General features: G+C 39.2%; 3 protein-coding genes and 1 pseudogene across 13 annotated transcripts in view; 3 read left to right on the forward strand and 1 right to left on the reverse strand.

The window, feature by feature from the left end:
* The window catches only part of LOC309811671 (small ribosomal subunit protein uS8-like), a 5,268-nt pseudogene extending 419 nt beyond the window's left edge, over positions 1–4,849 (reverse strand). The window contains exon 1 of the transcript in view: positions 1–4,849. This exon is cut by the window's left edge and continues 419 nt beyond it. The product of the transcript in view is annotated as a small ribosomal subunit protein uS8-like (transcript).
* The window catches only part of RAP1B (RAP1B, member of RAS oncogene family), a 47,227-nt gene extending 31,990 nt beyond the window's left edge, over positions 1–15,237 (forward strand). For 3 of the 5 annotated variants that reach the window (XM_082634667.1, XM_082634668.1, XM_082634665.1), the window contains 7 exons: positions 4,898–4,979; positions 6,057–6,125; positions 7,382–7,438; positions 8,385–8,525; positions 10,730–10,873; positions 11,565–11,681; positions 13,630–13,903. In XM_082634667.1, the coding sequence (XP_082490793.1) occupies positions 4,923–4,979; positions 6,057–6,125; positions 7,382–7,438; positions 8,385–8,525; positions 10,730–10,873; positions 11,565–11,651 (555 nt within the window). In that variant the 5' untranslated portion in view covers positions 4,898–4,922 and the 3' untranslated portion in view covers positions 11,652–11,681; positions 13,630–13,903. The other 2 variants (XM_082634666.1, XM_082634669.1) reach the window with 2 other exon arrangements.
* A 21,799-nt stretch (positions 15,238–37,036) lies between these two features.
* Positions 37,037–88,560, forward strand: NUP107 (nucleoporin 107). Of its 2 annotated transcripts, none has more exons than XM_082635246.1 (28): positions 37,037–37,150; positions 39,094–39,185; positions 39,703–39,789; positions 40,446–40,564; positions 43,961–44,105; positions 48,293–48,396; positions 50,786–50,913; positions 51,617–51,665; positions 60,729–60,800; positions 61,652–61,740; positions 63,695–63,773; positions 65,559–65,672; positions 69,659–69,749; positions 69,898–69,974; positions 71,857–71,916; positions 72,949–73,094; positions 73,222–73,270; positions 76,971–77,040; positions 77,361–77,479; positions 78,182–78,220; positions 78,523–78,673; positions 79,009–79,121; positions 80,035–80,137; positions 80,596–80,756; positions 81,417–81,542; positions 81,929–82,042; positions 87,690–87,857; positions 88,226–88,560. In XM_082635246.1, exons 1-28 carry the CDS (start codon positions 37,143–37,145, stop codon positions 88,331–88,333), a joined length of 2,781 nt encoding a protein of 926 aa, XP_082491372.1. In that variant the 5' UTR covers positions 37,037–37,142; the 3' UTR covers positions 88,334–88,560. The 2 variants fall into 2 exon arrangements, with proteins under 2 accessions (XP_082491372.1, XP_082491373.1); XM_082635247.1 differs by having other exon boundaries at positions 40,449–40,564.
* A 2,357-nt stretch (positions 88,561–90,917) lies between these two features.
* SLC35E3 (solute carrier family 35 member E3) lies at positions 90,918–119,932 on the forward strand. Of its 5 annotated transcripts, none has more exons than XM_082636816.1 (5): positions 90,918–91,540; positions 92,370–92,480; positions 96,353–96,511; positions 100,143–100,225; positions 104,867–107,305. In XM_082636816.1, exons 1-5 carry the CDS (start codon positions 91,139–91,141, stop codon positions 105,051–105,053), a joined length of 942 nt encoding a protein of 313 aa, XP_082492942.1. In that variant the 5' UTR covers positions 90,918–91,138; the 3' UTR covers positions 105,054–107,305. The 5 variants fall into 5 exon arrangements, with proteins under 5 accessions (XP_082492942.1, XP_082492946.1, XP_082492945.1 ...); XM_082636820.1 differs by having other exon boundaries at positions 106,466–107,305; XM_082636819.1 differs by lacking the exons at positions 100,143–100,225; positions 104,867–107,305 and adding an exon at positions 119,661–119,932.
* Positions 119,933–121,896: the final 1,964 nt, after the last annotated feature.

Genomic DNA, 121,896 nt, shown 5'->3' on the forward strand with positions numbered 1-121,896 from the left:
TTTTGACATTTTAAAAGTTGGCCGTAAGTCCTGTTGTTATGTTGCAGTTGTCAGTCACCATTTTTGTAATTTACCAATGTAAGTGCAAGAGTCAAGATTATATTGGAAGTTTATAAAAGACACAGAAGTTTTTCCTAGAAAAGATATGGCCCTGGCAAATAAGAAAGAGATCACTAGAGTCAAGAAAACGGTGTTGTGGTAATTAAGTGGGAAGAGGCACATTGGGAACTGTCTGGGTAATGGAAGTGTTTTAAATCTTTTTTTAATATAAATTTTCAAATATTTATTTATTTTGCTGTGTCGGGTCTTAGTTGCGGCACATGGGATCTTTCGTTACGGCGTGCAGGCTTCTGTCTAGTTGTGGCGCGCGGTCTCAGTAGTTGCGGCGCGCAGGCTCAGCTGCCCCATGGCATGTGGGATCTTAGTTCCCCGACCAGGGATGGAACCCGCATCCCCTGCATTGGGAGGCAGATTCTTAACCGCTGGACCACCAGGGAAGTCCCTGGAAGTGTTTTAAATCTGAATGAGGGCTGTGTTTGTGGTTGTGAGGGTATTGGCATACGCCCAAACTCATTTAACTGTATGCTTAAGGTCTGCTTGTTTTACTGGATGTAAATTATTCCTAGATAATAAGAGTGCTTTAAATTTTTTTTTCCATTGGGGCCCTTTTTTTTTTTTTTTTTTTTTTTTTTTTTTTTTTTTTTTTTGCGGTACACGGCCTCTCACTGTTGTGGCCTCTCCCGTTGCAGAGCGCAGGCCCAGCGGCCATGGCTCACCGGCCTAGGCTCTCCACGGCATGTGGGATCTTCCCGGACCGGGGCACGAACCCGTGTCCCCTTGGCAGGCGGACTCTCAACCACTGTGCTACCAGGGAAGCCCCTTTTTTTTTTTTTTTTTTTTTATTTGGCTGTGTCAGGTCTTAGTTGAGGCACGTGGGATCTTTGTTGCCGTGCACAGGCTTCTCTCTAGTTGTGGCGCATGGGCTCCAGAGGGTGGGCTCCAGAGCATGCGGGCTTAGTTTCCCGGGGGCATGTGGGATCTTAGTACCCCAGCCAGGGATCGAACCCGCATCCCCTGCACTGGAAGGTGGATTCTTAACCACTGGGCCACCAGGGAAGTCCCCATTGAGGCATTTTATTTGCATGTTTGTATTGCATCCCTAGAAAAAGAATCCCAGGATTTTCTCTCCTGTGTTTTTATCTTGCTTCTTCATGGTCCGTGATGCCATCTGAAGTCAGCTCAGTGAAACCAAACTGATAGGACAGGAGCAGGTTTTTCTGCCATTTTTCTAGATCTTTGAGTTGCACATCAAATCTAGGGACTGATCACTTCACACTTGTTTGACCTGCCTGTGAGGTTCACAACAGTTTTTCCAGCCCTGTGATCATTGATTTCAAATTCGCTAATGTAACCGTGCTTCATTATCACAGAAACTGGATGATGACTTGGGAGCATGGCCTAATAAGAACCTGGCACTTGCCTCTCCTTTCAGCATTATTGATGCTCTTGAGAGCATCAGCTAGGACTTCAGTGTGCACCATTATATCAGCACAGAAAGATGACTGGAAGAGTTTAGATTTTTTTTTTAACAAATGTATCTTTACAAACATTCTCAGGTTCCTTGATCAAGCAGAAGTTAGGAAGGTGCCACATAATAAACCCCATGGTTATTGACCTTGTAATGCTGTCATGAAAGTTTAAGTGACCCGAGGTGAAGTTTGGCCCATCACTCAACTTTGCCTGAATTGGTCACTGATGTTACTCATCTTTAACCTTTAGTGCTTGGGGCCAGTTTGAATTGCATTGGAGGCTCTCAGGCGTATGCGTCCATCCATTCCACACGGAGCACTCCCTTATTCAGTGAATGGAAACAAGACAGTACAGGACAAAACAAAACATGTGAGACAAAATTTTGAGCAAGTAGATGAACAAAAGCAAAGCAAGTAGCTGAAGAATTATAAACTAATGGCAAAAATATTTATCAAATAGGACACTCAAAGCCAAAGCCAAAAGGCCTAATTGCCTTATACAGAAACCTACTTGGTACAAATCATAGGGTAACAGAGTTAGCAATGTGAGCTCAAGGCACTGATTGGAGCGCCCGTCATTGTTGAGATTGACTCATCTGATAGGAAAATCAAAGAACAAACAAGTTGGACACAAGCAGCCCATTCAGTACACTTGTTTGTCTAAGGGCGTCATTTGGAATGATGCCAAATGAGGGTCTTAGGTTGACTGTCAAAGAATGAGAGACACCATTCAATATCTAAACAAAAAACACAAAGCTGAAATTATTGATTACTTAAGGAAAAGCTGTCCTGGTCTGATACTGCCTCCCCTGAGCAGAGCAGATTGCTAGTCTTATAGGGTTTTTAGGGAATTTCAGAGTCCAAAGATTCACAGACTTTCAAAGGCAGGAGTGAGTTAATGTCAGCAAGTAAAAGCAGTGTCACTCAAGTGAGGCAGTTGCTGATTGGTTGGCATTTTGCTGCGTGTTCACTGAAGTGAGTCTTTTTTCTTTTCTTTTTTTTTAAGTTAATGATAATCAGTGACAAAGAAGGCATCAAAAAGTGACACAGCCCAGCTACCTAAAGGATAAAAGATGCAGGGAGATGAGTCTAATTTTATTTGTGTTAAAGTTAGTTGGTTTGCTCTTTGGGATGTTTAGGAAATTCTTGTCCCCAAAGTTACCATATTCCCTCTAGATGGGTTCAGAAACAAAAATTTATTTGAAGGCATCTTTCATGAGAATCCTAAGTTTATTTTTAAATATTTCTCAAATATTAATTAGGTCCATGTGGTTGGCTAATGTGTGCATGGAACTGAATAGAATTATCACCTAAGTAATCCTATTTTTTTCTTTTTTTTTTTGCGGTACACGGGCCTCTCTCTCACTGTTGTGGCCTCTCCCGTTGTGGAGCGCAGGCTCAGCGTCCATGGCTCACGGGCCCAGCCGCTCTGCGGCATGTGGGATCTTCCTGGACCAGGGCACGAACCCGTGTCCCCTGCATCGGCAGGCGGACTCTCAACCACTGCGCCACCAGGGAAGCCCAGTAATCCTATTTTTAAATGATTTTTTACATTAAAAGAAATAAACCTGACTTGAGTTACATGTTTACAAAGAAAGATTTATTTGTCCCAAATTAAATGCAGACTACCATGTGGAATATTCTTAAAGCTGAAAATTGATTCAACTTTTATTTCATATCCTTTTTCCTAAAATCATATCTGGTAAGAACCATATCTGGCAGTTCACAGAAGTTATGGAGACAGTGTTCCAGAACTGGAGAAAAGTCTATGGAAATAATGGGTTCAGTAAGTTTAGAAATGTAGGAACTAGTAAGTGGGAAAGTTAGCAGCCGACTTCTTTGGTGGTTTTTATATTTGGTTCCCCGACTCCCCCACCACCCCCCCCATTAAGGAATGGAGAAAACACAGGAAATAATCCATGTATTTAAAGGTGGAAATGAAGGAGAAATTTTTGAAAAGAAGTCCTTGGAATTAGACACGGCGTCCTGAGGAGAAATAAAGAGATGGCATATAGAGATAGGTAAAACAAATGCTATCTTCTAAGAGTATGGACTGGAAGGAAAGAACATATAAAGAGATTTAACACAAAGAAATATTACGCCAAAGTGAGTCCATTCTTAACTGACTGACTTTCAGAAATAAGGGGCTATCAACAATAGGCTGGTTTGCAGAAGCATATTCAGTGAAGCAAATGGTTATTGGTTGGTTAAATGTGTATAAACCAGTCCTGGTATTGTGTTACTATGACTAAAGAACTGTCATTTCTTGATTAAGAAGGTTTAAAACCTGTTCTGGTGGCTACTTTTGCACCATGGCCACTGGCCAATTATTTTTCTCTAGGAATGTGGGAGCTTTGTATTCTCATGTTGTTCCCCACCCTGAAACTTTCGGGATCTTTCTTTCTTTCTCCTTAGTGTACTGAAATTTTCTAATGATGAGCCTTGGTATGGATTGTTTCTTTTTGGTTTTATTTTGTTTTGATTTCCACCATTTCAGCATACTGAACCCTCAGTAGACTTTTTTAGTCTGGGCTTTCATGTTCTTGAGGTCTTCTGATTCCTGACCATTTCAGTTTCCTTGTGCCACCCCATCTGTCCCCCGACCCCACACCCCACACCCACTTCAGGAATAGATATTTGGTCTCCTTTCTCTGCTAACTCACTTACCATTAATGTATCTCAGAGGCCAGCAAGTTTTTTCTATAAATGCCACATAGTAAATATTTTAGGCTTTGTGAACCAGATGGCCTCTGTTGTAATGACTTAGCTCTGCCATTACAAGATAGCAGCCATTGACAATACACAAATGAATAGGTGTGGCTGTATTTCAATAAAACTTTATGTACAAAAACAGATAGTGAGTTGGATTTGTCTGCAGACCCCTCCCCTATCGTGTTCATCTTTACCAGAATGTTAGCTCAGTTGAGGGCAGGAATTTTTTTGTTGTTCATTGGGTATATCCTTGTACTTAGTAGGCACTCAACTGCTTGTGACTCAGGGTTGCAGATGGTTCAGAAAAGGGGGATAACATGTCTATCACTGCCATCTTATAGCTAACAGAATGCCCCTCAATGCTATTTTTCAGCCTTCCTCCCTTTTTTTCTTGATGGAGTAAATATTTTATTGTAATTGAATTTAGGATAGGGCTAAAGGTCACGTCTATAATTCTGCGGTTTCTTTCCTCCTCTGGTGTTCTATAAAGGGCAGTACCAGTAGCATCCTTTAGTAAGTCGGTTTATGAAATGCTCCAGATGAATATGGTGCAGGAGTCATTGTAAACAAATGCTTGAGTGTCTTGTGTGTATAAGAAGGGCATGAATACAAAGATAGTACTTAAGAATTCTTTTTTTCTTTCTTTCTTTAATAAGGTACTAGATTTTACAAGTTTGCACCATGCGTGAGTATAAGCTAGTCGTTCTTGGCTCCGGAGGAGTTGGAAAATCTGCTCTGGTAAGACATTCTCACTGTACCCAAGCTATTTACTCCAAGACATGTTCTTTTCCTGTTGAGTTTTAGGTTTTGCTTATTTGTCTTTATTTATTTGTTAAGGTGAAATCTCCTAATGATTTTAGAAGCAATATAATATTTTTCTTGTAATTTAGTCAGCTTTTAGTTGTATCTAGGTAGATCATATTCTCTCTGGAACATGGGTTCCAGACCAGAATACAGTTTGGACTAAGCACAGAAGGGAAAGAACACATAAAGAGATTTAACACAAAGAAATGTTATGCCAAAGTGAGTCCATTCTTTAACTGACTGACTTTCAGTGCATATAAATGGGTGTCTGCATTTCAGAGCCAGACAGGAATAAATTTTGGTCCATCCCATTGTGAGTTGGCTTACAATACAAATTTTATGTTACAAAAATTAAATACACCTTATTTTAAAAACTTTTTCAAAGATTACCTTTGACTGTCCCACCATGTTTTCTGTATCAAGAAATAGTAAAGCAAGAAAGAAGACACAACTTGACAGTGGTGGGTGGGGAAGGGGAGAAACTTAGGGGAAATAACTTGATGCACAGTTCAGAGTTTAGCAAAGCCCCACAGTAAGATAGATTGACCATCTTACTTTGCCACTTAAACACCTAGCACAGAATTTGACATGTTTGGATCAAACTGAGAACTGTGTACAATGGGGCATGAACTGCTTTTTCATTTGTAAATAGATCCAAAGTAATGGGGAGGTGTTGTGAGTGTGCACATACGTGTGTACACGAGATAATTAGCCACTTTCTAACTAAAATTCAAATTTAAGCCCTTAGGACTGAAACAATAGCCATTTAACGATTTTTCAATATATGATCTCTAAATTTAGACTTACCCAATAAGGAGCTTGGTGATTATTAATTTTTTTAAAAAAGCTTTCTAAAGTAATTTCCCCACCAAATGCGTATGTTCAAATGTAGTTGCGGTTATGTTTTTTTAATCAGTGGTATAACTAGCTATATGAAGTCAATACTTTAAAATGTGCAGAATTGAATGTGTTCTTTTGGGGGGACTATAATGATATGTTAATTTTTTTCAGACTGTACAATTTGTTCAAGGAATTTTTGTTGAAAAATATGATCCTACGATAGAAGATTCTTATAGAAAGGTATGTTAACTTTAGAAGGCCTTTTGCTTTTGACTTGACTTTACTATAAATATAAATTCTAGTTTTTAGCTTAATAATTATTAAATGTTGTTTACAGAGTAGGACGAAGAAGCAGAGTTAATTTATAAAATTAGTGGGGAAAGATCACACCTGATTATTTCCTGGCATTGTGTGTTTACCAGCTTGAGAATCTTAAACAGTCATTCTTGTTTTCTGTCTTATCTCTCAAAGAATTTTAAGTTTATACTGACCCCAAAATTGTAATTTGACACACTAACTTTAGAGCTGGGCCATGCATTTCAAGTGGTAGCTCCATGTTTCTCTCCCCTTCCTGCCCCACAAAGACTGAATACTCTCAGGCTCCCTTCTTTTTAATATAAAGATGTAAGTACAAAAGTCTCCCTAACCTTCCTGCTTACAACTCCTTGAGAAAGTTCCACTGCTCGTAATAGTAGAAAGGTTTACTTCTGTCCATATGTTCACTTGTATAACATGTGACAATAAAACTATAAATGCGCGAGATTTTTTATTTAGCAGGGAGAGAGTTATCCTCCACCTTGACATAGTAGCCAACCTGGCCCCTGCTGCTGTGCAGACATTGTGTTTCCGTTCCTCCCTCTGTGTCCACAGTCTACCAGAACAAACTGGAAACCCCTTTCTGCACCCCAGCAGGGAGGCAATATTACTCTTCTTTCCATGTATGTAACTTTGTTCCCTAGGAAATGTTAGGTAAAAAGGGTAGCAGAGATACATAATTTATTTGATAGCTCTCCTCTGCTTCCTTGCTCCCGGAAATTTTGTTGTTCCGATATGGTGAAAGGGATGTGGTTATCTAGAGAAATGAAGGTATTTCTAAAGTATGGGAGAATTGAGACAGACAGTTACTTCTGGTATTATTGGAACTATTACTGGTTTTAAAAAACTTTTTTTGAGCTATTTTGAAATCATTTCCTCTCCAGATTTAAGTGCCGAGTGATTCATATTGAGGTTGGATCTTGTGTATCTTGTATCAGTAACTATCCTTGTGTTAAATTCAGAACACATGGTTTTTGCACCTAATGCAGTTTGGGGGTCAGTAGACCTGTTTTCTAGCTATTTTTTCCTCCTGTTTTGTTAAAGTGAGTATTGCTTGAAATGAGTTGTGAAGTTGCTGTAATCTGTGTCTCTGTTTTAAATATCATATTAGCTGTTGGGTATATTAAAGTAGTCTTGTATACATTTTAAAACATGAATATCTATTTTAATTTTTCCCCAAGCAAGTTGAAGTAGATGCACAGCAGTGTATGCTTGAAATCTTGGATACTGCAGGAACGGTATGTAACACGGAGTACCAAAGCACATGCACAGCTTGTGCATACTGACCTTTGGATGCTAGTAGTCTGTAGACAAACACAGTTAAGCCTATTTAAAAGTACTGCTTGCATTAGCTCTTAAAGCTGTGTTCCTATCCTCTTGAATTCTCCTTTTCTTGTGTGTGTGCTTTGCCATTGCAGTGGATCATTTGCTGAAGACATAAGTAGAAATTTTGTATGAAAGTTTTCATAATCCCGCTAATACTTTTAAAACAAGTTAAACTATATTACCATTTATTAAATAATGTGGAAAATAATATTAGAGTACACATTTATTCCTCAGTGGCTGTATGAAGTATTTTGAATGTTATCTTTCCTCCTTAAATATATTTCCAGACCAACTAGATTTGTTGGTATCTGAAGGTGAAGGGAAAATTTATTCTGGATATGTGGTATTCATTCAACTAATGTTTGAATACCTGATATGTGCCATGTGTTGTATTCTTACACTCAAAGGCTCACAGTCTAGTGAAGGAGGAAAAGTGTGGGAAAATGGCAAGATACAGGTAACGTGCTGGTGGCCCCCATAGAACTAACTAGAGCATTGTGAGCTAGCTGTGGGTAACTTGGTGATTTGACCTGGGTGCCTTACATATTATGATATATTAAAAATCTGCCTTTAAAAAAAAATCTGCCTTTAAGTAGCATTTGGAGACAGGACATTTCTGTTCCACTTGAGTATATTTACTGCACGTAAATCTGCTCTGGTGTATTATTTTTAAGTAAAACGCTTATTTCTTGAAATACTGATTTTTTCAAATAGCTACAGACTGTAATTTTAAGAGATGTTACGTAACACTACTGCATTCTTCTTTGAGTTCTAATTATAGACTTTGAAAATTGTCAGATTATCTGTCAAAACATTTTTTTTAACATTATTGTTTTTTAATGATTCTTTCTACTGTAGGAACAATTTACAGCAATGAGGGATTTGTACATGAAAAACGGACAAGGCTTTGCATTAGTTTATTCCATCACAGCACAGTCCACATTTAATGATTTACAAGATCTGAGAGAACAGATTCTTCGAGTTAAAGACACTGATGATGTAAGCTGGCTTCATAATAAATAAGTATATTTTGTTTCAAACCCTTATTATAGTGATATCCAACTTAAAAGTTTGAATTTAAATCCAGTTTAAAGTTAATGTATTTTGGGGGCTTTATTTGTTTTTCAAAAGCTTTTTCCTTGAAGGGGAAAAACATATCTTTAACACTATATATAACATAAAAAGTGAGAAATACCCTCCTCTCCCCTGTGTAAAATAAATTTTATACCCTTCCTGTTTTTAAATCATGCATTTGGTGGAGAAGGAGAGGTGTTGGTGGTAAATATTCCTAATAGAGCATATGATGTTCTGGCCACATTCCTGGCAGATTTAAGAGCCTTTTTAACAAGAATCAAAACAACATATGAACAGATCTCAAGCAACTATGACAGAAGGAGCATAATGATAATAATTTTTAAAGAAAGGCAACAAATACATTCGATTTTAATGTAAATTTACCTGCCCCTTCAGAGTACACCATAATGGAGTTTAATCCCTTTAGGAAACTTCAAATGGATTATTTTAATTCCTCATCACACTATATATATTATATATAAATTCATCTTGCATCGAATTCATCTTGCATCAGAATCACCTGTAAAGCTGGTTAGATTGCCAGGCCCCACTCTCAGAGTTTCTGATTCAGTAGGTCTGGGATAGGGCTTAAGAATTTGCATTTCTAATAGATTTCCAAATGGTGTTGATGCTACTGGTCTGGGCACTTCGCTTTTAAGAACCACTGTACTATGTATAGTTTAATTATAGCAAATATTTCGAGAGCTTGAGGGCACCTATGGGAAATGCTGCCAATTCCTGGACTTCTAAAGCAGGAGAACTTTGGGGGACCCTGACATACTTACAGCAACCTCGGTAAAGCTGTTTACCAGTGTCTCTGGTAACTACTATGGTTTTCTATCAGTTGCATTAAACAGGTATTTATTAATATGATACTATATATCAGTTCCTTAAAAAGCCAAAATTCTTGATTTTCTAGTTTGGATTTTTTCCAAAACTTCTTTAGAAAGGCAATCTCTAAATGATTAATAGGAGTTTTGCAGCATAAGTATTATTTTTCCCTGTAGTGTCCTTCTAAAATTACAAACATCACATGTATCCATCCAAACATGTGATTAATATGGTCTAGATTTTTAGTAAATTAAGATGATTTTACTTTTTGGCTTTTTAATATACACTGTATGAGAAGCTAAAAGTTCTGCTTTGGGGGCTTTCCAGATTTCTCCTTTTTGTGTCATGAAATAGGGAATGAGTATTTGATAAATACATGTTAGAAAACCAGAAAATTCAAAATTGATTTATGTCCCTTGGAGAAACATTTTAAAATTTTGGAATATATTGGCTTTTCATGGTATACCCTTTTGCACTTCCTTTTAAAAAGGTTTTGTGGGGCTTCCCTGGTGACGCAGTGGTTGAGAGTCCGCCTGCCAGTGCAGGGGACACGGGTTCATTCCCCGGTCCGGGAAGATCCCACATGCCGCAGAGCGCTCTGCGTCCGTACCGCAAAAAAAAAAAAAAAAAAAAAAAAGGTTTTGTGTTTTGCTTACTATAATTAGTTAAAAGTCCACTCTGAGGGACTTCCCTGGCGGTCCATCGGTTAAGACTCTGAGCTTCCACTGCAGGGGGCACGGGTTCAATCCCTGGTTGGGGAACTAAGATCCCGCATGCTATGCGGTGTGGCCGAAATAAAATAAAAGTCCATTGTGTTATAATTTTAAGGGTTTTTCACCCTCTTTTAAGTAGATCATAGCTTGTTTTCTAAAAAAATTCGATGTGAAAAGTTCTTAAATTAACATTGTCAAGGCTTTCATATTTAACTGTAAATTTTATTACACTTTTTTTTTTTTTTTTTTTTTTTTTTTGCTGTACGCGGGCCTCTCACTGTTGTGGCCTTTCCCGTTGCGGAGCACAGGCTCCGGACGCACAGGCCCAGCGGCCATGGCTCACGGGCCCAGCCGCTCCGCGGCATATGGGATCCCCCCAGACCGGGGCACGAACCCGTATCCCCTGCATCGGCAGGCGGACTCTCAACCACTGCGCCACCAGGGAGGCCCTATTACACATTATTAACTTAGCATTTTTCTCTGGCATAATATAAAAAGTAATCCTTAGGAGAAACATTTTAATTTGAATTTTGATTTGAATTTATATTGCATATTTGTTTACTTACTTGCTTTTACCCTTTTTAGGTTCCAATGATTCTGGTTGGTAATAAGTGTGACTTGGAAGATGAAAGAGTTGTAGGAAAGGAACAAGGTCAAAATTTAGCAAGACAATGGAACAACTGTGCATTCTTAGAATCCTCTGCAAAATCAAAAATAAATGTTAATGAGGTATGGTGAAATAGAACTCATGACTTGGAATTTAGCATTCAAAATTAATGGAAAATAATGAGTCTGTATTAACACAACCCCAGGTTAATTTGTACTCAGGGTGCTTTGTTGATCATATAGGCAGAAGTCTTGTGTTAAGTAAGTGCATGTTAATAAGCAATAATGCTCTTTGAGCCTCTCTATTAAATACTGGTACAGTGGAATTTACCATAAAATGAAGGAAGAATGGACAGAAAATGATAGGGACGGGGAAGACAGATTAAGTCTTCAGGTATATGAAGGACGTTATGTAAAAGGCAAAGACAAATTCAACAAGGCATGAACGGCTGTTGCCTTGAAGGGACTTAAAATAATGTTGTAGAGTAAGGATACATAGAGTTGAAGAAGAGTACATAATTGTTCTCTTTGGATGGTGGTAAATGTTCTGTCTGAACTAAGATCCCTGCAGCTCCTTCAACTCAGTATTTATTTTAAGGAGAATGATTTTTAGCCCTCCCAAAAAATAAACAGAAAAGAACTTGGCGATTATAAGAATACCTGGCTTTACTCTCATTCCTTAACTGAACAGAATATTTGCTTTCTGGGGAAAAGTTCATGGAAAGTTCAGTTTTTTCATTTTACTCTTTCACTTTTAGTTCTTTGGGGGCTTTTTTTCCCTGTAAATTTTTTAAAAAATTTAATATGTTTGCAGATCTTTTATGACCTAGTGCGGCAAATTAACAGAAAAACTCCAGTGCCTGGGAAGGCCCGCAAAAAGTCGTCATGTCAGCTGCTTTAATATACTAAATGCATTGTAGCTCTGAGCCAGGTATGTTGATATATCTTTTCCTCTGTTTTGTTTGTTTGTTTCCTCTAATTTTTAACCTCAACTTTCTTAAGGGTTAAGAAAGCAAATATAGGATTTTCTTTTCTAAAAAAGAAATGGTTACTTCCTTTTTAAGATATAAGTTAATATGATATCCTAGTAATTAAAATAATTATTTCATTTATATATCATCATCAGAAGTAAGGTATTCCACATAAGTGAGAATTCTAGATGAGTTTATCCAGTATATACTCATGCCTCAGTGGGTCACTGGTTTGTGTTGACAATACAGTGGTGATGAAAACCAGTCTTCTCTGCTTTCTTCTTTGTTGCCTTAAGCTAACTAAGGTCTAGTTGGAGAATTAGACAAACAATTGCAAAATATGATAAATGCAGAATAAGTCCAGCATGGTACTGATAATAAAAAAAACCCTGATATATTATGTGCCAGGCACTCTTAAGTACTGCCTATATATGTTAATTGTACTCTCACAACAATCCTGTGAGGCAGAACTATTATAATTCCCATATTACAGATGAGTGAACTGAGGCACAGAAAGATTGTTACTTGTTCAAGCCCCGCAATTAGTGAATAGCCTAGTCAGAATTGGATCTAGTGATCTGAGTACATCGCTCAGAATTTGAACTGTGGTCTGGCTCCCAAGTCCATAATTAGTCACTATTATGGCTGCTATTGGAGCATTTAACTGGAGCACCAGACCAGTCAGATGTGAACTGTGGATTCAGGGAAAGTCTGTCAGAGTGAGATACATCTAAGTCGAAATCTGATGGATAAGTAGAAGTTGTGTAGGGGATGAAGAGTTCCTAGGAAGAGAGAACCACAAGTACAACCCTGAGATGAGATAGCAAAGCAAAACTGAACATACAACACTGTAACATAGTTTTTGAAAACAGTCATATTAAATGAGTTAATACTTGTAAAGCAGTTAGTTCAGTGCCTGGCACACGGTAAACCCTTACCTATCAGCTGCTGTTTGCCAGGTATTGTTAAACCATATCTTACTGTACTCTTATCCTTGGGAACTTTGAATGTTTGTAGCTCTGCTTCTTCCTGTGTTAAATGGCCCTATACTACCATAGAACTCTGATTCTGTATCTCTCTAGAGTTTTTGTCCCTACTCTCCATTTAAGGCTTTGTGTTTAGAGATACAACCTCTCACTTTTTATATCCTCTCATTTCCAGCCACGTGCCCATTCTTAGCAGCACACATGTGCCTGAGCTCCCACACTCCCATCTGTCCTTTCCAATTTGCTACATTCAACCTGCTAAGATTTAGGAAACTTAGAAAACTCATTCAGACTCCAAACGAGGGCTTAAAGTTCAAAGCATTTGTGGAAATTATTTCATCAGCTACGTCGATATTAACAACCTTTCTGAAGCTTGCAACAAATCTGATTCTCAGAAAACCAGTTTAAAAAAAAAAGAAACATTTTTTTAGCCCAGGCATGTGTGCAGAAAATCATCCAAAGTTAAATAAATAAATGACAGACCCCTGAGTTCTGATTTTACCTTCTTTACATCACTCAAATTTTTAAAAGTTTAATTTGGTATGATTTTAGTGTAATAACAGCCTTTTCTGACATCTATCTTAGAGTTGGTAGAATCTGTTTGTGTAGAATTAAAAAGTACATAGCTGTCAACTGTAGAGAGTCTTCGTGAAATAAATTCTATTTTGTTCACTTCTATGCACCAGCTTTTTAGCCACTCTTATTAGAAGAGTAGGGAAGAAAAGTCTTGATTTTCTAATACTAGAAAGCCTGGTTAGATGTGCATTCTGTATTTGTCATGTAATTCTAGGGTTGTAAACACAGATCAGCCATTTTGTTAATATTGCTGTCTGTTTTATAATCCTAATTCTAGTAAAGGTGACCTAATGTAAAATTTTAATGTGGTTTTTTTTCTTTTTCCCTTGCTTTTAATCTTTGGAAGGTAATACAAAGAAATTTGCATTAAGGTACACTCAACTTACATTTGACTGACTTTCAAGAAGGCAGCAGAATAGATGAAGTCATTCCAAAAAAGATGAAAATGTCTACCCATGCTTTGCTATGAATCGTGGTACCTGGTCATAATGTAATGACGAGGATAAGAACCTGTATTATATTTATTTCTGACACTTTAGCACTGTTGTCTTAATATGTCCTTTGGATCTTTAGTGTGCCGTTTACACCCCATGTTTTCAATTAATTTAATTTTCTCATTTTGACAGGTCTGAAGAACTGTTGCCCAATTCAACAGTGCCAGCATTCCAACTTTGTTAAACCTACCAACATCTTAAATGGACTTTCTGTGGTGGTACCCTTTAAGAGGCGGATGAAAGCTACTACATCAGTTTGCACATTCTAATCACTTTCCAGTATCACAAGAGAGATTTTTACTTATATAATAGTCCTAGAGTATGCAGCTGGTAAAACCAGAGGCTACAATCCAGTATTACTGCTAAGAGACATTTTTCATCCACCAATGTTGTACATGTATGAAAATGGTGTACTGTATACTTTAACACGCCCTATACTTTGTATTGGAGAGTACAATAATGTAAATCCTAAAAGCACCACTATTTTAGCATAATAAAAGAAAGTCCAAAGAGCTCCTATATAGACTACTCCAGATAACTTCGCTTCTTTGATACTTGTAGCTTATTGTAATTTTTTTTAAGAAATTCAAGGTCATTATCATTGTATTGTACAAATAAGCGCTTTGATTAACACAGCTATATAGTTTTTTTAATTTTTAAAAACCTGTGGAGACAGTGATCTTGTCTTTAAAATATGATAGTCCTTTCAGTATAATGTCTTAGATTAAAGACATTGCCTTTAATATCTGTTGGGAAGGAAATGTCCAGACTTTTCAAATCTTTTATTATATGTTTCCTTTTTTGTTTACATAGGGAACAATGTTTATAGTTGTGTGTACAGTGGGGGTCTACAACAAGAAGTGTATATTTTCAAACAATTTTTTAATGATTTAACAATTTTTGTAAATCATTTTCAGGCTTCTGCAGCTGTAGATTCTCACTGTGAATCCCCTGCTTGCTCATGCATAAGTGTATTTGCAATACCAAATATACAGGTTTAGTATTTTTGCCTGTTAGTGATTGTTTCACATGTGTAACGTTTTGGTTGAGATGTTAAATGGTGGACGAGTACTGTGGATGTGAATGTGGGAAGTAATTTTAATCATGTGTAATTGGTCACAAGGCCTAAGTTGCAGTAACTATTGCTGTTTTATTTAACAATGCCTTGTTGCTTTGTATGCATTAACGTTTGGGTGTAAAGATTGTGTGTCTATCCAACAGGGAGCCACAGTATTTAAATTGACCAACCTAATGTTACAACTACTTTTGAGGTGGCCAAATGTAAACTAAAAGCCTTAATTAAAGTGGTGCAATTTTGTATAACTTAGCATCAGTAGTTCAATAAATTTGGATTGCCATGCAAGGGCTTGCATTATAATTACTTGCCACTTGAATGTGTTTTGTGTAATGTTTAACAGTGCTAGTAAATAAATATGGGTTTAACTTCTTTTTAAATGGAATGGGTGCATTTTGCATAGCGTGGTTTCATAATTTAACATTTGGGCAGACTCATTAATTACAGAAATGATGAGAGAGAGAAGTCAGATATTGTTCTTAGTATGTTTGAATATCCACATAACCATCTTTTGAATTTTTCCTTTGGAAAGAATTTTGTAAATCAAGCAATATTACTTATGAATGTATGCCTTCTGGGCAGTGTTCAGTAGCTCTTTGAGGTATAGGAGGAAGAATTGAAAATACTTTGACAGGTGTTAAACTTAGATTTTTTTAAAACAATAGGGCACAGTTGTACTTGTGGTCATAAAAATCTTTCAATGAAGTGGACTCAAGTACTACTTTCTTTTTATATAATGAGTGTTTGTCTTAGATGTGCTATAATTCAGTTCTTTTTTGAAATCTGTAAATGAATCTTAACTCAAACTTTATCAAAATATTTTCCAGCCACCGAGCATATTAGCAATTAACTAGTGATACCATCTAATTTAGGGATGTCTGCTAATCCCCTGAATACTTGGTATTTGAATGGGACATTTAAAAGCTCTCATTTTAAAAAGAAAAAAGTCTTATTCCTTACATATTTCACTCACAGAGTTCCATATATTAAAAGGTTCCATGTTATCTAAAGAAAAAAATGTTCCCTCAGAAACCCCACTTAACTAAGAGACTTGTTTTGGCAGAACTGGTTTTATTTATAGTCACTGGGAGAAAATTAAATCCGCCAGAAGTGGAATTATGGAACACTAAAATCACTTCAATTTATTATGTCCTGTTGTTACGTCCATTTGGCCCTCTTTGAGGGCACCACCATTAATTCAGTTACCTTCATAAATGTTTGTTACCTACCAGCCATGAGCCAGGCTGCATTTTAGGCTCTTAAAAACATAAATATCCAACAGGTAAATTTAGTAATTTCTTGTCAGCCATTTATTCTAGGTCTGAGGATAGAGCAGCAACCAAGATCAACTTAGGGCCCTGCCCCCTAGGATTGATACTTTACTTTGGGGTTTCTCAGCCTCAGCAGCACTGTGGATGCTGTATGCTAGATAATGAGTTGTTGGGGGCTCTCCTGTACATTATAGGGTTTTTAGCAGCATCTCTGGACTCTACCCACTAGATGTCAGTAATACCACCCCCGCCCCCAAGTTGAGACAAGCAGAATTGTCTCCACACATTGCCAAGTGTTCTCCAGTTAGATTCAGGGAAAGGGGAGAGGGGTGTTGAAGGGCAGAATTGCCCCAGTTGAGAACTGTTGATCTGGTGGGAAACAACACATTAATTACAGATGAGTGTTAGGGGTACAAAGCAGACAGTTTACTATAGTGAAAAAGAATGGGCTCCGGAACCAGATTTCCTGAGTTTCTAATCCCAGCACTGCCACCTCCTAGCTTGTGACCCTGGTTAGTTTCCTCAGTTGCTTTATCTGTAAAATGGGAATGATAGTAGCATCTACTTCACAGAAGTTAAAAAGAGTGAAGTACATGGCCAGTGTCATCCTCCAGGTCAATATTTTTGTTGCTTTTTATTTTGTATTTTGCTAACAAATGGGGCTGTGGTTTTGGCAAAAAGCACCATTGTCTCCCATACAAAATAATAACTGTAGCTTAGGAATGCAAATCATATGTAGATTGACTTTTCTGGTACTTAAATGGACAAAAATATTAAAATAATTAAGTCAGAAAACTAATGAGTCCCTTTTTATGTCCCCAAGGATACTTGGAGAAAAGCAAATTTTTGGAGAAAAACTGGTATTTCACGTAATTTTTCTAAAAAGTGTAAAAACCCTATTTTAACTTTCATGTTGATTCAATTCCTTTTCTTAAATATATAATCTTTACCACACGTGGATATTATGAGTAGGAAGTTTTAAAACCTCTACTTATGAGAATAAGTTTGCTTTGCCTTTTTTTAAATTATCTCTAGATGTGGGGCAGAAAGCTTAGAATCAAAACTCATTACTGCAACATTTTTTCTTCTGGTTTGTCTGTCTGTCTTCATTGAATGTAATCCCCATCTATTACTTTGCCACTCTTTAAATCATGGAAATGTAGAGTTACAGTATTTTATCATTAATACTCCTACGACCTTATCTTAGAAATAATCTTAGTGTTTGCAGTCTTTTTTTTTAAGTTTAGTGTTACTTTTTGGCGACATTGGGTCTTTGTTGCTGCACGCGGGCTTTCTCTAGTTGCGGTGAATGGGGGCTACTCTTCATTGCGGTGTGTGGGCTTCTCATCGCAGTGGCTTCTCTTGTTGTGGAGCATGGGCTCTAGGCGCGCGGGCTTCAGTAGCTGCGGCACTCAGGCTCAGTAGTTGTGGTGTGCAGTCTCAGTAGTTGTGACGCACGGGCTTAGTTTTAGTTGCTCTGCAGCATGTGGGATCCTCCTGGACCAGGGATCAAACCCTTGTCCCCTGCATTGGCAGGCGGATTCTTATCCACGGCACCACCAGCAAGGAAGTCCCAGTGTTTGCAGTCTTTTTCTCTCAAACTAGCAGTGAGCCTTAACAAACTGACTTATAAGACTCAAAAATTTTTTAATCTGTTCTATAATTTGTTGCAGTGCATGGGTACATCTGGTATTTTATGAATGTATGAGAGAAGTGAAATAGAAAACAGAACTAAACTTCTGTTCCCTTAACTGACCATTGAAAGAAGAACGTATGAGTCCTTTTTATGATATTGATGATACTTGTCAAAATTCTAAACCTATTAATGGAGCAACTAAGTTTGTAGGATTGACATTAATTTATCTTTGAAAGGTAGAAATAAAATACTTATTGCTGAATAGGTCGGTTTTCTAAATGCTGCAGAAGTAATCCATATGTTGCACATACTTTGAACTTGTTCCCTTAAAACACCCTTTGTGTGGCCTATAGATTACTGACCTTAAAAATTAAAGATTTTTTCCAAAATTAGGGATATCCACCTGATCTTTGTATCTTAAGAATCAACAAACACATTCAGTATTGCATATTTACCATGGTTCAAGCACTGTTCACTATGCTAGCGTGGATACAGCAGGGATGTTCTGCTCATGTGGAGCTTACATTCTATTGGGGGGAGGGGGGAGTCAACAAATGAGCAAAACTCAATTGGTAAAACAAACTGTCTCAGAACTTTCTATTTGGGACAACTTAATGATTTTAGAAAAGCATGGTATCGTTTTTAATATGTATAAAGATGTTACCATTTGTAGGCAGTTAATTTCTCTATTCTGATTTATTTGAAAGGGTGTGGAGAGAATTTTTACTGTTTTGTTATATTACAAACCTAGTTTAACCTGATTTTCCTCATACAGTGACTTAAATGAAATAATTATCCATATTCAGCATTTGGGTCAAAATGCAGGTTTTTTCCTGAAGACTAAACAAGGCAGATCATACAAGATTTTGATGTGAATAGAGTATTCACTTACATCAAAAGGATACAGCAGTTTTTTAAATAGGCAGAGATCAAAGCCTTCAGTGTTTTTGTCATCTACCATTATTACCCATTGAACTTTCTATTTATAGTGTGGTAGTTTATGCCCCCTGGGAGCACTAAGTTCAGAACAGGAAACTCTATTTCTGTCAGATGTGAAATGTGCTGTGTTTGGAGGAGAGGGGAGTAGCAAAAAGTGAATGAGAGAATAAACCCAATCCCTGCTGGCAAAGTGCTTAATGTATCAGTGGTGGGGAAAGCCAGTCAGAAAGTATCCCATAAGCAAAAATCTAGTACCTCATATCTAACGACAGAGAGTTCATGCTCCATTATCCACACTAATCCAAGGGACTAAGAGTAAAAATTGTATTTTACTTGTATGGACTATTTGATTTATATTTCTGTTCATTTTACTCAGGTCAGTGTTAATTAGATTCTCTGAGCAAATCAACCATTGATGGAAAACTACATGGCTGGCAGAAAAAAATGAGTGTCTTTCCATACTGGAAATGGAGCAAGATCAGACGGGTACAGCATAAAGTGGGAGTAATATGACTAATCAACAGATTTTGACAGCTGTGTGAAAGATAGCTCAGGAGGTAAAATGGTAGAGCTGGAGGTAACCCAGCCAGTTTGTAGGCTGCTTGGGTTTGTAAGCGTGAAGTGATAGCGTTGGAGCTGTGGTGAGAAGGGGAGCCCACAAAGTTTTAAAAAGGAAGAACTGGAGAATTGTTTAGTGGCTTAGATGTGGGAGCTGAAGGAAAGAGTGAAATACCAGGTTATATGAGCCAAACCAGAGGGATTGAAACCAATAATGAAAAAATACAGAAGCCAACAAGGAATCGTGGTTTTTAGTGCATGAGCGAAACAACTTTTTGGTATGATGAAGTTTATTTTAAGTGAAATGTTTTAAAGGGTATCTTCTGAAGAGAGGTGGATTTTAACAGACTTTGAAGTCATTGACATGCAGGAGGCAACTGAAACCATGAGTGTGAATAAAATTATTTTCATAAGGATTAAGTATAGAGAAAGAAATATAAGAAAGCCTGGCCTCAGTGGGATGGGGAGGAGAAAGGTTGGAGTACAAAGGATTGCTGTTACAAAGACAAGGGCCTAGAAGGCAGCAAATAGCCTTCTATAGCCAGAGAATACAGCATTCTTCAAGGCAAGACAGTGTCACCCTCTACTTGGTTTACACTGGTAAGGCCAGCAGTGGTTCGTTCTCTCGTTGCATCATAATTTATATCTGTCTTTTCATATACTTCTTGGTGGGGAATTAGCTACTAATCTAAGGAGATGATAGGATAGTTTTGGAAATACCATCCTCTGATTAGTACCAGGTCTGTGGATGTCTGTTCAGCAACTACAGGCACACCTCAGAGATATGGCAGGTGTAGTTCCAGATCACCGCAATAAAGTGAATATTGCAATAATGCAAGTCACAAATCTTTTAGTTTCTCAATGCATATAAAAGTTATACTGTACTGTAGTCTATTAAGTGTGCAGTAGCATTATGTCTAAAAAAGACTACAAACCTTAATTTAAAAGTATTTTATTGCTTAAAAAAATGCTAATCATCATCTGAGCCTTTGGCAAGGTGTAATCTTTTTGCTGGTGGAGGGTCTTGCTTCAGTGGTGATGGCTGCTGACTGATCAAGGTGATGGCTGCTGAAGGGTGGGGTGGCTGTGGACATTTCTTAACATAAGACAGCCATGACGTTTGCCACATGGATCAACTCTTCCCTTCATGAACGATTTCTCTGCGGCATGCAGTGCTGTTTGATAGTATTTTGCCCACAGTAGAACTTTGAAACTTCAAGTCAATCTTCTCAAACCATGCCGCTGTATTATCAGCTAATTTTATGTAATATTTAAAATCCTTTGTTGTCATTTCGACAGTCTTCACAGCATCTTCACCAGGAGTAGATTCCATCTCAAGAAACCACTCTTTGTTGATCCACAAGAAGCAAATTATCATCCGTTGAGGTTTTATCATGAGATTGCAGCAATTCAGTCACATCTTTGGGCTCCACATCTAGTTCTAGTTCTTTTGCTGTTTCCACCACATCTGCAGTTACTTCCTGTACTGAAATCTTGAACGCCTCAGAGTCATTCATGAGAGCTGGAATCAACTTCTTCCAGATTCCTATTAATGTTGATATTTTGACCTCTTTCCTGAGTCAGAAATGTTCCTTCTTTTTTCTTTTCCATTATGGTTTATAATTCCCTTTGGTATACAGTAGGACCTTGTTGTTTATCCATTCTGTATATAATAACTTGCATCTGCTAATCCCAAACTCCCAATCCAACGATCCCCCCCCGCCCCCTGCCGGCAACCACAAGTCTGTTCTCTATGTCTGTGAGTCTGTTTCTGTTTCGTAAATAAGTTCATTTCTGTCATATTTTAGATTCCAAATATAAGTGATACATGGTATTTGTCTTTCTCTTTCTGACTTCACTTAGTATGATAATCTCTGGGTCCATCCATGTTGCTGCAAATGGCATTATTTCTTTTTTATGGCTGAACAGTATTCCATGTATTATATGTGCCACATCTTTATCCATTCATCTGTCAGTGGACATTTAAGTTGCTTCCATGTCTTGGCTATTGTAAATAGTGCTGCTGTGAACATAAGGGTGCACGTGTCTTTTCCAGTTATAGTTTTGTCCAAGTATATATCCATTAGTGGGATTGTAGGATCATATGGCAACTCTGTTTTTAGTTTTTTAAGGAACCTCCATACTGTCTTCCATAATGGCTGCACCAATTTACATTCCCACCAACAGTGTAGGACCGTTCCCCTTTCTCCACACCCTTGCCAGCATTTGTTATTTGTAGACTTTTTAATGATAGCCATTCGAATCAGGAATGTTCTTTTTTTTTTAATAAATGTATTTAACTATTATTTTTTTTTTTTGGCTGCATTGGGTCTTCGTTGCTGTGTGGGCTTTCTCTAGTTGCGGCGAGCGGGGGCTACTCTTCGTTGCTGTGCGTGTGCTTCTCATTGCGGTGGCTTCTCTTGTTGCAGAGCACGGGCTCTAGGTGTGTGGGCTTCAGTAGTTGTGGCTTGCGGGCTCTAGAGTGCAGGCTCAGTAGTTGTGGCGCACGGGCTTAGTTGCTCCGCGGCATGTGGGATCTTCCCGGACCAGGGCTCGAACCCATGTCCCCTGCATTGGCAGATGGATTCTTAACCACTGAGCCACCAGGGAAGCCCAGGAATGTTCTTAATAGCATCTAGAATGGTGAATTCTTTCCAGAAGATTTTCAAATTACCCAGATCCATCAGAGGAATCACTATGGCAGCTATAGCCTTACAAAATATATTTCTTATTTATTTATTTTTTTATTATTTCTTAAATAATAAGACTTGAAAGTCAAAATTACTTCTTGATCCATGGGCTGCAGAATGGATGTTGTGTTACCGGGCATGAAAACAACATGAATCACCTTGTACCTCTCTGTCAGAGCTCCTGGGTGACCAGGTGCATTGTCAATGAGCAGTACTATTTTGAAAGGAATATATATATATTTTTTGAGCAGTAGGTCTCAACAGTGGGCTGAAAATACTCAGTGAACCGCGTTGTAAACAGATGTGCTGTCATCCAGGCTTTACTGTTCTATTTATAGATCACAGTAGATTTAGCATAATTCTTAAGGGCCCTAGAATTTTCAGAATGGTAAATGAGCATTGGTTTCAACTTCAAGTCACCAGCTGCATTAGCTCCTAACGAGAGAGTCGACCTGTCTTTTAAAGCTTTGAAGCCAAGCATTGACTTCTCCTCTCTAGCTATGAAAGTCCTAGATGGCATCTTCCAATAGAAGACTGTTTTGTCTACATTGAAAATGTGTTGTTTAGTGTAGCCACCTTCATTAATTATCTTAGCTAGATCTTCTAGATAATTTGCTGCATGTTCTACATTAGCACTTGCTGCTTCACCTTGCACTTTTATGTTATGCAGTTGGCTTCTTAAATCTCAAGAACCAACCTCTGCCAGCTTCAGACTTTTCTTCTACAGTTTCTTCACCTCTCTCAGCCATCTTAGAATTCAAGAGAGTTAGAGCTTTGCTCTGGATTAGGTTTTGTTTCAAGGGTATGTTGTGGCTGGTTTAATCTTGTATCCAGACCATTGCAACTTTCTCCATATCAGCAATAAGCCTGTTTAATTTTCTTATCATTTGTGTGTTTGTTGGAGTAGCACTTTTAATTTCCTTAGCACTCACAATTTGGCTATCTGGTACAAGAGGCTTTGGACATGCCTTCCTCACTAAGCTTAATCATTTCTGGCTTTTGATTTAAAGTGAGAGACATGCAACACATTCTTTCAGTTGAACACTTAGAGGCCATTGTAGGGTTATTAATTGGCCTAATTTCAATACTGTTGTGTCTCAGGGAATGGGAAGGGCAAGACAGGAATGGCCAATCAGTGGAACAGAAGACACACCACATTTATTAAGTTCGAGGCCTTATATGGGCATGATTTCTGGCACCCCAAACAATTAAAATAGTAACATCAAAGATCACTGATCACAGATCGCCATAACAAATATAATAATAACGAAAAAGTTTGAAATACTGCAAGAACTACCAAAATGTGACACCGAGACACGAAGTGAGCAAATGCTGTAGGAAAAATGGTGCCAATAGGCTTGCTTGCTGCAGGGTTGCCACAAACTTTTAGTTTGTAAAAAAAAAAAAAACAATAATCTGCTAATTGTAATTAAATGAGGTATGCCTGTATAAAGTCTGTTTCAGAGCCAGTATTGGCAAACTTCTTTTCAAATTCAGCTGTACCACATCCCCAAGGCATCTTTCAAATACATGTCATTGAAATATTTCTCCACCTACATTTCCAATGATATAAACATGTTTGTTCCTCTTGTCTTTCTTAAATGGCACTTTGGTGTTTTACCCACAAAAATGCATTAGGGTGGTAAATTATTATTTATTAAGTGGGTTCTCATATGTTGTCGACTTGTTTCTGTTATTTTCTAAAAAGACATTGGTGTCCTAGCTAAGCAGTATGTGTTAGTTCCTAGGGCTACTATAACAAATTACCACAAATTTGGGGACTTAAAGCAACAAACTGACAGTTCTGGAGGCCAAAAGTCCAAAATCAAAGTGTTGGTGAGGCCTCGTGCCCTCTAGCGGTTCCAAGAGAGAAGTCATTCCTTGCTGCCAGCGTTCCTGGGCATTAGGCCGCAATCACTCCAGACTGCCTCCATCTTCATATCGCCTCTGTGTCTCATCTGTCTTTTAAGGACGTTTATGTTGGCATTTAGGGCACAGCCGGATAATCCAGGATAATCTCAAGATCCTTAATCACACCTGCAAAGACCCTTTTTTCAAATGAAGGTAACATTCACAGGTTTGGGGATTAGGATGGGAACATATCTTTGGAAGCCATTATCAGCCTACTACACAGCGTTTTACTAATTTTGCAGTAACAAAGACCAGCATGGGTCTACTCTAGGATAATCCGAAACATGCCAAATTGAATCAGCAGACCTAAGGGTCTCCCTAGAGAGATCCCACCTAGGAAAGCCCCGAAATTAAGCTACTCTGCACAGATCCTTCTAAGGGAAACCTAAAGTCAGAGGAGACCTTCATGAATCAATAAGAGGTCCAGTCTGGGCTAGTTCCACAATTCCAGAACCAATATAGTGTCCATGAAATGCTGTTAACCATTATCCCACTGAATTACCTTCCACTTGGGTTAGCACACATCCAGTCTACCCGACATTTTATATTATTCAGCGATGACAGAAACTTCCCCCTTCTACTGACTTAGTTTTAGGAGTGATATAAATAGTAAACTTTATTTTCTCTGCTTTTCATTTCTAGACACAACAAAAAGGGTTTTGCCTCCACCTCACCCCCTCACCTTCAGTCAGACATACATGATTCATATTAGAAGAATGAGTGCTTCTGAAGCCAGTGTCATGATTTAGATTTTATTCAACCTCTGCACTGAATTGCATGTTTCATTTACTGCCTTTCTTTCTTTCTTTGTTTTTAGAAATGGGAGCAATGAATGGGCACAAGAATTAAATGATAAAAGTTCATTTGTTTGGAATAAATTACATTGAACATGCAAGCAAATAAGGGATTAATTCAACCCAGTGGGATTTGGGGGTTTTATATTTGTTAGTACATCCTGCATTAGGTTTCTGTGAGGTTTCTCAAAAATGAATTTGAACCTTCTCCAGATAGGCCTTATCTGTTCGTTATTTCTGGTAACTATTTGAAGTAATGGTAAAAGGAGACAGTAACCATCCGTGGGGTTTACATGTTTAAAATACAAACTTATAGTTCAATCAGAAGTTGATTCAGTCATTCTCTATCAGAACTATTCTGGAAAAAGTTCTCACTTTGTTCATTTATTCCTTTGGGTTTTCTGACTGCACTAAAGCATGACTTGGATTGTTCAAGACTTTAACTGGAGACATAAAAGAGTCTATTTTATTAGACTAAAAGACAGTCATGATTCTTGAAATGCATCTTGGGCTCCTGCAGAAGCTAGACCAGCTGGTAATTACTATGTCAAACACCTAACAGCTAGCTCTTAACTTGTTCAGAAACAAAGAGATGATATTAGCTACCACCATGCCATTAATTTCATTCCACCAGTGCTGTCATAGAGGATGGCACTAAAGAAGGAAGAGGCACCCATCACCCCTCCCTTCATCCTTCCATTCTGAACCAGTACAGGATATGGTCAGGCCATCCTCTCCTTGGCAGGATGTGGCTAATGCCAGATACAGAGTTAATGATTTTGTTGCCCTGGGCCCCCTGCCAAGGTTCTTGTTCAGGGAGGGTAAAGAGGACAGGTCTCAGGATGTCATCCAAATAAGATAGAAGTAAAATGTCAAACCATGTCAGCCCTGGAAAGTGAAGACAATTTACAGTGCCACCTCCCCTCCCCACTGTCTGCCGGAAGAGAGCTATAGCTACCCTAGAGTTCATCTCCCCAAGGCTATTACATCATAAGGAAGGATTTTTTTCTTGGCTCAGTTGCTTGTGAAACTCACTGAGAGGAGCAGTAGAATTAGTCACAACTGGCTCAACTGCTTTATCTCACTTCGAGGAAGAAAGGTAACAAATTCTAGGAAGCAAAAGATTTTGTGACAGGTCTCCTTGACCTGCACACAATAAATTCAAAAACACCCCATGAGTTAAACCAAAACATATTCAGTATCTAGCCTTAAACCTAGTTTGGCTATAACGTCTCTTTTCCAAAGGAAGGTAATCTGTGGAATAATGATTTCAGAGATTGTTATAAAATAATAATAAGTATTATGTAATAATTTTTATTTTTTAATGTTATTATTACATAATAACAATCTATGGAATCATCCCCAAACATAGACTATTTCTCTGCTCTCTTTTCCTGTCATCCTATCAAGGGGAGAGAATCACAAATAAAAGCTTAAGAAACCTGTTACCCATGCTCCCCAAAACCAATTTAAATGGAGAATGATGGAAGAATAAGAAAAAGCAGCAAGTGATAGCTGAATTCTTGTTCTTTGGCATGATGTTCTGATGAGAAACTTGGGATTCAAGAACTCATCAACTCTGATAGTTTAGAAGTAATAACAATATTAGTTATTTCTTGGACCCCTACCATGTGCCACCCACTGCTCTAAGCACTTTACAGGTTTTTATTTAGCCTTCAAAACGATGCTATGAAATAGGGGATATTAGTGTCCCCTATTAGTGCTAATGGATGCCTTAAATCAATAAAATAAAACATAAACACTAGAAAAGGAAGTTATTATAAATAAATACTTGAAAAGCTCAAAAAGTCAATTAGAATTATTCAGGAACTTAGGAAGGTAGCTGGATACAAAAATATGCCAAAAATCAATAGCTTTTTTTTTCTATATTCACAGTAAGCACTTAGAAGTTGATATGAGGGTAAATATTATAACAGACAAAAATTATAAATGTCTCAAGGAATAAAGCAAACAAGAAAGAACTACTAAAAAGTCATTAAAGAACATAAATCAAGATCTGAACAAACTATATTCTTGAATGGGAAGACAATATAAAATATCAATTCCCCCAAGTTAACATTTTAATGTAATATGATTCCAATTTGAATTTCAACTGGTGAAGTTTTGAAATTGAACTAAATGATCTTAAAGTTCAAGTGAAAGAAGAAATAACATTAAGGGACTTCCCTGGCCCTCCAGTGGTAAAGAATCCGCCTTCCAATGCAGCGGACGTGGGTTCGATCCTGGGTCAGGGAACTAAGCTCCCACATACCACAGGACTAATGAGCCTGCACACAACTAGAGAAGCCCGCGTGCCGCAACTAAGAGCCTCCCTGCCGTGACTAAGACCCAACACAGCCAAAAATAAATAAATAAATAAATATTTTTTAAAAAGAAATAACATTAATTAGTAGAGTAGAACTGAGTCCAGAAGTAGATTCTAGTATATAACATTAATATATGACAAAGTTGTATTTCAGTAAGAAAGAATGTTTCTTAGTAAATGCTGGCACAACTAGCTATCCATTTGAAGAAAATGAAAGTGCAACCCTTATATTGCACAAAAAGCAAATTCCAGATATATTAAATTTTTAAAATTAAATATAAAGTAAAACAAAAATAAAAATCTAAGAGACTGGAAGTGCAGTCTAGAGATGGGGATACTTTCTTAGCCAATTTAAGAAACTCAAAAGCTATTTTTTAATTAAAATACTTTATATATTTATGAGACTTCCCTGGTGGTCAGTCCAGTGGTTAAGAATCTGTCTTGCAATGCAGGGAATGCTGGTTCGATCCCTGGTTGGGGAACTAAGATCCCACGTGCCAGGGGGCAACTAAGCCCGTACACCACAACTAGAGAGGAGCCCGTGCACCATAACAGAGAGCCCACGCACCACAATGAAAGATCCTGCATGCCGCAACTAAGACCTGAAGCAGCCAATAAATAAATATATTTAAAATATTTTATACATTTAAATTAAGATAATGAAATTAAAGAATTTATAGATTTAAAATTTGACAAAATATATTACAAAGTCAGTTCATTTGGGAAAATACAACAAAATATATAGGGTTAATATCTATAAAATACAAAAGGTTCTTAAGAATTGAGACGAAACAATCCAAAAGAAAAATGGGTGAAAGATATTACTAGGCAGTTCCGAGGAGAGCAAATTCAAATGGCCCATAAACATTAAAAAAAAAAAATGCTCAAACTAACTTGTAGACAGAGAGATGCAAAACAATGTACCAAAGAACCCAACACACAGGGAAAATTTGAAAGAGATAACACTACAAGCCCAGAAGAGAGGTTAGAAGGCAAGAAAGGAGTCATATATTGCTGATGGAAATGTGCTTTGTAGAGCCTTTGGTAAGCAAAAATTTTAATTTGCTATCTGCCATTACCTATTGAAAGTCAAAGTAGGCTTATTTGACCCAGCTATATCCTACTCCTGATGGCTACACCAAAGAAATAAAAGTATATATGTATATATATGTACTTTACTGCTACAGTGTAGTAGAAAAACAGAAATAGGGTGAATGACCATCAAAAGAATGATTAAATAAATTATGATGCATTCATAACATAGAATATTATGCAGCCATTAAAAATGAGTTTGAGGGGATTCCCTGGCAGTCCAGTGGTTGACTTGCCGCTCTCACTGCAGAAGGCCAGAGTTCAATTCCTGGTCGGGGAACTAAGACCCTACAAGCCGGGGGAAAAAAAAGGAGTTTGATTTTTGTTTTATTTATTTATTTGTTTGTTTGTTTGTTTGTTTGTTTGTTTGTTTATGGCTGCGTTGGGTCTTCGTTGCTGTGAGCAGGGGCTACTCTTTGTTGCGGTGCAAGGGCTTCTCATTGCACTGGCTTCTCTTGTTGCAGAGCACAGGCTCTAGGCACGCGGGCTTCAGTAGTTGTGTCTCACAGGCTCAGTAGTTGTGGCTCACGGGCTTAGTTGCTCCGCGGCATGTGGGATCTTCCCAGACCAGGGCTCAAACCCGTGTCCCCTGCACTGGCAGGCGATTGTTAACCACTGTGCCACCAGGGCAGTCCAAGTTTGATTTTTAATGGTTGATTTAGAGGGATTTCTATGAGGTATTTAAAGTGAACAAAGCAAAATACATGGAAGGATTGTGTTACATGTGTGTGTGTTACATGAGCCTGGAACAGGTACTGAAAAATACATTCCAGGCTGTTAACATGGTTTTAGAGGAGGGGAGGGTTGAGGAAGTTAGAGTTAGGAGGATCTGATTGGATAAGGGAAGAATAGCAAAAATACAGCTGTGGGAAAACAAAACAGGATCACAAAGGCATAGAGAATTCCTCATTGTCAGTGTCAAGTAAATAACAGTTTCTGGAATATAAATGTTAAAAGCTATATGAATCTCATTGCTATATGTAAAATATGAATATCAACATATGGGGGATAATGTGCTATAACAAAAATAACTGTCCTAGCCATAGTAATATGGATGACTTTTGGATGACTTTTGAATTATTTCTTTTTTCCCTAACATTCTTATGCTATCTTTAAGTAAAAAATAATTTTTGTAAACATTAAGTAATTAAGTCGTAACTTCATAGCTAAATCAGAGAAAAATAAATCATTCAAAAAGCAAAAGGAGTTTAACTTTCTTCTGTTACCTGAAATTCAATCTTCTTACACAGCTGAAGAACTTCAGTTGATCTTGTGAAGGACAAAGAAGCAGAAGGACTCCCCTGGGATGGCAGAAAGTTTCCTGAAGATTAAACTCAATCTTTTAAAAATTGCAAATAGGAAGCCAGGACAGATTTCTAAGCACAGAGGTACCTAATGCCCTTTTGAGGCACAGACTCCAGCTTCCTAACAAGTTTCAACGGCAGTGTTCAAGACAGACCCAGCTTTTTCTTGGCATTATAGTGCACTGCCAATACTTACATTATAGCATTTTATGCTTTTAAATGCTCTTCTGTTTATAGAACCTGCATAGTTGGCTCTTATATGTCAATATGTTTGTAGCTCAAAATATCCTCAAAGTATTTTAAAAGTCCGTGCGTGCTCTTGATTTACAAACTAAATATACTACATTTTCAATCATTAAAATAACCCCTTGGGACTTCCCTGGCGGTCCAGTGGTTAAGACTCTGCACTCCTAAGGCAGGGGACACAGGTTCGACCCCTGGTTGGGGAACTAAGATTCCGCATGCTGCACAGCATGGCCAATAAATAAATAAATAAATAAATAACCTCTTGAAAATTGTGTTGTTGTTAAAGAATAGATTCATAGCATACATTTTCATAGATGATCTAGTTAGAAGATATTTACTTATAGAAAAAGATAACTGTACATATATGGAATCCATTCAAGTTTTTTTTTTTCCATGGAATGTTTAATGAAATCATCTATCGGGAAATACCTGAACCGGGAGAGGAAGGGGGCCGCCCAAGATAGCAGTTGGGGCGCTGATGATAACCAACACGGGTTACAGGAAAGTTTGACCTACATCAGAACTGTAGTGCCGAGTCTCCCTGGCTGATTCTCCACGTCTCTCTAGGCTTCCCGTCCCTGCCTCTCGTGGGTGCTTATGGAGCCAGTTGCTTCTCTGCATTTCTCCCTGCCAGGCTCCCTTCTCTTCTTCCACCTCCTCAGCTTGTTTGCAGCGGTCTCAGGTAGGGGTGCATGCCACTAACTCCTATCAACTTTTCGTTCTGCACACGGTCTTCGAACGGATCCCAGTGCCCTCCATTAGCAATCCAGTGAGAGCCACAAAGGCGAGCTGCATATATAACTTAAAATTCTTAGTAGAGTTCTGGAGGCTGGAAGTCCAGGATCAAGCTGTCAGCAGGTTTGGTTTCTTCTGAGGCCTCTCTCCTTGGCCTGCAGATGGCCACCTTCTTACTGGGTCCTCACGTGGTCTTCTCTCTGTGTCTTCGTGTGGCCTTTCCTCTGTGGGTCCACGTTCCTGGTGTCTTTCTCCTCCATTCAAGTTTTTAAATTACTCGTTATATTGTTTCTCAAAAGGTTTTCATTTAGATGATGATGTGTTTGTTTTCACTGTGTTCTTTTAACCCCTCCCTACCCTCTTCCACCTCACTAGCTATGCAGCATGTGCCTCCCATCTTTCTGACTGTCAGACACAGAGATCTGGACAATGACCTGCATTTGGTAAAGTGGACTGAAGGCTGAATGCCATTATCTGTGTTCTTAGCACCATAGAAGCCACCGCATGGATTCTTATGCAAACCCTAGAGAAGAGGAAAGAACCCCTGTGATGTGTGAGGTTGAATTTCCTGCCTTCAACCCACCAAACCAGGGAGGATGAGGGCTCAGTCAGAAGTAAGACCATTATAAGAAAAACAATTTTTAATGTGACTTTTCTTAGCCAGTCGAATTTATGGGGTAAGGTTCATGCTAGCTACCTTCTTTTCATATTAAAAGCTAAATAAAGTATAAATCATGCTATTTAGAGAAAAGAGAACAAAACAATGCTGTCTCAAAGGCCCTAAGAAATCATTCATCAGGAATGCGAGTGCGTATTTGATTTACAGAATTTCTATGCCAAGCAGAGAAGTATGCAAAAACAGCAAAGCAAAATGCAGAAGCCGCAATAATAGTTTCGTAGTTTAGCTGGAGCATGTCCTGTATCAACAGGGATTAATGATTTTAGTTTTTTGATCGCCCCCAAGATCATGTTCACTATTGATGACGCCTAAGATGTCTGTAAAGAGTCACTGCAATTAATTTATTTGTCCAGCAAACTTTTTGTCAGCAAATTCACTACCACCTTAAAAATGTCACTGACTGCTCTATGCTTTCAACACTAGAAGCACAAGCTGCAGTGAAACCTGTATTGAGCTCACCCTTACTGTCAGAATTCTAAGAAGCAATAACATATTTATGATTTCATGTTAAAAATCTCCCAGACATCACTGTTTAAATCACAATTTAGCAATAACAGAGTAACTTGAAATTATGAAGTTTTACATTTCACCATTCTGTTTTCCTCTTCACATTGAACAAAATTTGAAAGGATTAAGAGGAGAAGCTATAACACATAAATTATTCAAGAGTTCTTCCTGTTTTTAAGCTCCACAAGACTGAGATGACAAAGAACTCTTTTGAAGTGGTAGAGAGTACTGTGAGGTATCTATATATGATAGAATATAATATAAATGAAAATAAATTCAGTCTGATTATAAAAATGTAGATATTCTTATTAGAATATTTGTTGAGGAATTGAATGCAGTTGTATTGATTGGAAATGACCCACTCATTCAAAAAAATTTGAGCACCTACAAAGTGACAAAAGGTAGAGATGAATAAAACAGATACAGTCCCTGCCTTCTTGGAGCTGAACAAAAGAGCAAACACATACTAAATATTTACTATACACGGTGCATTATAATATTAGTCTATGTTTATTGGTTATTATAGACCAAACGCTGTTCTAAGTGATTTGTCTGTGTAAACTCATTTAATCCTCGCGATAAATTTCTCAGGTAAGTACTATCATTTATGTTATACAGAAGCAGAGAGGTAGTTTGTTCAAGGCTCCACTGAGTAAGTGGAGGAGCCAGGATTCAACCCAAGGAGTCTGTGTTCTGTGCCACCTCTCAAATTGCTACATAAATAATATTTAATCAAGAGTACAAACTTCTGAGGACAATACTCTTATCTCAGCTTTGCAGAAGAGGAAACTGAAGTGTAAAGAGGTGAAATAACTCATCAAATATGAACTGACAAGACCCTACCCACTACACTACACTACACTCTCTGCTTTACAGGCAAGATAGGCACACAAGGGTCAACTAGGCTCCGTATTTAAACTTTGACCCCATTTGACCTCAAGGTAAAGCATTTTCCTTCAAACCAGATACTAACCCCACCCCACCCCCAGCAAAAAATGTCATATCAGAAAAGACATAATGTACTCAATCAATAACTTCCTGCTATCACCACCATGACCACATCCTTTCTTAGACACCTGTCAATGTCTCAGGGAGTCCTTCCATTAGCGTTTCTCCTCTATGTGAGGTTCCGATAACACATCTGAATCTTCGAGGGCACACACGGTTTACGCTCCACACTTAAATATTTTTTTACTCCCCTGATTCATGAGCTTCTTCTTGAAATTTAACATTTTTTCTATCTTTTTTGCTCCCTGATCTCTCCAGACCAAACTCATATCTTGCGGATTCCCCCTAAAATCCATTCAAAGTTCTGTTTTCCTTCCCATCACTGATGTATAACTGCTTTACAATATCACTGCTACTTATGCATGAAATGTGTGTCAGCATTTTATTCTGACTACCAAGATCTGACGCATCTTGAGCAGGAAGCCAAATTAAATAAAAAATAATTTTGGATTTATTTTGGTTTATAATTTGGTTTCTATGTTTAAGACTAAAACATTTCCTTGCACAATAATGTGAAATGTACTTAATGCCACTGAACTGCACACGTGGAAATGGCTAAAATGGTAAATTTTATGTGATATATATGTCATCACAATTTTTTTAAATAAATAAATAAATAAGCTAAAAGAGCTGGTCAACATCAAAAAGGAAAAGAAAAAGAATAAAACATTGCCAATCAAGCCCTAATATCAATTTACAAGATCTAACGGTTTTACCTCATAACAGGTTTTAAGTAAGAATATTTTAAGAAAATAATGGCCAGGGAATTCCCTTGAGGTCCATTGGTTAGGACTCCACAGGGACTTAAGATCTCACAAGCCACAGCACGACCAAAGGAAAGAAAAAAAAACTGCCAAATTTTATTTGGTGACTATAATGGTGACCTAAAATATTTATGTATTCCAAGTTTGTGATCAATTATGTATATTTGAATAGGTAAGTTTACATGATTTTTTTTTAATCAGCAAATGTCCTTTTCCCCAATCAATATCTCCCAGCTACAAGCACAGTGCCTGGTACATAATTGACACTTGATAATTATTTGTGAATGGGTGAATAAAGGATTCTTCAGGATTATAACCACTGAGCTGCTTTATATGGAGAACAAAAGGAGACTTTGCAATCATATTTATATTTATCAATATAAAGTATTAGTTATTTTGAGATCTTTATATAAACAGGGAAAAATGCTTCTGCATCAGAGGTGAAAAAAAAGGATTGGAATTAATTCAATCTATGTTACTAATGTCACTTTCTCTATGTCTTAAGTTTGATGATGCAAAATGAATGGATAATTATTGTAAGAATAAGATAATTTTTGAACATGTATAATATGCCACACATTTAATGCCTGGTACTATTCTAAGGCTTTACACATATTAACTCACTAAATCCTCCTAACAACTTTATGATTTCATACTATTATTACACCCAAAAAGAATAAACTGAGGCACACACTTGCACCCAAGGTCATGTAGCTGGTATGTGGTGGAGCTAGGATGTAACCCAAGTCAATCCAACTTTCAAGTCTGAGCTTTTGACCACTTTGCTCTATTGCTATTTTTGTATTTTGTCCTCACAATTACCCTAAGAGAATATTTTCATTTATAGAGGTGAGGTTTAGAATAGTTAAATAGCTGATAAACTGCAGAACTGAGATTTAAACCTGGGAAACCTGATTTCCAAGACTGCTCTTAACAGCCAGGCAATATTGTCTCCTGAGCCAAGCTAGGTCTTAAAACCTACATATGGTTTTGGTTCGGCCAAAAACTGGTATTTGTATTTAATTCATGATTCATGTTATTTACTATACTTTTGGCTTGTGATTCAATTCAGTTCAAGTCCATGACCTGAAGTAAATTACTTAATCTTACTGCAGTTCTACTTCTTTAGATAAAAAGAATATTATGAAATTTTAATAGCATGTTTGCAATGTTTTGAGCTCAAAGAAGAAAACTGCTGTTTTAGAATTAGAGCATGTTAAATTTCAGATACTCTGTATCCTCAAAGTGGACATGCCCAGTAAGCAATTGGATGTATGAGTCTGGAATACAAAAGCAAGATATGGGCTAGAACTATAGATTGGGAATCTGGGAGGAAAGAGTTGGTAGTTTAAAGCCTGAGGATAGTGCAGAGTTGAAGAAAAGAGAGCTTAGGTCAGAATTCTGGAGAAAATGAATTAACATTTAAGGGAAAGGCAGATTTCAAAAGCCCACATAGGAGACTAGTTAAGAGAAGCCAGAGAAGACTTTAAAAAGCTCATGAGGAAAGTCATGAGACCTAGGGACAGGACTGTGGCAGAGAAGAGAGTGGTCTGCAGTGTCAAATTGCACCCAAGATGATGAGAGATGAAAAACGAACTTTTACTGACAAAGAGAGCATTGGTAACCTTGTTTGGAGCAGTTTTCTTTTAGCAGTGAGGGTTGAAGTCAGACTGTGTTAAGTTGCATTGTCAGTGTAAATAGAGACAAGTTTTCCTCTTTCAAAATATTTGGCTAAATTAACAATGATGCAGATGAAAAATATTTGATATGATTAAAATGTTCATACTGTTAAGTGAAAAAGCGATTATAAAACAGTGTTATAGTCTGATCCCACTTGTTCCAGTTATCTATTGCTACATAACAAGCCACCCCAAAATGTAGTGGCGTAAAACTGAAACAGAAGGGAAGGGGGCAGGGCACATTAAAAGAATGCCTAACCATTGAGGACAAGACATAAACTGGTTAGAACCAACTAGGTCCAAGATGGCAGAAGATTCAACTTCCAGTAGACCTTCGGTCTCATTATACACTCATTGTAATTGTAATACATTAGCATCTAAATGACACACCCACAGATGCCATGACAGTTTCTAGGCCTACCATAAAAGGCCAAAAAGTGGGCCTTGGCCCAGTTCCTGGAAATCCCCGTCCCTTCCCCAAAATAGTTGGAATAATCCTCCCACTTGTTAGCCTATGAAATTACCCAGTAATAAATTAACCACCCCATATTTCGGGGCTCACTCTCGCCTTTTGAGTTGGACAGGATTCTGTCTATGGAATGTGTATCTCTCTAAATAAATCCACTTCTTACCTATCACTTTGTCTCTCACTGAATTCTTTCTGTAACGAGACATAAAGACCCTGAGCTTCATTAAGTCCTGAGACCTGGTGTGGGATTTCAATTAAAAAGTGGGTTCAAGTCCCAGTCTGAGTTCTGGCTGGGTTCGAATCCCATCCGAGTTGTGCAGTTTCCATATGGTGTTTATGCCTACTAATCGATTGTTTCAAAAGTGAACCCCAGTGCACTTTTTAACAAGTGTTCCCTCTTTGCATATGAACTGAACACTGAGCTAATCCTTTGCCCAAAGCTGCTCTTCACTTTTATTGTGTGCCTTATGGTCAATCACTTCAAGTACATTACATGAATAAAACGCATTGGAATTCACTTGCTAGGGGACACATGGCAAGAACCTGAAACACTGGCTCATACTTTGAATAAACCTGTCTCTGGCACTGACAAAAACCATTAAGACCACATTTCATTTTCCGTAAGAGAAAAGTGTTCTTTTGTACAAGAAAATTAGGATATGGGAAAAATGAGAGAGCACTAGGGTGAGACCCAAGTAGTTATTGGAGGAGGAAGAAAGTAACATTTCGATGAGTACCATGTGCAGTGCACATTTGACATCTCGTTTTAATCCTCCCAACAACTCTGCGATAAAGGCGTTCTAAAGATGAGGAATCTGCAGCGCAGGGGTTTCAAGCCTAGATGGAGCCCAAAGCCACGTTTCTTCAAAACCCCACGTCGTCTCAGCAGGAATTAGGTATGAAGAAGCCTTCCTAGAACGACATTTCCCAGGATTAGAGTGGAATGTAAATGCCTAAGGCAAAACTTCGACTGATTCCTTCAGGGCCAGAATATTCTTTTTGCCTATCCTGCACTTTGAAATAGAGGGCAATACCAACATCTTTTATGCTTTCTTTAAACAGGTGATCCTTTTCTCCTTAATAGGGAAAAATACCAAGTAAAGAACAAATAGCCATTATGGAAAACAATTTCAAAAACCGTAGGGGGTTTACACTACAGTTCAAACAAGGTGAGTACAGTAAGAGAGACACAGGGACCCCCGAGGTGTAGCGCAGAGATTGCACGTCAGAATTCCAGGTCCAGGATGTTTCTAACAGAGAATACCAGGAAGTGACTTCACATTTTTCTAGACTATCAATATACGGCAAGTATCCCAGCAGGATAAGCCCGGCGCCTGGACCACGCCCATAAATGCCAGTTAAGCAAAGTGGCGGCCGCACAGCGAGGTGAAACTGTCAGGCCCCGCCCCCGTCCTGCCCCGTCCCGCCCAGCGTCGTCAACCGCTGGCACACCTTTGCGCCTGCGCAGACCGCACAAGCGGCGGCAGGCGAAAGAAATTGCGCATGCGCCGAATGGGAAAGTTGTTCCTTCCCTCCCGCCTCTCGCCTCTTTTTTCTACAGCGGCTTAGCGAGGACGTGCTTCCGGGTCAAAGGGTTTGCTTCCGGAGAGCGGGAAGGCTGAAACGCGGCGGTTAAACTGGGACTGAGTTTGCAAGGTTCTCGGTGGGAGAAGGCTATAGCCATGGACAGGTGAGTTCTGGTGGTGATGGCCGAGCCCGGACACTTGTCCCTCCAGGGTGTTGGAGGAACGAAACCCGACTCCCAGAGGAAGCCGACGAGGGCCCGGGTGCTGACCCTAGGACTCCTTTAACGGGCTGGGGGACTGCAGCTGATGGAAGAAAGGCCGCTTGGGTCGGGAAGGGATACAGCTAATGATAATCTTCTGGTTCCCACGGCGGCTCTGCCATCTACTCACTTTCGCGCAACGTTTTTCGCTCCTGGGGTGGGCGAGGTAGGAGGTGGCCCGGCATTCGAGATGTGACCTGCCCGAGATCACAGAGCCAGTCAGTGATGGAACAGGATCTCAGCCCAGACTTTCTGATTACAGGTTCCAGCACCAGATAGTTATTGAATTCTTTCTATGACCCTGGCACTATGCCAGACACCTGCGTAAAAGATGAGTTATTCAAGGTTCTTGGCCTCTGGGGAATGTGTAGTGGAGGAGGCAGCCGAGCAGTATGGAGTGATAAGTGTTTTGTACTGCTCTGTGGGAAAAGAAATGAGGAGCAATGAAGTCTCCCTGTCATGGAAGGTATCAGGAAGACCTCTCAAAGGTGAATACTTTCTAGTTGGTGTTTGAATAGTAGCAGTAGCCTACACTGAGCAACTTAAACGCTTTAAATATATTATTAGCTAATTTAATCTTTCTAACAATCCTGTGAGGATAGCTACTGTGATCCTCTTTTTACACCTAACATTGGGGCTAAAAAAGGTTAAGGAACTTGGTCAGTTAGGAAGCTAACAAATAGAAGAACCAAGTTGCCAACCTGGATCTGTGTCTCTAGCCTCCAGGAGGCTGTTTGATGAGTAAGTATTCACCAGGTAGACCAAGGGGGCAAATGTAGGCCTCTGTAAAAGAAGCAACATGTACAAAGGTGTAAGGATATGAAAGCGTAGCTGAATGGTCACATGCAGTGTATGTTTGTATGGAGTGATGTTTTGGCTGAATATAAGGCTGAACTGGTAAGCTGGGGTCAGGTTGTAAAACCCATGCTAGGAAATTTGGACTTGATTCTGTAGGCCAGAGATAGCTATCTGAAGATTTTCAAGTGGACGAAATGCATATTAGATTCTTGTCTTAAGATACAGGCCTCTCAATTCACACAATTTATTTTCTAGACTTTGGGCAGACAATGACAAGGGCATTGTGACTACAGTAGTGCTGAGACAGGAGACACCCTTAGTGTAGTCTGGGGAGAAAAAACTTGAAGGATCATTTCTCTCCAATTTACTAGATTCCTTTTTTTTTTTTTTTTTTGCGGTACGCGGGCCTCCCACTGCCGTGGCCTCTCCCGTTGCGGAGCACAGGCTCCAGACGCGCAGGCTCAGCGGCCATGGCTCACGGGCCCAGCCGCTCCGCGGCATATGGGGTCCTCCCGGACCGGGGCACGAACCCGCATCCCCTGCATCGGTAGGCGGACTCTCAACCACTGCGCCACCGGGGAAGCCCCTAGATTTCTTTTTTACTTAGCCTCCCAAGTCACCAGCTTAAATAGTAGTATCCATGGTTTGAAGTATTTTGGAAACTACAGAAGATCCTTTTAAGAGTTCCTGCAGTTTTAGGGGCCTCAATCCAAAGAGGAAAGGTTACCGCCATGAAGCAGTTATCTAAAACAGTGTTATAATATAGATTTAGATTCCACGTGTTAAAATAGTTCCATAGGAGAAAATAACAAGTAAGTATTAGAAAGTCATAGGAGTCTTTGTGCAGGTAAAATTTGAGCAGGACTTTGAGGGATAAGCAGGATTTGGAGCCAGAGGGGCATTGTCAACAAAAATATCAAAGACTTGGCTACTGGGATGATCTGCATCTTGACTGACTTAGGATCCTTTGGTCCAATCATGGTGATAAAGTTTTTTTGCAAATGCTACATTCTCATTTCATTCACATGAGCTTGATTATGCCATTTTAGGAGTGGCTTTGGAGAGATGTCATCTCCTGTGATCCGGGAGGCAGAGGTGACTCGGACTGCACGAAAACAGAGTGCTCAAAAAAGAGTTTTAAGTATCCTTTGCATTTTAAGCATGATTATAAAAATTGCAGCATGTTCGGAATCAGGATTATAGACTTTTCTTTTTATGAGAGATATTAAACACTAGCTATAATAATAAAATGCTATGAACATTAGTTTTAGTTTGTGTGTTTTTTTTAACTTCCCAGATGTGTTATTTTGTAAGTATAATGCTGAAATTCAGTGAGATTCATGTTTCCCTGAAAATAAGGATGTTCCATTTTACTGCTGACCATCATACTGTGGTTAGCTTCTGCTGAGATTAGATTTTTTTTATTATTTGAAATCTGACTAACAACTTTTAGTTCAATGTGTAGTAACCTAAGACTGATAACTGAGAATTTAAAGGGGAGAGGGAATTATTTACTCTTCGCATAGAAAATACGGTAGCTATAAAATACCTTGCCCTTGAAAAATGTATTCACATATTTTGTATAGTGTAAATATAGTTCATTCTAACTTTGATAGTGTCTTTTCTACATAAAAAACTTTTCTTAACTTTTCCTGTAGTTCAGGCATCCCAAGATGAAATTTTTGCTAATACTACACCAAGAAACCAGGTTATCCCCCGAACTCCCAGCTCATTTCGACAACCTTGTAAGATTTTTCTTTTTGCTTTTAAAGCATTTAATAATGATAACAATAATAGCAACTAATACCATAATATATATTATATTTTATAAATTATCTCTAATTAAGAACAAATAATAATGATTGCAGTTACTATTTGTTGAACTCTTACCATGTGTAAGTCACTGTTCTTTACATAAATGCATACTAACTATGACATAGGTATTATCTCTATTTTGCCAAGACTGAATGTGAAACTTAGAGAAGTTGATTAACGCAGATAACATAGCTAGGTAAGTATGTAAGTAATGGAACCAAAATTCGAACCATTATCTGCTTACTCCAGGGCCCACGTCCTCTATACTATAGTATGCTTTATAAAATTAGAATTTGGCAAATTCATGGACTCATTAGTGTCCCTTTTTTTATGCTCAGTTATGCTATAATGAAAGCATCTCTGTTTGCAGTAAAGTTTTTCTTGGTGGGCTCAGTAGTACCAAAAATTCATATTTAGAAAAATAAGTTGAATCTTCATATGATGGAAATGTTAATATTGAAAGTATTTATTTGGTTAGAATCTAAATAATTGAAAAGTGAAAATTATTCTTTATTGTTTGTTTGCTTGTTTTCTTCCATGATCAAGGCTCACGCATTTCGAATTCTTTTTACTAACCTCTTCCTAGTAGTTACTCCAACAAACCGAAGCTTACTAAGGCAGCCAGATATTTTCTGCATTCTTGGAACTGGAGGGAGGTCTCCTCGGCTTACACAGTCTTCGGGGTTCTTGGGAAATCTGTCTATGGTATGTAGAAAGATGGGACTGAAATTTTCTCCCTTTTTATTAACGTAAGATATTTAGCTTAAAAGCTTTTAATGAGAATTGAAGTCTTATTTGTCATAAAATAATTCGTTATGTTAATTGAAATCAGTTTTTGATTAGAAAGACTTTCAGAAAACTGAGACCCTTAAGCATACTCATGTCATAGGTGGAAGCTGTGGCACCAGCGGCAGTTAGTTGCCGACAAAATGTGTTAACCTGACAGTTTGCTGATCAGAATAAATCAATTCCGATTGGTTGCTATTGGTATAAAAGCTGAGCCCAAGAAGCATAGAAGAGAAGGAAGCCAGGAGTTATCAATGAAGACTATCATAAGGAAGGAGGACAAAGCATTAAAGGAAAGACGAGAAAATTTTGGGAGAAGTAGATGAGACACTCCTTAGGAATCACTATGGTAGAATATTTAAAATAGCAAAAGAAATGTCTTATAAACTGTGATACAGAATGACTTGACCTGGGTGCTTAAAATACCCTATAGAAAAAGAAAGAATTGTATCCAACTGAGAAGAAGGAAATGGAAGACTTTTGTTGGAGTAGTAGAGTATTGTGGCCCATTTAGTTCCAGAAACAAGATAAAAATGCCTTTTTATTTGGCTCTGTGCTTATTAAAAAGAGCTTTTGCATGTTAAACCTCTCCTTGTCTTAGAAGGTTAAATCGATCTTAGCAGTATTTATTACAGTCTTATGAATTTTTAGAGTGTTAATATCTAACAGTGATCTAGTCATTGAACAGTTTTACTTTGCTTATGAAACTGGTTTATTTTGGCAATGTTTATTCTTATTCTTCTTAAAAACATGAGTGAATTGACTGCTTCTGGGTTTAAGCAAAAGAAGATGAGTTTTATTATTTACTGCTTCAGAACTGCAAGATTAATAGTAAAATTGTTACTCTTTTAAAGAACAGGATAGAGTAAATATGTATTGATTATTACAAAATGTTTGGAAATTACTTTATAGTCAAAGATACTGTCTTGATTTGTTTTGCCTATTTTATTTTATTTTTTAATATTTATTTACTTTCCTTATTGTTTTGGGTCTTAATTGGGGCACACGGGATTTTCATTGAGGCGTGTGGGATCTTTTCGTTACGGCACGTGGTCTCATTGTTACGGCGCACGGGTTTTCTCTGTCTAGGTGTGGTACATGGGTTTTCTGTCTCTAGTTGTGGTGCGCAGGCTCCAGGGTGTGTGGGCTCTGTAGTTGTGGTGTGCCGGCTCTCTAGTTGAGGCGCGAGAGCTCAATAGTTGTGGTGCATGGGCTTAGTTGCCCTGTGGCATGTGGGTTCTTAGTTCCCTGACCAGGGATCAAACCCACATCCCCTGCATTGGAAGGCGGATTCTTTACCACTGGACCACCAGGGAAGTCCCTGTTTCGCCAATTTTAATATCAGCTATGAGAAGTGGTCTTAGATAGCCCTGAAGGAAGTACAATTATTTGCTATGTTGATTTTACCATGTGTCTACCTGATAAGATTTGGTTATGGACCAAAGTATTTTTCTGAATGCAGGATATCACTACTGTGTAAGATTTTCAGTTTGAACTTTATAATAATGATGATAAGTATCCAGAAGGGAGTAAACTATCAATCAGTCTTAGCTGCAGCTAAGCTCTCCTCAGCCCATAGTTACTACCTCACTAATATATAGGGCCCCAGCACCCATCTTTAGCATTTTTCCTTGGGGAGACTGATTTAAAGGTACATTTTTATTGTTGCTCATGCCTGGATTTTAAGTAAAGGTAAATTTTAAAAAGATTTTCATTACTATTTTTTAATATGTCCAAAAATATAATAGTAGAGTAAACCTCCATGTATTTATTGCCCACTTTCAACAGTTATCAGCATATGGCTGATCTTGTTTCATCTACACCCACAAGCATTTCCCCCACATTATAGTTCTCAGATTTCATACCATTTTATCCATAAATACTTCAGTAGGTATCTCTGAGACATAAGGATGCTTTCTTTAACATAAGTACAATATTGTTAACACATCTAGCCCCTCCCTACACACACACAGAGTAATTCCTTTATCATTTCAAATAGCCATTTTATGTGTACCTTTTTCATTACAATATGTATATCATTAAGTGTTCATACTTCTTCAGTTGCGTCAAATTTTTTAAGTTGGTTTGTTCAAATCAGAATCCAAACAAGCTCAACACATTGCATTTGCTTGGTATGTCTCTTAAGTATTTTAATCTATAAGTTCCTCCATCATTCTTTTTTTCTTTACCATTTATTTGTTGTAGAAACTGGATCATTTGTCCTGTACTATTTCCCAAAATTAAAAAATTGATTTGAACTAGTCCTAGAGCAATAGGACTAAAGCTGATATTAGTTTACTTATTAATATCAGCTTAAATATTACAAAATGGAATCTTTATTGGCTTTTTTTTTTTTTTTTTTTTTTCTTTTTGCGGTATGCGGGCCTCTCACTGTTGTGGCCTCTCCCGTTGCGGAGCACAGGCTCCGGATGCGCAGGCCCAGCGGCCATGGCTCACGGGCCCAGCTGCTCCGCAGCATATGGGATCCTCCCAGACCGGGGCACGAACCCGTATCCCCTGCATCGGCAGGCGGACTCTCAACCACTGCGCCACCAGGGAGGCCCTATTGGCTTTTTTTTTTAAGTATGGAGTAATACAAAGAAGAAAACAAAAAAGCTGGGACTGGGACTTTCCTGGTGGTGCAGTGGTTAAGAATCTGCCTGCCAGTACAGGGGACATGGGTTTGATCCCTGGTCCCAGAAGATCCCACATGCTGCGGAGCAACTAAGCCCATGCGCCACAACTACTGAGCTTGCGCTCTAGAGCCTGTGAGCCACAACTACTGAGCCCGCGAGCCACAACTACTGAGCCCGCATGCCACAACCACTGAAGCCCGCACACCTAGAGCCTGTGCTCTGCAACAAGAGAAGCCACCACAATGAGCAGCCCGCGCACCGCAACGAAGAGTAGCCCCCGCTCGCCACAACTAGAGAAAGCCTGTTCGCAGCAAGGAAGACCCAGCGCAGCCATAAATAAATAAATAATTTTTTTTTTTTTAAAGGAAGGAATATACTGCCTTTAAAAAAAAAAAAACCCACCAGGACTTCCTTGGCGGTCCAGTGGTTAAGACTCCAAGCTCCCAACACAGGGGGCGCAGGTTCAATCCCTGGTCGGGGAACTAAGATCCCACATGCCTCATGGCATGGCCAAAAAAAAAGCGCCATGATTTCCTTAATAAAATGGCCCCATGGCTCTCTTTTAAAAGTGAAAAACACATACCTATGGTCTTTAAAAGATTTTAATAGTATTAAAGTCTTTATTCACTCAGCAGCAATAACTGCATTACTTTTCTGTATCTTCCTTTTATTTTTTCAGGTAACTAACCTAGATGACAGTAATTGGGCCGCTGCATTCTCATCACAGCGTGCAGGGCTCTTCACAAACACAGAGCCCCACAGTGTAACAGAGGATGTAACTCTCAGTGCTGTTATGTTACGGGAGGACGATCCTGGAGAAGCTGGTAAAATTTCGTTTGTAACACAGTAGCTTGTCGTTTTACTAAGATCAGGGAAATTGTCTCCTCTTCCTGAACATCATTAAAAAATACTTTTTGTTAAGCCAACTAGTTATGGTAACAGCTACAACATTTGACGTAGTAGCTCTAGAAGGTTGAGAACCTCACGTTAGTTCTCAGTTGGAGTGGCATTTTGCCATTTAATCTTTCAGTATAAGTAGTAGCCTGTTAGGTTATTAGACTAGTCTCTAATATTTTTATTCTTTCCATATCTGTGCTGTTGAAAGAGCTTCTCTTTTTCTTTTGGTTTAATTTTTATCTGACATTGTTGGCGTGTTTTATTTGGCCTGGATGCTAGTGTTGTTTCTTCAAATAGTACTGTGACTATTCTAACTTTACGTTGGTTATTACCATTCCCTTTTGGAAAAAAAATTTGCTTTTGGTGTCTCTGTACCTGCACATTATGACATAGGTTCTTCATTTTATCATTATAAGCTAACATGTATGAGTGCTAGTCAGTATGCTTACCACTGTATGAACACTAACTCCTTTCATGGTCCATTAAATAGATACAGTAACTGTTTCCATTTTCAGGGAGAGGAAACTGCTGCTCAAAAAGATTAAGTAACCTGTTTGAGCTCACCTGGCTAGGAAGTGATGGCACCAGGATTTGAAACTAAGCAGTTTGATTCCAGAGCCCTTCTCTCTCTCTCTCTTTTTCCTAATAGATTTATTTATTTATTTTTGGCTGTGTTGGGTCTTCGTTGCTGTGCTCAGGTTTCTCTGGTCGCGTCGAGCAGGGGCTACTCTTTGTTGCAGTGCATGGACTTCTCATTGCAGTGGCTTCTCATTGCAGTTGCAGAGCACGGGCTCTAGGCACGCAGGCTTCAGTAGTTGCAGCACGTGGGCTCAGTAGTTGTGGCTTGTGGGCTCTAGAGCTCAGGCTCAGTCTTTGTAGCACACGGGCTTAGTTGCTCCGCGGCATGTGAGATCCTCCTGGACCAGGGCTCGAACCTGTGCCCCCTGCATTGGCAGGCGTATTCTTAACCACTGCATCACCAGGGAAGTCCCAGAGCCCTTCTCTTAACACTCTGGTGACCACTCCTTCTTTGTAGTATTTGCCAGTTATAAGTACTCAAATATTGAGTGACTCAAAAGTACTTTGTACTTAATCTATAAAAAATTTCATTTTTAGTATGAACCATGGCTGAGGCCTTAAATATTATACAGTATTGTAGTAGAGTGTATGTATTTTCCCTGAGTAAAACATGTCATTTTAGTATCTATTATAACTTTCTCAGCTACTTTGTTATGGTGTACTTAAAATATAATTCAGATGTTTCAAAATTTGGCTCATGATTTTGTAGTAATGGTCAACAGACTACTGAATAATACATTTTGGAATCTTTAAAGACTTGTAGGTAACAAAAGACAAAATAAATTGGACTACATCAAAATATGTGTCAAAAGAACAATCAGTAGAGTGAAAGGCAACCCACAGAGTGGGAGAATATATTTGCAAATCATATATCTCATAAGAGATTAATATTCAGTATGTAGAAAGAACTCCTACAACTCAACAATAACAGAAAACAAACAACTCAATTGAAAAATGGACAGAGGACTTGAATAGACATTTCTCCAAAGAAGATATAAAAGTAGCCAATAAGCACATGAAAATTTGCTCAACATCAGTAATGTTGCATTATTAAGTAATAGTTTGCATTAAGGAAATGCAAATCAAAACCACAAGACACCACCTGAACCCATTAGGATGGCTACTGTCAAAAAACCCCACAAAAACAGAAAACCCCCAAGCAAACAGAAAATAACAAATGTTGACAAGGATGTGGAGAAACTGGAGCTCTGGTACATTGTTGGTGGGAATGTAAAATGGTAAACAGTGGTGGTTCCTCAAAAAATTAAAAATAGAATTACCATATGATTTAGCAATTCTTCCTCTGGGTATATACCCAAAAGAAGTGAAAACAGGATTTTAAAGAGATTTGTGTTCCCTCATTTATAGCCCCATTATTCATAATGGCTAAAAGGTAGAAGCAACCCAAATGTCCATTGATGGATGAAGGATAAACAAAATGTGGTATATACTTACAGTGGCATATAATTCAGACACATGCTACAACATGAATGTACTTTGAGGACATTATGCTAAATGAAATAAACCAGTGGCATAGGGACAAATACTGTATGATTCCACATATGTGGGACACCTAGAGTAGTCAAACTCATAGACATAGAAAGTAGAATAATGGTTGCCAAGGTCTAGGGAAAGGGGAGAATGGGGAGTTATAGTTTTAGGATTTTTTTTCTTTTTTTTTGAGGTATAATTGACATAACATTCTGTAAGTTTAAGGTGTACAACATATTGCTTTGATACACTTGCATATTATTAGTGTTAGCTAACACCTCCATCATACTTTCACATCACATAATTATGATTTCTGTGGTGAGGACATTTAAGATCTAGTCTCCTAGCAACTTTCAACTATGTAATACAGATTTATTGATTATAGTAAATGCTGTGCATTAGATTTCCAGAATTTACTCATCTTCTAACTGCAAATTTGTACCCTTTAACCAACATCTCTCAATTCCCCCACCCTCTAGCGCCTGGAAACCACCATTCCACTCTCTGTTTCTATGAGTTTGGCTTTTTTAGATTCCTCATGAATGATATAGTACAGTATTTGTCTCTCTCTGTCAGATTTATCTTACTTAATGCCTTCAGGGTCTATCCAGGGTCTATCCTGTCACAAATAGCAGGATCACTTTCTTTCTCATGGCTGAATAATATTCTGTTGTATATATATACCACTTCTTTATCCATTTATCCGGTGATGGACACTTGGGTTTTTTCCCTGTCTTGGCTATTATGAATAATGCTGCAGTAAGTGTGGAAGTACAGATACCTTTTTGAAAGCCTGTTTTCATTTCCTTTGAATATATATACCCAGAAGTGGTATTGCTGGATCATATGGTAGTTCTATTTTTAATTTTTTGAGGAACCTCCATACTGTTTTCCATAGTGGCTGAACCAGTTTACATTCTCATCAATAGTGCACAAAGGTTCCCTTTTCTCCACATCTTCACCAACACTTGTTATTCCTTGTGTTATTGATGATAGCCATTCTGACAGATGTGAGGTGATATCTCATTGTAGTTTTGATGTGTATTTCCCTGATGATTAGCGATGTTGAGCATCTTTTCAGGTACCTGTTGGCCATTTGTATGTCTTTGGAGGAACGTCTGTTCAGTTCCTCTGCCCATTTTTAAATCAGATTGTTTGTTTTAGAATGTTATGAATTCTTTATATATTTTGGAGATTAACTTCTTATCAGGTATATAGTTTGCAAATATTTTCTCTCATTCCATAGATTGCCATTTCATTTTGTTGATTGTTTGTTTAGTTGTATAGAGCCTTTTAGTTTGATACAGTCCCACTTGTTGATTTTTTGCTTTTATTGCTTGTGCTTTTGGTATCATATCCAAAAAGTATTGCCAAGACAAGTGTCAAGGAACTTTTTCCCTACATTTTTTTTCTAGGAATTTTACAGTTTCAGGTCTTATTTAAGTTTTTAATTCATTTCAAGTTCATTTTTATGAGTGGTGTAAGATAGGGGTCTGTTTGTTTTTCTGCATGCGGTTATCCAGTTTTTCCAGCACCATTTATTAAAGAAACTATCCTTTCCCTGTTCAATATTCTTGGCTCCCTTGTCAAATATTAATTGACCATATATGTGGGAGTTTATTTCTGGACTCTCCATTCTTTTCCATTGGTTTATGTGTCTATTTTTATGCCAGTACTGTTTTGAATACTATAGCTTTGTAGTGTAGTTTGAAATCAGGAAGTGTGATGCCTCCTGCTTTGTTTTTCTCAGGATTGCCTTGGCTATCCTGAGTTTAGTTTTGCAAAATGCAGAGTTTTGTGGTCCCATGGTGGTGATGGTAGCACAGCAGTGTGTATGTACTTACTGCTACTGAACTGTATGCTTAAAAATGGTTAAAATGGTAAATTTTGTTACATGTATTTTAGCACAATTTTATATTTTTAAAAATATAGCAGTTAAAAAAAAGGATTTGTAGCTATGTTTTTAAGTTTTTAAAACAAACAGAGTTACCTAGAAGTATGTCATTTAACTCTTTCTGTTCCACTTCTTTTTAATGTGTTCTAGCATCCATGAGTATGTTTTCTGATTTCCTGCAGTCTTTTTTGAAGCACTCTTCAACTACAGTTTTTGACCTTGTGGAAGAGTATGAAAACATTTGTAGTAGTCAGGTAAGTTAATTTCACTGCATTGCTGGTCAGACTTCAGTACTCTTAAGTTTTTTTTGAACAGCATCAATTTGTGAATTTCTATACTATATTTAAGAAGGATGTCTTGGGTTGTAGTGACAAGTGTGGCATGGTTAGAAGGTCAGCCAGAGCAGCTCTACTTTTTACACGTTGAGAGTCTGTATAATATTTCTTTTAAGGACAAAGGGATTCTGCATCTTTGAAAAAGGAAAACCCAAAATATACAGAGAACTTAAAACTCAACAGTAAGAAAATGAACAGTCTAACTGAGAAATGGACAAAACATGTAAACAGACACATCACCAGAGAAGATCTACAGATGGCAAATAAGTATGGGAAAAGATGCTTAACATCATATGTCAACACAACATTATAAATCAACTATACTCCAATATAAAATGAAAATTAAAAAAAAGACACATCATATATCATTAGGGAATAGCAAATTAAAACAACAAAATGCCACTATACACCTGTTAGAATGAACAAAATCCAAAACACTAACAAAACCAAATGCTGGCAAGGGTGTAGAACAAGAATTCTCATTCATTGCTGGTGGGAATGGAAAATGATACAGCCACTTTGGAAGACAGTGTCTCAGTTTCTTACAAAACTAAACATACTCTTACCATATAATCTAACATTCATGCTCTTTGGTATTTACCCAAAAGAGTTTAAAATATATGTCCACACAAAAGCCTGCACATAGATGTTTATAGAAGCTTTATTCATAATAGCCTAAATTTAGAAGTAATCAAGATGTCCTTCAGTAAGTGAATGGGTAAATCAACTGTGGTTCATCCAGACAGTGGAATATTATACAGCCCTTAAAAGTAATGGGCTATCAAGCCATAAAGAGATGAGGATTAACCCGAAATGCATATCACTAAGTGAAAGAAGCCAATATGCAAAGGCTACATATGGTGTGATTGCAACTATGCGATATTCTGGAAAAGGGAAAACTTAAAGAGAATAAAAAGATCAGCAGTTGCCAGGGTTCAAAGGGCAGTAAGGATAGAAAGTGGAGTTCAGTGGATTTTTATTGGAGTGATATTATTCTGTGTGATATTATTATGAGGGATACATGTCATACATTTGTCAAAACCCATAGAATGTACAACACCAAGAGTGAACCCTTGTGTAAACTATGGACTTTCAGTAGTAATGACATGTCAATGTAGCTTCAGTGACTGTAACAAACGTACCACTCTGGTACTGTATATTGATATACAGTTAGGGGGTTAGGTTGTGTGTATTTGGGGGCAGAAAGTAATGGGAACTCGCTGTACTTCCTACTCAGTTTTGCTGTGAACCTAAAACTGCTCAAAAAATTAAGCCTCTTTTGAAGGAAAGGAAAGGACTTCAAGAAACTATTGCATTCAAGAATAATTGAAATAATAGTAATAGCCAACATTTTTTGAGCATTTAATATTAGTTCAATAATCAATTTCTGAATTGTTCCATTATAAAAGCAGTAGCTTCATTAAATAACAAAAGCAATAATAATCACCTAGTGAATCACTGGAGTTAGGATTCCAGTAGAGAATTTATTAAAGGAATGAGAAATACAGATAATACTTTTATTAAACACTGGCCTTAAGACAGAAGTAACATTACTTTTTGAATACTTTTTAAAGGGTGGGGAAACCTGTTGTTTTGGTAGTGATTCTTCATTTTCTGAATGAGACCAATCCTGTTTCTTAATTGCCCTTGAAAGGTTCTCATAACCTTTGAGAAAGGTTTCTTTTACCCTGGGTCCTTAAACCTCCTATTAAATAATTTGGTGTGTGTTTCTGTGAAGAACATCCATATCTTTCATTAGACTTCCACAAAAAGTCCTCAAATGGTTAAGAACTACTGTTTTACAGCAAGGAGGGATTTTGGTTAAGGTTTGGTTAGAAACGACAATGTTTTGGTACCAGTCTTAGGAAAATATTTTTCTTGATTTTTTTATATGGTATAAATTTTTCAGATAAAATTTGAAGATACCTTATTTTTAATTTTCATTGCTGCTCTCTGTTGGTTCATGTTATGATTTTGTTGGGTGTAGGTTAGATTTAGCTTATCTTCTGGGTTGATGTACAAGGAGAAAAACATACTCATGGCTGTTATTGTTGAATCTGAAATCTAGAGTCTGTTAAACTTTTACATATATACTCACATAAACACACCTTACTTCAAATTAAGGCCATTTCTAGTGGGAATGTTATATTACACTCAATTTAAAAAAGACAATAGACAGGAAAAATTTATAATATAAATATGTACATGTATAAAACATATAATTAGTTTTAGCACTATGTACTTGAAGAATACAAAGTTGTGACTCAAAATTATAGAAAACCTTATTACATTTGTATTTTTAATTCAGGTGAATATACTGAGTAAAATAGTGAGCCGAGCAACACCTGGACTTCAAAAGTTTTCAAAAACAGCCAGTATGCTCTGGCTTCTTCAACAGGAGATGGTCACGTGGAGGCTGCTGGCTTCTTTGTATAGGTAAAGTTGTGTAGGACTTTAAAGAGAAATAAACTGGCAGATTAACTTGGAAGTTAGAGTAAAATGTGTTTGGAAATAGCTTCTGCCATTCTGTGATACTTATCATTTCTAATGCCTTAGTTGTCAGAAGTGGGTTAACGAGGAAAGAGGGGAATATTAATCATAAAGCTGGTAGCTACCAAAAATTGGATATGTGTAAAGATTTAAGGAAAGTGCTAAAAATATGGCAATATTTAGAAGAGGATAGATTAAGAAAAAGAACTGACAGATATACTTTATGTAATGTGGAACTTTGAGAGAAGTTAACCAAATTTTTCTTCTCTCAGATGCTCCTTGGTTTTGGCTCTCATTCTGTTACTTTCTCATCCTAATGAGAAAATCTTGAGAGAAAATTATGTTTTTTCATTTGGGCCCTGTGAAAACATTATATTAAAAAGTTAGGTGTATGCATTAGCAGATAACCATTAAAGACTTTGCAGTTTGTATCTTCAGTAAATATCATGTTTGTTCAGATGTCAGTATTAGATTCAGAAGGCATTTACTACTTGATTTTTGCTTTTAAAAGCATGTTGGCTAAGTTAATTGGAAACTCATTTGTTCACAGTGGATGGAATGCAGGTTTCTGCATGTATCTAGCTTAAAAAGGTGATTTCATTTACTCATATGAAATAAGGCTTTTTCATTTTGTGTTATTTTTCCCCAGAGACAGAATACAGTCTGCATTAGAAGATGAAAGTATGTTTGTAATTACTGTAAGTTTTATATTAAATTTTTTCCTTTATAAATGCTTAAAAATTCAAATGTTTTTAGTAGTAGAATTTGATTTTTGACCCTCCATCTAGAGTTTCTTCATTTAAAAAATTTTACAAATAAATAAAAGATACAATAATCAAAATTGATTTACATTATAGAGTAAAAGGTTAAAGTTCTCTTTTATCCCTCATACTGTTCAGTCCAACAATTTAGTACGTATTCTACCAGACATTTTTCTCTGCATCTTTATACATATATACACACACAATTTTGTGGGGTTTTTTTTGAAGATCAAGTTGAGAATGTCATTTTGAAATGTTTAGTTCCACCTTGGGAAGGTCAACCTCAGTGTTCTAGAGATGCCTTCCTTCAGACAAAGGATCCTCCAAGACAATGAGGGCTATGCCTCATTATCCTCGAAATCAAACATTGACCTCCTAGGAAATTTGAGAGAGTTGTCCCTCAGGCCATTCAGCAGAAGCCTTTTTTTAATGCAGTCTGGGTGAAGTGTTGCAGGATTCAGTGACTTGGGTCCTAGTAAAGGTGTTAGTCAAGTTGTTAAATTGTGCAGACTTCTCTGCAGCGCTAGAATATATTTTGTTCTCTCCTAGACTCCAAGCAGAGAGAAGACACAGCCTTAAGGGAATGAGTCCCCCGGCTCCGTCTTATTCTGTAAATGGTCTTTCCATCTGTTTCTTTTCCTCCCAGCAGACCCAGGGGAACTCAGCCACGTTGCCCCCCTTCAAAAGTCAGCACCTTCTGCAGTTAACGTTTGAACAACACGGGTTTGAACTGTGTGGGTCCACTTAACACACAGATTTTTTTCACTAAATACATACTGCAGTACTACATGATCTGCAGTTGGTTGAATCCTCAGGTACAGAACCTCGGTTACAGGAATGAGCAGTACAGAGAGCCAACTGTAAAGTTACATTTGGAGTTTTGACTGTAAGGAGGATCGGTGCCCTAACCTTTGCATTGTTCAAGGGTCAACTGTATTTCTTTTAAAGCAAAATAATTGGCAAGCACTGTAACTCCAACCTGTCAAAAGTCAAACCCACTTTTGCCTTTCAGTGGATGACACCATAGCTAACTTTCCAAGGAACCCTAATGTTCCCTAAGCCAGCACTTCTCAAACCTTACTGTGCACATGAGTCACCTGGGGATCTTGTTAAAATGCAGATTGTGGTTCAGTAGGTCTGGGGAGGGGCCTAAGATTCTGCATTTTTAAGAGGCTCGCAGGTGGTGCTGATGCTGTTGGTCTGTAAACCACACTCTGAGTAGCCAGGGTTTAGACCCTGCTCTCTGCCTCATCTCAAAATTTAGTCCATCATCAGATCTTGCTCACTTTAGCTCTTCTGTTCCAACTCTGACCTCTCATCTCTGTTCCTCTCGCCACCACTTAAGCCAAAGCCTTCCCCATCATTTTTTGCAGGAATTATGGCAATACCTTCATCTAGTCTCCCTGCTCTATACATACACATAGTTTTGGGTGGCGGGGGGTGGGGGTTGGTTGGGTGTTTTTTTCTTTTTTACCATATAGTATGGTTTCATTTATACCTTATACTGAAGAGTTTTTTATTATTCATCAATATTTCTTAAGTTTTTTTCATGTCCATTTGTATACGTTTACCTTATTTTTTCATAGTATGCCAAAGTATAAATGTGCCATAATTTTTTTCAGCCATTCTGCGGGACATATTTGTTTCCAGTATTTTTGCTATACTTATCAATAATGCAATGAACATTCTTCACACTTACCTACATATTTGAGTATTTCCTATATTTCTGGAATTGAATTGTTGGGACAAAGTTTGATAGAGTTTGTCGTGTTGCCTTCCTAATGAAATGTACTAGTTTACACTCACAGTGTGTGAAAATGTTTACTCTGCCATCAATCATTTGATTTTGCCAGTTGGAAGGAAGGTACCTTGTTTTTTCTTTTTTTAATTAATTTATTTTTGGTTGTGTTGGGTCTTCGTTGCTGCATGCAGGGCTTTCTCTAGTTGCGACGAGCGGGGGCTACTCTTCGTTGCCGTGCGCGGGCTTCTCATTGCGGTCGCTTCTTCTGTTGTGGAGCACGGGCTCTAGGTGCACAGGCTTCAGTAGTCGTGGCATGTGGGCTCAGTAGTTGTGGCCCAAGGGCTCTACAGCGCAGGCTCAATAGTTGTGGCGCACGGGCTTAGTTGCTCCGCGGCATGTGGGATCTTCCCAGACCAGGGTTTGAACCCATGTCCCCTGCATTGGCAGGCAGATTCTTAACCACTGCGCCGCCAGGGAAGTCCTAAAGTTTTTATTTTATTTTATTTTATTATTTTTTTTACATCTTTATTGGAGTATAATTGCTTAACAATGGTGTGTTAGTTTCTGCTTTATAACAAAATGAATCAGTTATACATACACATATGTTCCCATATCCCCTCCCTCTTGCGTCTCCCTCCCACCCTCCCTATCCCACTCCTCCAGGCGGTCACAAAGCACCGAGCTGATCTCCCTGTGCTATGCGGCTGCTTCCCACTAGCTATCTACCTTAGCTTTGGTAGTGTATATATGTGCATGCCTCTCTTTCACTTTGTCACAGCTAACCCTTCCCCCTCCCCATATCCTCAAGTCCATTCTCTAGTAGGTCTGTGTCTTTATTCCTGTCTTACCCCTAGGTTTTTCATGACATTTTTTTCTTCTTAAACTCCATATGTATGTGTTAGCATACGGTATTTGTCTTTCTCTTTCTGACTTACTTCACTGTGTATGACAGACTCTAGGTCTATCCACCTCATTACAAATAGCTCAATTTCATTTCTTTTTATGGCTGAGTAATATTCCATTGTATATATGTGCCACATCTTCTTTATCCATTCATCTGATGATAGACACTTAGGTTGCTTCCATCTCCGGGCTATTGTAAATAGGCCTGCTATGAACATTGTGGTACATGACTCTTTTTGAATTATGTTTTTCTCAGGGTATATGCCCAGTAGTGTGATTGCTGGGTCGTATGATAGTTCTATTTTTAGTTTTTTAAGGAACCTCCATACTGTTCTTCATAGTGGCTGTACCAATTCACATTCCCACCAGCAGTGCAAGAGTGTTCCCTTTTCTCCACACCCTCTCCAGCATTTATTGTTTCTGGATTTTTTGATGATGGCCATTCTGACTCATGTGAGATGATATCTCATTGTAGTTTTGATTTGCATTTCTCTAATGATTAAAGATGTTGAGCATTCTTTCATGTGTTTGTTGGCAGTCTGTATATCTTCTGTGGAGAAATGTCTATTTAGGTCTTCTGCCCATTTTTGGATTGCGTTGTTTGTTTTTTTGTTATTGAGCTGCATGAGCTGCTTATAAATTTTGGAGATTAATCCTTTGTCAGTTGCTTCATTTGTAAATATTTTCTCCCATTCTGAGGGTTGTCTTTTGGTCTTGTTTATGGTTTCCTTTGCTGTGCAAAAGCTTTTAAGTTTCATTAGGTCCCATGTGTTTATTTTTGTTTTTATTTCCATTTCTCTAGGACGTGGGTCAGAAAGGATCTTGCTGTGATTTATGTCATAGAGTGTTCTGCCTATGTTTTCCTCTAAGAGTTTGATAGTGCCTGGCCTTACATTTAGGTCTTTAATCCATTTTGAGCTTATTTTTGTGTATGGTGTTAGGGAGTGATCTAATCTCATACTTTTACATGTCCCTGACCAGTTTTCCCAGCACCACTTATTGAAGAGGCTGTCCTTTCTCCACTGTACATTCCTGCCTCCTTTATCAAAGATAAGGTGACCATATGTCCGTGGGTTTATCTCTGGGCTTTCTATCCTGTTCCATTGATCTATCTTTCTGTTTTTGTGCCAGTACCATACTGTCTTGATTACTGTAGCTTTGTAGTATAGTCTGAGGTCAGGGAGCCTGAATCCTCCAGCTCCGTTTTTTGTTCTCAAGATTGCTTTGGCTATTCGGGGTCTTTTGTGTTTCCATACAAATTGTGAAATTTTTTGTTCTAGTTCTGTGAAAAATGCCAGTGGTAGTTTGATAGGGATTGCATTGAATCTGTAGATTGCTTTGGGTAGTAGAGTCATTTTCACAATGTTGATTCTTCCTATCCAAGAACATGGTATATCTCTCCATCTATTTGTATCATCTTTAATTTCTTTCATCAGTGTCGTATAATTTTCTGCATACAGGTCTTCTGTCTCCTTAGGTAGGTTTATTCTTAGGTATTTTATTCTTTTTGTTGCAGTGGTAAATGGGAGTGTTTTCTTGATTTCACTTTCAGATTTTTCATCATTAGTATGTAGGAATGCCAGAGATTTCTGTGCATTAATTTTGTATCCTGCTACTTTACCAAATTCATTGATTAGCTCTAGTAGTTTTCTGGTAGCATCTTTAGGATTCTCTATGTATAGTATCATGTCATCTGCAAACAGTGACAGCTTTACCTCTTCTTTTCCGATTTGGATTCCTTTTATTTCCTTTTCTTCTCTGATTGCTGTGGCTAAAACTGCCAAAACTATGTTGAATAAGAGTGGTGAGAGTGGGCAACCTTGTCTTGTTCCTGATCTTAGTGGAAATGGTTTCAGTTTTTCACCATTGAGGACGATGTTGGCTGTGGGTTTGTCATATATGGCCTTTATTATTTTGAGGAAAGTTCCCTCTATGCCTACTTTCTGCAGGGTTTTTATCATAAATGGGTGTTGAATTTTGTCGAAAGCTTTCTCTGCATCTATTGAGATGATCATATGGTTTTTCTCCTTCAGTTTGTTAATATGGTGTATCACGTTGATTGATTTGCGTATATTGAAGAATCCTTGCATTCCTGGAATAAACCCCACTTGATCATGGTGTATGATCCTTTTAATGTGCTGTTGGATTCTGTTTGCTAGTGTTTTGTTGAGAATTTTTGCATCTATGTTCATTAGTGATATTGGCCTGTAGTTTTCTTTCTTTGTGATATCCTTGTCTGGTTTGGGTATCAAGGTGATGGTGGCCTCGTAGAATGAGTTTGGGAATGTTCCTCCCTCTACTATATTTTGGAAGAGTTTGAGAAGGATAGGTGTTAGCTCTTCTCTAAATGTTTCATAGAATTCGCCTGTGAAGCCATCTGGTCCTGGGCTTTTGTTTGTTGGAAGATTTTTTATCACAGTTTCAATTTCAGTGCTTGTGATTGGTCTGTTCATATTTTCTATTTTGTCCTGATTCAGTCTTGGCAGGTTGTGCATTTCTAAGAATTTGTCCATTTCTTCCAGGTTGTCATTTTATTGGCATAGAGTTGCTTGTAGTAATCTCTCATGATCTTTTGTATTTCTGCAGTGTCAGTTGTTACTTCTCCTTTTTCATTTCTAATTCTATTGATTTGAGTCTTCTCCCTTTTTTTCTTGATGAGTCTGGCTAATGGTTTATCAATTTTGTTTATCTTCTCAAAGAACCAGCTTTTAGTTTTATTGATCTTTGCTATCGTTTCCTTCATTTCTTTTTCATTTATTTCTGATCTGATTTTTATGATTTCTTTCCTTCTGCTAACTTTGGGATGTTTTTGTTCTTCTTTCTCTAATTGCTTTAGGTGCAAGGTTAGGTTGTTTATTCGAGATGTTTCCTGTTTCTTAAGGTGGGATTGTATTGCTATAAACTTCCGTCTTAGAACTGCTTTTGCTGCATCCCATAGGTTTTGGGTCGTCATGTCTCCATTGTCATTTGTTTCTAGGTATTTTTTGATTTCCTCTTTGATTTCTTCAGTGATCACTTCGTTATTAAGTAGTGTATTGTTTAGCCTCCATGTGTTTGTATTTTTTACAGATCTTTTCCTGTACTTGATATCTAGTCTCATAGCGTTGTGGTCGGAAAAGATACTTGATACAATTTCAATTTTCTTAAATTTACCAAGGCTTGATTTGTGACCCAAGATATGATCTATCCTGGAGAATGTTCCATGAGTGCTTGAGAAAAATGTGTATTCTGTTGTTTTTGGATGGAATGTCTTATAAATATCAATTAAGTCCATGTTGTTTAATGTATCATTTAAAGCTTGTGTTTCCTTATTTATTTTCATTTTGGATGATCTGTCCATTGGTGAAAGTGGGATGTTGAAGTCCCCTACTATGAATGTGTCACTGTCGATTTCCCCTTTTATGGCTGTTAGTATTTGCCTTATGTATTGAGGTGCTCCTATGTTGGGTGCATAAATATTTACAATTGTTATATTTTCTTCTTGGATCGATCCGTTGATCATTATGTAGTGTTCTTCTTTGTCTCTTCTAGTAATCTTTATTTTAAAGTCTATTTTGTCTGATATGAGAATTGCTACTCCAGCTTTCTTTTGGTTTCCATTTGCATGGAATATCTTTTTCCATCCCCTTACTTTCAGTCTGTATGTGTCTCTAGGTCTGAAGTGGGTCTCTTGTAGACAGCATATATATGGGTCTTATTTTTGTATCCATTCAGCCAATCTGTGTCTTTTGGTGGGAGCATTTAGTCCATTTACATTTAAGGTAATTATTGATATGTATGTTCCTATTCCCATTTTCTTGATTGTTTTGGGTTCGTTATTGTAGGTCTTTTCCTTTGTTGTGTTTCTTGCCTAGAGAAGTTCCTTTAGCATTTGTTGTAAAGCTGGTTTGTTGGTGCTGAACTCTCTCAGCTTTTGCTTGTCTGTAAACGTTTTAATTTCTCCATCAGATCTGAATGAGATCCTTGCTGGGTAGAGTAATCTTGGTTGTAGGTTTTTCTCCTTCATCACTTTAAATATGTCCTGCCAGTCCCTGCTGGCTTGCAGAGTTTCTGCTGAAAGATCAGCTGTTAACCTTATGGGCATTCCCTTGTGTGTTATTTGTTGTTTTTCCCTTGCTGCTTTTAATATTTTTTCTTTGTATTTAATTTTTGACAGTTTGATTAATATGTGTCTTGGCATATTTCTCCTTGGATTTATCCTGTATGGGACTCTCTGTACCTCCTGGACTTGATTAACTATTTCCTTTCCCATATTAGGGAAGTTTTCAACTATAATCTCTTCAAATATTTTCTCAGTCCCTTTCTTTTTCTCTTCTTCTTCTGGAACCCCTATAATTCGAATGTTGGTGCATTTAATATTGTGCCAGACGTCTCTGAGACTGTCCTCAGTTCTTTTCATTCTTTTTTCTTTCTTGTGCTCTGCAGCAGTTATTTCCACTATTTTATCTTCCTCGTCACTTATCCGTTCTTCTTCCTCAGTTATTCTGCTATTGATCCCATCTAGAGTATTTTTAATTTCATTTATTGTGTTTCTAATCATTGCTTGATTCATCTTTAGTTCTTCTAGGTCCTTGTTAACTGTTTCTTGCATTTTGTCTAATCTATTTCCAAGATTTTGGATCATCTTTACTATCATTATTCTGAATTCTTTTTCAGGTAGACTGACTATTTCCTCTTCGTTTGTTAGGTCTGGTGGGTTTTTATCTTGCTCCTTCACCTGCTGTGTGTTTTTCTGTCTTCTCATTTTGCTTATGTTACTGTGTTTGGGGTCTCCTTTTTGCAGGCTGCAGGTTTGTAGTTCCCGTTGTTTTTGGTGTCTGTCCCCAGTGGCTAAGGTTGGTTCAGTGGGTTGTGTAGGCTTCCTGGTGGAGGGGACTAGTGCCTGTGTTCTGGTGGATGAGGCTGGATCTTGTCCTTCTGGTGGGCAGGTCCGCATCTGGTGGTGTGTTTTGGGGTGTCTGTGGACTTTTTATGATTTTAGGCAGCCTCTCTGCTAATGGGTGGCGTTGCGTTCCTGTCTCGTTAGTTGTTTGGCATAGGGTGTCCAGCACTGTAGCTTGCTGGTCGTTGAGTGAAGCCGGGTGCTGGTGTTGAGATGGAGATCTCTGGAAGATTTTCACCGTTTGATATTATGTGGAGCTGGGAGGTCTCTTGTGGACCAGTGTCCTGAAGTTGGCTCTCCCACCTCAAAGGCACAGCACTGACTCCTGGCTGCAGCACCAAGAGCCTTTCATCCACACGGCTCCTCAATTTGGGATGATTCGTTGTCTGTTCATGTATTCCACAGATGCAGGGTACATCAAGTTGATTGTGGAGCTTTAATCCTCTGCTTCTGAGGCTGCTGGGAGAGATTTCCCTTTCTCTTCTTTGTTCTCACAGCTCCCGTGTCTCAGCTTTGGATTTGGCCCCGCCTCTGCGTGTAGGTCGCCGGAGGGCATCTGTTCTTCGCTCAGACAGGACAGGGTTAAAGGAGCAGCCGCTTCGGGGACTCTGGCTCACTCAGTCTGGGGGAAGGGAGGGGCACGGAGTGCGGGGCAAGCCTGCGGCGGCAGAGGCCGGCGTGACGTTGCACCAGCCTGAGGCGCACCGTGCACTCTCCCGGGGAAGCCGTCCCTGGATCCCGGGACTCTGGCATTGACGGGCTGCACAGGCTCCCCGGAAGGGGGGCGTGGACAGTGACCTGCGCTCGCACACAGGCCTCTTGGCAGCAGCAGCAGCAGCCCCAGCATCCCACGCCCGTCTCTGGGGTCTGCGCTTTCACCCGCGGCTCGCGCCCATCTCTGGAGCTCCTTTAAGCAGCGCTCTTAATCCCCTCTCCTCGCGTACCAGGAAACAAAGAGGGAAGAAAAAGTCTCTTGCCTCTTCAGCGGGTCCAGACTTTTTCCCGGACTCCCTCCCGGCTAGCTGTGGCGCATTAGCTCCTTCAGGCTGTGTTCACGCCGCCAGCCCCAGTCCTCTCCCTGCGCTCCGACCGAAGCCCGAGCCTCAGCTCCCAGCCCCTAAAGTTTTTAAATGTTAATTTCCTCATATGCCCCATGACTGCATCCTACCCTTTATTATGATTTGTTTCATTTTGTTTTGTGTTTTATTTTTCCTGAAAACAACATCTCTGGGGAAATAGAACTTAAAATTTTTAAGCATAACCAAGAATTAAAATATAAAGTAAGAGCAGCTACACACTGATCTAGCAGTTTGAAACTTACTTATAAAATTTTTTTCAAAGGTGAATATACAGATTTGCTATGTTAAAATGGTTATGGGTGGTTAAATATACTTATTTCAGATTCTGTTACCTTTCTGTTGAAATAATGTTCTTGAGGATCTTCTTTTCTTTCTTTCCACCATTTTTTTTATAGGCTCTTAATGCCAGTGAAAAAGCAGTTGTGGAAGCATTATTTCAGAGAGATTCACTTGTCCGACAAAGTCAGGTATGACTAGAATTTTTACATTTTTTTAGTTAACTCTGGAGAAAGGTAAATGACATAAAAGAATGAAGTTTTTTAAGTCAGACTTTTTTCTTAATTTTTTTCTTTTTGATCTTTTAATTTATAATTAAAAAGAAGTAAGAACCTTGTTTTTTGTTTTCAAATAATAGCCCCACCATTTCCAGGAATAGCCTGTTAAAAACTGTATTATTCCTATAGAAAATATCTTTTGCCATAATATTTATACATCTTTAAAAAAAAGTAAGAACAGGGGCTTCCCTGGTGGCGCAGTGGTTGAGAGTCCTCCTGCCGGTGCAGGGGACACGGGTTCGTGCTCCGGTCCGGGAAGATCCCACATGCCGCGGAACGGCTGGGCCCGTGAGCCATGGCCGCTGAGCCTGCGCATCCGGAGCCTGTGCTCCGCAACGGGAGAGGCCACAACAGTGAGAGGCCCGCGTACCGCAAAAAAAAGAAAAAGTAAAAACAGTGATAGAAAAAATTTTTACTTGATAGTTTTGAATTAGAAACCTTTTTTTTTTTTTTTTTTTTTTTTTTTTTTTTTTGCGGTACACGGGCCTCTCACTGTTGTGGCCTCTCCCATTGCGGAGCACAGGCTCCGGACATGCAGGCTCAGCGGCCATGGCTCACGGGCCCAGCCGCTCCGTGGCAAGTGGGATCTTCCCGGACCGGGGCACGAACCCACGTCCCCTGCACCGGCAGGCGGACTCCCAACCACTGCGCCACCAGGGAAGCCCGAAACCTTTTTTTTTTTAATTAATGGTAGGAGTAATACTACTTCAAATAAAATACTTACAGATTTTATAATTAATACTCTTTTTGTCCCCCTTTCCTAGCTGGTGGTAGATTGGTTGGAGAGCATTGCCAAAGATGAGATTGGAGATTTTTCGGATAATATTGAGTTTTATGCAAAGTCAGTATATTGGTAAGTCGCTAAACTTTTATTGTTGAAGTCATTTAATGTTGGTTTTGTCTTTTCATCTTTCAACAAATATTTATTCAGTTCTTACTGAACTCAGTCTGTGAGCAAAACAGATAAAAACCCTGCCTTTGTGGAATTTATAATTGTATAGGAGAGTTAGACAGCAAATAGACATATATCCTACTGGGTGCTAAGAGCTTTGAAAGAAAAAAAAAGAATCAGAGTTGATAGATAGAGGATGGTAATGGGATTTACTTTAAGTAGAAGTGGTGACCAGGGAAGGCCTCTCTAAGCAAATAACAGGTAATAAGAGTAAGAGGTTTTTAAGAAATAAGGGAGGCCAGACATGCAAAAATTTGAGGGACAAGTGTTCAGGGCAAGAGCAGGAACTACCGAGACTCTAAGAAGGTAAAGCATTTGCACAAGGAGGCCAGTGTGAACACAGCAAAGAAAAGAATGGTAGGAAGAAATGAGATTGAAGAGAGCCAGCTCATATAGGACTTTTACAGGTAGCCAAGGTAAGGGTTTGGGACTTTATTCTAAATGTGATGGGAAACCTTGAGAATAAAAGAATGACATGGTCTGATTCATGTTTTCAAACAATCACTTTGCCATATTTTCTTAATAATCATAATTTGATTATCAAGAAGACAATTCTCCCATGTTTCTAGCTACGTGTATGTGGTTTTGTTTTTTAATTTCTTTTCCCTGCATTCTTCAGTGCTTCTAAATTATTGTAAGACCTTGAAACCAGAAAGCAAGCACCCCTAGGTTAAAGGGACAGTTTATTTCAAGACTTAAAGAAAAAGTTCAGTTTGCCTTTAAATTCAGTAACATTATATATGTATCAAGTCTATAAATCAATTGTTTTTTCTCTGCTTAACTAGGAAATTAGTGCTACCAAATTTTATTTTTAATCTTAAATCTTGGTTAGTTGTGGTTTTTCTGAGAGAAAGAGAAATTTTCATTTTCAGAAAAAAATTTTTTAAGTTAATATGTCCTATTAAGGTTTTTGCAAGTTTTTTACGAGTTAGGCTCCTTTTCTTGCCAAGCAATAAAAGAGAATAGAGAATCCTAAAACAGAGCCACACTTCTGTGGTCATTTGGTTTTTAATGAGGCATCAAAACAATCCAGTGGGGAAAGCAATGTCTTTTGAACAAACCATGCAGGAAAAAACTGCATATCTATGTGAACAAAGATTAACCTTGATACCTCCCTCACACTGTACCCAACAGTTAATTCAAGATGGATCATAATCCCCAATGTAAAAGCTAAAACTGTAAAGCTCTTAGAGGAAAACATAAGAGGACGTTTTTGTGACCTGGCAAATAAGCGATTGTCACAGAAAACAGTAATCAGGAGAAAGAGATTGATTTGACTTCAAAATTAAAACCTCATTAAAAGACATCATTGAGAAAAGGAATTGGTGGCAATCCACAGACTGGAAGAAACATAAAGAACCTGTAGTTCATAAAGAACTACAACTCGGGGCCTTCCCTGGTGGCACAGTGGTTGAGAGTCTGCCTGCCGATGCAGGAGACACAGGTTCGTGCCCCGGTCCGGGAAGATCCCACATGCCCGCGGAGCGGCTAGGCCCGTGAGCCATGGCCGCTAAGCTTGCGCGTCCGGAGCCTGTGCTCTGCAACGGGAGAGGCCACAACAGTGAGAGGCCCGCGTACCGCAAAAAAAAAAAAAAATCTACAACTCAGTAGTAAGAAGACAGCTGGATAAAAAGGACAAAGATTTGAACAGATTCCTCACAAAAGCAGATAGGTGAATGGCCAATAAGGCATGAAAAAGTGCTCAACATCATTAGTCATCTGAGCTAAAATGCCCTTTTATATTAGCGTTTTGATTGTTTTTTCTGAGTTTGTACTCTCTTTCCTTGACTTGATTTTTTTTAAGTAGACCTATTAAAATTCCTCGTTTAAAAAAAAGTTGTACTTATTCTTTCAGGGAAAATACTCTGCATACCTTAAAACAGCGGCAGCTCTCTTCTTACATAGGAAGTGTCCGTCCTCTTGTCACTGAATTGGTAAGTGTTCTTTGAAATGGAAGTTGCCTTCAAAGTTAAGTGATTTTTATTCTTAAAGGCTGAGAATTTTTATTTTCTTGGATCCTTGTTTTAGTTTCCTGAAGGATTGCATATACTATTTAACTCTGAAAATTACTAAGTTGCGTTTGAATTTGATGGCATATATTTGAACCCATCTGTGGCCTATAGATTGTAAATTGTAAAAGCAAGTATAGAAAGTGTTCTTGATTTTCCAGCATTAAAACAAATTAATTTTGACTTTATAGCAAGGTTTGACTCTGCAGCTGTAAGGTGGTGACCTATGAAAGCTGTTTTATATAGAAAGCAGGGGAAAAAAATAAAGCTTTGTTAATTAGGTTGAGGTTAGAAGGGTCATTCTAGGATATGAGTTATAGGAGTAACTGGATTTGAAAAGAACGGGAGTCTAATTATTGTAGAAATGAAGGAACAGAGCTTTGTGATAGGTGGAGGCATGTGAATTAAATGTTTATAGTGAAGAGTGAGAGAAGAAAGTAACAGTCAAAAAAATAGGTAAAATTCCATTTGGTAACAAAAGTGTGTTTTGATGAAAATTATTTGGAAACTACTGAAAGTTCTTGTAATAAATTGTAGCAAAATTACCCCTGTAGCAAGCAACTAAAAATCATTTACCCTTAACATCTGGAAAGTAGTGATTTCCTTTTGCCAGAAAGAAACCATGTTCCAAAATTGAATGATTATATCTGTCTGCAAAATATTTGTGAAACTAGCCAGTTGACCTATTATGCCTTCCAGTTTTTGAATTGATAATCATATTACTCAGTAACATTTGGAATAAGAATTACTCCTCTTTTAAAGTCACATTAAAATAGCTTTTCATCTGAAACTCATCATGTAGATCAGGGGTCCCCAACCCCCGGGCTGTGGACTGGTACCGGTCCGCGGCCTGTTAGGAAGTGGACCACACAGCAGGAGGTGAGTGGCAGGCGAGTGAGCCAAGTTACATCTGCCGCTCCCCATTGCTCCCCACCGCTCCTGTTACCACCTGAACCCTCCCCTTCCCCCGCACACCCCCCTTGCCGTCTGTGGAAAAATTGTCTTCCACAAAACCGGTCCCTGATGCCAAAAAGGTTGGGGACCACTGATGTAGATCATGTGTGCTCTTTGCCGCAAAAGTGAGGACACTATGTTTTCCCCAGTGTTCAAAGGCACATTTCTTTTTATTCATGAAAGGTAGTTGCTGGGAATAACTGAGGGTGGAGGTATCTATTAGAAATCTGTTTTAAAATTTCTTTTGTTGGGTGTTGGTGTGCTTTGTGTAGCATTAGTCCCGTACTGGGCTCTCTTCTCATATGTTCTCAGAAAGAACCAGCTAAGCACCTTCTAGCCACAGAATGCATTGTGATTCCTGCAGTTTCTCCTCTGCTCATTCTCCATCTAGGCCTAATTCTGTTTAGGATTAACTGGGCCATGTAGTTGCTACAACAGGGTAAAGCTCAAGTCAGCTTGAATTATGAGTAGAATTTCTAGAGCTGCTGGGCTGGACTAGGGCTGTTTCCAGCTTGTCTGACTAAAGTGTGCACCTTTGTGGGCCAACAGAGTCTGTTTTGAATGGGCAGCAGACAGCTATGTGGCTATTTGGGACACTTGGGACACTTTCATTCCCTTTGTTACTTAACTAAATTCAGTGAATTTATTTCAGTATGTAATTCAGGAGACATTTATCATCTCTTGATGATGTTTAAATTGTATGTGCATATAAAGAATTTATAGTTGATGATTTAATTAATTAATTAATTTTTGTAGGACCCTGATGCTCCCATAAGACAGAAGATGCCCCTTGATGATCTGGATAGAGAAGATGAAGTCAGATTACTTAAGTATCTTTTCACTCTGATTCGTGCTGGAATGACAGAAGAGGTAAATGATGTATACCCTGCTTGTCCAATATCAAAAAGTCACAGACTGTAAGTTGGAAAGGGTCTTTGTGACCACTGAGTATAACTCCTCAATGCAGTAATCTTTTTCACAGTATTTCTGGATCTAATTCCTGTTCCACCATTTCTAGTGATAAAGAACACATTGCTTCAGAAAGCAGTGCACTTCAGTTTGCACAACTCTGGTAGAAAATTCTTTGTAAGAAGTCAAATTTTGCCTTCCCATTAGTGTACTGCATACCCTAGGCATAGCCCCATTATTTCTAGTTTGGATTTTTTTTTTTTTTTTGCGGTACGTGGGCCTCTCAGTGTTGTGGTCTCTCCCGTTGCGGAGCACAGGCTCCGGACGCGCAGGCTCAACAGCCATGGCTCACGGGCGCAGCCGCTCAGCGGCATGTGGGATCTTCCCGGACCAGGGCACGAACCTGTGTCCCCTGCATCGGCAGGCGGACTCCCAACCACTGCGCCACCAGGGAAGCCCTGGATTTTTTTTTTTTTTTAACAAATTCAATGAAGACTTTTTTTTTTTTTTTTTTTTTTAGTAAATTTATTTATGGCTGTGTTGGGTCTTCATTGCTGCACGTGGGCTTTCTCTAGTTGCGGCGAGTAGGGGCTACTCTTCATTATGGTGCGCGGGCTTCTCATTACGGTGGCTTCTCTTGTTGTGGAGCATGGGCTCTAGGCGCACGGGCTCAGTAGTTGTGGTGCATGGGCTTAGTTGCTCCACGGCATGTGGGATCTTCCTGGACCAGGGCTCAAACCCATGTCGCCTTCATTGGCTGGCGGATTCCTAACCACTGCGCCACTAGGGAAGTTCCTATTTCTAGTTTGGATTTTTAAGAGTTAAGAATAAGTCTGGGTCTTCCCTGGTGGTGCAGTGGTTGAGGGTCCGCCTGCCGATGCAGGGGACACGGGTTCGTGGCCCGGTCCGGGAGGATCCCACATGCCATGGAGCGGCTAGGCCTGTGTGCCATGGCCGCTGAGCCTGCCCGTCCGGAGCCTGTGCTCCGCAGCAGGAGAGGCCACAACAGTGAGAGGCCCGCGTACCGTGAAAAAAAAAAGAATAAGTCTTACCCTAATTGCTCTTCTAGTTGACACTGTCTAGCATTTGAAGACTATGATCCCCTCAGATTTCTTCCTTTTAACTTCACCTCTTTAAAATGTAACCTCCTGGGCTTCCCTGGTGGTGCAGTGGGTGGGAATCTGCCTGCCAATGCAGGGGACATGGGTTCTATCCCGGGCCCGGGAAGATTCCCCCATGCCACGGAGCAACTAAGCTCGTGTGCCACAACTACTGAGCCTGCACTCTAGAGCCCGTGCTCTGCAACAAGAGAAGCCACGATGATGAGGAGCCTGCGCACCACTCGCTGCAACTAGAGAAAGCCCGTGCACAGAACAAAGATCCAACACAACCAAAAATAAAAACAAATAAATAAACAAATTTATTTTTAAAAAATGTAACCTCCTTTGTGATAGTTAAGGTCTTGTGTGTAAGATGTGAAGTATCTGATTAGACAGCTTACTGGATGGCTTTGTGGACTTTTTAGATGAGGTAGTCTGATACATAGGAGCTTCAAGCTTCAGATACTATGTTGTACCTGTTTTGCTGTACTCTTGGCGATGTTCTTTAGATAGAAATATGTTAGCTCAAAGTGTTGTTTGTTCTTCTGTGTTACAAACCACTAGCATATATTAAGTAATTTTTATAGTATTAAGTGTTGGATTATTAAACATCATTCTTATTTTTTAATTAAGAAAAGAAGGGGAAGTCCTTGGCGGTCCAGTGGTTAGGCCTCTGAGCTTTCACTGCTGAGGGTTTGGGTTCAATCTCTGACTGGGGAACTAAGATCCTGGAAGCCACGTGGGTGGTGCGGCCCAAAAAAAATAATAGAGAGAGAGAGAGAGAGAGAGAGAGAGAGAGAAGAAAGAAAGAAAAGAAGTAACACATACTCATTTGTTCAGAAAATATTTGAGTCCCAGCCACTCTGCCAGGTGATGTGCAGGATACTAGGAATCACAATGGCAAACAAGGATGTATTTTTAAAAACAAAACAAAAATATAATCACATTATTGAAAGTCTTGAAAAATAAAAACTCTCAAGGTCCCACTACCTTTACATAATCACAGATAGTGGGGTTTTAAAATTTACTTACAAGCCTTTTTCTTTTGTACATCTTTTTAATATAATCGTAAACATAGTATACTTCCAGGGTTTTTTTTTTTTTTAACATCTTTATTGAGATATAACTCAAACACCATACAATTCACCCATTTAAAGTGAATAAGTCAATAGTTTTGGTATATTACAGTATTGATTTTTTCATTCTGATGAAAGATATATAACAAAATTTGTCATTTTAACCATTTTCAAGTGTAAATTTCAGTAACATTAATTACATTCACAGTGTTGCGAAACCATTACCACTATGTTTCTAAAAGTTTTTCATCACCCCAAGCAGAAACTCCGTAACCATAATGTAGTAATTCCCCATTTCCCCTTTCTCTCAGCATTTGGTAACCTAATCTACTTTCTGTCTCTATGCATTTGCCTATTCTAGCTATTTCACGTAAGTGGAATCATACAATATTTGTTCTTTTGTGTCTGGCTAATTTCACTTAGAAAAATGTGTTTAAGGTTTTGCGTTCAGATTTTGTCCTGCCTTTTTTAGATAGCATATCAAATATTTTAAAAATATTTTTCCATGTTGCCAAATAGCTTTCATAATTTTTAAAAGTCATAAATCCAAAATGATGTTTTGGGTATGATACTTTTTAACTGGTTCAATTTTTTTTTTAATATTTATTTAAATATTTGGCTGTGCCGGGTCTTAGTCATGGCATGCGGGATCTTCGTTGTGGCGTGTGAGATCTTTTTAATCGTGGCATGTGGACTCTTAGTTGCAGCATGCGGGATCTAGTTCCCTGACCAGGGATCAAACCCGGGCCCCTGCATTGTGAGCGTGGAGTCTTAACCATTGGACCACTAGGGAAGTCCCTTAACTTGTTGTATTAATCAGATTCTGTAGGTTCAAATGACAGAAGCCCAACTCAGATTACTTACAGGTGGGGGATTGATTGTCTCATGGAACAGAGAAGTATAGAGGGTTATATCTGGTTATAAAAGCAGGATTCGGGGACTTAGAAGATGTCATTAGGATACTGTCTCTCCCAGGCTCTTGACACTCCTCTCTGTGGCTTCATTCTCAAGAAGCCATTTGTGTCAGTGATGGTCACCAGCAGCTCCAGCCTTACATCCTCCTGCAAGCTAGCAACCCCAGCAAAAGGAGTGTCTCTCTTTCCCAATATCTCTGGCAGGGGTCCTGGGAGTGTTTCTTGTTAGATCACATGCCTAATCCTTGAGTTCAGAGATGGAATCATATGACCTACTCAAACCATATGAACTAAATGGGGAGAGATGGTTCCTAAAGAGATGATGGACCAACAAACATGTTTCTGTCTCACTGGTATATCAAGCTCATCAGATTGGTCACATTTAACATGAAGAAATATCATCTTTATGGGCTGAATGAGCAATAGCACCCTGTCATTATAGAGACTAACAGTGTTTTTATAATACTTTTATATAAATCAAGGGTCATCAGCCTCTGTAGCCCATTTGTCTCTAGCAGAATTACATGCCTGTGGGCACCATGGGCACCTAGTGGTAAGCCCAGAATCAAAGAGCAAAGGGATTATTAGGGAAAGAAAGAAAGGAAGGAAGGAAGGGAGGGAGAGAGGGAGGGAGGAAGGAAGGAAGGAAGGCAGGCGGGCGGGCGGGCAGAGGCCACAGAAAGCCATGCATATGGCTGAAGTGAAACGCCATTACTGATTGTCTGCACCATCCTTTGTGACATCTACGCCATAAGTTATCTAATCCTCATAAATTGCTTGTACTTTTCTATAAGGCACAAGTACTTCTTTAGTATTGCATTGGTTATATGACCAACCGCTGTTTCTTCTTTCTAAAGGCACAACGACTCTGCAAACGCTGTGGTCAGGCATGGAGAGCTGCAACACTTGAAGGCTGGAAGCTCTATCATGACCCCAATGTTAACGGAGGTATTTTAATTGATTTTATTCTGAGAGTTGGGGATATATTTAGCTCTAAATGGCAATTTTGTGAAGTATAGCTTTTGTTTTTAGAAATTGTTGAAATTAGGAGATCTCATTTTAAACTATAAACTTTATTTCTTTTACTGTTTTATAGGAACAGAATTAGAACATGTTGAAGGGAATCCATATAGATGCATTTGGAAAATAAGTTGTTGGAGAATGGCAGAAGATGTAAGATATAATAAAATATTTACTGATACTGATTTTTACTCTTAATTCACTGAAGGCCTGCTGAAGATGCTATGAAATGTTGAGAGTAGTTTAAGACTAAAGTTCCTGTTTTCGAAGAACTTCCAGTCAAATTGAAGAACAGGGCAGGCTTTATGAATCAGAGTTATTCAGACACACTGAGTACTAAGAATTAAGCACTGAAATAAGGCAAAAATACAAAAAAAGGTAGCAAATGAAGTCACAGAATAAGTACTGGGCTGGCTTCCAAAGAGAATTGAATCGATCTTTTAAAAATTACTAGGATTTGAGTTGTTGGGCGTGAGGAGGGAGGAAGGAATTCTAGGTAGGATGCCTAGGTTGGGAAAACTCAAGGGAAGGTAGGTTTACCAGGTTGGAGCAGAAGGCTCACAAGAAGAAATATAGTCAGTTCTGTCATGACACCACCTACGCATTCCTAAAAACCACTACAGCATGGCAAATTATGCAGAAAATCCACAGGGCTTTTAGGGAAAATGGAATTAAGAGCACAGTGCTCAAAAACCACCAGTGACACATAAGAAGTTAAAAACTTAATAAAAACAGCACAGTGTCACACTGTTAAATAAACACATAAATACTGCAATAAATATGGCAGTTTACCTTGAAAAAGAACTGGAGTTTGCTTGTGGAATGAGGTGTCAGAGGGTTGCAGCTTGTGAGTTATTGAGAAGTGATAGAAGGAGGTTATCTGAAATGAAACAAAATTGTAACAGTTGATGTGGATGGATTTAGCTTATCATACACCTGGAGAGCTCAGGGAGCTCAGGGTAGATGTTTGAGGAGTGTCAGTTTTGTGTATTCCAAGTGGCTTGGTTCAGTTAGGTGTTGTTTTCTGTATTCAGCTAATGTTTCTTGTGCACAAAATTGTGCATAAGGAAATGGGAAGTTTATATTGTGTTCAAAGCATTCCTTGATATATCAGTTGCATTGGAACAAATTCACATTTTCAAAACAAGCATTGTAGCAGAACTGACTGTAATGGGAAGATGACTGAAAAAGGTAAATTAAGAGCAGGCAGTGGTGGTCCTCAAGTGCTGCTCTAAGGAATGGGAACTTTGTACCATAGATAGTGGTGAGCCATCAAAACCTTGAGGGCACATGACAACAGTGCTTTAAGAAAATTAGCATGGCAGTGGAAAATAGGCTTAAAATTGAATGAACTAAAGACTGAGAAACTAGTTAGGAGCCTGTCAGAGTTATTCAGACACTAAGTAATAAGGACCTGCCCTGGGTTAATATGGAGAGTAGAAAAGAAGGGAACAAAAATGGTCAGGACCAGAAACTGGAAACAGCACAGAGGACTCAGTTGTATAGTGAGAGTCTCTGAAGTCTCTTGTTTGGATGATGAGAAAACAGGAAATGTCATTAATAGAATCCAGAAGTAAAATGGGATAATTTGATGAATATAATTAATTCTACTTAGGAATTTGATGCAAACTGATGCGTGACAGGCTCCAAGTGTGCCTTGTTTGGATGTTGTTCTTAGGTCACTATCAGGTAGCATTAGGTATTTAGAAACTTTATAGGGGAAAACACCTATACAGAGTCTATCTGGAATAAAATTTGCCTATAATAAATAATCAAAGCATCCATTAGATTTGAATCTGCTTTCACTCTGTGTTTGAAATTTAGATATTTGACTTTTCAGGAAGATTTCAGCATTGACTATATCAAACTAAGGGTCCTTCTTATTCCCCCACTAGATCTTTTACTAAAGTTTAGAAACTGTCAGGTGAGTAAATAAGTTCATTTTAGAAGACACTGCAGATTTCCAGATTACGAAAAAAGTTGACATACTAAGAAAAACAGTAGTTCAATTTTATTTATATTCATTGTATTTCAGGAGCTTTTCAATAGATATGAGAGAGCAATTTATGCAGCTTTAAGTGGGAATCTCAAGCAGGTATGCAATTTATTTTAATTCTTTTTTTTATGGAATGAAATCATGTATATATGTCATATATATATAACCATATATAATAATCATATAAGCTTAAGCTACTAAGAATAGCAATGATAGAGATAATCATGAAATAGAACAGTAACTTGAGGTACTTAGTTTGATGTATCTCATACATCAAATGATGTTTTATTTATTTTAATCTTTTTTTTTTAATTAATTTATTTATTTGGCTGTGCTGGGTCTTAGTTGTGGCACAAGGGATCTTCTTTGTCGCGTATGGGATCTTTAGTTGCGGCATGCAAACTCTAAGTTGCAGCTTGTGGGATCTATGGAGTTCCCTGACCAGGGATCAAACCTGGGGCCCCTGCATTGGGAGCCTGGAGTCTTAGCCACTGAACCACTAGGGAAGTCCCCCAAATGATGTTTTGATACATGAAATCAGATTTCAGTTTCTAAGAATTGTAAATTTAATTCCAATACACATTTATTGATGACTTATGTTTCCCATAGCTTTATCCAGAAGTGTTCCACAAAGGCACAATGACTGTTTGAACTGTCTCACGTATGTGTGTGTGCTTCTTATAACTCCTACTACCCCTACATTTTACAGCTGTTTTGAGGAATGTTACCATAACATTAAAACACCATCTTATATCAGCATGGAAAATTGATGCTATTGTGTACTCATCATGGAAAAAATCATAATAGTTCAGACTTCTTAGAAGATGTGGTTTGAGGGACTTCCCTGGCGGTCCATTGGTTAAGACTCTGAGCTTCTACTTCAGGGGGCATGGGTTCAATCCCTGCTTGGGGAACTAAGATCCCTCACCTCATGCTGTGCAGTGTGGCCAAAAAAAAAAAAGGAAATGTGGTTTGAGGGGTGGAGAGAGGAGGTTATTTTGGTATGCTATTTTACAGTCCACAATGTCTTATGTCATAGTGACTTTACAGTCCATATAAGTGGGTGTAACTGCTTTTCCTTTCTTTTTTGTTGACTATGTCTGCATGTTTCTGTTCTGAAATGGGGTAAAGCTGCTTCCTGTCTGTGACACCTGGGAAGACACAGTGTGGGCCTACTTTCGGGTGATGGTGGACAGTCTGGTAGAACAGGAGATCCGGACATCAGTAATAACTCTGGATGAAACTGAAGAACTCCCTAGAGAATATTTGGAAGCAAAGTGAGTGAGTTGGTTTGTTTTTCATCATGAGGATTTATAGTATTTTCTATGAAGTTTTATTTTATAGTCTTTGTTCATATTATTTCTTAGCATTATTTTATCCCTTTCCTTGTTCTTTCTTTCAAAGTTGGACTTTAGAAAAGGTTTTTGAAGAACTTCAAGCTACTGATAAAAAGGTAAATATTAATATTTTAGGATAACTGGAATACGAAACTAAATGTTACGTTGTGCACTGTAGCTGAAAGGCATATGCGAAATCTTGTTATATTCTCTTTTCCTTTCCTCACCTCTTATTCATATAAGAGATATTCTTTAAAAAGAAAAAACTTGGGCTTTCCTGGTGGCGCAGTGGTTGGGAGTCTGCCTGCCGATGCAGGGGACGCGGGTTTATGCCCCGGTCCGGGAGGATCCCACGTGCCGCGGAGCGGCTGGGCCTGTGGGCCGTGGCTGCTGGGCCTGCGCGTCTGGAGCCTGTGCTTCGCAGCAGGAGAGGCCACAACAGTGAGAGGCCCACGTACCACAAAAAAAAAAAAGAAAAGAGAAAAAAAAAAGAAAAAACTTAACTGCATATTTAAATGATACATCATTTCTGTTTATTTGGTTTAGGATTGGTTTCATCTAAATATATGGTATGCATGTAAGCTAATTTATCCCTTTCTTTTTGAAAAATTAAAATATATAATGAAAATTAGCAAGACTTTCTTTTCCTAGATCTCAAAATAATCCAGTATTTTTTAAAGTAATATTCTTAAAAAATTTTTTAAATAACCAAAATATGTACTTGAAACAAAATAATTTAAAGATGTATAAGTAAGGCCTTTATAAAACTTCCTCCCAACCTCTTTATGGTTATTCTCATTCACTGAGATGATAAAACATTGATATGTATCCTACATATCCTTCTCCCTAATCTTACAAATATATGTAGATAATGTAGATATTCCAGTATAGGATTTTGGTTTTTGAGGTGGTTTTTCATATCATTCTACCTACATTAGTCTATGGTGCTTTTTTTCCCCATTTAATGATTCTGTCTTTGAGTTAGTGGATATAGATTTAACTTAACCTAACTTATTATTTTTAATAGGTATATAATGTTCTATAGAATGACGTATCCTTTTTTTAAATCATTCCCCTTTTGATGATATTTAGGTTGCTTCTAGCACTGCAGTGAACATTCTTGTTTATTTACTCTTATTTTTTTTATGCTTATCTACTAGTCCTGTTTCTTTACAAGTTTCCTGAAAGCAGGAATGTTGGGTTAAAGGGTATATGTATGTTAAGTTAATTCCCTTGTTGTAGCAATTAATTCATACTCCTACAAGTAATTTATTAATGTGGCCATTTCCCTGCATTCTCACTAGTCCCAGATATCACAGTTTTTTTATTTTTTGCCCATCCATCAGATTAGGTTGGAAATAGAAACTCACTGTTCTTCTCATATTTCCCTGTCTATTCATAAGGCTGAGCAAGTTTTCCTATGTTTATTGACCATTTTTGGATTTCCTATTTAGAGCTTTCACCTATTTTTCTGTTGGATTTTATCTTTTCCTTATTATTGTATAAGAGTTCTTTGTATAGTAAAAAAAATGAAATGCTTTCTCTATCAAGTGTTTTTTTTTGCCAGTCTGTTGTTTTAGAGATTCCAATGAATGAAAATAAAACAAGAAAGTCAAGGAATAGATACAAATTTAGAAACAGGGGAGCATTTACATATGATGAGAGTGTAAATCTAGAAACTCAAGATGCAGTAAGTTACTAGAATTAATAAGAGAATTTTTAAAGTATCTAAATTCAAGACAAAGTTATGAAAAAAATCATATCCTTTTTGTAATTGTTACAGCTAGTTAGAAAAGGATTTAGCTCCCTGCAAAAGTCCCATTTAAATTACTGACCCAAACTACAAGATACCCAGGAATAAAATTAACCAAGGGTTTGAGGACCTTCATAAAAAAAACTAGAAGCCTATTGAAAGACACAAATAAATAGATATACCACATTCCTGGATTAGGTGATTTGATATAAATATCAGTCATTCCAAAATTAACATTGAAACCTAATGCTTTGGGGTATTATTTCTGAACAGAAAATTTCCAAGTAGAAGGATAAGTGAGAATGGCGAGAAAAGAACAATAGTTAATAGGGTATTTGCCTTCCTCAATAATAAAACAATATAAAGATACAATAAAACAGTATCGCACCAGTCAGAATGGCCATCATCAAAAAATCTAGAAACATTAAATGCTGGAGAGGATGTGAAGAAAAGGGAACACTCTTGCACTGCTGGTGGGGATGTGAATTGGTACAGCCACTATGGAGAACAGTATGGAGGTTCCTTAAAAAACTACAAATAGAACTACCATATGACCCAGCAATCCCACTACTGGACATATACCCTGAGAAAACCATAATTCAAAAAGAGTCATGTACCAAAATGTTCATTGCAGCTCTATTTACAATAGCCCGGAGATGGAAGCAACCTAAGTGTCCATCATTGGATGAATGGATAAAGAAGATGTGGCACATACATACAATGGAATATTACTCAGCCATAAAAAGAAACGAAATTGAGTTATTTGTAGTGAGGTGGATGGACCTAGAGTCTGTCATACGGAGTGAAGTAAGTCAGAAAGAGAAAGACAAATACCATATGCTAACACATATATATGGAATCTAAGAAAAAAAACAAAAATGTCATGAAGAACCTAGGAGTAAGATGGGAATAAAGACACAGACCTACTAGAGCATGGACTTGAGGATATGGGGAGGGGGAAGGGTAAGCTGTGACAAAGTGAGAGAGTGGCATGGACATATATACACTACCAAACGTAAAATAGATAGCTAGTGGGAAGCAGCCGCATAGCACAGGGAGATCAGCTCTGTGCTTTGTGACCACCTAGAGGGGTGGGATAGGGAGGGTGGGAGGGAGGGAGACGCAAGAGGGAAGAGATATGGGAACATATGTATATGTATAACTGATTCACTTTGTTATAAAGCAGAAACTAACACACCATTGTAAAGCAATTATACTCCAATAAAGATGTAAAAAAAAAAAGTATCGAATTGTCACAGGAATAAATAGATCATCGGAATACGAAAATCCATATTAGATCCAAATATATATGAGAACTTAATAGATGTAGATGACAGAGATGACTTTTCAGAGGAAGAGGGATGGTTTATTTACATACATGGTATGGACCTAATTGACTTTCCATCTGGAAGAAAACAAAGCTAGATCTCTGCTTCATGCCATGTATTAAAATCAGTTCCAGAGGGAGCAAACATTTGAATGTAAAAAAGAAAAAATGTTGGAGGAAAATTTAGACAAATAAAGATCAAAATATATTTGACCTAAAATATATGAATTATTTACTTCAGAAAAAAATCCAACAGCAGGTTACTTGTAAATTTTTTCTTCTCTGTGCCTAATCACTATTTTGATGGGTTTTGTTACTTTTGGTGCCATTTGCAGAAAAGAATACCCAAAGAATGCTTTCAAGAACCACTGTTTATGTTGAAGGAAATCTTACAGTTTATTTTGATTTGGTCACATGTGCCCTTCTTTTCTGGTTCACCATGGACTGCCAAGGAAAACTGTAGTAAACTATAAAAAATAAAAGTTTCATAACATTCACAGAGATTAAATTGTTTTATCACAATTCTGTGCTTTCAGAGATAACGTTCAGCCTTGAGTATATATTCCAAGGGCAGTATCTTTCTCATGTTTTACTTTATTTTGGTCTCCTAAGACTCTTCATTTCCAGCTTTTTCTTTGTATATGTTCCTTCAAAAGTTGACATTTTTAGCTTACCAATGAGTACATACTGCAGAATGACCATAGTAGATTTATGGAAAATGTAAAAATTTTTTCAGAGAGTTGTGGAAGAGAATCAAGAACATTATCATATAGTTCAAAAATTCCTTATCCTGGGAGACATTGATGGTAAGATATATTTTATTTCACTTTGTATGAGTTCTTTGTTTTCTTTAGTAATTTTGTAAAAAGTTATCAAAACAGTGCATATAACTTACCACATTTTGTCATCTCTATAAATATCAACCTATCTGAATGCAACTGTTTACTTAATTTTTAGAAAATAAAGTTTGAATTTAATCCAGAGTCTGTTTTATATGATGGTTCTTAACAATGAGATAGTGAACTGGTAGTGGTATAGGAATACAATAAATGTCCTTGGATAGTGTTTATATCTCTTCTTTTGATTTTTATCCCTATTGTTGCATCTTTGCTTTGATGGCTTATAGGTCTGATGGATGAATTTAGCAAATGGCTTTCCAAAAGCAGAAACAATCTACCTGGACACCTCCTTCGCTTCATGACTCACCTCATTTTGTGTTTCCACACTCTGGGACTACAGACCAAAGTAAATAAAAATGAGCTGTATACCCTTCTCTGCAAGACTGATGCTTTATACACCTATTGTCAGGAAAACATGCTACTTTTTGGTTGTTGTTTTCTGGAAATGGTGACCATAGTCTCATATGGTCACTCGATGATAATTCACTGCAGGTTATTTGTTAGGGTTCTAATCTGTGGCTGCAGAATGCTGGTGGTTACCTGGTTTTTGGACAGTTTATAACTTTAATCCTCATCAGTACCCAGCTCTAAATCAACCAGCTAAGCTAACTGAACCAGACTAAGTTCTCTGAGATCTTAAACCTTTGTTTTCTTTTTCTTCTGTCCTAAATGATTGGTAACATTTTGGTCAGTACATTTAGAAGGCAGAATGATACAGTAGTTGAAAGCTTGGGTTTTGGAGTAAGAATCCTGGATTCACATTCTTACTCGGCAGCTTCTAGCTGTGTAATTCTGGGTAAATAAAACCTCTTTAGGTCTTAGTTTCTTCCTCTGTAAAATGTGAACAATAATAGTAACTACCCACAAAGAGTTAGGGTAAGGCAATACATGAACTTTGCTAAGCACTTAGTTATTGCATATAGTTATTGCTCAGTGGTAAATATTAAAAGTCATTAAATCATTATAGTGGAATTTTTATTAGATATATTGCTGGTACACATAAGCAGTTGTATTTATAATTTAATAATTATCTTTTTTTCCTATGAAGGAAGAAGTTTCCATTGAGGTTTTAAAGACATACATACAGGTAAACTTTGAGAAACCACAATTATATTCTTTTTTTTTTTACCATTTTAATGAAAACAAAAATCAGAATGATAATATTTTAATATCTAGTGGCAGGAGAGTCATCAAAATCCATAAAGGTCTTTTAATTGTCATAAGTACTTTCTTTTGGAATTTAAAATTCTGTTTAGCAGCACAAATCTATATCTGTATGAATCTCTCCTAAATATATTTGAAATTTTGAAGTGAAATTTTTAAAAAGCACCGTTGATCCTAGAACTTGTTTTATTATTGACATACTTTGATCCTTTTTTTGTTTTTTAGCTTTTAATAAATGAGAAACATACAAATCTCATAGCATTTTATACCTGTCATTTGCCTCAAGACCTCGCTGTTGCCCAGTATGCATTATTTTTGGAAGGTGTTACGGAATTTGAACAGCGCCACCATTGCCTGGAGCTGGCTAAAGAAGCAGGTAAAAATGGTTGAGAACTTCATCTACTGGGCTTTGTAGGCAGATTATCACTTTGGCTTTAGTAACATTTAGCCTTCTAGTTTTAAATCCTATTTCTCTTACGAGGTAAAAAAGGAATGAGGTTTTCAGTGAAATTCTGTTTTAGGAATGAAATAACCTATACTGTAACTCGTGTAAAATATCTTTTAATTTTGGCATTTTCTTTTATAATGTCTTTCATATTGTACATATTTTTAAAGAATTGTTATCCCAAATTTACCAAATCATTGTGACTGTTTAGAGGATATTAGTGTGAATGATTATTCTTGTTTTTGTTTCTTCAAAAAATTCTTTAGATTTGGATATTGCAACTATAACAAAAACCGTAGTTGAGAATATTCGGAAGAAAGATAATGGTGAATTCAGTCATCATGACCTGGCCCCCGCCCTAGATACTGGCACTACTGAGGTAACTTGAGGGGAAGAGAGAGGTGTGTTATATAACTCCTGATAATCCCTCATGTTATGCTTTTGTGAACTTCTACCTTAAAATACTCTGGTTTCTTTCTTTTTTTAAGAATTTTTCTTTGTCAGCCAAGTTATAAAAATTGGCAGCAAACTTAAGGTCTTGTGTAAGGAATTGCTTAATAGTAGTATTATGTTAAGGGAAGTTTCTTTAATGGAAAAAACCCGAGCATTGGATTTTTGCTCATCAGATTATTCTAGATACTTGATCAGTCACTAACTTTTTTTTTTTTTTTGGCTGAGTCGGTTCTTAGTTTCGGCACTCGGGATCTTTTCATTGCGGCATCTTTTTATTGTGGCGGGTGGGCTTCTCTCTAGTTGTGACATGTGGGTTTTCTCTCTCTGTTTATGCCGTGTGGGCTCCAGAGCTCATGGGCTCTGTAGTTTGCAGCACATGGGCTCTCTCATTGAGGCACGTGGGCTTAGTTGCTCTGCGGCATGTGGGATCTTAGTTTCCTGCATTGGAAGGTGGATTCTTTACCACTGGACCACCAGGGAAGTCCTGATCAATCACTAACTTTTATGTACCTTACTTATTCCTATTTTCAGAAAAGAATAGTAAGTTTTATCTAGGAAAGAAAAAAATTTTAGAGGAGCTCTTAAAGGAATTACATAATTAAGTTGGTGGGACATCACATATATAATTCCAGATTCACAGTCCAGTAAGTTTTTTCTGTAATTTAATAGAGACCTATTAAATGTGAAAATAAACTAAGAAAAGCTATTTTCTTTCATTATTTTGTATAACCTGAGGGAAAATATTCACTAGAAGTACAGACATAAGCTGGTTCTACTAATTTGCAGAATATCTTAGAAAAAACACAATTGACATTTCTTTTTTCCAATTAAATGAATAGGAGGACCGTTTAAAAATCGATGTAATTGACTGGTTGGTATTTGACCCATCACAGAGGGCGGAAGCACTAAAACAAGGCAATGCCATAATGAGGAAATTCTTGGGTATGCTGTATTTTTATATTCTTTTTTTTTTTTAAGTTTTTGTTCTGTTCTAGAACTTTGTTGTTTGTTTTTCCAACCCTTCAAGTAGGGTAAGGCACAAAACAGCCACTGTTACGGCTGGTATTATGAAACAAAACATATTTAATAGTGACTTTTCATGTCCTACTCAATTTTGCATATAATCTCAAGGCTTTGAAAAAATTGAATTGCTTTTTTTTAAGATACAGAAAAGTATGTAAAAGTAATTGCATTTAATGAATCCTTTTGTGACTGTTACATTGAAATAAGGAAAAGCCCAGCCATTAAGTAGAGAGATCACCCAGACCTTTAACAGAAGTACCTTGAGACCTGAAATGGTTACAGGTAGCTGTGAAAGTTGCAAACCAATAATTTGATTCCTTTAGAAACCATTACACGGAAATCCATATGTATTGAAAAACTGTATATCTTTTTCGCAGCATCAAAAAAGCACGAAGCTGCAAAAGAAGTATTTGTGAAAATTCCTCAGGATTCAATAGCAGAAATCTATAACCAGTGGGAGGAACAAGGGATGGAGAGCTCACTTCCTGCTGAAGATGATAATGCTATCCGAGAACATTTGTGCATTAGAGCTTACTTGGTGAGACTGTAAAAACCACAAAACCTTTCTTTATGATGACTTTCCTGATTCACTCTCAGACCTTGAACTGTTTTTCCAGAAGTGGTGATTGACTCATTCATTATCTTAGGTCCCTTGCAACTATGGGACTGACTGATCCATAAGAACTTTGAAGACAAGACCTGGTCTTCATTTATATAAGCCTCTAATCAGTGCTAACCAACTAAGAACATTTTACATGGTAGATAGTGTGTCTGATGTCTGAAACGTATGTTTTCTTAAGATTCTTTGAGTGCTTCTCTCAGCTTTAACATTTCTGCTTTTGGCAATAACAGAAAAAAGCAAGATATTCTGTATTGTGACTAAAATAACAACATACTCATTCAAAATTCATTCAACAAATAATGAAGTGATTGGCTAGGTTCTAGGACTAATTCTGGATGTCTTTCTATCCTTGCCCTCTAGAAGCTAATAGGCTCGTCAAGAAGACAGACAAGTAAATATGTGAACATCACAAACAAAACACTTATTCACCATGATTTTTTTTTGTATAAAAAAATATTAAATGATTTTATTTCTTGCTACTGAAAAATTATTTCTAAGAACCAAATTTTTAAAAACTTTGTTGAACATATGTGAACAGGTTTTTTTTATATTTCTCTATTTTATTTTGCATTTTAGGAAGCCCACGAAACCTTTAATGAGTGGTTTAAGCATATGAATTCAGCTCCACAAAAACCTACTTTGACACCTCAAGCAACTTTTACTGAGAAAGTGGCTCATGAACACAAAGAAAAGAAATATGAAGTAAGTTGAATGTAGATGAGACATGTCTATTGCATCTGAAAAATACATGTCATATATTTAAAGAGATCATTTTTTCAGCAGTTATATTCTTCTTATAACAAGTGATCTTCCTTATTACTGTTCTACTTTGAAAAAAAGCCATCTCTTTAGTTACTTTCTGTAGATAATTAACCAAACATGAAACATACCTTCAGGTGACAATAGTGCTCATTTACATGGTTAACATTTTAGTGTTTTATTGAACTGCAATCCGTCGATGTTTGTTTTTATATTTGGCTTACTGAATGTCAACTCTTTAGAATTATGTTCCATATATGTATATTCCTGTCTGTACTTTACAGATACATTATAGTCTGTTATATATCTGCCTTATGTTTGTTTTGCAGATGGATTATGGTATTTGGAAAGGGCATTTGGATGCCCTAACTGCTGATGTGAAGGAGAAAATGTACAATGTCTTGTTGTTTGTTGATGGAGGGTGGATGGTGGATGTTAGAGAGGTAAGTTGTGTGCATTGTTTATAGCTAAAAGCAAAAACAATGTCTTTTTTAAAAAGTTTTTTGAACAGGAGCAGCTACAGATCTTATATAACCTTTGTACTTATAACTAAACATCCCATAATTTAATCTGAAATACTAGTTAGGGAATATAGGGATGTTTGACTCTTGGGTAAACTATTTTTCCATATTTAATATGTTCACTCAGGATAGTAAAATCTAATTTTTTAAAAAATATTTATGTATTTATTTGATTGCGCTGGGTCTTAGTTGCAGCAGGTGGGCTCCTTAGTTGCAACATGTGAACTCCTAGTTGCAGCATGCATGGGGGATCTAGTTCCCTGACCAGGAATCGAACCCGGGCCCCCTGTATTGGGAGCGTGGAATCTTAACCACTGTGCCACCAGGGAAGTCCCAAATCTAATTTTTTAAAGTTCTGGACCTAAAAATTAATTATATATATATATTCAACTCAATTTATGGATATGAAGATAAGTCTAGTAGAATGAGTAAGACTTATATAAAGCAGTGGTTCTCACCTCTGAGCTGTCCATTTAAATGATCTGGAGAACTTTTTAAAAATACTGGTTTGGTTCCACTAGTGGTTACCACTAGTGGGGAGCGGAGAGGGAGGGGCAACATAGGGGTTGCAGAGGGGGAGGTAGGAACTGTTAGGTGTAAGATAGGCTACAAGGACATATTGTACATACAGTATGGGGAATATAGCCAGTATTTTGTAATATCTGTAAATGGAATGTTGCCTTTAAAAATTGTATTAAAAGAAATAACTTTTAAAGAGTCTTGAAAAGACATGACAGTTAAATGTAGTATGTGATCCTAAACTGGCTCCTACGTTGGAGGAAGAAAGATGCTATAAAGGAGAGTGTTGAGTCAATGATGTTAAGGTATTACGTCACTGTTAAATTTCCTGATGTCGTTAACTGCATTGTGATTATGTTAGAAAAACTTCTCTTTATTAGGAAGTAAACACTGAAGTATTTAGAGGTAAGGGAACATGATTATGCAGCTTGCCCTCAAAGGGTTAAAAAAATGTGTATTTATAGATACACATACAGATGCAAATCATAAAGCAAACAGGGCAAAGACTGAACAAAGGGTGAGGGTATTGAGATATTCTTTGTACTATTGTAATTTAGTTTGTTTGAAATGATTTTCAAATAAAATATATTTTTAAATACTAAAAAAAAAATACCGGGTTCCACTTCCAGAGATTCTGGGTTAATTGGTCTGAGATAGGGCTGGCTGGCTTTTTTTTTTCTTCTTCTTTTTTTTAATTACCTGAAGAGCTTTAATGTGTAGCCTGGGTTGAGAAACCAGTTACAGAAGTACTAAATGCCATAAGAAAAGCACAGATGAAGCATTTTGTGAGTTTAGGAAAAGAAAAGGTTCCTTCTACCTGGAAGAGATCTGGGCAGAATGCTTGAAAGGTGTAGCATTTGACTGAACCTTGAACGAATTGGGGAAATTTGGATGAGCTGAGGTGGGAGAAAGGAAGGATGCTGCAGGTAATAGTGGTGTGAGGGAAAGGCACTGAGGTTTGCTCATGGGGCATGACAGAAACAGGGAGTTACTCAGTTTTACCTCTGCAGACCTGATGATCTGTCCAAGGATTGTAAATGCTGAATTCTTGGATATTAGGTATATTATTTTGAACAGAAAAATCACAGGAGTATGTTTGTTATCTTCCCTTCTGCATTCCCTGAATCTTAGTATAGTCACTCCTTTTTCACACTTGATCTTAGCCAAAAGGCTGAGAAGCGATCATCACTCCTTTTTTATTGTTTGTTTTGTTTTGGTTTTTGCTACTACATTTTTCTAGTTCCTCTGGCTTCCCTTTTTTGACCAGAAGCAAAAACATTAGGGACAGGAGACTAGATTTGAGCCCCTATTTGCTGCTATTCCTGATACAGTAACTCTGCTGACTTCATAAACAGTTTTGAACCTTTAGCAGGTTCCTTGGGTTTTCTCTTCTATTTCATGCTGCTGCTCACGAAGATAAAATTTTAGTGTTGCAAAATGCTAATTAAATGGTATTTAAGGTTTGAAAAGACTTGATGCCTTATTTATACATAAATTTTTGTTATTCTAAGTATTAATTAATCTTAGATTAGGGACTTCCCTGGTGGTGCAGTGGTTAAGACTCCAAGCTTCCAATGCAGGGGGCCCGGGTTCAATCCCTGGTCAGGGAACTAGATCCCACATGCATGCCACAATGAAGAGTTCACATGCCACAACTAAGGAGCCCTCCTGCTGCAACTAAGACCCAGAGCAACCAAATAAATAAATTTAAAAAGATAGTGAAAGTCACAAAACAGACACTCTGGAGTGTTTTAAAAATAGAGTAGGAGGGCTTCCCTGGTGGCGCAGTGGTTGAGAGTCCGCCTGCCGATGCAGGGGACACGGGTTCGTGCCCCGATCCCGGAAGATCCCACATGCCGCGGAGCGGCTGGGCCCGCGAGCCATGGCCGCGGAGCCTGTGTGTCCGGAGCCTGTGCTCCGCAACGGGAGAGGCCACAGCAGTGAGAGGCCCGCGTACAGCAAAAAAAAAAAAAAAAAAAAAAAAAAAAAAAAAAAAAAAAAATAGAGTAGGAGTGGAAGGCTATGAATGATATCATTTTGTTTTACCAAACATTTAAAAATCAATATTCAGTCTCAATCACTTCTTCAAATCTAATCCAAACAAGAAGAGGTTTCTTGAACAATCAAATGATAAATAATGATATTTTGAGTTGAGTTTAGCTTAATACTCTTACATACTCAGCAAAGCAGGAAATTATTCAGGGCTCCTGATAGCACTTATATCACTTGTATAAAAATTAGGAAATGGGGGCTTCCCTGGTGGCGCAGCGGTTGAGAGTCGGCCTGCTAACGCAGGGGACTCAGGTTCGAGCCCTGGCCTGGGAGGATCCCGCATGCCGCGGAGCGGCTAGGCCCGTGAGCCACAACTACTGAGCCTGCGCGTCTGGAGCCTGTGCTCCGCAGCAGGAGAGGCCGCGATAGTGAGAGGCCCGCGCACCATGATGAAGAGTGGCCCCCGCTTGCCACGACTAGAGAAAGCCCTCGCACAGAAACGAAGACCCAACGCAGCAAAAATAAATAAATAACTTAATAAACTCCTACCCCCAACATCTTCCAAAAAAAAAAAAAAATTAGGAAATGGTATCCATTCTCTTACACAGATAGATTCCATGCCAAGTGCACATGACCTGTAGACTGGAGCATGGATTAGATTTCAGCCCCCACTCACTCACCTGGCTAGCACCATATGCAAGGCACAGCTGTTCAACAAAGCCCTGGCCTTATATGCTGACTCTTACATCTGTACCTCACTTTTAACATAACTGCAGAACGGGCCCATTCGTGTTGGAGGCTGGTGGCACACAGGGATGGCAGGGGGAATGGAGGAGGCAGCTCATCTTTACCTACTTTTTGCCACCTCTGCCTCCACCACATTCTAGTTGAAGCCTCAACTGTCTTTCCCTTGCTTCCACTCTTCCTTACGCAGTCCCTTCCTCATATAGATCAGCTAGTAATCCTTTTAAAATCCTTTAAAAAAGGGTCCTACTCAGACCCTTCTGCTGGCTTCTCGGTACACTTTGAATAAAACGCAGAGCTCTTTTCTTGACCTACAAGATCACACATCCGCTGGGCCTTGACTGCCTCCCCAGTCTTGTATCCTACTGCTCTCCCCTCACTTTGCTCTAGCCTTCTGGCCTCTTTGCCGTTCTTCTGCCTAGAGTGCTATTTCCCCCAGATATCTGCATGGATGGCTTCCTTACTTCCTTCAGCAGTCCGCTCCAGGGTCATGTCTCTTTAGAGACTCTGCCCCACCCCCAAACCCCCTATCCTAAATAGGACATATACATATATGCACATATATGTACATAAACACATCGACACGTATCAGTTAATGAGCTTTTCTCACATATAAAGCACTACATGTCCCTGATGGAAAGAATCTTTTTGTTTTATATATTTACAGGATTTTTCAAATTTACAGGATTTTTTATTCAGATGAGAAAAATATAGGTTGTAGCAGAGCAATTTATTCGCTTTTCCTTGTGGCAAATTGCTGGGCCCATCAGGCATGATTCTGGTTGGTTGATGGTTGATAGCAGCCAGCCCACTGGTATGGAAATCGCCTGTAGTCAGCAGAAGAGATCACACCCTGATATTTGGCAGCAACAGGATTTCGGAGAGGCAGGTGCCAGAATCCATCCTATGAAACAAGGTTATCAGTAAGCAGGTGGAAAGGAGTCTAGGGGCCAGGGGTACTTTGCTTCTTTAGCATAGGGGGAAAAGAGTACATTGGAGCACAAATGGAGGGACCCAGAAAGAAGCAGTCTTCTTATTCCTACTAGGCCCCTAGTAGGATTCACTAATATGAATTATGAGTAAGACCTTGAGGTGTTTTAAATCCACCTCTGAAGGTAGTAAGTTCCTATTTGAGAAAATAAATGAAGGTGCTTTCCCTTTTAAAGCTAAGAAAATACAAAGCATGCATTTTAATACTTGCTTCTACGTATCTATATCTCAAAACAGGACAGAAAGGTTGACACTAATTTTTCATATGTGTGGAAACCTGACCTATGTCAGATTTAGTACAATTATTCTTTGGTATAATTTCCAGATTACATTCTGTTGCTTCACACCTCCACTTACATCTACCTTTGGAAGTGTTTTAGCAATTTAATATTATAGTCTCTCACATGAAGAGATTTTTAGTGATTAATATTGTCATAAGGAAAAAATTTTTAATTAATTAGGTGTCTTATTAGGCTTTTCAAAGGACCAGTTGGTATTTTTGCTTGTCCTGTTTTCTGTTTTGTTTTACACTATGAGTCCTATGGATTTCCTTCTAATTTTTAAGATTATTTCAGAAATTTTATTGTGGTTGGGTACCTTTTTATTATTTTAATTATTTTAGTTTTCCATTTTTTATGAGAAAATGTAGTGGGCGTAAAAGGTCTGTTCTTTTTTCTGCACTCTTAGTACCCACAAAATTTTTTAGAAAGATCCCTGTATACTTATAAAGAAATGCTCACTGTTTTCTCTACAGTGTTTTCCTCATGTATCTGTTAGTTCTGTCCCATGCAAATCTTCAGATCCTTTTAATTTTCTATTTTTAATAAATTATACAAAGACATCATAAATTCATTCTCTGTTTAAAGAAACAAAATATGTGCAATGAAGTTGTCCTCCCTGTGCACCTCTCCCCTCATCCTCCTGATCCTTCTTCCCAGCAGGAATCACTGCTGTTGGTATGAAGAGCCCTCTCAGTCCTTCTGGTATCTGTCTGTATTTCCTTCTGTATATATCCAGGGCAATGGTTATTATTTTCTGTTCTGATTTTTGCTCTAGTCTCTTAACTGTTTTTCCTTTTATGCATGTTTTTATTTAAGACATAGTAAGTACAAATTCAGAAGCATTCTGTTTTCATTATCAGACTTCTGACTCCTCTGAAGATACCATGATAGAAACCCTGCCTTGTTTTATTTTTAATTAGCATGATAAGCTTTATAGAAACACTTTAGCTTTTACCTGTTGCTTTTTGGTTTGATTCATTGACTTTTTTATAAGGGTATTTAGCTTAAAGTTGCTAGAATGACTACTTGATGTCTGTCTGTAGGATGCTGAGGAAGACCATGAAAGAACGTATCAAATGGTTTTACTGAGAAAGCTTTGTCTGCCAATGTTGTGTTTTCTGCTTCACACCATATTGCATAGTACCGGTCAGTATCAGGAATGCCTGCAGTTAGCGGATATGGTTTCCTCTGAGCGCCACAAGCTGTATCTGGTAAGTTCTAGAGCATTTGCACTTTTAAATTTTAGTGATTTGATAACCTCTGTAATAATATTTAGGTTTGTGAGATGTGTTTATATTCTTTAGATGTTCTTAGATTTTCTTAAAGTAGGGATCCAGTTTTAAGGTTTGTGCTTTTTTATCCAAAATATGTATATATTTCTAAGCAGTTTGAAGTGTATAGACTGGTCCAGAGAAGTAGCTTTGAAGTCCTGGGCTATCCTAATATACTGGCCTCTGGCTACATAAACCTTAAAGAGGAATTTCTTCTTGCATTAAGCTAATCAGGTTGATTAGGTGACTGTAAATTCACACTCTTTTTTGTTCTCATTCTTAACATTTTTCTCTTTTTTAAAAATCAGGTGTTTTCTAAGGAAGAATTAAGGAAATTGCTACAGAAATTAAGAGAATCCTCTCTAATGCTCCTAGACCAGGGACTGGATCCATTAGGATATGAAATTCAGTCATAATTCGTCTGCTGTTTGTAATCTCAATAATTTCCATGATAAATGGAAGTTTTTCTGTAAAATATATATATATTTGTAATTACTGGGTTTTTTCTTTTGCCTTATGGGGAAAATGTTTATGGAATTTAGGCATTTAATTTTGTACTTTTAAGCATATTATGGTGACACTTTGAAAATTTAATGTATTATATAATTCCGTGTTTATTAATAAAACTATATAAAAACGAAAATTTTCTGTTCATATGATTTCCAGGAACGTCCCTCTATTATGTAATAAGAAATTGAATTTCCGATCATAAGTACTCTGAAATCTTAAAGAGGATGGAAAGTAGATACATTTTTAAGCCAGGTATATAAGTCCTGATCATAAAATTTGGTGTTTTTTATTTGGGTTTTTTTGGGGTTTTTTGTTTTTTTGCGGTACGCGGGCCTCTCACTGTTGTGGCCTCTCCCATTGCGGAGCACAGGCTCCAGATGCGCAGGCTCAGCGGCCATGGCTCACGGGCCCAGCCGCTCCGTGGCACGTGGGATCCTCCCGGACCGGGGCACGAACCCGCGTCTCCTGCATCGGCAGGTGGACTCCCAACCACTGCGCCACCAGGGAAGCCCTGGTGGTTTTTTTTTTTTTTTTGCAGTACGCGGGCCTCTCACTGTTGTGGCCTCTCCCGTTGCAAAGCACAGGCTCTGGACGCGCAGGCCCAGCGGCCATTGCTCACAGGCCCAGCCGCTCCGCGGCATGTGGGATCTTCCCGGACCGGGGCACGAACTCGCGTCCCCTGCATCGGCAGGCGGACTCTCAACCACTGCGCCACCAGGGAAGCCCGCCCTGGTGTTTTTTAAATATTACAGTTAATTAGATGAACATAGCAAGAATGTTTTCTAAAATAATATTATACTATTGTTTTATTTTGAAGACATTTCTAGTTTATTTATTAACTCTCATTTAGCAAACCTGCTCTAAAATAAGTTGGAGCATGTAAAGACTTAGAATAGTATCTGGCACACAGCAAGCTGTGAATAAATTGGGGAATACACAGTGAGTAAGATCTCATCTCGCCCTTCCAATAGGGGAAATACAATATTTTTAAATGCCATTTTAAAATACAAGTAATCCAAGCAGGAAGAAACTATTTCCACCTAAGAGGTTTCTGAGGAAGTAGCATTTGAGCTGGGGTCTGGGTAATGCACTGAATTTGCAAAGACAGAGATAAAAGCACAAGAAGGGTGGGGCACTACAGATTAGGAAATCAGTATAAGCAAGGCCTACAAATGGTAAATGCATGTTTATGAATCAGCATTTATGTTGAATTGACTAGAGTGTAGGACTTATAAATGGGAGATAACCAAAAGAGAGAATGTGACTCTAAGAGAAAACATGATGTAAATGGATTATAAACCTGAATATAAATGCTAAAACCATAAAACCTTTAAGAAAAATAGAGAATATCTTTGGGACCCAAGGGTAGGTAAAGATTTCCTATACAAGAGACAGAAAGCAATTACCATAAAGGAAAAAAATTGATTACTTAGACCATCAAAATATAAAACTCTGCTCTTCAAAGACATTAAGAAAATAAGTAAGCCACAGACTGGGAGAAAATATTTGCAGGATAACTGACCAAAAAAACTCGTGTCCAGCATATATAAAGAACTCTTACAACTCAATAATAAAAAGGCCAAAAAAAATTTAAAGAGCGGACAAAATAGTACAACAGGTGATTCTTAAAGGAAGACATACCTAACCATGTGCCTGTGAAAACTGCTCAAGTCAATGGTGAATGCAAATTAAAACCATGAGATACCACTATACATCCATCAGAATGGCTAAAATCAAAGACTAACAACCAAATGTTTGGGAGGATGTGGAGCAACTGTGACTGGGACATATTGCTGGGGAATGTAAAATGGTGCAATCTTTGGGGAAAGTTTTGACTATTTCTATTCTTGTGGATAACTGTCTATTTTATTGGCCTTTTCAAATATTCTATTATAAACAACCATCTACCCTTTAACCCAGAAGTTTCACTCACATGCATAATGTTTAGAATAAGTAAAGTGATGTAACAACAGATGAAATAAATTGAAAATATGGTAGAATACCATATACAACTCTGACCAAGTATATTAGAACATGTAAGTAAAATGGACACTTTTCTAGGATGATGAAAAACCAAACATTGATTCAAAAAACAAAATCTGAATAGTTTACTAACCATGATGAGTATATGAGGGGTCATCATACTGTCTACTCTTCTGTATGTTTGGATTTTTAAAATAAAATGTCTAAAAATATGGTTTCAAGAAGTAATGCTTTCCCCTGTCTGGCGAGAGCTAAATTTGCTCAGCACCAACAATACCTAGCAAGTCGACTCAACCGACACAGAAAATACCAAACAAGAAAGGGGTCCCATATTGGCGCAGCCAGCTTTAGGTAACCCAGGAGGTAGTGGACCAAGGACGCAGCTCTCCACACCCAAAGCTCAACGCGCCTGCGCAGGTAGAGGCCGCTTCCTGAACTGTTCAAGGGCGGAAGCGCGGGCTCCCCGAGTCACGTGGCCGCGGGCGGAAGGGGGCGGAGCGTGCGGGACGTGCTGCCGCGTAGTCTGCGGCTGAATGGGCGGTGGCAGAGCATGTGTGATCCACTGAGGCTGCAGCTTGCCTGGGACCCAGAGGCTGCATGCCTCCCCCCGGCCGGACCGTAAAGCCAGGGGCTGCGAGGACGCGACGGCGGAGGAGGAGGCAAAGGGCAGCTGGAGATAGGCCGGGCGCCCCTTTCCGAGGGTGAAGGGCCCCGGCTCCGCGGGGGTCATGGCAGCGCTGGCCGACAGAGTACGAGGCAGAGGGCGCATCGCCGCCGGGCTCCTGCTAAACCTACTGGTGTCCATCTGCATCGTGTTCCTCAACAAATGGATCTATGTCCACTACGGCTTCCCCAACATGAGCCTGACCCTGGTGCACTTCGTGGTAACTTGGCTGGGCTTGTACGTCTGCCAGAAACTGGACATGTTTGCCCCCAAAAGTCTGCCGCCTTCCAAGCTCCTCCTCCTGGCCCTCAGCTTCTGTGGCTTCGTGGTCTTCACCAACTTATCTCTGCAGAACAACACCATAGGCACCTATCAGCTGGCCAAGGCCATGACCACGCCGGTGATCATAGTCATCCAGACCTTCTGCTATAAGAAAACCTTCTCCACCAAAATACAGCTCACGCTGGTGAGTAGCTTCAGCTGGGCGAGGCGCACCTCCTTAACAACCCACCTCCTGGACAATCTTTCTCCCCGGGAAATTTGAATGGTTAACCTTGCGCCACATTCTTTCCCGTGATCTGGAAATCCACTCGAGTCCTTTGTGAGCAAGTGAACTTCAGGCTTATTTGGGGAAGGTGAAAAAAAGCCATCTTGGCGCTCTATTGGGCTTTTAGCCCAGTAGAGTGTGCTTGTGTGAGTTTTAATAACTACTGTTTGATGGAAATCCTTAAATGCTATGATCGGTAAGAAAAGAAAGCTGTGTTGGGTGATGCAAATCTGTATGGGATTAAGTGCAAAAGCTCAAACTGAAAAACGTTTCTGATAAACGTAAAGAAGTCTCAGGATATGTTTGCGGCGACATACTGCAGAAACTTCAGCGTCTTTAAATAAGATAGACTAAAATAATTTTAGCACTTCATAACTTACAGTATTTAAAATCTTAATGCTTTTGTTATATGTTTATGTTTATATATTGTTTAGACACTGGTTTTGGGGTCCATTTACTACTATGTGCACGCATGTGGTATTTTCTTGCAAAGTGCAACGCATCGACTCATTTTACCCAGAATTTTAAATAGAATTAAATGTGAGCGTAAATATAGAATTATCATATTTCATTTTGAAGAAATAGGATTACCAGTCCGTTTTTTTCTCAAATGGAAAAAATATTTATAGAGGTTCATTGTTTCCTAATGATGTTTTTATGATTAACCTTTCAAGACACTGTGAAAGGAATACTAATTTTATGTCTCACAAATTTAATCTGAACAACGTTTACCTCTTTTTCTTTACAGATTCCTATAACTGTAGGTGTAATCCTAAATTCTTATTACGATGTGAAGTTTAATTTCCTTGGAACGGTGTTTGCTGCACTTGGTGTTTTAGTTACATCCCTTTATCAAGTGGTTGGTAATTTTTTTTTCTTTATGTGCCCTTTTTAGCAGATTTCATAAATTTTGAAGCTGTGCCCCAAGGTTTAGACAATACAGTATAGAGACAATAGACTGTTGGGAAGAAAGCATAATTGCATAAATTGTCTGACTCAAGGTGAAAAGAAGAAAGGGGACAGAGAAACTTGGGTGTATGATGCTCACCAAGTACCTCCCTACCTGTTTGTAAGTGTATATTACCCATGCTTAACAGTCTGAGTTTGGGGTGATGGTGTATTATTTTCTGGGAAATCTTTACAAAATGAATAGTAAGACTTTTTACTTGAGGATTGAGTCCATTGGTTGTATTTACCATTTACTCTTTAATTATGACATTACTGTGAAGGAGTGAGTACAGGTGCAAAAATTTGAACAGGAAAGGAAAATTTGAGATTTATAAATCTTTGCCTCAGAAGACATGCTGCTGTTACAACTTGTATATTCTAATCATTTTTCTCCGTCAATATTTTATAGCAATGGGTATTTCACTTATTGCACTAGCGCGGTGCCTTGCCTGTAACAGCCATTTATTTGACATTTGTTCATGGATTCACTTGCTTCATTACCATAAAATCTCAACAAGTATTTTTGTTTCTTATATAGTGGAGAAAAAAATAGTGAATGGCGAAGGGTACAGTGAAACAGTGTTTTCTCTGTACTGAAAACCTTGGACTGGAAATTCTGGTTTCCAGTGCCTGCATATGGGGAATCAGAGCCAAAATGTGTGACCAATTTTACTTTTTTCACAAACATCCACTGGTTATAAACTAAGGCATTCTTGTTATGAATGTTAGGAGTTTAATAATACAGCCATAGCATCTTAAATTTTCTAGTACTGGTCATTTCAGAAACATTGTTATGTGAAAATTCTGGGGTTGAATACATTTCTTAGTGGCAGAGAAGCAGTTTAAATGAAAGAGAGCAGTGACATGAGAGGGTGGGGCACCCGCTCAATCTTGTCACTTGGCCTCAAGATATTCTGTCTTTTACTGCAGAGAGAAATCAGAGGAAGCTCAGGTTTGTGCTTTAAGAAAATTGCATTTGGGCATACTTCAGTGAGTTTAAATTTAAATTTTTTAATTAGATACAGTAAGTGAACATTTCTACTTCTCTTTTTTGTTAAATGGACTTCATTTTTGACCCAGTATGGATTAGTTATTTATTAGATATAGCAAGAAATTTTATTTGTTGAATGTTAGAATTTCTTGTATTCCTTACACATCAATTCAGAGTACTCACTGTCCATGCCAATATGACCGTTTTTGTTCACACAAGTTTCAAAATTGCTATAGGGTGGAATCAAAGGATTCTGTATCTCTCAGGTAGATATTTGAAATGAGATTGACCAAGGAATGATTGTAGACTAAGTCATGGGCAGAGTTTTTGATTATCAGTAAATGGTAAAAGTACTGGTACAGAATAGGTGTATTCCCTCCCAAAATTCATTTTAAGGAAAGTTGTATTTTCCCATTGTAACCTGGTATAATTTCTAAGTTATTTCTTCTTATACTGCTAGGGCATTAAAAGGAATTAAGAGCTGAGTGACCAACTATTAGTTTTAGTTGTAGAAAGATGGTTGACTCCTCCATTCATTCAGCAGACATTTCTGCTTTTTGCTCAACCTTCATACAAAGATAAAGGGCAGCTATAATCCAGCATTGCAGAAACACATGGAGACAGCTGATAACAAGTCGTATAACTCAGAGTATGAGGAAAGTTCTGAGGAACACCAGGGAAGAAGGGGTAGTTCTGCACGAGGGCGGTAGTGAGGTAAGACTTTATGGGAAGGTTAACAATTTAAATTGAAGAAGGCACAGGAATTCGCTTAGCAAAGAAATAGAGCAGAGGTCTTTCTTTGCAATGATGTGTGAAAGTACAGAGCATTTTTGGAGGACTTGATTTGTTTGGTGGGACTGGACTGTAGTTGCGTGGTGGAAACACAAGGCTGAGGGGAGGGGTGAGACCAGATGGCAGAGTTTTGAGTGTTATGCTGAGGAAGTGTGCCCTTTATCCTGCAGGTACCAGGAGAGGAGTTCAGATGGGCAGTGACTTGATCACTCCCTGTGTTTTAGAAACTTCACTCTGGTGGCAGTGAAGGATGAATAAGAGGGACGACAGGGTGACAGGCAGAGCAGTCAGGAAGTGCTCCATGGTTTAAGGGGAAGACAGGAAGGACCTGAACAAGGACAGTGGTACTGGACGTGGAAAGGAAAGAGCAGACTTCAGAGACCTTCTGGAGAAAGAATTAGTCGGACCTGACTGAATGTGAGAATGAGGAAAATAAGGAGCCTGATCCTTGGAGGAGATTATATCATTAATTATCGGACCAACACAGGAGGAGCTAATTTGGAGAAGGAAGTAATCAGCTTAATCTTAAACAAGCTCCTTCAGGTGATCTAACTGAAGATGGCCAGTAAGCTGTTTGTAGAAGGTGGGACTTAAATGATGCTCAAGGAAGGAGGTCAGAGCTGTAGATGTCAGCGGGTAGTAAGAGATCAGTCAGGGAGATAAAAGAGGAAAGCCAGACATCTCCCTTACAGGTAGTAAGTGAAGGAACAGGTGAGTGAGGAAGCAGCGCAAACCAGAAGTTCTTCCAAGAGAAATCTGCAGGTTCTGCAGAGGGCTCCGGCCGGAAGGGGACCGAGGGCAGTCCTTCGATGTGGCCACTAGAGGTGAAGGTGCCCTTTTGGGGAGCAGTTTCATGAGAGGGTTGGTGGGCAGAAGCCAGGCTGCACGACAGTGAGGGCAGGTGGTGGCCTGAGAGTCACCACCATTCCAGGCTGTCTGTCCTGTGTCAGAGACACACAGCTGCCCAGAGAGGCTGCTGGAGCAACACAAGACTGTGCACATACCCTCTGCATTCATTTTTGCTTACTGCTGTGTCCCAAGCAAAAGAATCAATTCTTTGTCCTTCATGTTCACAGCAGACTCTTTTTAAGGCTGACAGGAGTATGCTTCAGATTTTTTGCTCTTCTATTTTTGTCTTGGTGAATTTCTATAGACTTAGAGTTTATGTAATAGGATACCCGGACCTACAGGAAAGAGGATTATGTAGGAGCAGTTATTTAAAAGCCTGGCTGTTCCTGCCAGATCTTATTCAGACAGTTCTCTCAAGCTTTCTTTAAAGCCTCCTTTTCAGTTATATTTGTGAAGCATTTTGAGAACTGATGGGATTTGAGGCTTTGGGGTGTTGGTTCTACCGAAGGATAGTCTTTTAAAGTTTGTGATTATCTAGTTTATTGAGGAGTATTGGTGTGGGATTACCCACCGAAACGTCAGCCATACAGAGGAAAGTTCCTTCTACCATCGACTGGGTTTCCTGAAGTGAATGAAAAGACCTCACATACCTTTCCAGCCACACGTATTGGCAGCCACCTGGGATAACTGAGGTTTCTGTCAATCCGTAATTAGAGTCCGCCCTGCCTCCCAGTCTTCGTTTTGGGGGCCATTTTTAGAAAGAAATGAAGTCTGACACCGCATCTGTATTCCTGCTTAGAAATTTCCATTCCTGCCTAATTTTCCCAAGATCGCTGATGCCTGTGGGCCCCGGTATGCATTGACTTCCCCCATCTACTCGGATCAGGAGGGAAGAGAGGATTTTTTTTCTCCTTTATAATTGAGAAGAAAATAGATTATCAGACGTTGAATTTATAAAGCTCCTTTCATCCAGGGAGCTTAAAGGATATACATATATATTATTGATCTTTGAAATCTTGTAGACTCATTAGGCATTTCCTCTTCCCCCCGCCCCGCCTCGCATCCCCACATTTGTGGCTAGAGTTGCATCTTTTGTTTGTTGACTGATGCTATTTTTTTCTGCCTAACACGTTCTCTCTCCTAATTTTCAGTGGGTAGGAGCCAAGCAGCATGAATTGCAAGTAAACTCGATGCAGCTGCTGTACTACCAGGCCCCGATGTCATCTGCCATGTTGCTGGTCGCCGTGCCCTTCTTTGAGCCGGTGTTCGCAGAAGGAGGAATGTTTGGTCCCTGGTCGGTCTCTGCTTTGGTAAGTTATAATTGTTTTGGTGTCTAAGAAACAAGATAATAATAATTTCTCCATTATTGATGCAACTTTTAGTTTGCAGTGCACTAGCTCAGATCCATTCCCACATTTAGGCTTTATAATCACCCTTTAAGGGAGGCAACGTAAGGATTATTCATTCGATGAAGAAACTGAGGCACAGAAAGATTGAGAGACTTGCTTAGGGTTAAATTGCCAGTCAGTGGCCAAATCAGGACTAGAATTCAGGTCTTCTGATGTCTGGTTACTGTGCTGAGCCCACCAGGCTATTGCCCGCCAATAGTTTGGGCATTTTTTTTTTTTTAAATAATGAAAATATAACTTTGTTGATTTTCTTGTAACAGTATAAGTAGTACATGCTCATTGTATGCATTTTTGAACATACATAAAATTATAAAGTGAAGGTCTCCCCAAATCCTGCCACACTAAGATAAACACCTTTACCGTTTTGGTGATGATCATTTCATGGATCTCTTTCATATACACAGACAACACGCATGCGTGTGTATGTTTAATTTCATATGTATGTAACCATATTGTATATGCTGGGTTTTGGGGAGGTTTTTTTTGTGGCTGTGCCGCATGGCATGTGGAATGTTAGTTCCCCTACCAGGGATCGAACCTGTGCCCCCTGCAGTGGAAGCGTGGAGTCCTAACCACTGGACTGCCAGGGAATTCCCTATATATGCAGCTTTTATCATGGATTCCTTTTCCTCAGCCCTCCTACCCATACACACATCAACATCCCATTACCTCACCCCTGCCCCTTGAAATAAGTCATGTTAACATTCTAGTTTTTGTTCTTCCGTGTTTTTCTCTGTGCTGTGCATACCCACATGTAAACACATACAACATACACAGGCACACATGCACGTATGTACACATAAATTACACATTGGTTTTTTTTACAGAAGTGGGATCATATTACACATGATTTTCTGTATCTTGCTTTTCTCACTTAACAATGTCCCATGAAAATCCCTTCAAATCATTCTTTCAGTACCTGTATAATAGTTGCAGTTCTTAACCACTATGAACAGTATTACAATAAACATCCTTGTACATGTGTCCTCATGAACTGGTACTTTTTATTCTATGGGATAGAGTCCTAGAGTGGAATTGCCAGATCAAAGGGACCTGTACTTTGGGGATATTTTTTTAATAAAGTTAGAAAGTATAATCCCCCTATTTAGGAAAGGAACTTCTGCTTCCCATACTTGTAACACAGTCAATGGGAACGTCTTTTTTGCTGGTGGTGTTGATTTATCAAACTTGCATAGCCCTTACTCTGCTTCAGGCACTATTCTAAGCTCTTTGCAAATATTAACTTATTTGATCCTCATAACAACTTTATTAGGTGTTTACTGATGAGGAAACTGAGAGACAAAGCATTAAGTAACTGACTCAAGGTCCACAGCAGAGCCAGATTTTGAATCCATGCATTCCACATCCAAAGTCCACATTCTTAACCACCCTGTGAGGCTGCCTGTGAGCAGATTGATAGTTGTTTCAAATTCATATACTTTAGCATTTGCGCTTTTTTCCCAAGGTAGAAATCACTGGACCATCTCTCAGGTAATATCTCCTCTTTTACAAAAGTTACCCATCTTGGTCATCTTGCCTATCAACCACTGCAGCTTGAGCACCTTAGACTAGGAGGGGAGAGGCTTTATGTGACTGGCCCTCTGACAGATTTGAAAACGAGGACCTCAGCAGAAAGGCCATAAAAAAGGTCAAAGAAACAAGAGCACAGCAGTCTGAGGCCATTGGATAAGGGAAAGTCACCTGCATTCCTTCTTGTCCCTAGAGGGCATCATTGCCTCAAAGTAGAACATGTAATTGTGTTTTTAATGATGTGCCAGGTCATCAAGAAATAGGCATGTGACATTCTGTGAACTCAATAAAATTAACAAGGACACATTTCTAGAAACAGTTTTTAAGATCTTTAAGGAGCAAGTTTCTCTTAGTTGAAGATTTAATGGAACTCACTGTTGTAAAACAAATAAGGTGTTACTCTTTCTCCCTAAATAGGCTGCAAATCCAATTGCCCTGGTCTTCTTCTGACTGCACTGATTTAAAAACTGAGAAAACCCACATGGGACAGAAAGAATCTTCAAATATGACATTTTCTTTGGAATTTAAACTTCTTACTAATTCAAATTGTAACTAATATTTTCTCTAGATTCTCTTACTTCAGAAATAGAAAATGGTTTTATAACTTTTAAAATGAAATTGTGGGATACGTTTGGACAGAATGCTGTGTGTGTCTACAGTGGTACAGCCGCTTTGGTCTGCCATCTCAGCCAAGTCGGTTTACTCGCCATCCCATGCACACACCAGAGCTTTCACGCCTCCATACTTTGACCCGTACTGTTTCCTGCCCCCATTATTTCTTTCTCTAATCAAAACATGCCTTTGAAATCCAAAGACTTTTCTTGCTATCGCAGCCCAGAAGGACATCTCCTGTCTAGAGTCCTACAGAACCTATAGTCTGTTTGCCTATTAACGAGGTAGAGCTCAGGACTCATTTTCTTTTCTTGCCTGAGCTGTTCATCTTGTATTGCACTCTCTCTTTCATGTGGTTAAGAGGTAGCATGGCAGGGCAGGTTAGGAGCAGGGACTCCAGTACCTTGGCCCTTCTACTTACTGGCTGTGTGTCTTAGGCAAGTTGCTTTACCTCTCTGTGCTCTGTTTTCTTGTCTGTAAAAAGGGAAGATATTTTACTCCCTCATGGCTGTTTGCAATGATTAAATGAGTTAATATATGTAAAATATTTAGAACAATTCTTGGTGCATAATAAGTACTATATAAGTATAAGCTATGATTATCAAGATTTTTATCACATGTTCAAGCGGTTTCTAAGATCTTTGAGGGCAGGAACCCACTGTGTTCCTTACAAGGCCTGGCCTAGTTTTGTAGACACCTGATGAATACCTACTGATTAAATTTAAATAAGAATAAATATGAACAATTCAACGGAAAAAAGATCTGGAAGGATATATACCAATGTATTAATAGTGGTGAGTGGTTGAGATTTAAAGAATTCCTTATGAGTTCTCTTCACAAGGAAAAAAACTTTTTTTCTATTATTTAATTTTGTATGCACATGAGATGATGGATGTTCTCTAAACTTGCTGTGGTAATCATTTCATAATGTGTGTAAATTAAATCATGATGCTGTACACCTTAAACTTACACAGTGCTGTATGTCAATTATATCTCAATAAAACTAGAAGGAAAAAAAGAATTCTTTATATTCTTCTTGCTCATCTTTATTGTCTGGTATTTCTGTAATGAATATATATTACTTTTATAATAAGAAATTATTACAAAATAATTTTTCTTTGGATAGATAAGAAAAATGAATCTGGAGATTTACAGAGGCAGGATATTGTTGGAGGATTTTCCATTGTATTTTGTTGACAAAATTACATTTGTAAATACTACTCATTCTGCTCTTTAACCCTCAGTTCTTGCTTTCTCCCAACTTGATTCTCTCTTTTTAAACATCTTGTTTTTAATGGTTGATAGAAGTGCCTGATGAAGTGTACTTTCACTTGATGATTGCAATGATTGCAGCTGCTTTGCATTAACGATTCTTCTGGTTTATTTGTAGCTGATGGTCCTGCTCTCTGGAGTAATAGCTTTCATGGTGAACTTATCGATTTATTGGATCATTGGGAACACTTCACCAGTCACGTATCCTTTTCCTAACAACTTACAAATGCGTAGTCTTTTATATTCTCCAAAACTCTGTCACATTGATTTCCTTATTTGAGTCTCACACTCTCTATTGCATGGCCTAAACCGAGTAGAGTGAGTTATTTTTAGTCTCTTACTAGAGTCTGTGGAAATTTAAAGAACTGTGAACTGGGGAAATGGGTTAGCTTTCTGTATGATAAATGCTTTTGAATTTTCTTAAGGCATAGATGACCTTTTCCCTTATCAGAATTAACATAGAGCACCATTCCTTGTGCATAGTGGGGTTAAATAAATATTTGTTGAGTGAATAATGGGGTGGATACTTATGTTTTCCATCACTTTTCAGTTCTCGATAGTTCGATAATAATAAGGTAAAGGTGTGGTTAATCCAAATAACAGAAAATAATTTCAGGCCAGTTGCTCTGACTTTTGAGCTTGTTTTTGTACTTGTCTGGCTATGGGTGTGCCTGCTTTTCTCAATATTACTTCAAATCAAGAAGTGGAGTCATGACTTGAATGTCTGAATCAAACTCAACTGCCCATTTTTAACATTTTGCTTTTAATGAGTGAACACCGAGATGTCAACAAAGTAAAAAAGCAGCATATTTGCCAACTATCAGTAAATAACAGTGATAATAATTTTTTTAAAAAAACAATACCTGGGGACTTACCTGGTGGCACATTGGTTATGACTCTGTGCTCCTGATGCAGGGGGCCCAGGTTCGATCCTTGGTCCAGGAACTAGGTAGGTCCCACATGCCGCAACTAAGAGTTTGCATGCCACAACTAAGGAGCCCACGTGCCGCAACTAAGGAGCCGGCGCAACCAAATAATTTTTTTTAATTTATTTATTATTTTTGGCTGCGTTGGGTCTTTGTTGCTGTATGCGGGCTTTCTTTTTTCTAGTTGCGGTGAACAGGGGCTACTCTTCCTTGCAGTGCGCAGGCCTCTCATTGCGGTGGCTTCTCTTGTTGCGGAGCATGGGCTCTAGGTGGCGGGCTTCATTAGTTGTGGCACGTGGGCTCAGTAGTTGTGGCTCACAGACTCTAGAGTGCAGGCTCAGTAGTTGTGGCGCATGGGCTTAGTTGCTCTGCAGTATGTGGGATCTTCCCGGACCAGGGCTCGAACCCGTGTCCCCTGCATGGGCAGGTGGATTCTTAACCACTGCGCCACCAGGGAATCCCAATAAATATTTTTGAAAAATTAAAAAATAAACAACACTTAATAAATGTTTATTTTGTGTCAGGCACTGTTCCAAACATCTTGTGTGTATTAAGCATTTAGTTTTTACAGCAGCTCGAAGAGATAAATTCTATCATTTTATTCTACAGAAGAGGAAATAGAGACACAGAGAGGTTGAATAACTCACTTGGAGTTACCCAGCTGAGAAGTGTGGTGTCCAGATTTGAGCCCAGGTAGTCTAGCCCCAGGATTTATGCGCCATGCTGCCAGATCAAGGCATCCAAGTATGTGCCCTGATTAAGAGCATCCATTCATTCAGTCAACAAATACTTATTGAATGCCCACTATAAACTGTTCTTTGACTTAATAAATATTCACATAGTGAATATCTACTGTCTGTCAGGCACTGGAGATATAGTAGTGAACCGAAGAGACAAAAATCTTTGCTCTCACAGGCTTAAATTCTGGGGAGGGAGACAGGCTATAAACAAGAAAAATAAGAAATGGGCATATACAGGGCTAGATTGTGTTAAATGCTAACAGGAAAGGGGATGTGAAATGTTGGGGACAGGGTTGCAGTTTTACGGAGGGTAGTCGGGAAGGCCTCAGCAAGATGAGTACTTTTGAGTAAAGACCTGAAGGAAGTGAGGTTGCTCTGTGCAGAGCAGGATGGGTAGCGTTCCAGGCAGAGGGGACAGCAGGTGAGAGGCTGGAAGGAACAAGAAGCCTGTGTGGCTGGAGCGGGAAGAACAAAGGGTAGTTTCTTTGTCCCTGAAGAGTGACGGGGGCCTGACTGAGCAGAACTTCCACACGAGGACTCCTACACCAAGTGAGAGGGGACGGCGTTGGAGTTTTGAGCAGAGAAATGCCATGATTTTCTGTCTGTTCTAATAGGATCCTTCTGGGCTACTGTGTTAAGAACAGACCGGGGGTGCTTTTCAATTTCAGTGCTATTGGCCTTTTTGGTCCAGTGGACAGGCCTGTCCTGTCCATTGGAGCATGTTTAGCAGCATCTCTGGCCTCTACCCACTAGACGCCAGTAGCATCCCTTTCCCCAATTATGAAAACCAAAACTGTGTCCAGACCTTGCCCAGGTGACACAATCACCCCTGGTTGGGAACCACTGTACTGAAAGCAGCAAGAGAAGAAGGGAAACCATCAGGAAGCCATGGTGGTTTGGTACCAGGACAGTCACAGTGGATATAGTGAGACGTGATTGGGTTCTGGATATATGTTCAAGTAGAGCCAGCAGGTTTTATTGGCAGACTGGATGTGGAGAATGAGAGAGGAAAGAAGGTTGCCACCCGGTTTGGGCCTGAGCACCTGGCAGGGTGGAGTTGCCATGGACTGAAATAGGACAGCCCCCAGGAGGTTTGGGGGTGGGGAGGAAGACCAAGTGCTCAGTTTTGGGTAAAACGAGTCTGAGTTCAAGGTCGAGGTCTCGGCTGGAGGTATTCCGGAGGGAGTCAGTGGTGTGTGGATGTGGTTTGAAGCAGTGAGCCTGGCTGAGATTACCAAGCAAACAAGTGGAAGAAAAAGAGGCGCCCAAAAACCGAGTCCTGGGTCACCTCGGTGTTTAGAGTTTGGAGAGATGACAGGAGCCAGGCAGAAGGGGCAGAGAAGGAGCAGTCAAGGTGGAAGGAAGGAGGACAGCGTGGAGAAACCAAGTGAGGAGGCAGGGGAGCCAGCTGTGTCCAAGGCCGCTGGCAGGTCAAGCTCGAGGAAGGCTGGAAATGGATGGAGGAAGGGGTGTGGTGGGGTGGAGGGCACTGACGATTTTGACGAGAACGTCAGCGTGTCCAGGTGGAAGCTGACCGGAGCAGATGGAGAATTAGAGAGAGGAATTGGAGATGTCGGGTATAGATTGCACCTGTTTTGTTTTGTTTTATTTTCCTAATTTACAAAAGGATTCATTGGAGCATTTCTTTAAATTTGCCTTTCCTCTCGTGTAAATATTGTTAACAGATCATGAGCACTTCAAAGCGAGGCTGAGGAGTAAGGAAATGCTGAAGTGCGGGAGCCGGTTCACTTGAAGATAGCTCGTAATTGAAAACGAAGCCTGGTTTATCATGGTTATAATTAACATCCTTGGGAAGGTCCTCCATCCCGCAGGAAAATTACCCCTATTGGGTCAGGCCAGCGTAGGTACCCTGGCGACTCAGCTCGTGCTGTCCTGCCCGGAAGCAACTTCCAAGCTGCTTAGTTGGGCTCAGAACAGAGGAGGGAGGCTGGGCTTTGAGGTCGGACAGGTCCAGGTGTGCCAGCCCGGCCCCGCCGCTGCCTGTGGGCCTGCGTGACTTGTGGGAGATCTCGGGTCTCACTCTCATCACTTATGAAACGGGGGTTGTGGTACCTACAGAGTTAGGTGAGTGCTTGAGAGAATGTGTCCAGCACCTGGCAGATGTTTATTATGCATAAGTACTGCTGTTGATAGCTGACCCATAGGGTGCTTACTGGGTGCTCGAGGCCTTGCATATATTAGCTTAGTTAATCCTCACAATGATGCTGAGGCACAGAGTGGTAGCTCTTTCTTGTATTGTTTTTAGGAAGAGTAGATGGGTACATATCAGACATCTAAAAAATAATAAAGTACTAATCCATATATAAAAAACTATTTAAAATATGGGAAGAGAATAATTTATAAAGGAACCATTTGTGTGTCTTTAGTTTGTCTTTTAAATGAACAGTGATTTGGAAACACCCTAATCCAGCAGCAAGTTACTGGCAGTCTACTCGTCTCAAACATGGACTTTGGAGTTAAGTAGACCCATCTATGTTTGGCCTCTGTCTCTGCCACTTACTAAGTCTGTGTGATCTGAGTTACTTAAAATCCTCAAGCCTCTATAGTTGTAGATGGGTGGAGTGATACCACAGTGAAGGGAAATGTGATGCTTAAATAAAATGGTGTTATATATGCACCTGGCATAGTGCCTGGCATGTACTGGGGCTCAGTGGTGTTCCATCCCCTGTCCCCGATTCCATCTTAAACTTAAGCACACTGGCTGTGTTGACCTTGTGTCAGCCGTCTGGCGCCTTTCATGTCTCACCTGATTTGCCAAGGGGAGTTTAGAAATGGCACCATGAAACAGCATCACAAATTGCTCTACAAAAGGCCTTCTCTGTACCTTGTTCTGAATCCCTTCCCCACCCTTGTACCGCAGCCCCTTTTCTTTGGAGAGGTCAGCAGGGAGAGTTGAGGCAGTCTCCTGTCACTGATTAATTGCTAAAACCTACCTGAAGAAGCTAGGATCAAGCCAGCACTTCATTGAAGTTCCTGTTCTTTAGACAGGGTGGGAGGCGGGGCGATGGGGGCAGGGGTGGGGCCGCTGTTTAGTCTGCGTTTCGTGCACTTCTCTCCAGGCACAGGAAGCTTTTGCTTCGTGGAGTGTGTGTGTGTGTGTGTGTGTGTGTATAACATCTAGCTCGTTCTTTTTTATCCTTATCCAAAAACCTCAGCTATAACATGTTTGGACACTTCAAGTTCTGCATTACTTTATTTGGAGGATATGTTTTATTTCAGGATCCGCTGTCCATTAATCAGGGTCTTGGCATGTTATGTACACTATTTGGCATTCTTGCCTATACCCATATTAAACTCAATGAACAGGAAGGAAGTAAGAGTAAATTGGTGCAACGTCCTTAATTAGGTTTTCGTAGAGAAAAGAAAGTCGCCTGAAGAAGATAAAAAAAAAGTATTAAGTGTGCAAGTTACTTTCAGAGATGAAACAAAAGTTATATGGCAAAATACATTAAATGATGGTTTGAAAGAAGTTAAGCAAAGGAAATTTTATTCATAAATATGACTTTCTTGGGACTTAACTGGTGGTCCAGTGGTTGGGACTCCACACTTTCACTGCCAAGGATGCAGGTTCGATCCCTGGTCAGGGAGCTAAGATCACACAAGCCATGTGGCACAGCCAAAAATTAAAAAAAATTTTAAGTAAAAATAAAATAAAATAAATATGACTTTCTCTTTTAGAGTACCTTTTTTAAAAAACGTAATTCTCTAAAACATGGCTCATGCTTCTTTTCAAAGATGATTCTATGAAGTACACAGAATGTTTGGTTATATCAAATGAAGTACATGAAATTAAAGTTCTGTAATGGTGACAAAGGAATTCAGATCACTGTACTACAAACGCGTAGTGGTTTTTAAGGAAGGACACATAGGAGGTCCCCAATGTGAGCTCTGTTATAATTTAGGCCAAAGTATTCAAGTCAGAATTTAACGCTAGCATTTCTATTGATATTTTAGTTGTTTTAGTGTAACTTCCTGCTTTTTTCATTTATAGATATGAAATAACATTTCCAGAAAGCAGAGTGTAGTAAAGGGGACCATAAGCCAAAATCCGGTTCTAAAAGTACCATTTCTCTAGTAGAAAATTGATGTAAGAAGTTAGATGTTATTAAAAAAACTACAGTTTCTGTAGGTATTCTCTTGTTTTGAGCTCTCGGTGAACTCTAGAAACTATACATGAAGTTAAAAAACAAAATGGCTCCATGTTTAAATGGCTCAAAGAAAAGACTATGGGAGGGGTTGAGCAGGTTTCTTCTTATCCTGGTGACTGTTCTTCTGGCCTCTTTGAGCATTTCATGTTGGTAATTTCTTAAGACTACCTTCCTGCTGTCATTCCCTACCCGCCACATGTGAGGCATCCGTGGAGCTTTCTTTGGCACTGAAGGATTTGGAGTGAACTATGTCAGCCTTTCTAAGGGGGCTGAGGAAAATTCTTGAGCAGCAAGTCAAGGCAAATTTTATCAAAGACTAAGCAGAAGCTTGATGAAGATACGAGGAAAGATTTGAAGGAGAAGTAGAGAAACAGTCAATATTTAACAAGTTCCATGAGTTTTTTAAAGGGATAATTTAAAAAATGTTATAGGGGAAATACATGATACTTAAGGAAATAATTGTGCCACATATTTAATTGCAAAATCTTTCTGCCTTCCAACTTTTGACATTTGAGAATTCAAAGCAGTTGTTGATAACCTCTCACAATAAATTGACTGAAACAGGTAATCCCTCTTGTAATAATTCTTTTTCTAAACATGGTTTAGAAACTTCAAGTGAGAACGCAACACTTAGGAGGACAAAGAGCCACGTGTAGAAAATATGCCTTTTAGGATTACTTTTTTCCTGGACTGTTTGAAGTGAAAAGCCTCACTGAAAATCTTATTTTGACAGAATTTCAATGTATCAGTCAATCTGTTGTGTGATTTTTATGTGTGGTTTTCTGTTTTTGTTTTAAATACTTCTGATTCTTCTCCGTTTCCAAAGATACATTTTATTGTGCTAAGAAATACAAAGCAGATTGTCTTGCCAGATGGACCTCAAAAGTTTTGTTTGTCTAAGAAATGTTCTCTGTGTATGTTTAAATTAACATATAATTATTTCCCCAAAGCTGGAGAAAAGTATTTCAGTATTTCAGAGGATTATGTGACTTCTGTGCACTAACAGCTGAGTTGATTTGTGCCATGTACAAATTCTTCTTAACTGTAAATACAACTTGGGGAGGGGATTTGTAATAAATGTTGGGGGAGAGTTATAATAAATGACTGATGTCAATAGGAATGCAAGGAGGGTTGGAACAAGATAGCATGGGGGGGTACGTATTTATAAGTGAATAAAATATGTACTCCTGGAACTAGAGTTTGATAAACATTTTTTGCCCTGAAGACCGTCTTCCCATTGAAAAGGAGATTCCTGGAGGAAAAAATGTACCAGACCATAAGGACCAACCATAGAGACAAACCAGAAATGCAGTGCTATGGAAGAAACCATGCTGGCTGTCCTTTTGTTACGGATGTAACTGCACTTGTTTTTTATTGTATATTCGATGACTGGACCTCAGCTGTTACCTATTATAAATAAAGAGAACCTGATGTTTTTACTTTCAAGTTGCATGTTAGGACCGGCAGAAGAAGGATGGCATCTGTGTATATGCAGGGGTAACAGTGGCCTGTCCAGCTCCCAAATATGCAGCATCTAATGAAACAAAATCCTCATCTCCCTTTTAAAATAACATAAAGGAGAAATCTTTTTCTATGAAATGAAGCAAGCTTTTTCCTGTTGCGTTTTTAAAAATACTTTTTAAATATTGCTAGTTTCAAATCAGTGGTCATCTTTTCTAAAAAAAATCTACTTAAAAGCAACAGCAGTAATCGAGCACTCCACATTGACCCCATCGGTGAATAGTTGTTGGGTGAATGAATATGCAGAATGGCCAAAGGAGAAAGTCTGATTAAATGAATGAAGACCAGATTTATTAGATAGATTCTGTTTTGCATTTCTGTTTCCAAACTTGAACTGGATTATACTTGCTAACATCATGAATACAATGATCATTTCATTCATTCGACAGAGTTTTATTGAACATATATTTTGTGCCAAGTGCTGTGCTAGGCACTGTGCAAAGACACTCCTGTGTTCCCTGTGATCTTAAGAAATATTGGTCTATCAGAAAAGATAGACATTAATTAAATTAAAATGTGAGTTTATTATTACAAACTCAAATAGTAAAAGGAACATGGGGGCTTCCCTGGTGGCGCAGTGGTTGAGAGTCTGCCTGCCGATGCAGGGGACACGGGTTCGTGCCCCGGTCTGGGAGGATCCCACATGCCGCGGAGCGGCTGGGCCCGTGAGCCATGGCCCCTGAGGCTGCACATCCGGAGCCTGTGTTCCACAACGTACCGCAAAAAAAAAAAGAACATGGTTCTCTGGAGCATGTAACAAAAGAATCTGGCCCAGGATTGGCTGTCAGCAAAGGTGTCCATGAGGAAAGGACAACTCAACTGAAATCTGATGGGCATATAGAAGTTAGCTAAGCAAAGAGGGGGATTGCCTTCTGATAAAAGGGAATAGCACATACAAAGGCCCATTGGTTGGAGGAGTTTATGATGAGTTTAAAGCACTGCAAAAAGGATGGAGCATAACGGCTACATTTAGGGAAAGGGAGATGTGGTATGACACAAGACTGGAAAGGAAGGCCAGCCTCGGACCATAGAATACCTTGTAGGCGTTGTTAGGCATCCAGTAAGAGCAAGAAGGGAGTGTTCTGAACGTCATCACGGTCGACCCCTTCGTTTTGAAACAGTTGGAAGAGAACCAGAGAGATGCTAGGAGACCTGATAGCTTGAAGGGGTGGTGGTGAGATGACAAAGTGGGTAGATCAAGAGGATTTAGTAGATGGGATCAAGTAGACTTGAGATGGATTGGAAATGGAGGGCATGGGAGGGGATGAAGTCAAGAATCACACGTGTTTGATTTGGGCAGCTCGATAGAGGATGGGCCCCTCTCTGAGGTAGGAAACGCGAGAAGACGGTTGGGGTGGGGAGGATGGAGCCCGAGTTCCTACATAGCCATCTCGATTTTGAGGAATCTTTGAGAAATCCAATTAAAATTATTAATCAAGTAATCAAATATACAGGTCTAGAAGTCAGGAGTGTTTTCTTTTTAATTGAGGTATAGTTGATTTACAATTTTAGTTTCAGGTTTACAGCTTGGTGATTCAGTATTTTTACAGATTATATTCCATTAAAAGTTATTACAAGGTTATAGCTATAATTCCCTGTCCTATACAATATACCCTTGTTGCTTACCTATTTTATACATAGTAGTTTGTTTCTTTAAATCCCATACCCCTAAGGAGCTCCTCCCCACTTCCCTCTCCCCACTGGTAAACACTAGTTTGTTTTCTATATCCGTGAGTCTGTTGCTGTTTTGCTATATACATTCATTTTTTTTCTGACTTATTTCACTAAGCATAATATTCTCTAGGTCCATCCACATTGCTACAAATGGCAGAATTTCATTCTTTTTTATGGCTGAGTAATATTCCATTTTCTGTATATGTGTGTGTGTGTGTGTATACACATGCACCACATCTTTATCCATTCATCTGTCGATGGACACTTAGGTTGCTTCCATATCTTGGCTACTGTAAATAGTAATGCTATGAACATTGGGGTTTGTGGATCTTTTCAAATTAGAGTTTTCATTTTTTTCTGGATATGTACCCAGGCGTGGAATTGCTGGATCCTATGGGAGTTCTATTTTTAGTTTTTTGAGGAACCATACTGTTTTCTGTAGTGGCTGCACCAATTTACAGTCCCATCAACAGTGTACAAGGGTTCCCTTTTCTCCACATCCTCATCATTACTTGTTATTTGTAGACTTTTCGATGATGGTTATTCTGACAGGCGTGAGGTGATATCTCATTGTTGTTTTGATTTGTGTTTCTCTAATTAGCAATATTGAACATCTTTTCATGTGCCTATTAGCCATCTGTATGTCTTCTTGGGGACAGGAGAGTTTTGGTTGCAGTGGAGATAAATGGGTAGTTACTGGAGTCTGCCTGATGAGGATGAAAGCATAGACCAGGATGAGCTTACCTAGGAAGACAGTATAATGCAAAAAGTCTACAACTGAGCCTTCAGGAACTCCAGCATATACTGGCAGTGGTAGGTAATTCTGCAAAGGAAACTGAAAAGGAAGAGTCAAAGAGGTAGGAGGAAAACAATGATGATGATATAATGGAAGAGAGGACGGCCAAAGGTGACAGTTTTGTTGAGAGGTCAGGGTAGACATGCACAGAAAAATAACCACTGTATTTATTGACAGTTTACTGTGGACCTTAGTAAAGCTGTTTCAGTGGCGTGGTGGAGGCAAAGAGTGGGTTGGAGAAATCTGAGTGGTCAGTGTGTGAGAGTTAAGGAAATGGATCCCAGGGTGTAGACAATTCTGTTGCTATTGCAGAACTGCAATATTTCAAGCAATATTGAATGTTGCTTGACATGAATGGGGGCTTTTTGTATGTGAGTCTACGACTTTTTTCACAATGCTAATTTATTATTATAGGATTAAAATTGTAAAGCACCAAATATCCCTGTGCAACCCTGGAGGAAGTGCACATACTTTTGTAACAGGGATGATCTTTTACTCTGAAAAGTTTTGTTTTTGGCTCCTGAATATACTTGAAATGTGGGTTGCTATTAATAAAATCAACAGTTAACTTTTGCGAACCACCAGCATACTTTGAAAACAACAATCTTGCAAGCCCACTAAGGGGTGATCTCTCTGTCACAGCTGAGGTTAACAAAGGGGAAAGAAACCTGCCAAGAGAAACGCCAGTCTGTTTGGGAGCAGGGCTGGCTTAGACATCAGGATCGTGGCTTCCAGTCCAGACTCTGCCTTTTTGACCAGGGTGGCCTTTGGCTTTGGACAACTCCCTCGCCTCTTAGGTCTCAGTTTCTTCATTTATAAAATGAGGGCTTGGATCCAGGTGATTTCCAGGGGACCCTCCATCTTCAAAATCCCCCGATTCTGCTTTTTCAGATTAAAATTGTAATTTCTCATTCACTTACATTGAGAGCATATTAGATTAAATTAATGAGAAAGGTTTTGTTTGGTCCTTATGGGAACTGTTTTCTTGTTCATATGCACTTCATTACTCATATATTGTTTTTTAAAAGTCTATGCAAAACATTAATTTTCATATTTGTTATATTAGAAGACATGGTTTCATTTGATTTATCCAGTCTGCTTTACACTTCACATGAAATCACTGGGAGGTGAATTAATGCCAATTCAACTAATTATTTATGGGTATTTGGAGGATTTTTTTGCTATACTGTTTTTAATTTGGCAAAGAGCATATCACCCAAACCATAGTAATTCACATTTTTCTGTTTAACTAAAAATATCTCATAAATACTAGGTATACCACAAGAACAAGCCTGCATATTTATTTAACCAACCAGGACTATGCCTTTTTTAAAAAGAACTTTATCAGAATTCCCTGGCAGTCTAGTGGTTGGGACTCCATGCTTCCACTGCAGGGGGCACGGGTTCGATCCCTGGTCAGGGAACAAAAACAGGAATAGGTACTTGGTTAGGAAATACCAATACCACAATTAGCACACAGCACAGTCAAAAAAAATTTTTTTAATAAATAAATAAATAGGACTTTTTTTTTTTTTTTTTTTTCTTTTTGCGGTATGCGGGCCTCTCACTGTTGTGGCCTCTCCCGTTGCGGAGCACAGGCTCCGGATGCGCAGGCCCAGCGGCCATGGCTCACGGGCCCAGCCGCTCCGCGGCATATGGGATCCTCCCAGACCGGGGCACGAACCCGTATCCCCTGCATCGGCAGGCGGACTCTCAACCACTGCGCCACCAGGGAGGCCCAGGACTTATTTTTTAAGAGCAGTTTTAGATTCATATTCACTTCTAAATTTTGAATTTTTTTGTTACCTACCTGAGATTATTTTTCCTTTTAAAATCAAATGATCTGTATCAACCAAATGTCTTCATTTTTTTCCTGTTTGTTCTTACACTCCCCCCAAAAAGTCAGTTTCCTGTTTTCTCAGTTTAAAATTAGAGCCAGCAGTTCGGTGCAGGAGAGTGATGGGTGGGCCTTAACCCAAGAGATGGGAGGCTCGAAATCAACTAGTCTGTTGAGATCTCCTGGGATATCCAGAACTGCAGTTTACCACAGGAATGAGCAGACTCTCCAGGTTTTTCTCTGCCTGGAGTTTGGAAGCAAGACTAACCTTGGGACTGGAGTTCTTAGAGAATTATGGAGTGACGCCTTGGCCATATTTGTTAGAATCAGAATGCTTTATACAACTTACCAAAACATTATAAGAGAAATACCGGCAAAAATGCTGTGGAAGACACAGTTGGTTTCCTAACCAAATACCTACCCTCTAGAGGCTAGACATGCTAAATACTCTTATTACCATGCTGCCACATCCACAGAACATGGATATCTAGAATTGTGCTAATTGGTAAAGGAGTGGTGAAAGAACCTGATCCAGAAGTACTGAGCTGCTTAAGCAATGCCATCAGCTGCCTATCTCCAGTCTTCTTATTCTAGATGGAAATAAACCCTGATTTGTTTAAGCCACTTTTAATTGATACTTGCAGCTAAAAGTATGCCAGTGAACTTTTGAGGGTAAAAATGGAGGACTTGATCTATCTGATAGATTTTACAATCCAGGAAGCAATAAGTAAATGTAACTGGTTAAAAGTGAAAATAAGCTAGTGGCTAGCCTGACGCCAGCCATCCTTGCATTCCATAGAGCACCAAACCCCAGCGAGTGAGGTGGATGGAAGAGAGGGAATGATCTGATGGACCTGGGGAGTCATGAATGGGGTCCAAACATGGGGCTATTGCTGGCTTGGGGTGAGTGAACCAGTTCCAACCAGGAACAGACTTTCCAACCAAGTGTGAGGTGGCCTACCTTGCCCTCCACCATCCTCTTTGTGCTCCCTGACTTTGGTCATCTCCAATTACCCAATGCTCCCCTTGCCCCAGCAACCTTACACCTCTTCAGTCACTACCTCATCCCCACTACTTCCCCTAGTTCTTCAAGTTGAGTTGGTAGATGAAGGAAGCAGTATCACCAATGACTACAAGGTCATGCCTAGGTCTTGGAGCCGGGCATCAATATGACGGTTCTACAGATATTCAATAAGAGGACCTAGGAGAAACTCACTCTAATAATGGTCCAGGACCTCCATAAAACCATAGGAAGAGGGAACTTCACTAGAGGGTCTCCCAGTGCCCACACACAGGACTATGGACATTGGTGAGAACGTGTGTGCTGAAAGGAAATGTCTGCTTATTATCACAGAATGATTGTCATGGAGAATTCAGCCAAACAGAGGACCATTCTTCTGTAATCAAAGAACATCTTGAGGACATCCAGCACTTGTACTCAAACAGCATTCCTCACAGGGGTGTCAAGCCTGTGAATTTCTTACACCTCAAAAAAGCTCAGTGCTGTTCTGAAACTCAGGGATTTTGCCAAGGAAACTATGAGCTAAAACTTCTGTCCACTTTTCCCCTGACACAGCACTGTGTGGCTCTGGAGAAGTATGGCCTCTCATCATGGGTTCTTGAATGTTGTCATGTTTATCCCCATTCTAACCCAACCTTGGTCTCCCCCTTTTTCCCGGTGTGAAGATGCACATCCAAGTGGGACAGTCTGAATTTCCCTGCCCTAAGGGGTCAGAGGAATCAGGAAGTCAAGATGAACATCTAGAACCTGCTAGAAATGAAGTTCACTCAAAGAATGACTATCGCAGGGTTTATGAACTACTCCTGGATCATGCGGGCCACAAAAGTCCTCTAGGTCAGTGCCATTCAAGGTATGGTCTGTGGACCAGTGCCAGCCCATGAGCAGTTTGTTACCTGTTCAAAGAAAGTAAGTACAGAAATTGAGAATAAGTGTTGAGAAACTTCTATAGCAGTTTGGTACCGCTATGGTAGCCAGGCATTTGATTTTGTCTTTTACAAAAGTATCACTCTGCAATGGACTGAAAGTAAAAAACTGATCTTCAAACAGTTCGTGCAGGACTGCCTCCACCCATGTGGGGAGAATACGAAGGAGATGGCCGGAGTTTGGGCCATGAGGTGAGTTGGTTATGAGGAGCTTTGTGATTAAAGCCTGGCCTCTCGGTTATTTGGCTTACCGCAGGTCTTCTCTTAGGGGCTTTGAATTCCCAGACCTCCCCTGCCGACTAGAGTCTTGGAGTTTAGTGGAGGGACAAGAAGAGCATGTGCGGTGGAAAGTTTGGGGCATCTCATACACAACTCGTTAGTCTGATGACCTCTTCAACATCTCCGCCGGGCAGTCCAATAGATATCTCAAACCGACACACCCAAAACCAGACTGATCTTACCCCACCCCAAACCCACTCCTCCTGCAACATTCCCTTACCGTTTGCTCAGATGAAAAATCTCAGAGTCATTCTTGACATTTCTCTTTTTCTTACCTTCTTGCCCAGTCTGGCAGGCTGGTTGGCGCTACCTTCCCAACATATCCAGAATCCAACCTCTTCATCCATTTCCACTTATATTGCAATGGCCTCCTAAAGGATCTCCCCACTTTTACCCTAACTCCCCACAGTTCACAATACAGCAGCCAGAGAGGTCCTCTCGTGTCACCCCTTTGCTTGAAACCCAGCAGTGATGCCCGCATTCTACTCAAAAATCCAAATCCAAGGGGGGGGCCTCGGGGCTGTGTAGCGTATGACCTCACCTCCTGTCACCCTTCAGCCCCTCCTCTGCCCCCGCCATTGGCCCTCACACTGCCCCTGCACGCTGCAGGCGTGCTCACAGCTTGGGATGTTTGCTCCAGCTCTGCCTGGGAAGCTCGCTCTTTGTTGTCTGTGTGGCGAACTCACTTCCTTCTAGTCTTTCCTCAAAACCTCACGTTTTCCATGAGGCCTACCTCACCCTCACTCCCAGCAATCTGGACTCTCCTTACCTTGCCCTATACTTTTTTCTTTTTTCCATAGAACTTGTAACTTTATACTGTACCATTTTAACATAGTCATATATTTATGGTTTACTGTCCGTCCCCATGCCAGAGTGTAAGCTTCACAAAGATAGGGGTCTGTTTTATTCATTGATATATACAAATGCAGGCACTTAAATACTTGACAGATGAATGAATGCATTTCCCGACAGCAGCTTTTATTAATTCCCTGAAGAATTCCCCCTAAACCTCAATGTTACTTTAGAGGAAGGAAAGCAGAGAGAGAGAGAGAAGGAGGAATAAGAGAGCTATCCCTAAAATCCAAGGCTGAATTATCCACTAAAAACGACAGGAGCTGCTTGTGCTCTGCTTCACCCTCCCGGTCTCCCTGTCTTTCATTGCTCCTGTATTCCATTCTCCCATTCAGGAAGGGCCAGAAACGCAGAGGTGACAGGTGAAGGATGAGGACTCATCATCCTTTGACAAACTTCGGGACTTCACGTAGGCAAAGCAGGAGAGTGCATGAGGGGCTAAATCTATTTCTCCACTTTCAAAAAGTACATTTGTGGGCTTCCCTGGTGGCGCAGTGGTTGAGAGTCCGCCTGCCGATGCAGGGGACACGGGTTCATGCCCCGGTCCGGGAAGATCCCACATACTGCGGAGCAGCTGGACCCGTGAGCCATGGCCGTTGAGCCTGTGTGTCCGGAGCCTGTGCTCCACAACGGGAGAGGCCACAACAGTGAGAGGCCCGCGTACCGCAAAAAGAAAAAGTACATTTGTGCCAGAAGTTACTGGGTTTTTTTCCATCAGAGCAGGAGTTTGGAACAAGGCATCCAGATCCTCCCTTGCATCTCTTCAACAGAAAGTTGGAAAAGAGGGGGGAAAAAAAGCAAAGATAAAGTGTGACAGAGAGAAAACAATCATGAACAACATAACAAGCAATAATAAAATTAAAAGGATAATCGAGATTTTTAACACACCTCTATCAGAAGTGGATAGAGCAAGTGGCCTGAGAGTAAAGTTGTCTAATAGGTTTCATGAGGACGCTTTTCTCAACAAGCAGAGGACACACATTCTTTTCAAGTGCTAGTGGAACCTTTACCTTTAACAGTAAAGATTAACAGAGATGGTATAAATGGCTGGTAGGTTGAAGAGTTTTTTGTTTTGTGTGCATTTATTAAAATAATAAAAACAGGGAATTCCCTGGTGGCCTAGTGGTTCAATCCCTGGTCAGGGAACTAAGATCCCACAAGCCGCATTGCATGGCCTAAAGATAAACAAACAAAAACAAACAAACAATTTAAGCCATCTTCTATTATTTTGGGATACTTAATGCTGAGAATGGACTAGAATCTTTTTTTATATATTTATTTTATTTATTTGGTTGCCCCAGGTCTTAGTTGCGGCTCGCGGGCTCCTTAGTTGCAGCACATGGGCTCGTTAGTTGTTGGCAGGCAGGCTCCTTAGTTGCACTCGTGGGCTCCTTAGTCGTGCTGTGTGAACTCTTAGTTGCGGCATGCATGTGGGATCTAGTTCCCTAACCAGGGATCTAGTTCCCTAACCAGGCCCCCTGTGTTGGGAGCACAGAGTCTTAACCACTGTGCCAACAGGGAAGTCCCCCTGGACTGGAATCTTGAATGATCATATTTCAAGGTACAGGTGTTGAACCAGGTGATCTTGTGCTTCAAGGAGGCTTTGGAAGTCACTACAGGTGAGATTAGAAGTCTTAGGAGTGGACTCTCTGACCCAAGATATGTGGCTGGAACCAGAAAGGATGTAAGCAAAGCGTGAGGAAAACAGCTCAGGAGGAGGGAAATGGTGAAGCCATTTGCAGAACTTCTCAGGAAGATTAAAAGAATGAATGCATACATACATACATACATACATGTGATTAATAAATAAATATGGGTTGCTACTAAACATGGAGTGACCAAGAGGGACATTTTGGGCCACTTCTCTGGCCCCAATTTCTAATATTATTCCTAATGTGGGACAGCTGGTTGTCCTAGATCTGTTACTCCTTCTATTTAAATTAGTTCTAAAATTTTATTTTAAAATCTCAATGCATAATTTCTAAAATTTTAATTAAAATTAAAAATGTTCCATATGCTTTTCCGGGGGCCTTCTTTTCTAATTGGAAGAGTTTTCTCCATGACACTTGAGGTTGAAGGAATGCAGTTTGCTGCCCTCAGCCTATGAAAATGAGACTTGTTTTCTCCAGCATCTGCCTCGTAGGGCACTGATTGAGGCTCAGCAGCCTCAGACTCTGGGCTAACCCAGAATGCATGCACAGTCACAACATGGACAACGGGAGAAAGTCTTGTTTAAACCCTGGTTGTGGCCAGTGTCTTTGGGGAAGGAAAAATGCAAGTTGAGTTTATTAAGAGGATTATTTTTAAAACTATAAGGTTTGTGATTGCACTCTAAATGTAAGTCACTTTTTTAAAAATTCACTTTTATTGGAGTATAGTTGATTTACAATGTTGTGTTAGTTTCTGCTGTACAGCAAAGCGAATCAGTTATACATCTACTTAAGTCACTTTTGGAATGAATACAACGATGTATGTGACACAGGGATGAAAAATTAATTGTCATTCTTATTGTGAATCTGACAAAGTGTTCGTAATTAGGGATACCTGTGGTATTGACACTTGCCCATTAATTCAGGATGTTCTCGTATTGAGAATTCTTTGGGCAAGCAAGGATTCTCTATTAAAGGAAAAAAGCAAGATCCTTTAAAGTAGTATTAATGTGAGTAGAATCTTATTTTGCTGGATAAAACCATTACAGTTACAGTTATAAGAGGATTGTCTGAACATCTTGGCATGTAGCCCGTAACCGCTCTGCTTTGCTAATAATAAGCAATACTGCTTGCAGAAATGTTTCTTTAACTAATGCATTTCCTAAGTGGTTTCCTGTTGACTTCTCTTTTTCTTCCTTGCCCCTAGCTTCGAATATTCAGCAAACCTCAATCCTGACCTCTACTCTTTCTTTATTCTCTTAGAAGCTCCTTGAGAGGGGCTTCCCTGGTGGTTCAGTGGTTAAGCATCCGCCTGCCAATGCAGGGGACACGGGTTCGAGCCCTGGTCCGGGAAGATCCCACATGCTGCAGAGCAACTAAGCCCATGCGCTACAACTACTGAGCCTGTGCCTTAGAGCCTGCGAGCCACAACTACTGAAACCCGCACGCCTAGAGCCCGTGCTCCGCGACAAGAGAAGCCACCACAATGAGAAGCCTGCACACCGCAACGAAGAGTAACCCCCACTTGCCACAACTAGAGAAAGCCCGTGTGCAGCAACCAAGACCCAACACAGACAAAAATAAAAGAATTAAAAAAAAAAAAAAAAAAAAGCTTCTTGAGAGCAGAAAACTTGTGTGTCAGCCAGTGGGTAAACCAGTGTCAGATACTTATTAGACATTATCTTTCACTATCAGTTCTAACCTGGTAATTCTCAAAACCACATCTTTAGTTCCATGTTCCTGTCCATGACTTATTGTTGTTCTTTCCACTGAAAATTATGTCCATGAAAAAAGCACTTTACTCCAGCTCATAACTCAATCAGGAGTGAGTTCTTCCTGAAAATGACCAATGTACATACTTCAGTGTACGGCCAGAGTGTTTTATGTGTACTTCCCATTTTATCATGCAGAATCCTGAAAGGTCACGTACTCAAGGGTAATGACTAAATACAATAAATAATTTTGACTGCTTCTTGGAGGACATTCTTGAGTGACTTTTAAGTGAAACTGGCTTGTTCTTCCTCTGGAGGTGAAGGAGGATACCGTGACTGCTAGTACAGCTGGTGCCACGGCCTTGACTGCATGCCACGGGGCCAACACTTTTACCCACCATTGTTTTTGCGCCATCAGGGCAAAAGGCAACACGGTGGAAAAGCAAAGGAAGTCTTACCATTATTATGAAGAGACTTTCGACCTTACAAGACCCTTCCAGGAGGTCCATGGGCCATACTTTGAGAACCGCTGCCGGAGGCCTTCAGGATGTCATGGCAAACAAGACGACAACGTCACTGCCCCTGTAGAGCTTAAGTTCCAGTGATGGAAGACAATCGACAAGTAGAGAAGTAAGCAGGGGTGACTTCAGAGCATGATCGACTCTGTGAAGAGCATAAACAAGGAGAATGTAGGGGACTTCCCTGGCGGTCCAGTGGTTAGGACTCTGCGCTTCCACTGCAGGGGAGCACGGGTTCGATCCCTGGTCGGGGAACTAAAATCCCGCATGCCGTGCAGTACAGCCAAAAAAAAAAAAAAAGGAATATGTGATAGACAGTCTCGAGGGATGGAGGAGGGGCTGCTTTTAAGAAGCCCCTTGAGGAGGTGACATCTGAGCCCAGAGCTCAAGGATGAAGGGGGGTCTGCCATGCACAAGACTGGGGAAGAGGTTTCGAAGATGATACAGCAAGGGCCAAAGTTCTGAGGCAGGGAAGAGCTTAGCATTTGAGAGAGACAAGAAAGAAGGCAGTCAGGACTGGACAACAGCACTATTTTTTATGGCCCTTAAAATTCCTTTAGGAGGGATTCCCATGTTATTATCACTAACAGTAATAACAGTATATGTATTAACTTATTTAATCCTTGCAATAATCCTGTTATCCCCATTCTATAGATGAGGAAACTGAGGCATGCAGAGAATGGGAGAGTTGGTGTCAGAGCTAGAACACCAGGCAGTATGGCCATGGAACCTATACTTGTAATCTTTAGAGCCTCTTTTTTAGAAAACAATCACTCAATAGGTAAAACTTTCTTGTTAGTGCACATAAACGCATAGTGTGTGTGTGTGTGTGTGTGTGTGTGTGTGTAGTATATCTGATGTATCCCTCTTTACTTTGGGTCTGGAGAACTAGAAGCTATCAAGTCACAGACAGGAATCTATCATTTGAGGAAGGAACAGTAGCCATCAGCTCAGTGAAAGGAGTTTCTCTGAATAATTCTGCTAAAAAGTTTCTCTCTCGGACTTCCCCGGTGGCACAGTGGTTAAGAATCCTCCTGCCAATGCAGAGGACACGGGTTCGAGCCCTGGTCCAGGAAGATCCCACATGCTGCGGAGCAACTAAGCCCGTGCGCCACAACTACTGAGCCTGCACTCTAGAACCTGCAAGCCACAACTACTGAAGCCTGCGCGCCTAGAGCCCGTGCTCCGCAACAAGAGAAGCCACTGCAATGAGAAGCCTGCTCACCACAACTAGAGAAAGCTGGTGCCCAGCAACAAAGTCCCAACGCAACTAAAAATAAATAAATTCATTAAAAATTTTTTTTTCCTCTCTCAATGTGAGCAGTCCGAGATACATTGATTCTTTATGAAGCTTTTGTTTTATTCTAAATGCGATATAAACAAAGAGCAGTGAGCTTTGAAGCTGAACAGTCTACTCAGCACAAGTTCCTCTGTGCAGGTTGGTTGTTGAGTGGCTAGTCTAACTAACCTCCGTGGTGGTCTGATAGGGAGGTTACAAAAGGATGGTGTCCTACTGCCAAATCTATGCAGAGAAGCAGGAAGGTTGTAATTCCCTTTCTAGAAGCAAACCTGGCCTGAGATACCCCTCCACTCCCTCACCTCCACCCCAGCCCTCAGTAAGGGGACCTAACTGTCAGCTTTGATGGGAAAGGGCAACCTTCCTGGAAACAAGGGCAGTGAGACCACCCATGGCACATTCTTGAGATGTTGATGCTGACCTGCGGCATCTCTTTTTTTTTATTATTTATTTTTTTATTAGTTTCTACTTTATAACAAAATGAATCAGTCATACAGATACATCTGTTCCCATATCCCTTCCCTCTTGCGTCTCCCTCCCTCCCACCCTCCCTATCCCACCCCTCCAGGCAGTCACAAAGCACCGAGCTGATCTCCCTGTGCTATGCGGCTGCCCCCCACCATCTATCTACCTTACGTTTGGTAGTGTATATATGTCCATGCCTCTCTCGCTTTGTCACAGCTTACCCTTCCCCCTCCCCATATCCTCAAGTCCATTCTCAAGTAGGTCTGTGTCTTTATTCCTATGACCCGCAGCATCTCTTTAATCCTCTCTTTGTGGAATCTTCTCTGCTTTGCTTCTCAGTTCATCACCACCCCAATCTGCAGGCACTGGGCGAAGGATGGACCCTGGCTCCAAAAGTCGCTGTCACTTGAAATCAGACTTACTCCCTGGTTGTGGGCACTCTGTCCTCTGGATTGCAGCAGAACCGTGTTTCTTATAAGAGGCCAACCCCAGTCCAGGGTTTCACCATCTGTACCTTAGCCTGAATAGTAGACTCTGGCTTCAGCTCACCAAGGAGCCCTGCTCTGGGCTTCTGGAAATTATGTGGCTAAATCAAGATGTGACACTGTGCCTAGTCTCTCCTGACAATAAAGAAAATACAATATGTGCTTGATTAATTTTCTACCTCTGACTTTTGTAATTTGTAGACTATAAGCTCCACGAGGGCAAGGTCTTGTCTGTTTCTGCTCACTTTTGTACCCCCAGCCCTGGCACAATGCCTGGCACGCCCTGTTCATTGATTATTCATTTAATGACTGAATGACTAAATGAGTGGTTTCACTGGACACATGGAAATAGACATTTGAATGTAGTAGAAAATTTATTCATCCACTTGGTCTTTTATTCACTATTCCACAAATATTTATTGAGCACTGATTATGGCAGACACTCTGTTGGATGCTAGGAATGCAAAATCCATGGGTGAAGCAATCTAACCAAGGGGACTTTCCCAACTAGGCAGACTCAGAGAAATAGTCCTTTATTCAGTGGGTAGCGTGAGTCAAGAGTCCTTTGCGTGCAGCACACTGTGCTAAACCCAGGAAAGTAGAAAGAAATGGAAGACATTTCCTTTCATCACAGAGCTGTCAATCTAAAGGCCAGAGAACACAGCCCTATGCAAAATACTAAACTGTTGTGCAGTGACACATATATGAACAAGAAAATATTAACATGTCCCCAAACGCTGCAGCTCTCTGAGTAATCAAGTGATCATTACTCATAGTGTCACTGTCAGAGTTTCTGTCTCCTGGAAAGCTCTCCCCACCCTCTGCTTAGATAGCTTCCCCTAATGCAGATCTCAGGAAGGCTGTGTCTACATCTACATCCAGATGCCCCTCTGTTAGTCTCTCTTTTAAGAACCCATTTCTTTTCCTTCCAAATCTTCATCCCAATTTGCAATTATATATTTACTTGTTTGTTTCTAGCCTTTCTCCTTCACTGCCCTGAAAGCTCCA

Source organism: Mesoplodon mirus (assembly GCF_964341445.2).
Source record: "Mesoplodon mirus genome assembly, chromosome: 11".
Taxonomy (NCBI): Eukaryota; Metazoa; Chordata; class Mammalia; order Artiodactyla; family Ziphiidae; genus Mesoplodon; species Mesoplodon mirus.

Excerpts from the sequence above, each read along its gene's own strand:
- NUP107 (XM_082635246.1), top strand. Across the intron at positions 78,674-79,008 it reads GGAGCTGGCTAAAGAAGCAG|ATTTGGATATTGCAACTATA; the intron begins GTAAAAATGGTT and ends AAAATTCTTTAG. Across the intron at positions 82,043-87,689 it reads GGATGGTGGATGTTAGAGAG|GATGCTGAGGAAGACCATGA; the intron begins GTAAGTTGTGTG and ends GTCTGTCTGTAG.
- SLC35E3 (XM_082636816.1), top strand. The coding sequence starts at position 91,139 with ATGGCAGCGCTGGCCGACAGAGTACGAGGCAGAGGGCGCATCGCCGCC. Across the intron at positions 92,481-96,352 it reads TTACATCCCTTTATCAAGTG|TGGGTAGGAGCCAAGCAGCA; the intron begins GTTGGTAATTTT and ends CCTAATTTTCAG. Across the intron at positions 96,512-100,142 it reads CCTGGTCGGTCTCTGCTTTG|CTGATGGTCCTGCTCTCTGG; the intron begins GTAAGTTATAAT and ends GTTTATTTGTAG.